General features: G+C 46.9%; 2 protein-coding genes across 3 annotated transcripts; one reads left to right on the top strand and one right to left on the bottom strand.

The window, feature by feature from the left end:
• Positions 1-8,680: 8,680 nt before the first annotated feature.
• Positions 8,681-10,785, top strand: C7H11orf91 (chromosome 7 C11orf91 homolog). The gene is made up of 2 exons (XM_044260936.1): positions 8,681-9,197; positions 10,528-10,785. Exons 1-2 carry the CDS (start codon positions 8,705-8,707, stop codon positions 10,611-10,613), a joined length of 579 nt encoding a protein of 192 aa, XP_044116871.1. The 5' UTR covers positions 8,681-8,704; the 3' UTR covers positions 10,614-10,785.
• Positions 10,786-26,908: 16,123 nt separating this feature from the next.
• KIAA1549L (KIAA1549 like) lies at positions 26,909-140,193 on the bottom strand. 2 transcript variants are annotated; one of them, XM_044259048.1, is made up of 20 exons: positions 138,038-140,193; positions 136,507-137,127; positions 134,394-134,509; positions 131,724-131,943; positions 130,529-130,662; positions 123,464-123,626; positions 121,809-121,868; positions 115,585-115,736; positions 110,403-110,574; positions 102,960-103,123; positions 96,395-96,585; positions 89,185-89,312; positions 83,677-83,855; positions 77,659-77,876; positions 71,247-71,376; positions 50,319-50,669; positions 39,328-39,425; positions 36,706-36,854; positions 35,376-35,527; positions 26,909-30,133 (listed from the first exon to the last, which is right to left on the bottom strand). In XM_044259048.1, exons 1-20 carry the CDS (start codon positions 140,190-140,192, stop codon positions 29,852-29,854), a joined length of 5,835 nt encoding a protein of 1,944 aa, XP_044114983.1. In that variant the 5' UTR covers position 140,193; the 3' UTR covers positions 26,909-29,851. The 2 variants fall into 2 exon arrangements, with proteins under 2 accessions (XP_044114983.1, XP_044114984.1); XM_044259049.1 differs by having other exon boundaries at positions 89,185-89,309.
• Between the last annotated feature and the right edge of the window lie 3,353 nt (positions 140,194-143,546).

Genomic DNA, 143,546 nt, shown 5'->3' with positions numbered 1-143,546 from the left:
TGGGAAACAGTTCTTAAGTTGTACAGTGAGGACCTTCATCTCTGCGATCGGCTTCCCTGAGGTGCTGCTATCCCCATCCTCACCGTCCTTGGTTCTCTGCAAGCTAGCTGACCCCACTCGGCTGATCCCATAAACAGACCATACTGATGCTTGCTCAACTAACGCCACCCAATCTGGCTGCAGGTTTTATATATGTCATATTTATATATATCATATTTAAATATTTATATATGTGACATATATATGTCATATTTAAATATGTATATTTATATATATACAATGTCAATGCTGATAAGATGCAGTGGCCCTCCTCCAAAGCAAACAGCTCTCGTGCATTGGTGTGACACGGTTTGCCACAGTCTGTGTTATGCCAGAAGTGGAACTGAGAGCTCGTAAACTCTACTGCTCTAGACAAAATGGGACGGCACTCAGTTTTCAACCCTGGAATGTCGTGGTCACAACTTGAAGGCTTACCGTGTGCTGGGCACTATGCCAAGCACTATGCCAAGGTCGCTTAATTTTTCTCCGTAACTATGATTGAAGTCAGGTCCATCTGCACCATATGTCCCTCTGTTCTTTCTGGGTGCTTGAATTAGTTTGAGAAAGTTTCTGTTCTTTGCAGCCAAAAATCCCTCACCAAGACATCTACTAGTGAAAAGGGTTAACTGACAGTTGCTAACTAAACCACCCTCCTCCCTGAGCTATGGGGAGCAGGTAAAAGCACACTAAAGATTGGGATGGAAATAACATGTGTATAAGAGGTGAATAATGTAGCTTTGGCCCTTTTTCAAGAGGTGGGTTAACAATAAAATCCCACTGCGACAGTCCTTTACTTAAAGGCATGAACTTTACTTTAGCCACAAGCCACAAGCACTACATGTCCCGAAAAGACATCCGGAGCCACAACGGGCTTGGCAAATCACCATGCGCCTAAAGGCATGAACTTTACTTTATTTTGCAGCATGGTCCTAGAAGGGTCTGTTTCTTGGCCCCTGAGACGGACTAGCTCAGAGGCTTTGAACTTACGATGTCACCACCCAAGCTTCTGTGTCATCACCAGCTGTAACCATGGCACCTATCCTCGTGAACAGTAGACTTTCAGCCTCCCACCCTCTGTTGCCCCCCCCTTCTGGTAGCAGGAGCACACTCACCTTTTAGGGAATTCCTTCTACTCTGTAAGTGTGGTGTTGCTGGGATTGTTAGTTAAAGTAACCTACCCTCCTCCAGCCAAAAGTTAGACATGTTCTCACCTGGAATTTAAGTCTCTGGTGGAGTTCTGCAAGGACTAAAAAAAAAAAATGTTTGTGTTTGAAGGTGTGAGCCCCATAGGAAGCCTGCAAGTAACAGACAACCCAACTTAGAGTAGCTTAATCAGACAGAGTCTGATTTTCTTGCATAAACAGTCTTCAGGTAAGCAGCAGCTGGCATCAGGTCAGCTGCTCAACAATGTCTGGGCTTCCCTCCTGATCACAGATTGCGGAAGTTCCAGCATTGCATCCAAGTTCAAGGCAGGAAGAGGAGATCGAGGGAAAGCTTCAGTTGTTTCTATCACTCTTATCAAGAAGAGTACAATCTTTTCCAGAAATCTCCCAGCTATCTGGCTGGAACTGTGTCTCATGGCCACCCCTACCTGAAAAGAGGACCACACTGAACAAACTATTGATCCCCCTGCTTCCTGACCCTGAAGTTGCCTTGCTTTTTGCTTCTCCTAAACCTAATTCTTAAGCTTTCAAGTCCACGGCCTCTCTCATAGCCCGCCGTGTCCGTGTAAATTCTCAGCGTCAACTTCGGTTGCTTGTGCTCAGAAAATTCTGACAGCCCTACCTTCTAAGTGTTGCTGTCAGGATAACAAGAGAACGCGGAATACTAAGCGGTCAGTAAGTGTTAGCTATGACGATTTTACCCAAGGTGGCACAGCTCGTTGGAGCTGGTCAACCTTCCAAGCCCCTGTATGCTCCATTCCACTAAATTGCTTCTCAGGCTCCAGTTTATTAAACAATTTGCTCACTCTGCAAGTACAGAGGGACACGTCGACCCAGGGCAAAAGAATAAGGGCTGAACTGTATTTTCTAGAAACTTTTATAAGTAGTAAGCATTGTGAAGGCAAGTGGGCATGCCTGGCCCTTAGGTCCAGACCAACACAATGGTTCATTCAGATGAGTAATAAAGGAGAGGCTGTTCCCAGAATAGCTGGCCCCTTGAATTGTGGTACAGACAACTTCCAAGCAGAGCCAGGCCACTGCCAGGAAGAGGACAGAGGCCAGATGCCTGGCTGTGACCCTGCCCTGAGGGCTGGGGGCCTGTGGGGAGGCCGGAGGAGGTGCCAGTGGGGTCTACCCCCCCTGTTTAGAATGCCAGCTCTGCTGCTAACCAGCCACAGGCCCTCAGATGAGGTGCTTAACCTTCCATGCCTCATTTTCTCATCTGGAAAATGGGGATAATAACACCTAGAGCTTGGTCATTAAGAAGATTAATGGAGAGACGCTTGGGTGGCTCAGTTGGTTGGACGACTGCCTTCGGCTCAGGTCATGATCCCGGAGTCCAGGGATCGAGTCCCGCATCGGGCTCCCAACTCCACGGGGAGTCTGCTTCTCCCTCTGACCTTCTCCTCGCTCATGTTCTCTCTCACTGTCTCTCTCTCTCTCAAATAAATAAATAAAAATCTTAAAAAAAAAAAAAAGAAACTCACAAGCTGTATTTCTCATTATACTAAGGAAACAGCTAAAAAAAAAAAAAAGATTAATGGAGTTAAGACAAGTGCGTGACATGCAGCAGCCTCGCTTGGTGAGTTCGCTATCACTGTCCTTGGTGAGACAACCAAGCTGTAAGCTGTAGTTTCCGGAGTTTAGGCCTTGCTAAATTATCCAGAGTGGGTTTGGTTAGAAGTGACATCCCAGGGACGCCTGGGTGGCTCAGTTGGTTGGACGACTGCCTTCGGCTCAGGGCGTGATCCCGGAGTCCCGGGATCGAGTCCCACATCGGGCTCCCAGCTCCATGGGAAGTCTGCTTCGCTCTCTGACCTTCTCCTCGCTCATGCTCTCTCTCACTGTCTCTCTCTCTCAAATAAATAAATAAAAAATCTTTAAAAAAAAAAAAAAAAAAAAGAAGAAGTGACATCCCGGGGCGCCTGGGTGGCTCAGTGGGTTAAGCCGCTGCCTTCGGCTCAGGTCATGATCTCGGGGTCCTGGGATCGAGTCCCGCATCGGGCTCTCTGCTCAGCAGGGAGCCTGCTTCCCTCTCTCTCTGCCTGCCTCTCTGTCTACTGTGATCTCTGTCTGTCAAATAAATAAATAAAAATCTTTAAAAAAAAAAAAAAAAAAAAGAAGTGACATCCCCCCCTTCCCTGCTCCATTTTCTTCATCAGTTTACCAGGGCTTAATGGTGAACTAAAGAATCCAACCACAACTGTATCATCTCAATAGCTGGTCTTTACTGAGCACCTACTATATGTCCCAGTACTGCTTATTCATATCTTCATCAAACACACCAAACCTGGGGCAATGATGTCGTCTTCATTTTATCCACCAGAAAATGGAAGTTCAGAGTGCTGACATGATCTCCCCCAACTCACAGAGTCGTGGGTTCAAGCCTCCATTCCGGCTGCAATAACAAAATACCATAGACTGGGGGCCTTGAGCAGCAGACATTTATTTCTCACAGGTCTGGAGGGTGGAAAGTGCAAGATCAAGTCTCTAGCTAGCATATTTAGTGTCAGGTGAAAACTAACTTCCGGGTTCACAGACTTCCATCTTCTTCCTGTGTCCTCATGAGGCAGTTGGGGCACAGGAGATCTCCAGGGCGCCTCTTCTAAGGGCATTAATCCCCTTCATGGGGGCTCCATCCTTATGAGCTCATCACCTCCCAAAGACCCCACCTCCTAACACCTTCCTCTTGGGGGTAGGATATCAACATAGAGATTTGAGGGGACACAAACATGTATTCCATCACAACCCTGTTGTACTCCAAGCCACAAGCACTACATGTCCCGAAAAGACATCCGGAGCCACAACGGGCTTGGCAAATCACCATGCGCCTATAAAGGGGCTGGGCCCTTGGGCAGGATGAGACCACAAGAGGTGCGTCTAGATGCAGAGCTAAGGTGCTGAAGGGCAGTGGGAGGCCCAGGGGAAAAAACCCAGAAGAAGCTTTCTTATCTCCAGCAGGCTATGATGAGGGAACCAACAACCCATGTTCTTCCTGGCTGAACAAGGCTTGGGCAGGGGGAAATTATAAACCCCAACTGAGAGAGTTCAAGTCAGTGTTGGAAGAAACTCCCACCTCACTGTGTCACCCGTCTTAAGGGTGACACGTCAGCCCCCCTTCTCCTGAGTTTGGAGACAGACGAGTCTCGAGAGAGCACCAGGCCTGTCTTTGGCCCACTCTCCTCTGTGCCAGTAAAGGCCCTTCCCCTGCGGATGAGGCCTGAGGTTTTCCCACCAGGCCTGGCCCTGGAGAGCTGAGCTCAGTTCAGAGGTTCAGTCCTGGCAAACACACCTGGTTTCTTTTCTTTCTTTCTTTTTTTTTTTTTTTTAGAGATTTTATTTATTTATTTGACACACAGAGAGAGAAATCACAAGTAGGCAGAGAGGCAGGCGGGGGGGGGGGCGGGAAGCAGGCTCCCTGCTGAGCAGAGAGCCCGATGCGGGACTCGATCCCAGGACCCTGAGATCATGACCTGAACCGAATGCAAAGGCTTAACCCACTGAGCCACCCAGGCGCCCACCCACCTGATTTTCAGAGCTAGAGCCACGTCCTCCAACAGACCTGTATCTGCGAAGAAGGACCTGGGTGAGTGTCTCTTGCAGCTGGTTCCAAGTGCCCGCAGGGAGCTTGGGTGTCAGAAATCGAATCCCTTCGGCCCCAACAGGCTGGCACTTAATGGGGAATTTGAGTAGCGAGGCAAGTGCTGCAAGAGCTTTTGAGCCCGGGGAGGGAAAGAAAGTTTCTATTTAAAACAGATGTAGAAACAAACAAACAAACAAACAACAGATGTAAGCCTGCTCTGCGTTTTCATCACCAACTTGACATTACCAGGCACGTGTTTGCAGAACAAATTTGTAGGGTTTTGCCTTAACCACTGCAGTTTGTTAGTACCCCATAAGGACTTCACCTCACCGGGATTTGCCTCAGTGTGTGCTCATTGTAGCATTTTCCCATTGTGCAGTTGTTAGAGGAAACAGCCTTTCTTTTAATCTACCCCTTGTAACATCAGGATTGTCTTATAATTAGGCCACCCAGGATTAACACTGCTCTGATTACCCTGAAGTTAGGGAGAAAAGTCTGTAAGCTTTTTCTCTTTGAATGGATATATATGAATAAAAATGTGATTAGATTACATCATTTAAAAAACATACTGCAAAATCGCTTTCCCTTCTAAGGCTCTTTAATATATAATGAGTTAACATCACTGAGCATGTTCTATGGCCAGGTACTTAGATGGCCTCATTTTAATCTTGCCAGTATAATGAGGAAGTACCATTGCTATTCTCATTATATAGATTAAAAAACCGAGGTTCAGAAAGGTTCATCCACACAGCTCAGTACATAATAGATTCAGGAGTTGGTCCCAGGTCTGAGTCCAAAACTCTGGTTCTTACCACTACTGTGGTTCTGTAGAAGTAGGAAAAAAATATTTTCCTCTACCCTCTTAGGTTCAGTTGCTGGGTCATGTGGATTAAGCCAACAAAAGACAGATTACCAGTAGATAAGATTTATTTTGCATGCATATGGGGCCTCACAGAAAAGGTGTGAAAACCCAAAGAAAAGTTTGGGCTTGAAAGCTGATAAGCCATTCTAACAAAAGGTGATAAAATTGTAAAGAAGGGACAAGACAAAGAAAAAGAGGGTTGGTCTTCTAGAAGTCATAAATTGTGGGAAGGTGGATACCTGGGGGAAACTCATTGAAGATTAGGGTTGTGTAATAAAATTAGTTTATTCAGACTCAAGTCAGTGCCATCTCCAGTGAGAATTATCATCTCTTTTCCGTGGTATGGGAGTGGGGAGCAGATACCTTCACCAAGGGAAATTGATATTACCCTCACCAAAGGAAATTTATACCCTGCTTTTAGGCAGAAAGGGAGAGGACAGAACTTCTCCTGTGTCTGTCTTTCTCAGTTGCCTTCAACTTATAATAATCTGTATCCCAAAGTGGCATATTTTGGCGTGCTATATTCTGGTTCCCTCGGTTCCCCAAATACATAACACTGTTTTAAAAGTTCTCTAATAGGGGGACGCCTGAGTGGCTCAGTGGGTTAAGCTTTTGCCTTCGGCTCAGGTCATGATCTCAGGGTCCTGGGATTGAGCCCTCCATTGGACTCTCTGCTCAGCAGGGAGCCTGCTTCCTCCTCTCTGCCTGCCTCTCTGCCTACTTGTGATCTCTGTCAAATAAAATCCTAAAAAAAAAAAAAAAAAAAAAAAAAAAAATTCTCAAATAGGAACACCTGGGGAGTGCAGTCGGTTAAGCACACAGCTCTTGGTTTTGGCTCAGGTCATGATCTCAGGGTCGTGAGATGGAGTCCCACGTCAGGCTCCACACAGAGTCTGTTGGAGACACTTCCTCCCACTCTGTCCCTCCCCCCTCCTCAAATAAATAAATAAATAAATAAATCTCTCTTTTTTTTAAAGTTCTCAAATATTTATTGAGTTCTATTATATGCTTAACATCATAGGCTGAATTCTTGTCCTCGAGGAGCTGGCACTTAAGTACAGGAAGACAAACCTGCTCGGCTTCAGACAAGCCCCTCCATGGGGACTGCTCTTTACGCTTGGACAGTTTCTAAGTTTCCAAGTAAGTTACACACATCATTCTGTCTTCTGTTGGATCATCACAAACAACTGTATGAGGTAGCCTGGTGCTTTTATTTTTATTTTACAGGAAACCCTCTTAGAAGTCAAGCAACTTATCCAAAGATATCCAGCTTGGACATCTGAGCGCCCGCTGTTCTGCTGTATATGTTACAGAATTTTGTCCCCTTAGCGCCTGTGGTTCTTGGTCATGCCTCTTGGAAGAATGAAGAGGTAGACCAGACAAAGAGTGGTGGGCAACAAAGCGAAGTTCATTGAGCAAAGCAAAGTTCATTAAGCTCCCAGAGAGGGAGGGGAGCGTGAGTGGTTTACTCCCAGAGTGTCTAAGTTTAAGAGTTTCTATGAGCTCTTTCCTGGAGCTGTCTTAAGCAGTCAGGATGTGCTGAGTCATGCCAACCAGGGCTTTAGTCAGATATCTGCCTACTTATTAGGTTAATGTCTCTGTGCTGATGGTCTTTTTTTGCTGATATCTCTGGGTGTGTCTTTGCCTCTGATATTGCCAAATGCCTTGTGGTTAATTGCTTATTTAAGGATGTTTTGCAGAAGTCATTTCTGCAAAGGCTGCAAAGCAAAATGTTAGGGTGGTCCTTTCTAAGCTGCAAAACAGGCCATCAGAGCTGTTTTATTTTAGCTGTTCTGACTCCATATTTCCTTGTTGGGACCCTGGTCCTGAGTATCTAATTGTCCAGGTCACTCCTAACATCTACACACACACACACATACATACCTGTACACACACACACACACACACACCCCTATATGAACCATATGTATACAGCCAATAAACCAATGCATATATGTAGCATTTGCCAGTGGAGCTCCTACTGACACAGATCTTGGCTGGCCCCCACCCACCTTTGTCCATTCTCACCAATAATCACTAGGGGGAGGCTTTCAAGGAAATTTACCTCCCTTCAGTCTGTGGCTAAAAACACAGGCTACTCAGGTAAAATGATCAGGGCAAGCCTCTCGGACAGTATGTACAGGTTCCTCTTAAAGAATGGGTAAGCTATTCGAGGTGGGTTCAGCAGGATTATTTTGGTGACTTGTTTCCTGTTAGCGCCTAATAATGTGTCTGGAAAAGAACTAAAATAAAACTGCATTTCATTGAAGACATTCTACTTCAGATCTATTACAAATTCATACCAGGGTCCCGTTCTCTAGAATCTTTCACAACACTGGGAAATTTGGCAGAAACATGAGTTGACTCTAACAGCCGATCTCCATCAACCTCTTCTCCTTTGCCTCCTGTTGTAGAGGATGAAAATTCATCTCCCCAGATACTTTGCGGCGAGGGGTGCTAAGACTGTGACAGGGGGTGGGTTTCTAGGAAATATTTTTCTACCTGTGAAAGGAAAGGCAGACTGGAAAACGTATTCTTGCAGTTCTGGCCAGCTCCCTACTTCCTGTTCCTGTCTGAGGTTCTGTGGGGAAGGGAGATGTGAGATTGGAGGTAAGGCCGGGGGCGCAACAGCAGGGGAGCGAGGCCTGTGGAAATGTAGGGGCGCTGGGAAGAGTCGAGGGGCGAGACGGGATCGGAGGCTGGAGGACAGCGGATGTGGGGCTATCGCCGAGCGTAGCGGAAAACCAGGGGTGAGGATAGGGCGGACGAGAACGCGCCTGCGAGACCTGCGAGACTCGCAGGCCTCCCCGCTCTCCCCACCCTCTCCCAACCCTCTCCCACTGCAAGGACTCCGCCTGCCGTCAATGGGCGGGGCACGTTCTGGGGCGTGACCGACCGGCCATTAGAACCCCGCCCATTCGGGGCGGGGCTAGCCGAAAGGGCGGGGCCGCGCTCCTTCGGGGCGTGGCCTGTAGAACCTCAGAATCCCGGCGACTCCGGGCTGAGGCGCGCGTCTCCCGGCGCGGGGTTTCTCCCACGCAGTCTCCCATTCAAAAGATGCCGAAGGGGCGGCGCGGCAGCCAGAGCCCTACCATGAGCCAGCGGCCGGCCCCGCCCCTCTACTTCCCTTCCCTCTACGATCGTGGCATCTCCTCGTCCCCGCTCAGCGACTTCAACATCTGGAAGAAGCTCTTCGTGCCGCTGAAGGCGGGCGGGGCGGCGGCGGGCGGGGCGGTGGCGGGGCGGCCCCTGACCCAGGCACCCCAGGTTCCGGCACCTCCGCCGCCGCCACCCGGCCTGGGGCCTCCCAGCGAGCGCCCCTGGCCTCCGCCCTGGCCCTCCGGCCTGGCCTCCATCCCCTACGAGCCTCTGCGCTTCTTCTATTCGCCACCGCCGGGGCCGGAGATGGCTGCCTCGCCACTGGGCCCCGGCCCCACGACCCCCCGGGTCGCCTCCGCCTCCCACCCCGAGGAGTTGTGCGAGCTGGAGATCCGGATTAAGGAGCTGGAGCTGCTCACCATCACTGGGGACGGCTTCGACTCTCAGCGCTGTGCGTGACCTTGCCCGAGTCCCCTCTTAGCCCGCCTTGGCTCGCTCCTTGGCTCCCTCCCTGGCTCCAAGCCTTCCTAAACCTCTCCACCGCAGTGTGGCCTCCGGCCCAAACTCCAGCCCCCAGGAATCCTAGATCCCAGATCAACTCCTCCAGCACCCAGACACACCTCCCAGCGCCCCGACGCCCCCATCCTGGATTTCAACCGATGTCTTCCCTCACCACAGTCAGGATTTCATGAACACTTTTGACCCAAACTCCACCCTCCTTCCATCCTGAGCCCGTTTAGTAATCTGGACTCTGAGAACTCAAACCACCACAGCCCCCATCCTGCACTTTAAACTTTTACACCATGACACACCCCTCCCCCCCCACCGTGGTAGTAATATTACCATCACCCACCACACACACCCCCTACCTCTACAAACCTCAGCTTTAGGATTTATCTTCACCTTTGGTCCTGAATGGGAGGAGGTGGAAGCAAAGGTCAGTTGGTGTGTCTGTAGGTAGACACTCCAACTTAGGTCTGTAGATGGGAATTGTGCGAGACCCAGGAAGCCCAAGGACAGATCATCTAGGGGCTTTGAGGCTGTCCATTTCTCAGTGCTGAAAATAAACCTCCTTGTGAACCCTGACCTTGATCCTGGAAGCTATCTCACCAGGGTCCTGAGCTCTGCCGTCTGACTGTAGGTTTAAAGTCTTAGGGCTCTGGACCAGGGCAGACCAGATGTGCTGATATGGGCAGGATTCCTCTAGCTTGCAAGCTAACTGATCCTTCCCATTGGAGGGTAAAGTTAAGTCTGATTCTATCCCATAAGGACCTATCATACTGTGGGATATTCAGTAGCCATAAGCTGTTCTGCAGACTTTGTCTTCCCATCACCTGTTCTGACTAAGGCTTATAGTATACCAATGGAGGAGGGGGTATTGCTCTAGAAAGACCATCCCCATTATTGTAAAACAAAACAAAACAAAAACAACAGGTTAAATTGGCTCCCCTGCCATACAGGCAAGGGGAGTATGAAATAACCTAAATGTTCAGGTTAATGTGACCATGAGAATCATCCCCAATTCACCAGGCATCCTCTGTAAGGTCCTTTCCCCCACAGTCATGGAAAGAATTCCTAGAAGACAGGCTTGTCTAAGTCTTGGATTTCTTTACTACATATTCTCCACTTAAACCTGTTTTGTCTGTTAGGGATTTTTTCCTACCCATGTTGGGTTTTGGGCTCATGCAGGGAACACGCAATTGCTTCCCAGAAGCTTACTTTGGTAGTGTTAGAAAAGCCCTTATCTTTACTACAGCTGTGTTTGTTTTGTTCTCCTGCAGATAAATTCTTGAAGGCACTGAAAGATGAAAAGTTACAAGGACTGAAGACAAGGCAGCCTGGAAAGAAGTCGGCCTCTCTCTCCTGAAGAGCTGCCCACCAGAGCCTGGGCAGCCACCTCCTTAGGTGTTAGTGCTTAGATAATGTGTCCCGTTTATTGTCATTTCAAAGATCGTTATTTTCTGTTCTGTATTTACCTCTGTTCTCACTGCTCCCAGCATGTGCTCCACATACAGTGCCCACTTGTGGGGTAAATCTCATGGTCTGTCTCCTCTCTGTGCTGCTGCTGGGGAACGTCTCTCACAGGGTCTGGAAGCTGCTGAGACCATAGGAGGGGACACCTAACACTGCCACGTGAAAGGAATTGGGAAAACCCAAGGGCAATATGTATTTGGTTTGCTGTTTCCCTGCTCAGAAAGGTTCTTTAAAGCCTGAAACAAACGGTTTATTTCTCAAACAGCTTTAGACCTGGGAAGTGTTTTGTTTAATAGTTTTTGGGCCCCCAAAACTCTGATAATCTGATCAAAGCTATGGTCCTTCCTAGAAAATCACACATTCAAGAAATATGAAGGGCTTGTTATGTGCCCTCTGAGATTTAGAATTGGGAGTGGGAGAGGCCTAGACAATAAACACAAGTAAGTAGATCATAATATAATATCACTGAGGACCTGCCAAGGGGTAAACAAAAAGTGTAGGGCAAGGTTGCTCAGGGGGGGGGTCAGAGGAAAGCAAGGTGGCATTTCAAATACGGTTTCTGGAAGAGGTAACATATAAACAAGGTGTGGAGGAAGTTGAGATGTGATAGCTGGGGGAACGTTCCAGGCCCAGGGGGGCCAGGGCAAAGGCTGAAGGTGGGAGCATACGGGGTGTTTGAGGCCTGCAAGAACCCAGGTGGCTGGAGAAGCAGGAGTGAGGAGAGCATGGTATGGCTGAGTGCAGAGAGCCCTTCCCAGTGGGACTCTGCAAACATGGGACTCTGGGTTCTACTCCAAGTGGAGTATGGAGTAGTTAGAGGGTTTTCAGCGAGTGATCGCATCTGACCTGGGCTGCTAAACTGAGAATAGACTAAGGCAGGAAGCATGGAAAGAAAGTAGGAGGCTTCATAACAATACTGCTAAAGCCAGAAGCAGTGGTGCCACCCAGTGTGGCCCAGGCCCCGCCGCTCTTTCCCCCTTGCTGGGTCAGAGGTGTCTATGGCTTGCGGGGTACCCACCACTGCCACCACCCCTGCTGCCAGGTGCTGTCTCTCTGGCCAGAAGGAGCAAGAGCTCCGCAACACAAGCGCACGAATAAAGAAGGAAGTATTTTAGGAAACCGTGTAACATTTTTACGCTTGGCATCTGGATTCCCCCGTGCCCTCATTCTGCCTGCAGCCACGGTAGATCTTAGCCAAAGAATTTGTGACATTTGGGCTTCCTGCAAAAGAAAACCGAAAGGAGCGAATCCCGCGTCTTAGAATCGGAGCAGGAGGCGGTGTTTGGGAGGGGGCGTGGTCAGCTCTGACCAATAACACCGATCGCCCGGCACCACGTGCCTGAGACGCCCTCTTCGAGCTGGCAAGGAGCTCTGAACGTCGGTGACCTTGTCACGAGTGAGTGGTTTTATTTTTTTTTATTTTTTTATTTTTTAAAGATTTTATTTATTTATTTGTCAGAGAGAGAGGGAGAGAGAGTGAGCACAGGCAGGCAGAGAGGCAGGCAGAGAGAGAAGCAGGCTCCCTGCCGAGCAAGGAGCCCGATGTGGGACTCGATCCCAGGACGCTGGGATCATGACCTGAGCCGAAGGCAGCTGCTTAACCAACTGAGCCACCCAGGCGTCCCACGAGTGAGTGGTTTTAGCTCAGTGAGGGGGATTTAACTCCTGACCAGAGTCGCTTTTAAGAGAAGGGGTGGAGGTGAATTGGAGACCGTGGGGGAGAAGACTCTTGAGAGGCAGTTAGCCGGCTCTTAGGGCAATACCTGGCAGGGCAAGCGGGGTTGAGAGGTCTTTATTAAGGGAGAAATTACTGCTTGTTTGTGGTCGGGCAGAGGGAGAAAAAGTGATGCTGTCGATGAGGCCTGGCTGGAATGGTGTCCTCGAGTGGACAAGAGAGGGGGGACCTACTTTACAGTGGAAGGATCGGAGTTATGTGGCAACAGAGACGGTTCCTCTGCCATCACTGGAGGTTCCGTCCGTGGTGTGAGCATGCAGATGCCCATAGATGGCAGAACGGGTGCCAGGAACCCCGGTAAGTTGCAGACCCTTGCCCCAAAGTTTGTGCAGCAACCTGTGTACTTGAGGATGCAAATGCGCATGCCTGCAAGGCCCAGTCGGAAACAGTGAAAGGGGTGCAGGGAGCCAGGTGGAGAGTGGCTAGCTGGGGAGCCTAGGCGGGTGGTGGGGGAAGCAACTGACCCCGAACTCCCACTGCTTGTTGCCCAGCCAGGAGGGTAACATGCTGCTAGCTCACAGCTCCCGCTTTCTAAATTTTAGCGACGAATTCAGATATTTCCAGAACACAATTCAGACCAAATAAACTAATGGCTGGACAGTCCGGTAGAGTTTGTAACCTCTGCTCTACCCATAGCAGTCCTCTCACCCTGGTCAGGGATTCCAGGCCCGTCTCCTCTCCCCAGGAAAAAGGCAGATCCCCGCCATCCTTTTTTAAATGTTGATTAAAAAAAAAAAAAGATTTTATTTATTTGACAGAGATCACAAGTAGGCAGCGAGGCAGAGAGAAGAGGAAGCAGGCTCCCTGCTGAGCAGAGAGCCTCATGTGGGGCTCGATTCCTATCCTATTGCCCCTTGGGCTGGCTGCTGTTGGAGAAGCTCCCTCCTTCACTCTGAGTGGCTGGCAAGGCCAGTGAGAGGGGCTGGAGAATTTTAATGAGAGGGTGGGGAAAACCAAGGGTGGTACATCCAGTGGGGGGCTGTTTCCCATTCTCTCTCCAGTCCCAATAGCTCTGGCCTCCTGCTAACCCCTAACCTTATCCCCACTTGAACCTCCCATGTGCGCAAGATTGGCCTCCTCTGAAGGCGCAGAGGAAGACAGTTGATATAAACAATCTCATCATCACCTTGTGGGATAGACACTACTCTTGGCATGTTTTAGGGAATGAGGGAAGAGAGCTTCCCCCAGCACAAAATGGAAGAGACTGTTTGCCAAAGAAAAGGATGTTGGCAGATGACAATGATAGGAGTCCTGACTGAGAGAAGAACATATGCATGCTTGAGCCAGCTTGAATAGCTCGTGAGCGCCAACTGCTAAAATTCCAGTTTTGTCAGCTGGTTGTTAAATACAGCCATTATTAAAAATTAAACTGTGTCAACTCACAATTAGACTGTATTTACAACTAAGTTAAAGAATGCTCAAAATCCATTACAGCCTATTTTATTTCATTTTACATTTCCCTGTGTTCTTGAGGTGATGTCCATGGCACCGCTATAGTTGGTGGTAATACTATTTAATAGTGTACTAACGTGTATTACTTTCTAAGAATGTCACATTGGCATACGATATTGACCATCGTGAGAGTTTTTACACCACGGAAATTGGCGAATGTACAAATCACGTTTGTTCCCGCCCACCTCCACTCCCCCAAAGAGTTGGGTGTTAAACCTTTACTAGCACACCACAAGGTAAATGAGAAATAAAAATGCCACTTTGTTCATAACTGAGCTAAAGAGAAAGCTTCTTTGAAGTTGGGTTGAAGGTATAAATGTGGCCCCTTTCTTCCTCTGGCCCCATTTGCCCACTTAGCTGTAGACATTGAGGAGGTCGGAAAAACCCTGATCAGCCCTGCCCCCAAGGGAGGCTTTACCTTGAAATAAATAGGCTTTCATGGAGCACATGGGGACTGACTTTTTTTTTTTTTTTTTTTTTTTTAAAGATTTTATTTATTTATTTGAGAGAGAGACAGTGAGAGAGAACATGAGTGAGGAGAAGGTCAGAGAGTGAAGCAGACTCCCCGTGGAGCTGGGAGCCTGATGTGGGACTCGATCCCGGGACTCCAGGATCATGACCTGAGCCGAAGGCAGTCGTCCAACCAACTGAGCCACCCAGGCGTCCCGGGACTGACTTTTAAGATGTAGTAAGCCTGCCCACTGGTAATATGGTGCCCAAGGAACGTTCTGGACTCTGGCCAATCAGATTTGTGACTTCTACTTTGGGGTAATTAGGGTATAAGGGAGTACAGAAATAACAGCCTGCAGGTGGGGGACGGAAGTCCCTCCTCTCCAGTGGGAACTGTTTTGAGCAAGATGGAACACGAAACTTGATTAAGCATGAAAGTAGCTATTTATATCACATCCCTTTCATCCACAGATCTGTTAGTCCTGAGAGAAATAGAAAATTCAAGTGAAATGGGAAAACCTCCTTCTGCTCAATGCAGGTAATTTGGGTCCCACTCTATGGCCAAAGGAGTCAGGCAGGACCCAGCACCTGCAGGAACCTGGTTTCTCAGAACAGAATAGAGATCCAATCACAGCTTCAAAGTTTCCCTGGAGGTCAACACCACTGGGCGCCTCATGGCTCACTGGCATTTTCAACCAGTGATTCTGTCTCCAGCCATGGGACCTTGAGAAAGTCACCTAACCTCTCTGAGCCTGTTTCCTCATCTGTAAAATGGAGATACTGCTCTCACAGGATGGTTGGGTGGAGGACAAGAAATAAGATGACAGATGTGAGACCACCCCAGTTGGGAGTCATTATTATTATTTTCTGGTCTCACTGTTGGGCTACAGGTGCAAGGAGTGGAGGTGGCTGTGGGCTGTGTCCTGGAAGGAGGCCTGCCTGCAGGGAGGGAGAAACGTGGAGCTTGCAGGGCCCCCAGGGCTCAGTCCTCCCCCAGGGCTCGGTCCTACAAGAAGTGATAAGGAGGTGAGTGGGGCCTGGAGGCAGTTTGGGAGGAGGTTTGAGTCTTTTCTGGAGAGGGCCAACCGCATTTCTCCCAAGTGGCATCATCTGCAGCAAAGCTGAGGGCTGAGCCATTCTGCGGGTGGGTCCCCCAAGGGAGGGCTGCAGTCACCACACAGCGCTCCCGTCTGTCCATCCCAGGGCGTGGAAGTGCGAGTAGAGGGGAATCCGGGAAATACATCAGTGGGCTGGGTTTCTTTTGGTTGTGGGAAACAGAGGGCCACTTAAACTAGCTTACTTAAATAACAAAAGGGTTATGGGGCGCCTGGGTGGCTCAGTGGGTTAAAGCCTCTGCCTTTGGCGGCTCGGGTCATGGTCCCAGGGTCCTGGGATTGAGCCCCGCATCAGGCTCTCTGCTCCGCAGGGAGCCTGCTTCCCCCTCTCTCTCTGCCTGCCTCTCTGCCTACTTGTGATCTCTATCTGTCAAATAAAATAAATAAAATCTTTAAAAAAAAATAACAAAAGGGTTAATAACAGGAAGGTTCTCTGATTACAAGCAATAGAAACAAACATAAGAAAAATGTTAAAAAAAAAAAAAAAAGACATCCAGGCCTTTAGGAGGAAAGGAACGAGGGTGCTGCCAGCTCCACGTCAGCCGCCAGTCCTTGGAGAGGAAATATGACTGGCCCTCCGCCCCAGACTTCACATCCTTCTCTGTCCATGTCCCAGAAGGCGGGTGGCCGGGGTCCTGTGCCAGCAACCCCCTCGGAGGCACTCAGAATGGGGGAGCCGCTGCCTTCCAAGATGCTGCCTGTCCCCTCCTGGGCCTCCTGCCAATCCAGCAGCCACCCTCTTATCTTGCGCTCCATGCTCCTGCCCTGCCCTCCTGCCTTGCCCCGCCCTCCTGCCTCTCCTTCGTGGCTTCCTCCTAACTTCACTCCTCAGTGACTCACAGGAGCCAGGTTCACAGGACCCCTCCTGGTGAGCAATTTCCTATCACAGTTCCTCAGGGCAGAGTGCGGGTGGGGGAGGGGGATGGCTGGCCTGGAGGTAGGTCCACTAGGGGAGTGGAGAGAGAGGGCAGTCAAGGTCAAACAGTTCCCAGTGGATGATTCAGCGGGACCAGAAGGAGAATTCCTCTTGAGGGAGGAGGACCTGTCAGTGAGCCCGTCTATCCATTCACCCAGGACTATTTATCTCATCTCAGAGTTTATTGGAATGCAGCACGTCCATCACTCTGAAAACACTGCCCGCAAATTAAGCCTGTGTTCATTGTACTCACTCGTTCGTTCATTTATTCATCCAAGCCTTCTTTCAATGAAGCAGGTGCTTAATTTCTCTGAGCCTCTTCTCATCGGGAAAATGTACATGGCAATTCCCTGTGCCTGGGGTTGTTTCAAAATTACTGAGATGATGTGCGTAAAACCGTTCAGCTCAGGACCTGACACTATCACTGGTAGGGTTTGCCGGCCACGTTTTGTGTCAGGGTTTTTGGTCATGATTGTGCGGTGGGGGGGATCCACTAGGGGGCAGCCTGAACTTGGAAGTGGGATGGAACAGTCCCCTTCCCTTTCCAGTCCTCTCACATCCAGAAGTGCATTTATCAGCTTGGTCATTATTATCCAGAAGAAAATCCAGTTTGGAAACCTGGAGGGAGGAGGACACATTGTGGCCATTGGCGGGATTCACTGCAAAAATAAACACAGGTGCCACCCGGGGCCTTTCCTCTGAGGCTGCAGGGGGCTGCCTGCGGAGAGCCCCATGTTACTCCCACAGGGACAGGGGTGCCGGGTATGGGGTGGAGGATCTCTTTTCAGAACCAATTTGAAGATGAAAGTCTGGTTCACATGAATAACCTGAAGCCGGACTGAACTCATTGATATTTATTGTTTGTGTGGGTCTAGTCGGGCGGCGATGCCAACATTTCACAGACTGGGGGCTTAAACAACAGACATTTACTTCTCACAGTTCTGCAGGCTGGGAAGTCCAAGGTCAAGGTGCAGGCCCATTCCTGTTTCTGATGAGCTCTCTTCCTGGCTTGCAGTTCGCAGAGAGAGAGCTCCAGCATCTCCTCCTCTTCTTATAGGCACAATTTTCCCCTCTTGAGGACCCCACTCTCATGACCTCATCTAAACCTAATTACCTCCCACAGGCCTCCATCCCCAAATACCAGCATGTTGGGGATTAAGGCTTTGACCTATGGTTTTGGGGTGGGGTTGGGGGTAGCACATGTCAGTCTATAGCATCATTTACACTGTATTCTCAGTTATTCCTCTCTTTCCTGTCACGTATCTACTTGTCCAACCATTTACGGATGGCAATAGATAAATAGGCAGATAAACAGTCCATAAGTACATACATTTATACCTACTTACCTACTACATATAAAAAGAATCAAACATAAATATATAAAAATAATGGGTTAAGCCGCTTAAGTGGGTTAAGCCGCTGCCTTCGGCTCAGGTCATGATCTCGGGGTCCTGGGATCGAGTCCTGCATAGGGCTCTCTGTTCAGCAGGGAACCTGCTTCCTCCTCTCTCTCTCTGCCTCTCTGCCTACTTGTGATCTCTGTCTGTCAAATAAACAAAATCTTTAAAAAAAAAAAAAGGTATTTATCTGTGGACTTCTATTTGCCTATTATCTGTTATTATTGTTATCCATGAATGGGTAGATGGTCTAGATCTAAGTTGTCTGGTAGAACTTTCTGCAGAGGTAGAAATGTTCTAAATCTGTACTGTTTAACATGGAAGCTGTTAACCACATGTGGCCATTGAGATTTGGCATGAGGCTAGTACAACTGAGAAACTGAATTTTAAATTTTGTTTAATTATTATATTTCAGTTTAAGCTGGGTTTGTGGCTGCTGTATTGGACCATTCAGGTCTAGACAGAGGTTAGAGACACAGTTTCCCCTTTAACTGATTGGATCGTGTTGAGTTTGGAAAATCTGGGGTTTCACGCAGACTTTGTTTTCAGAGTTAACTGACAGGGTAGTGGGTGAAAGTGGCATCTCTTTATAATGAGGAAACCAAAGCTCAGAGCGGTGATGCCTAAGGGGACAGAGCTGGTCAGCGGTGGAGCCTACCCACCACCTCCAGGTGGCAGTTCCTTCCTCTGTGTAAGCCTCTGGGTGATGTGGGAGGAGTCGCAGGACAATGAGGACAGCCCCACTTGACCAAGGTTCGCTGTGTGAGCTTGTATGCGTGTGTGCGCACGCGCCATGTATGCATGTGTGTGTGTGTGTGTGTGTGCGCGCGTGTGTGTGCGCGTGTCCTTGCGCGTGCGGTTGTGTGCATGAGCAGCCCTCTTGTAGAAGGAGGTTGTGTGAGCCTCTGCGCGGGAAAGAGGACAGTGAACAAACCTGAATATTTCACTGCACCCTTCTCCATCCATCCCGAAGAGACTGTTTATTTATTTTTGGTGCATTTCAAGGACTGGTGTAATTTTATAGTCTGTTTTAGGGAGAGAGCAATATGCTCTGATGTGGCCAATTCTAGCAATGGAAATGTTGTCTTGGGGTCTGAGCACAAGAGAGGCTGATGGGGTTTCAAGACACTCTTAGGGCTTCTTCCCACCCCCACTGTAATGCCACATCTACCAGTACCAACTATCAGTTACCAGTTACTGATGGACTCCTCTGTGCCAGGCTCTACGCTCAGCACTCTACACCCTGAGTCTTATTAATATTTCCAGGCCCAACCCATGAGGAAGGATGTCCTTCCTACCACTTACAGAGCTGCCAAGACAAGTACAACTAGGACGTGGCCAAGCTCCTCCAGAACCCAATCACTTAAAACTTCAGCTCGTTTTTTGGTAACTGGTTTCAAACTATGGTATTTTCCCTCTTCCCCTTCTGCCCACCTCAGCCAGCTGCTATCAAGGACCTTTGTGTGAGCTAATATCCTAACCACCCGACCTCTGGACTCTCAAGCAGGAACAGGCAAGGTTTCTCCTGATTTCAGCGCAGGAGAGCTTCACTTGAACAACACGGTGCCTGAGCAATTACGTGGGCCGTCTCATTTTCCACAGGCTCACTGTTTGGTTCTGGTAGTGAGTCCCCCGTCCTTCTTACAGAGCTAACTGTCCTTGCTGCCAGACCTTGAAATACACCAAGTCCAGGTGTTTTGCAGGGACTTGCTTGATGGGACTAGGGTCGAAAGCCCGGGATGAGTTGAGTCTTTTGACTGTGTTGAAGACTGACTCCCAGGCGTGGTGGGGCTGTCATCCAAAGAACATGTGGAACCTGTGGGAGTTCTCTGGCTTGGTCAGGTGGTGAAGGGCATTTCCTTTCACAGCACTGCTACCTGCCCGGGTGTCCTGAGCTCGCCTCTGTTCTGGGGACTTCTGGGTGTCCTGGGCTTTTGAAGAGAGTTTGTTTACAGTGGGTGGCTAGAAGGGGCTGAGCATAAGGGTCACCCCTTCTGGGTGATCAATGGGCAATGTGTTGGTTCTGGGACGATAATGAGTTCCCTGATGCTAGAAGTATTCAAGGAGGCAAATAAATACCAACAATCCATCATGCTTATAGAGTACCATGCAGGGGTAAGCCAGGCATTCTCTCCCACCACTGCAGTCACGTCAGAGACTAGATCTTAGCTTCATTTCACAGACAAGGCTCAGAGAGGGGACATGACTTGTCCAAAAACCAGAATGAAGTAAAAGTGAGGTTCAAAGCCGGTCTGGATGATTGTAAGTCCTAAAATGGGGATCCCTTTACCCGTGTGATAACAATGGGTATGATATCGATTCTGAGCAAGAGTAAAACCTTTAAAAAAGATTTTCTGTCTTCTTACTCCCTGTGTAATTCAAAATCAAGACAATTCCCCCACTTTCACCCCATGGTAACTACATTACTTTTTTTGCCCTAAATATCAAGTCCTATTTAACACTCTCCATCTCCCTCCCACCTCCTGTTCATTCCCCTTCTGCTCTCCTTTTGAATACCTTCCTTGCCAGAAGCCCTAATTCTGCTTACACTTTGATGGGGTAAGCCAATGTCATGCATACAGGGCGTAAGGTTTCCCCTGTGTTGATTGCAGGGTACAAAGCTGGATAGTTTCCCCACTGAATTCTCTTCCAACTCAAAGAGGCTGGGGTCCTATAATTTCAAAAATACCAAGATATATCCCTCCATCACATGGTGATTTCTAATATTCTGAGAATTTGTAAATGCTTGTTAAAATCTTTTCCTCATGGGGAATGGAGAAAGAAATATTAAGTAAGAGAAGAGACATCCACTAACACCTTAGAAAGAAAATTACAGTAAGACAGCGTGCTTTATTTCATATGCAAATTTGCCAAGAAAAAACAAACATAATTTCAACTAAGCTCAACAGACAAATGCAGCAAAGAAAGGGTTTCATTGCAAAGCTCTACCTGGCTCGCCTGTTGAGATTTGCTCCATAGAGCACTGTATTTCAGTGGTTGAACAAAAACCAAAACCCATTCGTTAATAATCCAGGGCATTCTGAACGGCACTTTATTGATATGAACAATGCGAAATGAGAGTGTTCGGTGTACTGTGGCTTCATCTGTAAAATATATGGCTCTTGAAATTTTCATTTGGATTGCATAGTATAGTCCCCAAACTGGTTATTCCTTTTCTGACAATTTGGGCTCCTGATTTCCTTTGATGGTGACAGCTCTGAAATTTGGGTTTATAACATTTGTTGATTCTTGGCAGTTAGCAATTTGCTCTCAGTCTCCAGGGGGATATTGTGGGCACCTTACTAACTAGTTAAAGGTCATGGATAAGGAAAACTGTGTAGCGTCATTAGAAGATAGCCCTGCAGTCTGCCCTTTCTAATCATAAATGTTTCCAGAAAGATGGGGACTTTGGTTTTCATGTGGTTGCGTTTGGATGTTAGTTTGCCTACCTCTGATGAGGTAGAAAATCCACCGAATGAACGGTGGTTCTTCATATGTTGGGCTCTGTCTCAGGGATCAATCGTCCTTGACTGTGAGCTCCACCGTGAGGGGCAGGCACTCTGTCCTGCTCCCAGGTGAATCCTCATTACTTAGCTGGAGTCTGGTGCATAGTAGATTCTCCGGAAATGTTCGCTCAGCCAACGAGGGACTGAATGGGTGACTCTGTGGAAGGTTCTATCAGTGCTTCCCCTACAGTTCCAGTTAAATGAAAGGTTAATGATCCACAGGATAAAACTGTGCCCATAATACATGCCCCTGTCGGAAAGGCGGCCCAGTGGCCCTTCATAAGCCTTTGTTTCTGCTCACTTGTGGCATCTGATTTCTGGTCTCGGCCTTTGGTTTCTTCACCTGGGCTCATTCTGAAGAATGGGTCCCCCATGCACTGAAGGCTAATTTGGGACCTACCAGTTTTGGAGACATAATCTTAAATTAAAAAGAAGCCAACTTTTGGTTTCCAAAGCACCTGAATGTCAATATATGAAATAATTTGTGCAATTTGGCAGCCCTTTGTTTTCACAGGCCCTTTCTTTTGATGCTACCCAACTTGACCTAGGAAAGGGACTACTCCAGGAGGAGGCCAACAGATTTTGGCTTTGCCATCATGAATCCTAGCAGAGTAGGGTGAAGCATGAATAAGGTAATCCAACGTCTGGCTTACTCGTAGACCTTATGTCCCAAATCCAACTGTTTCCCAATGTCCCATAAGCAAGACATCTGGGTGGTAGCCTGATTTTTCATTAGGTTGTGTTGGCATCACTGGACATGTGGCTTCAAGGGATGTGGCTGGCTCCTTCAGGCCCTCCGGGTTTCCCAAAGGCTTTAGCTACCAGGACTGAGGAGCTGGGTAATGGAATGGGCACCAAGGACAAAAGCAAACTCTCTGTGTGTTCAGTAAAGGCCCATCAGATCTAGAGCAAGCTCATATAGCCCATTTCAGAGACCAGGGAACCTGGAGTGCCTTTATTTTCAAAAGTTTGCCAGAGCTCTTTGGTTTGGAGGAGGGGTTGGCAATGAAACTGTTGTGAAACTTGATTTCAGTTCTGAGAAGTTACATGGCCTCTCATTATATAAATATGAGTTTGCCCATGCATAAATGTGAACACTGAAATGTTGTTAAAATGAAGTGCCCAAGTGTGTGGACCAGTATTTGCCATAACCATACCTCCAAGAGATCACAGAGAGACTCAGAGCAATTATGTCTCCCACCAACTATCTGTATACATTTTACAGGTAATTGGCCACTGATGACTCACTACTTGGCTGCACAGTCCTTCCTGGGTGCGTTCTTTCTGGCTTCTGGGGGCCAGGAGAGCTCATGAGTTGGGTTCCATGATAGTGACTCAAAGAAGTCTGGAGATGGTCCTTTGGAATAAATTTGCTCTCCTCTTTCTGAAGGGGACCCCAGCAAGGAAAGGCTAGGGATTGCCATGTGTCTGTTCTAGCTCCCTGGGTCTGTGTCTGTCTGTCATTCCTGGGACTGAAGTAGGCACCATTACTTCCCTTTGCTTGATCATTTCATTTGCCCTGAAGGTTAAGAGCAGCTAGGATCCAGGAGGAAAGAAGAAGCAAAGGGGCACCCTGGTCCTACTCTCCACCTTGGAGAGCGTGCCAGAATCTTGTGGAAGCTCCAAGTCTATTCCTCATTGCTGCAGCAGGACGGTGGCTCTGGGGAGTACTTTTTGTGCATCTCTGAGCCCTCTTGACAGAGAGGCAGAGAGGGGAGTAAAAGTTGCTCCTTCAGCATCTGAGTACATCTGAACGAATACTGGTGGAGAGCTTCAGCAGATGGGGCTCCTGTGAGAAACAACATGCTTACAGTCCAAGCTGCCCAAATCTCAGTGGAGCCCAAAAGCTCAGGGTTGTGGCTCTTCACTAGGACACGTGGACTCCCCTGAAACATTCAGAGTTGGTTTTTATTTGTCTATTTTCATTATAGAAGATAAACTTTTTAACCTATACTCTAAGTCTTCTTGGCCTCCAGGCTACTTTTTACTCAGTATTATTCTGTTCTCTGAGACCTTTGCTTTGCCTACAGCCCATCATGGCCTTTGAGTCTTGACCGGTCAGTTTCAACATCTCTTGCCAATAGATTCTGTGTCTTGGTGTTTCTTACAGAGAGAATGCAGTTGGCTTAGCCCCATGGGCTGAGTTACATTTTTTCGTAGCTGGTCAGCCAATGAATTTTGGTTCCTGGGTCAGATGTGTCTCCTGTCCACTTGGCTTACGTCAGAGGGCAGAGCGTGGATATAACACACCAATAGGGCTGAACATAAGGCAGACATGACCGCTGGGACTAGCAAAGGCAGGGAAAGTAGGTGGCCTTGGAAGTTTATGTCCATGACCCATGTTATCCTGCACCATTTGGGAGCCACTGACCTGGATGGGACTTCATTGTGCCCCAAGAAGGGCCTATGACCAGATACTGGCTTATTCTGCCCTAGGACACCATCTGCTCCAAGGACACAATCATGAGTAGGCTGGAACTGCTCCCTTGGGGCCTGTGGATAGCCAGGGAGAAGTTCTTCTTGGCTCATGAGCTCATGCCTCAGGCTGGGATGGCTTCTGACACCACGAGGGGTCCCCCGGAGCTTTGATAGCTCATAGCAGGTACTGCTGTGTGTTTGGGCTGTGAAGGGGACTCCATCTCACCATATGAGGGAGGCAGAATGAGAAGCAGGCAGGTTTTGGGGTATGAAAACCTTTGCTTTTTATTTTATAATAAAAAATTCTAATAGCATATGAACGCTCTGTTCCCGGCAGAGGCCACGGACGTAGGAAGCTAATTAGAAAGCCAAGCATTAAGTGTCGACAGCAACAACTGAGCTGCCGTTCAGAACTTGTCTTTGCCTAACGCCTTAACGTGTGTGTGATGTGGTTGGTGGGGGTGGACGGGGAGTGTGAGTCTGGGTTTTCCACTCAGAGTGACAACGCACGTACACATGCTTGCGTGGCCCCCAAATTGTTCAACAAGAGCAACAACACAATACAGCAAGGATGAGGCTGGCTTTTGGGGCAGTTCCAAACTTAAGAACATCTTCATTTTTTTACTTTATGGAGGTTTTTAAAAATTTTGCAGAATATGTGACAAATTATTTTTAGTGGATGGAAAGAGCTAAAATATTTCATTAGAAAAGACTGAAGCTAGTGCTACAGTAAGGATACCTTCAAACATACTTTTCAAAGCCTTTCGTATACAACCTGCCCTGTGCTCCTCACGCCCACCATGGGTGGGCAAAAGTGCAGATGCCGTTGTACTAATTTCACAGATGAGGAGTCGGAGAATGGTTTAAAGGGAGTTGCCTAAAGCCTTGACTCTTTATGCCTTTTTCAAAATTTCCAGACCAGAGAATGATACTCTGATTCTGTTTGGTACAAACTTTCTCTCGGTTTGTTTGTAGGCGGGGGTGAAGTTAGACATAAAGAAGAGATGGGGGAAATCAGGGGAGGTCACAGTTAATTTATGTAAAATACACTGACAGCCTTCTTCTGTAATTTATAAAAGACTGGCCAAGGTCAGAGAATGAAAATAATCAATTTCTAGAATTCATTATATAATGGTTTTTACTGAAGTATGGGTTTGACCTCTGGAGACAAATTCCACCACATCACCAATTCCCCTGTCTGTGAAACATGCATAATCAAGCAGCTTAACATTGTCTAAAAGAATTTGTTTCTGGCACTATTCATTCTATTTCCTGAATATTCCTTCCCAGAAGCCCCCTCCCTTTTAGCACTTACCATAAGATAGGATTCTATTCTGTAATCATTCACCTTAAGAAATCAAGAGATCTTCCAATTCTCAGGACACTAACTTATTATATTCGGAAGGGCAGAGCCACAATAATATCCATTCAAAACTAATTTTGTTTCAAAAGGCTCTACAGAGAGGCTCATCAGCTTCCTCATCCACGCAAGTGGGTGGCTGTGAGCTACATTCACAGCACCTGAGCTAAGATCATGCAATTCAACTTACAAGTATTTACTGTCTGCTGAGCAAGGTGTAGGGCTTCCTGGACCTTGACCAGAAATTGCTCTCAGACCTGGGATCAGATCAGTAGTACTGGGATGACCCGTGGTTGGGGCAGCGCTGGCCTATCCCCCAGGGTTTCAAACGGGTGCATTCCCACATGATGGAAAGGTCAAGGATGACCTCTCTGCTCTGTGGCAGTGTCCACGGGGGCTGCTCACCAGCTGTGTGGTATTCTAAGAGTGTCTGTCAATTCGAGTCCTAAGGAGCTTCCTTCCTTCTGAAGGTTCTGTCCACTTATGCTCGTCCTCTGTGTACCAGCCCCCAACAAAGGCTCTTACTGAATGGGTCAGTCCAGGGGGCTGTGCTGGTCTTACATGACTCTGCCTCCTTGGTGACAGCTCATCGGAGAGGCACGTGACCCAAGGGTGGCTGGCTTATCTGTAAGGTGGATGAGCTAGACCATCCAGACCCTCAAGATTTGGGCACAGAGATGATAGTCAGAGAGGGATGGGTACAGGAAAGACAAAGTGGTGTGGAGTGGGTCCTGGGATGGATTTTCAGCTACATATACAATAATGAGAAAACAGAATGCTAGGAGGCCAAGGTGAGCAAGAGAACTGAGCTGACATGCAGAGAGAAACAGAGGAAAGTCCATATGGAGAGAGGATGCGAGAGAGAACTAGTGAGCTGTCTCCAGCCCTTTCCCGTATGGGTACTGTGGTTTAACTTTTTGATCCGTTTCTCTAATTTCTGCCAGTTAGAGAAACATTTCTTTTTAGTTAGATATTTAAATTCCTATCTTCCTCCATCTGTACTCTGATTTTTTTTTTAAAAGTTACAAATCTAACAATTTCCTATCCATTCTTCCATCAAGAATACTAAGAAAAGACACGCCTTTTGGCTGAATTTTTAAATTAGCAAATAAACAATATAACCTCTGGGACCAGAGAATTGATTCTTAACATAATCCACCCCGTCTCAGTTGGTCCAGGCTGCCATAACAAAGTACCACAGACTGGGTGACCTTTAAACAACAGAAATTTATTTCTCATACCTTTGGAGCCCAGACCTACAAGATCAGTGGGATCGGGGTCTGGTGAGAACCTTTTCAGAGCTGCAAGACTGTTGACTTCCTACTGTAGCCTCATGTGGCAAAAAAAGAAGGCAGTAGGCTCTCTGGGATCCCTTTTATGAGGGCACTAATCCCATTCATGAGGACTCCACCCTCATAACTGAACTACCACCCCCCCTAAGGCCCCACCTCCTAATACCATCACGTTGGGGTTAGGATTTCAACATATGAATGGGGGTGGGACACAACAGTAAGCCCACAGCACACCCTGAAAGAGAGCACTTCTGGCTCTGTAGGTAATCACTGCCATCTCAGATCCTAGGTACCTGGGCACACGACAGACTTTCAGGCTTCTGCACATGGGGCAGCCTTCCCTAAGGCAGAGCATAGAATCTGTGGCCCCAACATGACATGTGGTCATGGCCTCCCTCCCTGCTCGTTTGGATCCATGGCACTGAGAGAGGAATGCACCCCTGTAGTCCTGAACATGAGCAGTTGAGGAGAACACCATTTCCTTGAAGACTCTCTGGAAAAAGCCAAAATGCATTTCTTTTCAGGAATGCAGAAAACTCACATCAAAACAAGTTCTGAAAAATGTTTATTATGCCACAAACGCATCGTCCTCTATACACTTTATCTGAAGTCCTCTACATATCCAGTCATCTTTTCTCTTCAGGAGAATGTAGGGCGTCCCTCATCTGACCCTGGTCTACTGTTTAAACTTCCTATCACAGTTCAAGAAACGCGTCACAGACAAGTGTGCAGGCAGCGTGGTGAAATGGAAAGCAAGTTGAATCATGAATCAGCAGGCTTGGGCTGGAATCCTCAAGCAGGTCGCTTCGCTTTTCCAGAAAGTCTTCTCCGAGACTGCCAAGGTCCTTCGTGGCTTCTTGAACCGTCTGGAAGGTCAGGAGGAACGTAGAGCCTCTGGGCTCTCACAGAACTCTATTTTCACTTCCATGAGGCACTTCTGCCCATCTGTCTTTGCTCACAATCAGCTGTCCAGGCATCTGTCCCCTCCACGAGGTCAGGAGTCTCTTCAGAGAAGGGACCACATAATTTACCAGTCACAGAAAATCTAAAAATGGCAGCTGTCTCCCTGGTGCTGGAAAAATCATGAACAGATTGATTTCTTTTCAGTTTAAGGTTTTCCTCCCATATACTTTTCTTAAACGTGTGGTGTCTAGTTTACGAGTGTGTCTGATTTAGCACGCTATATTTTTAGTCATCTCAGTTGACTAACTCAGTACTTCCTGGGGGTTCGGCAAAGACTGCAATGATTTGTTTCTCCATCCTCTGAGCAAGCTGGAGCCGCACCACTACTGGCTGTAGGCTCATTCTCCATAAGTCACTGGAACATCCAAAGCTCGGACACTGGCTTTGAAGTGTCCAGTTTCATCACACTAAGGTCTTGAAACTTCATTTTCACATACAGGATATCCAGGCATTTACCAAGTAGACAAAGTACTGGGTTGATATCATTGCACTGATGAAATATTAATATTATTGATAAGGCGGGACAATGTGGCTGACTTTATCAGACTCATACCATTTGCATGAAAAGGCTGAGTTTCTTTGGCTCTTTGTTCATTCAAGTGCATTGAATACCTATTTGGATAGACTTAGGCGTTGTGTTAATCTGTCAATAAAATCTTGCACCATCCACAGTGTTTTGCAAGCTGATTTAGGTTTTGGACTACAACAACTGGCCATTGGTAGAAATATACCATATATACACATGGAAATTACAAAAATACATTTTATTTATAGCTGATTTTTTTTTTTTAAGTAACAAAAAACTAACACTATGAAAGATCGACCAGCATACCAAAAGGACACTACCTAATATCATCCGAACAAGAGACTTGTTTGGGGGGATTCCATGACACATCATCTCTGGAACTTTCCAGAAAGGGCAATTTGCCATTGGGAAATAAAAACAGCTTCTTTGAAAAGTCTGTGCTTTGACAGTTTGAATCTCCATTCGAATCAGTTCCACTCCTACTCGTCTCTCAACTTTTAAATTTCCACCTTCTCTCAGTAAAGACCAAAGAAACTCATGAGGAAAAATGGCAAGATGGGCTCAGAAGGCATGGATACAGCTGAAGCTAGATGGGTTATGGGTGAAGGCAGGACAGGACCTCATTCTCCAACAAGACACCAAGGAGGCCCCCACCAGAGCTGGTGAGGGAGCCACAAGGTTCCCTCCTTGGGGCCACCTGAAGTCGGTGGCTGGTTTGCTTAGGCATTGATGGTCAGCAGCTGGTGCCTCGGGGTTGTGAGGCAGTGTCCACCCAGAGCTCTGGAGACCACCTCACCATGCCAGGGAGTGCCATTTACCACGTGGCGGTCCTAAAGTAAGCCAATGTCCTCCTGCATCCGTTGACTGTGGGGGCGGGGACGGAGGGAACTGGCAAACTCCATACACTTTTAAAAATGGTATTTACATCTAAACGTAAATCAACAGATTTTCTACATTCAGAAGCTTCTATAAACAGAGGCTGCAGCCAAGGGAGGGGGAGACCGGGGATTCACTGTTTCTGCTTCGGAACAGGCATCAGTTACTCTGTCCTTCTCTGTCCCTCGGCAGCACACGCTGGACGTCGCTGTTGAAGAGACAGAGGTTTTCCTGTAAACGTTGATATTTCTCTTATCTCAAAGGAGAGAGAATCTTTGTTCTCAGACCACCTTCATTGCCGGGCAAAGAAAGACCTCAGATGGATGACTGATTTTTTTTGTATAATCCTCAAAGCTCTTAGCATCCTCTTTCAGTTAGATACGACCTTGCAGGGCACTTAAGTTCCCAAACGGTAATACCTTTCCAAAAATCTGTCAACCCAAACCCACCATTCCCCCTCAATCTTCTCTCTTCCTTGGCCTTTGTTTCATGAACGGGAGGAAAAAAGGGTCAGGACTATTTATAGGTAGAGCCATAGACAGTACCGGATTTTCATCCAATTCATCTGACTTTGAATCTGAACCTTTAAAAGAAAAGGGCTCGAGTTTCTTGGCTGGAGTCAACACCTCCTTGACGGACCGGAGGTGACTAATGATTACAGTCACGGCTGAATGAGAGAGAGTGTGCGGTCTGGCGCTTAATCAGATGCCTACATCGCCTTTAACACAGAAACAGGGTTAACATGCAGAACTCACCGGAGACAGAGCAATGTTCTCCCCCTTCCGGTGACTTATTAAAATGTGGCCTTGGACAGGGATCTGCAGATCAGTTAGTGTCTCTTGTGACTAAGGCTCCGTAGGGAAATACACCCCCAGTTCAAACATTTAACTTTACAGACTATCAAACATGGGGTCCCACGTGGGGACTTCTTGATGTACAATCAGCAGAAGCAGCCAAGAATCCAGTTGGCCAAGAGTGTCCTCGGTGGCCCAGAAGCTCCAGTGTTCACCTTTTCAGAGGGTGAGAATGACTCCCACAGGGTCTGCACCTCAAGTCCCAGCAGGTTAGGCCGAGGCACCGGAAGACTGTTTCCTTGGAGTCTGGAAGTCCCACGGGGTGGAGGTATTAGACCTGGAACTCAAACATGTCTGTCTGTTTCTTGGCCAGCTTGGCCACCTCCTCCCGGATGGCCTTCACGAGGGCTGCAGTGGAGATGTTGGTCAAGGGCGCGTCTGACGGGTCGTTCTCGGCCAGGCTCTGCTGCGAGGCCGCCGTGGATGGCCCCGGCGCCTGCTCCAGGCTGGGGTGCGTGCCTGCGGGCTGGCTGTACTGGCGAGGGAGTCTGGACGGAGAGTTCTGCTGATATCGCGATCGGGGGTAAGCCTCGATGTACCCTGGGAGGGGGACCTGCAGAGGGTGTCAGGAGAGAAGGGAAGGGTCCAGGATTAGGAAGGGGCTCCAGGGGCGCCTGGGTGGCTCAGTGGGTTAAAGCCTCTGCCTTTGGCTCAGGTCATGATCAGGCTCTCTGCTCAGCGGGGAGCCTGCTTCCTCCTCTCTCTGCCTGCATCTCTGCCTACTTGTGATCCCTGTCTGTCAAATAAGTAAATAAAATCTTTTTAAAAAAAAAAAAAAAAAAGGAAGGGGCTCCAGTCATAGGACACGCTTGGTACTGGACGCAGGGGTGGGGACTGAAGCCAGGAAGAGCTTCAGAAGAAAATGGAGACCACGCACCATTGTCCATATATAAAACCTGGAGTCTGCTCAGAACACAGGTAATTTGGACTCACTGGATACGCTGGGTAGATGAACGAAGTAGGGGTTTTGAACCTCGCTACAAGCAATTGGCATGTACCTGAGTCTATACCTGAATCTACCTGCCTAGCTTTTAACATGACACAATCCAGCAAACAAGTGTTTCTCTTCGTGGACCGCAAAGAGCACAGGGATTACCGACGGGAGACTGCTGACACGGAAGGAAAGCCCTGTGCTAAGGGCTTCCCACACCTTATCTCGTTCAATTCTCAAAGCAACAACCTCAGAGGCAGATACTGTGGTCCTTATTTTACAGGAGAGGACACCCAAGCAGAGTGCCACAATCATGGGTGACACGGTTAACAGGCCACGGAGACACGCTTGGAGCAGGTCTGTCTGACGCCAGGGGCTGGGAGTTAGTCCCTGCACTGTCTCAGATCTGGGATGTGACCTGGGTTCCTTGAAGATTTTTCTCTTTTTATTCAATGTGGAAGACACATACTTTGATGCTTACAGATATAGACACTTTTGGTGATAAGGACATGTCAGTGATCTGGAATTCAAGATAAACTTTCCCACAGAAACAGTGCCACAGGTGGGGATGGTGTTCCAGAACAACTCACAGAAGGCCTTTTTATCCCATAATGTTAGCGAGACCCCTGTGGGTTGCGTGCCTGTGGGCAACGGAGGCACAGGGCGCTGGGGGAAGGGACACGTGTGGGGAGTCAGGCAGCCTTCAGGGAGATGCAGCTTAGCTGGGTCTGAAGATGAACGAACGGGCTGTGGCCAGGAGGTCAAGGTGGGAGGGGTTTTCCAGCAGAGGAAAAGCAAAGACAGAGGCCCAGGGGTACGTGTGGAGGACGGTGTGTCCAGGAAGCTTCGAAGAGTTCGGCTGACCAGAGAGGATGTACGGGGTATGGGAGAAGCTCAGAGAAGACAAGACAGGCAGGGCCGGATCAGAAAGCCACCGAATGCCAGGCTACAGAGTGCAGTTTTCTATGGCATGCTTCTCAGCAATACGGCATGTTCCCATTCTTTACAGAGACACCTGTCTCCCTGGTGAGGATGGAGGAGGATGGGGTTGGGTGATGAGTCAGAAGTTTTGGATGGGCGAATGCACACCAGGAGAGCAGCCTCCCTGCACTCCGCCTGAAATGTTCTGACAGCCCCGGTGCAAGCAGGCAGCTTTCTGAGATGCACGCCTGACGCCTGGCCTGGGGCCACCAGTGGGTGTAGGCAGAGGAGGGGCCTGTATTTTAGAAAGGACACTGGGAGTAGACCCACTGGAGGTCAAGAGAGTTCTGAGGCTACCTCAATGGGCTAGGTTAGGGCCCGAGTGAGGGAAGAAGTGGTAGAATCGATGTCCCAAAGTTTGAGGCTTCAATTTCCCAAGACCTGGCAAAGAAAGGCAAAGTGGCAAATGGGTGCTAATGGTGGGTATTTCTACACAAGGGCGGTACATATTTCTGTATGTTTTTCCCTTGCATCTGAGAGGAAAACCAGGGTCGAACTGTCTATGTCCTTGGGCCACAAGTGCTGGGAATGTATAAGCGGTTGTGGGGAAACAGAGCCAAGACCAGGACAGAGGACCAACACATCAGGTCTCAGCTCAAAGGTCACTTTTTCCAGGACAGCCTCCCCTGCCCTACATTAGCCAAGGGCTCCCTGGAAGGTGCTTCCAGGCAGTTTCTCTAGAGTCAGTCATTGCTCATGATGTCATCCCGTCTCAGGCCATCAACTTCCTAATGGCAGAATGGTGTCTTGCTTGTCACTGTGCACCAGTGCCCAGAATTATGCATGGTAGACAGCAGAGAGTCTCTCAGAACTTGGGGTTCTAAGGAACACGGTCTGAAAATCACTGAAGGATGACCAGATGGTGCCCTATATTTGTGAGGGAAGCTGTTGTATCCCCTCTCTCTGCATTTCAAGTTCAGCTGGAGCTGAGAGTCAGGGTCCGACTCTCAAGACCCCTCAGCTCTCGGCGTCAAGCATCTTGGTGCCAGTGGCTGGCACAGGCCAGGGATGCCTGACTTCCACTCCAGTGGAGTGGAGAAGATGAGCAGATGAGAAAGTCTTTCTCCCCTAATATTAGATCCAGGCTGGAGCCATCACATCTTGCTGGCCAAAATTTGGGGCTGGCAAACGCTACTCCTTTCCTAGGCAGTGCCCAGGACAGGCATCACCTGTTGATCACAGCACACCCCTCCCAACACTTCCCCATCCAGCGCCGAGGATGATTTCTGTTAGTCAGGCCTAGGTTGAAGTGATTTGGTCTGAGCTAGCTCTGGATGTCTGGATAGCTGGGGATCAGGAAGGTCAGACACCCAAATGATGGGGTTTCCTCCTTCTCATCTGGATGTGGAAGTGGACACCATCCCTGCCCCAATTTCTCAGGCTGCCAACTGGTCCCTCTGAGCCTTCAGAACTGGTTCCCTTCTGCGCTGAGTACAGCTTTCTGTACTTTCATTCACGTGAGAGAAATGCCCCCGCTGTGGTTCCTGGCTACTATGCTCCATGTGCGGAACCGCCACCCTGCTTAACTGTAGGTGGTAACGGGGCTCCAGGAAAGACCCATTTAAGCCACAGTGATCATGTTCCTCTTAAATACAAATGATAGGAAACGAACTCTCCTTCGCACTGACAGGAATGGACCCAGGATGGTCGAATCATCCTGTTAGGAAGGCTGGGTTTTGGTTTGCTGGGTTCCTGTTCATCTTTAAGGCACTGTGAACCCCAAAGCCTCTTGAAGGGGCCCTAAACCTGGCTAAGCTATTATCTTGAGGGCAAGGGCCAAAGTTCTGGAAGGTATTTCCACTGACTCCTGCAGAGTACACAGTGGAACTTTCCATGCAGAGAGTGAACCGACAAAGCTAGAGGCTTACTGCCTAATTGTCACAAGTTAAGTATCATCTGTTTTCTGAAAAGCACACAGTATGTTTAGATGGTAAGTGGAATTAATGGAGTCAAGTAAGCTCTGAACTGACCAACTGCATACCCAGTGATTTCAGCTGTTTAAAATAGCCGAGCATGACAAAGGAAGCGAAAGGCCCACAACCCACCAAAACAGAAGCCATAAAATCTCACATTAAGATTTGTAGACCTAACAATAGGGATTCCCTACAGTTGTTCTTAAAGCTTATTTACTCCAACTTGACAAACAGTTCCAATGTGCTCAGATAGGCCTCATTTGCAGATAACAGCCCATTAGGAAAAGCATGTTTAAGGGTGAGTATATCTGTGCAAGCAGGGACACTGACAGCAATAGATGGTCTGGCTGGGAACAAGGTTGGAGAAAAAAGAGAAAAAACATATTGAGGCTTGTAGTAACTGCAAAAATAGTAGTTGGGAGATGTGTGGTGTTGGCAATCATCCTACCATCAGAGCGCATCTTACAAATGTCATTTAAGTATAGTAAGGCATAATGATGATGTCGGATCATTTGCTAGAGACAAATTCAATTGTGTTCCTCTTTTAAAGAAGGAAGGGAGGATAAATTCATTCCAGAATTTTTTTAATGCAAGATAGCATATACTTTAAGTGCTTTGAAAATTAAAAGGATAAGCTTTGATTATCAGGAAAATTAATTTATATAGGTTAGCTTTACCCCGTTGATGGCATTCAGATGTGGCATCTCTATGATAAGAACAGACACCAGCACCAAGGCTGAGTTGAACCTGCGGAGGTAGAAAGTATGGAGCCCCGGGGTTTGGACAGGGAGAAAAATGACCTGGGCCTTGGGCCTCAGCATGTTTGCTAAACCTAGGATATATTTCAAATGTTGAGACCAAACCCTAAAATGACACACAGCATTAGGGAATCCTCAGGTTGGGCCTGGGAGACCTCCTGCCTTTCTTATCATAGTGGATGGTCTCATGGAGGGATGGGGCAACCCACACTAGAGGCCATCATTGTACTCTTTTTGTTTGCTTGATTTTTTTCACTTAGTAGCCCTTGACAAGTGACTCAGAGGCAGGTTTGTGTCTGATTATCCAGGTTCAATGTGTTGCTACCCCTCTTTGGTGTCCGCTAGGCCAGATCCACTGTGCCACCCATATACGCCTACTTATGATGGAGGATGGAACCAGGTGTCCTGATAAGACGGTCCTTTGCTGGAAGTCAAGCGGAATGCCTTAGGATCTACTTGCAAAGTAATTCAATATTGACTTCCTAAAACTATATGTTCTGGTGTTTCATCTATAATTTTTAAAGAATTTTAAAACTAAAAGGAACACAAGATGTTTGGGTGGCTCAGTCGGTTAAGCATCTGCCTTCGGCTCAGGTCATGATCCCAGGGTCCCAGCATCGAGCCCCACTTTGGGCTCCATGCTCAGTGGGGAATCTGCTTCTCCCTCTCCTTCTGTTCCTCCCCCTGGCTCATGCTGACTCTCTCCCTCTCAAATAAATAAGTAAAATCTTAAAAAAATAAAAAATAAAAGGAACAAAATTAATAAAGGCTTTGGAGCCAGAGCAATGCAGGTTTGAATTTTGGCTTTAGCCCCTTCCTACAACTGTGTGACTCTAGACAGGTCACCTGACTGGGCCTCAGTTTCCACATCATGGGAATTGTTAAATAAGGTAATACAAATAAAATATCTAACATGGTGTCTGGCACATAGAAAACACTCAAAAAATTATAGTGGTAATAAAAATTTCTTTGATTAAGGTCACCCCGCTAGGAAGTGGAACCTGGACTGGAAGGTGGGTCTCAAGTCCCTCTTGAGGGACATCACAAGTCACCCCACCTGACCACTCTGTCTCCTCTCAAAGGACAGACATGAGCCACCTGGTTAGTGGGAAGTGGGTTGAGATAACAAAACACTGTCTCAACCTCTCATCCATTTCCTCCCTCGAGCGCGTCCAGCAGGTAGGATTGTGAGGGAATCAGCAAGGGTCTCACCGAATCGGCCCACTGGCTGGGGAGCTCATTTTCTCCTGCATAGGACATCCAGGCCTGGTTCCTGTAGGATGAGGGAGGCGTCGGGATGAAGTAGCCGGTAAAGCCGGGTCTGTTGGCAGCTGGGATGGCGAACACTGCCGGCACCGTATTACCTGGTGTGGGGGAGATGCGTGGGGAAGATTAGACCAGGGCCCCACCTCTTGGGCTGGCCTTTGCACAAGCTGGGGGAAGCTGGGAAACGAGGGAGGGGAGGGGAGTGGGAGCTCTGGCATGGGGAGAGGGGGGTCATGAGGTGCGGAGCGGACCTCCACCTGCAGTCCTAGCCCCGCCCACCGGCACAGTCATCTGTTGGGATGCAGACCAGGTTTTCTAGAGAAATGATGGCGCAACTCCCCTTGCAAATCCCCCAGCCCCATCCCAACGCCCCGGACCTACTGGCAAGAAGGGACATCTCAGTGTCCAGATATTTTTTCTCCTAGGAGAAAGAGGTATGCTTAAAAAGGCAAGAAAAGGAGCCAAAAGGGATGGATTCCACTGATGGAAATTCTGGACACTGTGAAGGCGTTAGTAAGTGCTGGCAACCTAGTGCTTGCAGTTTTAGCCTAGAAGGTGTGCTTTGAAAAGACTCAGAAAACCACTTAGGGCATGGATAAACCTTGATGTTCATTTCAGCACTGTTTGTAACAGCAAAAAATTGGAAACAACCCACATGTCCTTTCTTAGGGGAAAGGAAAACTGTGGCACATGGTATCATTGAATCCATATGGCAGTTTCAACAAATGAATTAGAGCTACTCGTACCTACCCATCTTGAACCCAAGGCTGAGTCAAGAAAACAAAGGCTGAGGGAAAGGTACAGTTTGATGTCACTTGTGTACATGTAAAATACCAACAGCATTAGCAGACATACCTGCATATACATACCCATGTAGCAAAAAAGTTAACACCCTCAATTTAAGGATTGGGATTACCTCTGGGAAGAGGGGGAACGATAAAGGGCTGGATAGTTCTATCTGTAATGCTTTAAAGATACATAGAATTACAAAGAAACCCTGAAGTCTGGCAAATGTTAATGGACGCCCTGCCTAAAACATTTTTCTTCCTATTTTGTCATATTTCAGATTTTTCTTTAAAGAAACAGAACAATAGCTCTGCAGGCCGGGGCTACTGAAGTCAGACATACAGTCGTCTTGTTGACTGCTGAGGATGACAGGTAGCAGGTGGGGAATGTGGAAGTGGGGGGCAGGGCAGTGCAAAGAGCACACACACAGCACTGGGGTGCGGCTGGGGTGCAGCGCCGGCTTTTTCCAGGCGTTTCTCCTCTTGCCCACCTGAGTAATTTAAAGCCGACTGATCCAACTGCGCCACGGACACGGGGCCTCTGGACACCTGCGCGAAGGAGGCGCTGTCGTGCAGCTGGGCGGGCTCGGGCCCCGCGGACTCGGCCATCCTGGTCTTGCTGCCCACGTCCGAGGTGGACCTGCGGGCGCAGAGGGGCTGCGTTAGCCGCTCCCCATACCTGCCGCCGCCGCACCACCCAGAAGTTCCCGCCCGCCTGTCACCTCTGGGGTCACCTCTGGGAGCCGCGGGTGACCTCCAAGCCCCACAAGGGTGCTGTCCTCAGGCCTGGATTTGCCCCCCAAGTCACAAAGGAGGCCAGCGGGCCCAGACCTGGAGCGGCCGTGGTGGTGGACCGAGCTGGAGTCATTTTTAGATATTCAAGGTCAGTGTTCCCCTGAGGGTGGCTCTTGTGTCTCTGGGGAGTAGCCCACTTAATTTCCACAGAAAAATAAGCCAGGCAATTAGCGCTGGGTATTAGCAGGGGGATGGTCGGCCTGGGAAGGGATGACATCATCATCAGCCAATGAGAAGCCTCCGTCTGGAGGGCCCGTCCCCACCCCACCCCACCCCACCCCACCAGCCCCGCAGCAGGGCTGGTGACCCGGGAGGGCATCCGAGGACCACTGCTGCTGCTGCTGCTGGCAGCAAGAAGCCCGAGACTCGGGCTGCTCCTGGAACCAGGAGCCTAGCACTTCCTAAGCGTTATGAATGACAAGCACTTTTTTTTTTTTTTTTGGTCCCACAGGCAAGCAGAGAATCCTGCCCATTAAACACATCGTATTTCCACTTAGTGCTCAGAAAGCCAGCAAGAAAAGGGCTGCCGGGGCGCCGCGGGGGCCAGCCTCTCCCCCTTTAATAAAGGGTGCTTTAGCCAGTCTCTATCCTCCCCTTCACAGAGGGACTTCAGGCTCTCCTAAAATTAAAGTGGAAGGAGGCAAAGGCGGCCACAGCAGGTGGCAGGCTGCCAGCCCATATGGCCACCCTCTGAGCAGCAGAGGGTCTGTCACTGTTGGAATAGAACAGAGCCACAGCAAGGCAGCTGGGCAGAGAGGCAGAGTCTGGGTCCTAGCTTCCTTCCCCTGCCCTTCCTTCCCCTTCCCTCAGTTTCCTGGTCTGTGAAACAAAGTGGGTGGATGACCCCCTGTCCAAGGCTCCTCTCTGCTCTAATCCTCTGAGCCTAAATGGAAAGCAGTGACCTGCTGGTATCCGGCAAGACGGCAGACAGTGTGGAAGGGCGTGGGAAGAAACGGAGGGTTGAGAGAAGAAATAAGAAAGGGACACTGGCCCTTAGCAAATGGACCACAGATGACTGCTGTCCCATTAGAGCTTGTTGTCCCATTGAAGCTTGTCCCATTAGAGCTCACAGCAGTAATTAAAGCCCCCACCACTGCCCAGGGAGGGTGAAACACAGAGGCCGGCATGAGCTGACTCAGCTTCAGAGTGGGTGCTGAGGGCTCAGTAGTGTGGGGTCTCCTTTCCTTTCTTGCTGCCTCCCCTCTTTCTCCTGGCTGCTCCCCGACTTCCCTAGCTTCCCACATACTCTCCCAGGTATCTGCTACAAGTTTAGAAAACCCTTCCCAGGAAAATCCCCGGGTTCTGCTCCATACACTCAGCCCCCTTGGAGGAATCCCCGAGTCTCTGCCCTCAGTTAGACCCTTGCCCTCATTTTACAGAGAAGGAAATGGGGCCGGCGAGTTGAGGCCACTCACGTTACATGGCGGGTTGGGCTGGAACCTGGTCTGCTGCTTCCCACCCCACCCCGGGCTCACTGCGGTCAGGAGCTGGTGTCTACACACAGCTGGGTGTTCGAAACCGCTGGAAATTAGGGTAGGGTCATTTCCGGGTGGGGGGCTAATTTTTCTTCACTATTTCCACAAAGGTCAGACCTGTGATCCCCAGATAGGGTGTGGCTAGCATGTCAGGGGGAGGCTGGGGAAGGAGGGCCAGGGCACTGGCCTGTCCCTACCCCCGGGCCCAGCTGTTTCTTAATCCTGGACCTGATGCCTATTCCAGCATCCCTTAGTGCTCACTGGGTTTTTTCTTTCTTGCTTATCTTTATTTAAAACACAGGCTTGTCAGATCATTACAGAACAAAGACAATATCTTTATCATATCTGAGTTGCAGCTTTCTGAGTTCATCTCTTTATACATATCTGAGTTCCTGGGCTCTCAGCCTCCTGGGAGTCAAGAGTGAGGGTGGGTGCCTAGACATGCCTCTCGCTGGCCTCTTGGACACCACCCCTAAATGAAAAAGGGGCTTCGGGGCACACACACGTGCCTGGAGCTGCCCAGACTGGAGGTGGCCATTGTGGTGGCCTCAGTTGGAATAATTTTCAGGTGTTGCAGGTCAAGGAATGGGTTGGTTGACCCTGGGTTTCTTCAATTGTAGGTTCTACAGGACATTCCATTTCAAATGAAAAGAAAGTTGGTCAACGCTCTGTGTGCTCCCACTTCCTTCGTAGTACTCGGGGTGTCCCAAGCACATGGTTATGGGGGATGCACCCTGAATGGGGGCAGGCATGAAGGAAATCTGTCGGGTCAGAGTGCACAGGACCAAATCCTATCCTGACATTCCCGACATTCCCGACAAGGCCAAGAAAGGAATGTGTTACCGCCTGAGAGAAGCAACAGCCACAGGGCCAGTCCGGGGAGGTACAGGTGGAGGGGGAGAGCCCATGACCATTTCAGGAAGCTGGGAAAACCTGTATGCCTGTGAAAGGGACAAGCAACAGAGGAAGATACGTTAAAACACAGTGTTGATCAACATACAGGTTTTTCTTATTGAAAAGGGAAGTGCGGGGTACCTGGGTGGTGCAGTTGGTTAAGCATCTGACTTTGGCGTGGGTAGTGATCTCGGGGTCCTGGGATCCAGTCCTGTGTCAGCTTCTGTGCTCAGTGGCCGGTCTGTTTATCCCTCTGCCCTCTGCCCCTCACCACCCACCCATCCCCGCTTGTGCTCTTTCTCTCAAAAAAATTTAAAAAAAAAGGAAGAAAGAAAAAAAAAAGGAAAGCAAGCTTCCAGGTCAGGTTTTTCTTCCTTCCTCCAACTCTGCCCTTAGCTCTTCCTTCAGTCCCCCAGCCCCCTCTTCTAGCTCATCTCTGACCCTGCTGCCCTATGCTTGAACCACTGTGGTCATAGAGTCCCTGAGCTGATCTTAGAGTAAACCAAGTGCTTTCCTCTCTCTGGTTTTTATACATGCTACTACTTCTCCCTGGGATGCTGTCTCTCAGGTCTTCCTGGGGTTCCTTCCTCCATCTCGTTCAGCCAGCCCCCAAAGGCTGTTCCCCAAAGGCCTAGTTACTCTGTTCTCCATACTCTGCTTTATTTTTTGTCATAGCAGTTGTCATTCTCTGGTATATCATTACTTGTTTCTATGTTGTCTGCCACCAGGTAGAGTGTAATGAAGGTGGGGGCTTTATTGTCATCTCTATCCTGATGCTTGCCACAGGGCCTGGTATATCACGCATGATCAATAAATAGTAGATGAATAAATGAATGAATCATTGATTGCATTTTACTTTCTTATTCATGGAAAGCAGGTTTAGTGGATGAAAGCAATGGGTTTACAGTCAGTAAGTAAGGGTGGAAGTCCTGGTTTGTGAACAAATAGACTTTATGTCCCTAAGCAAGTTAGGAGGACCTCTCTGGGCCTCACTTTCCTCTTCTAAAATGGGGACAAGGATGCCTTGCTCCAAGGGGGTTGGGGGCTAGGAAGATCAGGCAAGTCAATGTAAGTATTTCACAATCTATAAAGCACTATTCAAAGATAAAAGGATTGGAACTGTCACAAAAGTGAAGACTTTAATCAACATGTGAGGGGATAAAAGGAAAACAGACAGAGATAGAAAGGATCAGAGAGCCAAGCCACAGCCTCCTTTAGCGAGAAAAATCTGGAAATGCTATCTGGGAAGACAAAGCTTAACTTGTGCTTCTCATTCATCTTTTTCTTTAGGTATCATGCCTGCTAGATCTCTTGAGGAACAGGATGACAAGACTTTAAGCCTGAAGGCATCAGGACAAAAAGCAGCAGCAGAGGGAATCCATAAATAGGGTTCTTTGAACTGAATGAGGTCTTCTCCCCTGCAGCATTTTAGTAGACTACATACTTGTAAGGGCCGACCCATGAGCTAACAACTAGATCCTAGATGAAACATACCTCTTAATGCACAGCGGGAATTGCAAGATTTAAGAGAAACCTCAGGGACCCTGTGCACCACCCATTCCCTTCCCTCCCCGCAACCCTGCACACACTTCAGCAAACTAAAACCAAACCATGAGCTGAAACCAGAGAGAGAAGCAGAAGTATGCAAATATGAAAGGTGGGTTACTTGGAAGACAAGTGCCATGTTGGTAAATGATTAAGAGATCAGGCCTTGGGACAGGCAAGGGGGTGGGGTGGGCAAGTGGAACAGAGATACAATCAACCTGCAAGGGGCTGACATTGGTCCCTTCCATGAAGGCAGGCTGGTAGTGCTCCCAGGCTCAGGCAGGAGCAATTTTAAGTTTTCTTTGGAGACAAGCTCCCTAATCCAAGCTCTCAGGAATGGCACAGATTAAGATGAGCAGAAAGGAGCTCATAATCAAAGACCAGAAAACATAGGTGAAAGTCAGGAGAAAAAACAAACAAACAAACAAACAACAGATTTAGATCTTTAAGGACTTAAGAGTTTGTGGTTTCTAGGTTTAAAACAGAAAACAGAAAGGTAAAAAATGTTTATAAAAAGTAAATGACCAGACAGAGATATTCTCAGGAATGATCGGGAAATTTAAAAGAACGAATAGGACTTTCAGAGGTGAAATGTACTTACAGAAAGAAAACACTCAACGTTGGGGAATGAAGAAATTGAGGTGCCACAGATGAAGGGAAAAGTAATAAACTAGAAAATGGAATTGAAGGAGTTACCAAGAATGAAGCACAAATAGATAAGACAGAAAATATAAAAGAGCAATAAAAAATATGAAGGTTTAACATGCAGCTAATCAAAGTCCCAGAGAAGAAGAGAGGCAATATTTTAAAAAGCAATGACTAAGAATTTTCCAGAATGGATAAAATCAATGAATTACTAAATTCAGGAAGTGCAATGTATCCCAAGCAGGATAAATGAAACACACACCTGGAAACATTGTACCGAAACAGTAGACTGCTGAAGCAAAGAGAACATCTTAAAAGCAGACAGAGGGAAAAGGTATATCATCTACGAAGGGATGACATTTAAACTGACACTGGACTTCTCAACATCACCCAGAAGACCATGGAATGCAAAGTGCTCAAAGAAAATAACTGTCAGCCTAGGAGTGTATCAGCAATGCTCACTTTCCAGAACAAGAAAGAAAGAAAACATTTGCCCAGATCTAGGGGTACCGGCTGAGTCAACTTGGAAAGCTCCATTACCGTGCTGCATTTCCATTTTCTTTTTTTTTTTTTAATATTTTATTTATTTGACATAGAGAGATCACAAGTATGCAGAGGCAGGCAGAGAGAAAGAGAGAGAGAGAGAGAGAGAGAGAGAGAGGAGGAAGCAGGCTCCCTGCCGAGCAGAGAGCCCGACGAAGGACTCCATCCCAGGACCCTGAGATCACGATCCGAGCTGAACGAAGGCAGAGGTTCAACCCACTGAGCCACCCAGGTGCCCCCATTTCCATTTTCTGAGCATTAATCAATGATGTATGCTAAGGTCGTAGTCAGGGAGCCAAACTCTGAAGCTTGACTAGATCCTAAGTGACTTGGGTGTCAGCAACCATGGTACCTAGACTTTATGAAGCAAAATGTTTTGCACCTAATCGTCCTTAATCAGTATTTGCTCAATCAATGTTGAGTGAACTGGAGTCAGGAGACCGAAATTCTCATCTTGATTCAGCTGTTCACTTTCAGTACAAGTCAGTCGGTCTCTGCCCCTCATTTTTTGTCATTTTCCTTGTGAAATAAGGCCTTTGAGTAGCTATTGGCTTTCAAGCAAACTTTTCTGTAGCCATGAAATCATTACGACATAACCTGAACACATACCCAGGTTAAGGCAGAGCTTCTGTTGTTGAAGTTGGTGAGGGGGTGCTGGTGAATTTGGCTCTTCACTGACCAGCATGATGACAACTTGGGACCTCCCTGAACTCTAGGCTTTTGTAGAGTTTGAAACTCATTATCTGGTACTTCCTTATTATCAATAAACCCTCAAGTAAGGACATGCCTTTCCCAAAATAGAGAAAGAGGTTTGGAGTTTGGAGCCCCTCTTCTCTCTTCTAGCCTCTCTCACGATACTTGGTGAGACAGACGACTTATTTTTATCCCTGATTCCTGGAAGGCTTATTCGATGCTCAACAGTTTTTTCAGCCAAGAAAAAGCCTTTCTATGCCTATGTCTGTCCTGTTCACCAAAGAATGGATTAAATATCCTGAGCTTTTGATAAGTACCAAGGGAATTCCTTTCTTTGGAAGATATTTCCAGATACAGGAGATCAGACCGTTGCCTTTGGGCTGTATTCTCAGGGCCCTGTGGTAACCACAGGCATCATATAAAAAATAGAGCCTGTGTCCTATGCTTGGGGGCTGAGAGAATGACCTCCCTTATGTCTTCCTCCCTCCCTCTGTGCAGGTTCCCCAGACTTCTGAGCCCTCACGTTCTGGTTTCCCTTGTTATGTAGTTGGAAATCTGGCTTCCTGCTCGCAGTGTCGTGACTGGGATTTCACTGGAAGCTATTGCTCAAAACTGCTGTCTGGTTCCAAGTTCCCTGTTCTATGACAGTGGCCATGAGATGTCCAGCCTGGTACCCAAGGACACCGTCTTCTGGGATCCCTGCCCTCTGCCTAGGAAGGAGATCAGAGACTCAGAACTGAAGGCAGTTTTGTAAACAGGTCTGAGGTCTCTGAGGTAGAAGGAGCCTGGATGTGACTAGACTGGGCCACTCTTCAGGCTTCTTAGAAGTTTGGTTGTAAGAGTAGAAGGGAAAAAGGTAACTGCATAGTTTGCTCAAAGTTTCAGTTGCAATGCTTTTGGGAGGTGGTGGCAGTGGGTCAAGGCCGTCCTCTCTAGTAACCTTAGTTACTAGTTATAGTGCTCAAGGGGAGCACTATAGGGATACAGGTCAAAGGGGGCAGCCTGCAGCTGGAGGGACAGGGCAGAGGGTCTCAGGCTTTGCCTGGTGTGGGAAGGAGGACTGACAGGCCACAGTCGACCCATTCTCGTTGGAGGCTTTTATCCAGTACCAGCAAGCCAGCCCCCAGTCAAAGTGGACGCACCAGTCTCTCCATACCTGTGAACAGTGCTAGGTTGTGTTGCCCAGGGCCCCCTCCAGTGCCTTGTGCTGACACGGACGATACTGCTCCAGGCAAAACAGGCATCTATCTACATGGGGCTGCACAGAGCTTTACGTCCTGATGTAGGAACTAAAATCTTTCAGAAGGACAGTTCGTACTTAGTTGAAAACAGAGGACTTGGTAATTGAAGACTAACCCCATGGTGAAAACCCAGGGCTTATCTTGGTCTGTCAGCTTACCATGAGCTACTGCTAGAGTCCTATCTAAGGTTTCCAAGGCCTTGGGACTCATAAAAGTTCAAGCTGGAAAGAGAGCAGGAGACATTGAGACCATACCCTTTGCCTTAAACAAGGGGGGTACTAAAACCGAGAGGTCAACAGACTTGTCCAAAATCCCATAGCCAGTTAAGGCCGCTGCCTTGCAACTCTGAGCTAAGGAGGGTGTGGTGCAGAGGGCACGGGTTTGAAATCAGACAAAACCAGGGTTGAATCCTGGCTTGATCCTTAGCAGCTGCTTGACCATGAGCAACTCATCTGTCTGTGCCTACTTTCTTCACCCGCTGATGGTGGCTATGAGACCCCCAGGCCAAAGGCTATTTGAAAGACTCATTTTGTATGTTAATGTGACATCTGGCACACAGTGGGTCCTCCACAAGGAAAACCACTTTCTTCTCCCCACAATTCCTGGAATCCAGGGCCCTCCTCCTACCCCAAGCAGCAAGGGCACCCGGCCTTCCTGCCCCAGGGAAGGAATGCCATAGCCACAGCCACTGAAGATGGTCCAGGAGCCAGTTCTCATGGGTGTTTCAATAGCAAAACTGCTGAATTGAAGCTTTTGAATATCAAAAACCTAAGCCTGAAAGCACTCAAGGCCTAAAGTTGATTCTGAAAGAAGAGATTTGGAAGGAGAGGTTCCTTTAGACTATTTTGCCTCTAGATGAGGTAAACACCCTTGGGTTAGGAAGTGGGGAGAGTCGGAGGGAAGCCAGAAGGCTTAGATGCTGATGGGTCTGGAGAAGGGGCTCTAGGTCCTGCCTCGAGGGGGTAGGGGGGTGGGGGTGGGCTAATATGAGGAAGATTATAGACAGGCGAGAGGGATAGCGTGTGTGTGTGTGTGTGTGTGTGTGTGTGTGTGTATGGCAGGAAGTGGAGAGGGGTCCGGACAGAGCTTGCAAACAGAAGGCCCGGATCCAGCTGTGCTCCTCCTGGAATAACAGCTGGAGACTAGATAGAAACAAGGACTCCTCAGGGACACCAGTCAGAGTAGTCAGAGGAAGACAAACTGAAACCAGATTCTCATGTCTTCTTCCCACCCCTTCACCAGGCTTTGCGTCATGTAAGACCCCGCAATAGCTCAACTCAGGGGTAGGGAGGGAGACCTTGAACTGAAATAGAGCTTTGGGCACATGGAGAAGAGAAAACTAAAGAAAAGTAAATGTCCTGCTCCCCCTGAGTTTTGTGGGCCAAGTTTTCTCCAGACTTCATGTCCTCCACCTCCCTTTCTCCCTTCCCACGCAGCCCTCCTGGATAAACTGGTTTTTAATCACTTGAGGGCTTTTTCTAAGCTTCGAGGGTATGCCTTGGCTGGATGTTGGGTACTCGGCTGACTTTCAAGGGGCTTTCCTCAGGGTTGTCCAGAGGCAAAGATCCCCATGCCGGGGCTATAGGACAGTGTGACAGTGTGACCTGCTTTCAAGGACTTCCGAGAGTTGGACAGTGACCCACCAACCAACAATGCAGGGGACAGATCCTCTCCTGGTGTTCCAACTGTTTCCCAGCCACCAATGACTTTGTGCAACCAGAGGTGGAGGGAGCCCAGTAAAAACTGACACTGAATTTTCCACCCCACCTGGCCAGATGTAAACTCAGAATGGATTCAAATCAGATTCTGAGAAATATAAGAAACGTAATTATCTCTTGAAGTCAAGTGTTGTGGCGAAGGCAGACTCATACCTGACAGGTCTGTGTATCTCATCAACAGAGGTTTTGTTTTGATTTTGAGGGGAGAACAGGAAAAAAAAAAAAAAGGTGTGAAATTCTCAATTTCATCCTAATAGAGATGTCTCCCTTACCAGTGGCAGTGATAGGAATGGGCGAAATTTTCTCAGGGTCAGCTTCCTTAAGAGGAGATCACACTCTGACGTTCTGGGGATCTGAGTCTCCTCAAAGTCTGGAGGACACCCCAAGGCCCACTGGGCCAAAGGGTGGAAAGTGTGTGGGCTCTGAAGTCAACTCTGGGCTCCTACCCCTTGTCTAGCCTCAACAGCTGTGTGACCTTGGGCATGTTTTTTCAGTTTCTGAGCCTCAGTTTCCTCACTGAGCACATGGGGATAGCAATATTGACCTCAAAGGATGCTAGTTAGTTTCGAAGAAATAATGTCTACACAGCACTTAGCTTCGTGTCGGCACGTGATGGGAACTCAGCAGATGGCCGCAGTTGACACTGTTGTAATTATTACTGTTAGTTGCCCCTGGCAAGGCTGCAGTGGGGAGGTGGTTTTAACGCTCCTGCCTTGCTCTGAATCCCCTTCTTTGACACCAACAGGAAGGACGAAGGATGTCTTCATTCTACTTGACACATCAGGGGGCACTGGCAAAACTGACTGGTCATTGGGTGTCAAGTCCATCCTTTCACAGACTCTAGGGTTGAAATGGATCAAGAGTTCCCCAAACTGCAACCCCGAGGTCCCAGTCTGGCAGCAGTAACCTTTTCCATGATATAAATGCCATCAGCCTGGCCTAGCTCATTTAAAACTACCAGCTTCATGGGGCACCTGGGTGGCTCAGTGGGTTAAAGCCTCTGTCTTTGGCTCAGGTTATGACCTCAGAGTCCTGGGATCGAGCCCCATATCGGGCTCTCTGCCTCTCTGCCTACTTGTGATCTCTGTCAAATAAATAAATAAGTAATCTTAAAAAAAAAAAAACTACCAGCTTCCAATGGTCCTCTGGCAGAGCTCCAAGAGCTTCCTTTTGGAAGCCGAAAAGTAATCATAGTTATCCTTCTAAATTGTCCCCTTTCCTATGGATTCCCATATTATCGTAGCACAAGGGGGCTCGGCAAGAACTCGGGTTAAGAATCATTATTTCTACTGTGTATCGTTAGCTATTTTTTCCTTTTATGAAAATAGGGACCCCATGTGTTAGCAAAAAAGAGGAAGCCTTCCTCACAAGAGAAGTGCCTTTGATACTGTTCTGGTTTGATGGCCCATCTCTCTGCTGTATTATTTCTCAGTTCTCTCCCAGTTTTTTTCTCGCTCTCTCTCGGTGGCCTTATTTTTCAAGCCTAGAATGGTGATATTGTTGCCCTTCTCGGCACCACAGCCAACCCCAAATTATGACAAACAGAATGATCTAGACTTCCCTATGTCCCACAGTGAAATTTTCAGATGGTTTTGTTAAATTGAGACCCCGTGGATGTGGATCCCATCATCGGCTGGAAGACCCTTCCTGGTGGTTTAGATTTTTTCGCTCTGAAATCAGATCCCTCTGTGGATCCCCAGAGTCTGGCCTCCAGCCAGAGGGGTCTAGTTCTTCTTAAGAATTATCTTCCAACAGAAGTGAAGATTCTTTGAGACCCCTACTTGGGGCACTGGAGCCTCCCCATAAAGGAATTTAACAGAGCAGGAGGAGGAAATGATAAAGTCTCAAATGGGTCAGGGGAAGGGATGTAAATAGAGAAATTCCCTGAAAAGGCCAGAATATTTTTACAATGATGACTACCATTGATCAAGCAATTTGAGGTGCTGGGCATCACTGGAAGCTGTCTGATTAATACCAGCAAACAAGTAGCAGGTACTAAACTTTTTCCATCACTTCATCCTCACCGATGCTGTCTTATTACCACCATTTCATGGACGAGGAATCCAAGACTCAGAGCTGCAGCCCCTGACTACCAACATTCAGCCACTGTGTGCCCTTCTACTCCAGGCTGAGGGCAAGTCCAGGGATGAGGTCAATGTACGAAGGTCAAGAATGATGAGCCCACGAAACTGAAGTCAGTATGAATCAATAGAGACAGATACAGGCGACCCTTCCCAGGGATCAGACACTTAACAGCTGTGTATAAATGTGGTAAGATTCAGGTGTTTTCTAAATCTCAGTGAGAAAAACCCTTTTTCCCCCATTAGGATTGGTACTGATTTAATGGACAATTAGAAAACTATAATTGTGCAAACTGTAACATGATGGCCAAAGGAAAGTCTTTTAAAGGCGATGGATCTGTAAGGCTTGGTGAGAATTTTTCTCTTTCTGAGAAAAGGATGTCTAGACTCCAGCTGATGGGAGCATGGCCTGTGTTGGCCTCACTTAAGTTGCTGACACTCTTCTGGAAGGTCGTGCTTCTGGATATCCAGCAAACTTCCTTGATCTGGCAGCCTCAGATTCCTGAGAGCTGGGCATGGCCCCCAAATCTTCTATTTTAGATTAAAAACTATTTTAAGAATTTTGCATTGTATTTTACCCATATCTCAGAAAATGGGATGTAAAAAAGATGGTTGTTGTTTACCCTTTGTCCTTGTCAGTACTCTCCAGGTTTGCATATCACAGATGGAGAAGAGAGCTCCAATAACGAGCTCTTCTTCTGACAATGTCTTACTGCCCTCAGCTTGGCTCTCACCAAATGAAAGACCACACTGAGCCGCAAATGGAAGTGTTCTGGCCCATGTGGTCAGCCAGCTTCTCACTGCAGGTTGCTAAGTTCGAATCCTTAATAAAACGTTGTTGGGAGCCTAATCAGAGTGAGTCAACTTCCCAGGAGCTGATCCCCGTGAAGTGAATAGACAAGATAGAAATTCTGCACCTGCCGAACTAAGGACAAATGCTTGCGGATGGTGGTCCCCCACACACAGCCACCCTACCCTCGAGGTTCCATTCGAAATAAACCTGTCTCTCCTGCTAAAGCTTAGTCACTGGGAAAGGTTAAGGCTAGACACTGACATTCCAAGGGGAGGGATGAGAAGCAGGATCAAGGAGAGACATCTCAGTGACTTGGAGGAGAGGGGGGAGTCTGGAGTAAAGGAGAACAACAAGGAAATTCACAACAGTGTGTAGGCTACTTACTTACATAGCATAGCAATGATTTATTAAGTGCCTGTGTGGTTTGGACTGTGGAGGTTGGGGGCATGAAATTATCTTGAGGGTTCACAAGCCCACAGATGTCCCAAATAGTCTACAGCAGATGAAAGAAATAAGACGGACGAGGAGGCAAGGTAACATCACACGAGGGAGAAGAGCATGCTTGTTAAGAACACGGGCCCTGGTGCAGACCGCCTGAGTCTGGGTCCCAGCGGTGCCCCCTCCTGGCTGTGCGACCTGAACATGTGTGTAATCCTCAGTTCCCTCATCTGTAAAATAGGGAAAAACTAATACCGGCCTCAGTGGCTCATATGTAGTAAGGACGAAATAAATGAGCTAGCATGATCAAGAGCATATGTGTACACATGATCAAAATGTAATAACAGTAAAACAGTAACTGTTGGCTTTTGTTATGTCCTCACACATTACAATGACTACTTATAAATCTCTGTTAATGAGTAACCTTCGAGAACAGGGCAGAGACTCTTATAAGGATGAAACCTACACATGTACAGTGCTTTGTTTATTACGGTCACACATGTACAGTGCTTTGTTTATTACGGTCCGCAGTTTATCTGTCTTTTTAAAAAAGTATCTGTAGATACTCTGGTAATGAGTGAAATGCATGCTAATTAAAATTCTGGCTTAAATCATGGAAGCTGTCAGTCACTGGGCGCTTTCTCTGATCCTGAAGTGCACTTAGCAGCGAACGAAATAGGCGTGACTGACTGCTGTAGCATTTACTGTGTGCCTGGCATTCTCCTAAGAGTCTCAGATCGACTCGCTTAATCTTTACAACAACCCTAGGAAGCAGGTTATTTTTCTTGCTGATTTCACCTGTAGAGAATTTAAGTGATGTCTCCAAGGCTAGAGAGTGGTGGAGCAGGGACTCCGAGTCAAACCTCCTGTCGCCTGAGCCTCTGTGCTGAACCACCAGGCCCGTGGCCCCCTAATGTGTCCCGACATTGAAAATGGGTCCCCACATTGGGAAATGCGGGAAACCACCAGTGCATGAAGAATGAGATTAAGCCTTCACAGGAGGGATCGTTGAAAAAGAAATTCATTCTGCAGTGTATTACGGTTTGATGTAAGGGCTTCCCCTGTGTGTGCACCCACAGGCTTAGTCTTGGATCGTGGGTGGAGGATGGGAAGAGAACCAAGAAACGTTTGCCTCCAAATCCCCAGGTGGTTTTACCCTAGACATCGCATGCCAGAGACCCCTGCGGGAACACACTGGACAGAGCTGACCCACTGGGGTAGGGGGAAGGGATGTCGGACTTACCGGCCGAGGAAGACTGTACTGGTACATTTCTGGGCGATAGGTGGGCACCCACTGCACCCCTGCCCTGGGCCGTGTCATGGTCCCCGGAGCGCTGGTCACCACCTCCGAGTAGGGCAGATGCTGTGCTGAGCCGTAGGCTTCCTGGTGCCGGCTCTGGCCTGCGTGGCCTGCGGATGCCAGGCTGAAGGCCTCTTCCAGCAGCATGTGCATCTGCTGCCGGACCTCGTCGATGGAGGGCTGGGAGCTGAGCGTGGACGTCTCTGAGTGGCCCTTCATCTGCCTTGACCTGCCGTAGCCGCGGGGCTCATTTACCCTGTCAATGTTGGTTTCCTCTATGATCTCAGGCTCCGTCTGGGGGATCAAACACACGCCCGTTAATTTGTTAATGAACTTTCCTTCCCCTTAACGGTGTCTACACGTTAAAAAGTTCAGCTGGGATGGTGCTGTTAGGGACGGTGCTCATTGTTAGCACCTCGCTGCCCCAGCACGAATCTAGCCCACAGGGGTGGTCAGCTAGCATTGGGCTCGGAAGGCCACTGGCCAGCTCTCGGTGTGCGTTTCACTTTTCTGGAGCTCCAGCGGGGCAGCAGGCTTTGCTAACTGGCGTAAGGAGGATGAGAAATGTCTTTTCAATGACGGCATTAATGATATTCCCTAAAACCACTTTAAGCGAATACTATTTATGTTTATGTTTAGAGACATTCTCCACCCTCGTGCCTTTTAGGTAAAAGAATCTAGAGCATCTAGTGGTCTACACCCCAATGGTTGAGGGTCTGGACTCTAGATTCACTCCCTAAATGGTCCTGTGTCCAGCCATTTAGGGAATCGCTGGCTGCCTGACACCAGTTTAATTGGAGAGAGCAACAAAATCCTGCCTTCAGATCCTCAATCTCATGGTAGACAACACATTACATCAGAAGCTCTGGAGCAAAGCCCAGCAACCTGTGCTCTAGACAGCTCTCCAGGAGACTCTCCTGCCTGTTCAGGAGCCCAGTGGTTCTAGAATGTTCTCCTGCCTTCCTCCAGCGAACCTTTCATTTTGGGGGCAGCTGCAGTCCCCAAGTGGGCAGAGGCTGGGGCATCCCCAGCTTCCCGGACAGGCTACATGGACTGTCCCATGCTCGCCTGCTAATGAATGCTTATTTAAGGAGTCCGCCTGTGTCTGGGTCTCTGGGTCTGAGACTTGCTTCTGTGATACAGCCGGAGAGCAAGGCTGTGGAAGGATAGTTCACATTCACACAAGCATGTCCATGGCTACTACTGTCTGCTAGAAGAGCTCAAGGGTTCCGTGAGAATAAATCAGCACAGATCAGTTACCAGCCTGTAAACTGATCCTCATCCCTGGGAAGAGTTACCCTGGATAGCCTTGAAAACAAACAAATCAAACACAACACAACAAAACTTTCAAGAATGTGTATGGTATCCTTGTCTCTCTCTCTGTGGGGGTTCATTCCACAGGATGAATGCATATTCAAGACACTGCCTTATTACATAGCTGATCTATTTATTATCACATAAAGGTATTCTAAAGTCATTGAGGGAATGACACCACAAGACATTATAAGTACTTGGTCCCACGGATGCTCTTTCAGTGCAGCGCCCTTGCCAGCCCAAGCCCAGTGACCTTACTCATATACCGGGCCACTCTCCGCCAAGTTTTCCAAGTCCTTTTACTCGTTGCAGTCTGTATTTGCCACCTTTTGTTTTTCCAGTTCCAGAACACAAATAATCAACTGGGGGGACCAAATTGCCACCCTGATTTTCTTCTTTGTGGTCTTTCTCCTGAAAGTCGGGGCCCAGTTCTTGGCTGTATCCGTATAATGATCTTGGACCGTGGTAGGAAATGCACCAAATAGGATCATATGAGTTGTTGTCTAATAAACCTGTAGGACTTTTAAACAAGTGTACCTGTAAACGTCCTGCATCCAGCATTGTTGAGCTGTCAATCACAAGGATGTGTCAAACACATCCTTGTGTTTTGCTGTTTCTAATACTAGAGAAAGATGGAAGTAAAGGCATTCCACAGGATCATCGTTTAAAAAAAAAAAAAGAATTCTGGTTCTGTTTTCTAAAGAAATGTTGTAGAAATTCTTAATTTGGATCTATTTGTTAGTAAGAGTTTCAGCTTTCTTCAGCTGCCAGTGTGTTATCCATCTTTACCATAAAACCTGGAATAAGAGATTTTTGTTCATGTAAAAAAATCTCCATGCATAGTGACACACTGCCACATCAGCAAAATCAGACGATACGGTTAAGTAAGAGTGTAAAAAAAATTCTAAAAATTCATTAACCTTTGGTGTACTTATCCCACTCCCAAGCCTATCGGGGTGTGCATGTGAACTCCTAAACACACACACACACACACACACACACACACACACACACCCATTAAAGAGATTTAGATATCTAGATCCTGGTTCTGGGTGCTTATTACTATTTTATAGAGAATGAATATTCTCCAACCTGGGTGCCAGAATTTAACAGTTAGGTGACCTTGGGGAAATGTCTTAACTGAGGCTCTCCCATAAAGCAGGACCCAAGATATACTTTATTGTCAGATCATTTGTTTTGGAAAACAATTCCAGGGAATAGGAGTCAGGGCCTAGAATGAGTAAACTGGGGAAAGGAAAAAAAAGCCAGTCAAGGGCAGGCATTAAATTAGTGATTGTCGTGGGCAGTTCAGACTTAACCTCTCTGGGGATCCTCCAAGGAACCAGGCAGAACACGCTTTAGGACCGTGTGACAAAATTTTGTCCGCCAGCTCTCATCCCCCACTAGTCAAGAGTTGGCTCCAGCAAGTGTCCTTGAACTCTGAGATCTCGGCAGGTGCAGGGAGCAACGGGTTCCCACGGGTGTCCCACGGAACAGAGACAGAGAAGCCTCAGGGCAGAAGTAAAAGCTAAGGGACCACTACAGGGCCATCAGGTTGCTGCTGCAGAGGCCAGATCTAAAGGGTGTTTTGAGAAGATACAAGACAGGGCATAAAAGATGTTTGAACCAGGAAAGTTACTTCGCTTTCTGTCACTTGAGTTCCTCATCTGTGAAGTGAGGATAGTAGTAGCATCTGCCTCCAGGGGTCTCACGAGGATTAAATACGATGATACATACAGAGATTAGCACAGTAGCATATGGCAAAACACGACGGCCGCTGTCGTCACCATAAGTGTCGTTATTATTACTTTTATATATTCAAGTGCACCTGTTTCTCATGGAATTACTATGCGTCAGTCTCTTGGATACATGAGATAGAGCACAACGAGAAAATGTCACCAGGGAACTTGTTCATAAAGGGAAGTCTCACTCCTTAAAATCAGTACACAGAGGGTCAGAAATTTGTTATTTTTCCTATTTTGAAAACGTAAAGGCACTTTCCATTAGTATTAAGTTAATATAAGTGCATTAGAGAAGAAATAGAAAATGCAGAAAACACCAAGAAGGCAAGAGACAATTCCTGTAATCTATTTTGTCACCCAGAGTTAAGGCTTGGCTGTAGTTTAAGATCAAAAGATGAGGTTCTCATGGTGCCTGGGTGGCTCACTGGGTTAAGCCTCTGCCTTCAGCTCAGGTTATGATCTCAGGGTCCTGGGATAGAGCCCTGCATCGGGCTCTCTGCTCAGTGGGGAGCCTGCTTCCCCCCCACACCCCAGCTCCTTATGATCTCTCTCTGTCAACTAAATAAATAAAATCTTAAAAAAAAAAAAAAGATGAGGTTCTCTGTTAACCTTCAGATCTAGATTTATCAACAAACATTTACAGTAAGAATTGAGAATACTATTTTTATAGGAACACAAGCAAAAATGGGGGGAATAGAAAGCAGAATTACTTTTGCCCTAATAAACTCAGAAACATTTCTTACCTGGGTGCATACCCCCAGGGACTGTTATCAAATGGGGATCTTTAGGGAAAGGCCCGGAAATGTGCTCCCTGATGGTTTGCTGACACCTTCTAGGCTGGTGAATGCAACTTCTGAAACAAATTGCCCTCATGATGCAGAGAACAAACTGGACAGAATTTCAGACCCTGAAAGGACTTTAGGAGACCAGTGAATCCAAGCCCCATTTCCAGATGGGGTGGTCAAGGCCAGAGTGGCTGAAGTAACTTCTCCAATGTCACCCAGGGTGGCTGTGGCGGAGTCTGGCTCTCCCAGCTCCCATCCCTCCCACCTCCTGAGGCACCACATTGCCCGTTACACTTCCCTGTCGCTGCTGTTTGCTGCCCATACACTGCCCTTCCTCCCTACATCCCCGTCTCCCTAATAAATAATGCATGCTTAAGGCTAACCTGCTCCCAGGTGGAAGATTAATGGCACTGGGGGGAGCTATGATTTTTCCCACCCCTGAGCTGTCCTCTGCATTTCCAGTCATACTGGTGGATCTATTATGTGAATTTATAGTTGTGCTTTAAGCAGGGCAAAAATATACTTCTTGGCAACCACTCCCTTCTCTGCCACTTTCCCAGGAGCCCGGTCAGTGGGGGTGGGGGTGGGGGTGGCTGTGCCAGCTTGGGGGTTCTCTAAGTTTGGTGGGAAAGATATTGCCTTCGATGAGGAGGTGGAGACACTTTCTCTAGGCTCCCACTGCACCCACCCCATAACACCCCAACAGAAGTCGACCTCTGCTTCCCACCCCAGAGCTTCCATTTCGTGTGGAAGGGGGCTTCCCTTTAGCTGGAGGGACCGGAATTATACCCCCAGTGACCTCACAGGTTTGCTCTAGCCTTCTCCTGTTTCCCTACTGTTCTCACTTGGTTTTTCAGTCTCCGGACATCTACCGGTGGAAACAAGATGAAGTGTCATCGTACCCTGGGCTTCGCCCTCCTAGCACTTGTATTTGCTTATTTAATGTCCATCTCGCCCAAATCTGGATGCTCCCCGAGCCCATTTCACCTCTGTCTCTTATAAACTTAGCATACATATTCAAAAAGCTTCGTGATATTAAACCAGTAAGAAATTCTGTCCAGTTGTCCATGGGGTAGGACCTGAGGTTAAGCTAAAGGACCCCCATTCCCTGACACGTTTACTCTACTGCGGAGGAGCTGTACGGCCACAGGCAAGTCACGTCAACTCCCTAATCCTTGGGCTCCTCGGCTGTCAGATGCGGGAGCTGAACTTTGGTCTGAGAAGGACCTTCTGGTTCTCACATTTAATGTTTCTTGGACTCTGTCTGCCCCAGGAAGAGTCCTGGGTTTTCCACATGTGTTGCCTCACCCATCCCTGAGGACCAGCTGGCTGTACCCATTTTCCATATCACCTCTACGCTTCTGTAACTTGCTTAACTTGCCCCAAGCCCTCTCTCTAATTTACACATTTCTGAAAATACATTTTGTTTTTATTTGTCAAAAAGGGGGAGACAGGAGCAAAGGCAAACCTCCCAGTGTGGGCTGATGGTTGACTTGGGTAAATGTTGGGGTCTGTGTCTGGGACAGAGACTTTATTTTTAAACCTCTTTAACTTGAAGTTTACCATGCTTACTTCTCCAACCTCCCAAAGCACGGGAAACTTTTTTTTTTTTTTTAAGCTATTTTCCAAGTTAATCAAGATAGACTTCAATAAAAATTCTAACAAATTAATCAGGGAATGTCCATTCATGGTAGGAAATTAGAAAACACGGATAAGCAAAAAGAAGACAATTAAAATCCCTCTAATCCTCCTTCCAGAAATAACTACTGTTAACATTTTGGCCTTTGTGCATATCCTTCCAGATGTTTTCTATGCATATGAAATAGGAGGAAGATTATCGGGGCTGGAGCCTTGCCATCACTTCCCCACTCCTCATCAATCCCTACCCCCACGCTCCCATCCTGGGCCAAAATGAAGAATGCGGCCTTGGCCCGCAGTTTCTCCCCTCCCCCGTTTCAAGGACAGCCCCAAGCAGGCCACCCAGATTCTCTAGCTATTGTGATGGAAAATAGGAAGTCGGGGAGAACAGACAGGCAGAAGGGGTGTGGGCTGCAGGATTTTTAATTGGGATTCTGGAGAGAGGTGCAGAAGCACCTATGACAAAGGAATGCGAGAGGAATTTAGAGAATTTTGTGAGTATTACTGGGCATGATATAATCGCCTTCATGTATATGACAAATACGAGTAAAGGAATAGGTGTACTTAAAAATTACTTTTGTTGACACAGACACTCAAACTGAGCCATCTGGGTCACGTTTTATAAACATATGTATGCATATATATACATATATAAGTTTTTTTTATAAAATGAGATTGTATGTAATATTTTGAAGCCCTTTTCATACACAATATTGTGAAATGTCTCTGCCAATAAATATGTGTATTATAGGGAATAATTGTAAATGATTTCATAGCATTCTGCTATATGGAGTTTTCGGGCTATATGTAAGAGCCCGCTATTGTAGGTGGGGTCCTAATATCTTGCTATAGAAACAAAGCTGACATAAGTGTACTTGTGACTGACACTCTGCACATAACCATGGATTCAGCCCTAGATCCCTACAAGTGGAATTATGGGGTCAAAGGATATGCACATATGGAAGATCTTGGACTCTTCACTCAGCAGCAAAAGCCACTGGTATTTAGAAGAAATAAAGGCCATTTCTTCTCCACACCTGAACACACGATCCCTCCCCCACTCGGGGCGTGAGCTCTGGTACTCACTGGAAAGAGTGAGAATCTGTGACCCTTTCAGTATCGTTTTCAAAAGAGCACACCAGGATGGCTCACTCAGGGGCTAAGTATCCATGTGACTTCAGCTTCTCTGAAATACTACAGGACAAACTTGAAGGGAATGACAGCCCTACTGGGATCTTCTTCTTCTTTTTTTTTTTTAAAGATTTTATTTATTTATTTAACAGAGAGAGATCACAAGTAGATGGAGAGGCAGGCAGAGAGAGAGAGAGAGAGGGAAGCAGGCTCCCTGCTGAGCAGAGAGCCCGACGCGGGACTTGATCCCAGGACCCTGAGATCATGACCTGAGCCGAAGGCAGCGGCTTAACCCACTGAGCCACCCAGGCGCCCCCCCATGTACCTTCTTTCTAGAAAATCTTCCAACACAGAACACGGCTTAGAACACAGGTTAGTCCTACTGCCCGGTGCCGGAGCATATTCTAGCCCTAAGGCGTCACCAAAACTAAAAACTAGTTTTCTGGGGTGCCTGGGTGGCTCAGTTAGTTAAGTGTCTGCTTTGGGCTCAGGTCATGATCTCAGGGCCCTGGAAACGAGCCCTGCATTGAATGGCATTGCATTGGGCCCTCTGCGCAGCAGTGAGCCTGCTTTTCCTTCTCCCTATGCCTCCCCACCCCCCTCATGCTCTCTCTCTCAAATAAATAAGTAAAATGTTAAACAAAACAAAACAAAAATGGAACTGCAAAACTAAAAAAACTACTTTTCTATCAGACACCTAATGAATGGACAAGCCATGGACCAGGAGAAAATACTAGGATTTGTAACCAGAATATATATGGAATTCCTGCATGTAAAGAACAGAAAGACAGCTCAGTTTAAAAATTGGGCAATGTAAACAATGAATCATGGAACACAACATCAAAAACTAATGATGTACTATACAGTGACTAACATAATAAAATAAAAAATAAAAGTAAAAAAATGGGCAAATGGCTGGAATTGACATTATCAATACAAGAAGATACATAACGTGTCTCATAAACACACGAAGGAGTGCTCAGCAGTGGCGGGTAATTAAGGAAATTATGTCATTTCACATTTTAGCCTGAGATGGCTAAAATTAAGAAGGTTAATAACAGCAAGTGTTGGTGAGGTTGAGGAGTGAAATCAGAACTCTCGTGCTGTTGGTGGGAGGCTCAAATAGCACACATACCTCCTAGACCTGTTTGTTGTTCCTTAGAAAGTTGAACATATACCTTATGACCCAGAGATTCCAGTCCTACAGATTTACCCAAGATAAATGAAAACATAGTGTCCTGGTCCATTCCAGTTGCCAGAACAAAATGCCACAGACTGGGTAGCTTATAAACAACAGAAATGTCCTCCTCACAGTTCTGGAGCCTGGAAGTGTGAGGATACCGGCATGGCTGGGTAAGGGTCCTCTTCCGGGTTGCAGACCTCAGATGGAGGACGGGGTCGGGGAGCTCTCTGGGCTCTCTCACCTAAGGGTACTAATCCCATTCACGAGGGCTCCACACTCATGACCTTATTACTTCCCAAGGGCCCCACCTCCTAATACCAACACATCAGAGGTTAGAATTTGAGCATACAAATTTTGCGGGATGTAAGTCTTTAAAAAAAAAAAAAAAGGTGGGGGGGGTTCCTGGGTGGCTCAGTTGGTTAAGTGTCTGCCTTCAGCTCAGGTCATGATCCCAGAGTCCTGGGATAGAGCCCAGAGTGGGGCTCCCTGTTTGGCGGGGAGCCTGCTTCTCCCTCTGCCCCTCCCCACCCAGTGCTCTCTTTTGCTCTCTTCTTTCTCTCAAAAAAATAAGTAAAAATCTTTAAAAAAAAAAATTGGGGTGACCGTAGCACATATGTTCATAAACGATGAAAATATTTACGGTAGTGTTTTCTGGTAGCTTCAAACTAGAAACAACCCAAATGTCCAATAACAGGATGGTAGACAAAGAGTGATCTATTTATGCAACAGAATACAATGGAACAGTACTCAGAAATAAAAAAATAAATAAATGTCAGATGCATGGAACAACATAGATGAATTCTTTTTTTTTTTTTTTAAAAAGATTTATTTGACAGAGAAAAAGAGAGAGGGCAGAGGGGGACGGGCAGAGTGAGTCTTAAGGAGACTCCACACCCAGCATGGAGCCTGACCTGGGGCTCAATGTTACGAACCTGAGATCATGACCTGAGCTGAAACCAAGAAGAGGACACTTAACGGACTGCTACCCAGGCATCCCAGCATAGGTGAATACGGAGCAAAAGAAGTCAGGCAGAGAAGAGTACGTACTAAATAAGTAAGTAAAAATGCCATTTACATGATGTCCAAGAATAGGTAAAATTATGAAGGTAGATATCAGAAAAGTGGTTGCCAGTGGGGCCATAGTGCAGCGGAGTGACCTTCAGAAGGTGATAAAAATGTCCTACATTTCGGTTGGACTGGTGGTTAAGAGAGCAATACAATGTTCATCTAGTTGTACACTAAACACCTATACATCTTATAATTTTTAATTTTACCTTAATGAAACAAAACAAAATGGCCTGGGCAACATAGCTAGTTCTATGGGGATGGTCAGGGAAGGCTTCTCTGAAGAGGTGACATTTTGAAGAGCTGAAGGAGAAGGGGTTAGCCATGGGAAGGTCACAGGAGAGCTTCGGGAAAAGTCCTGAGACAGTAAAGAGCTGATAGTATTTGAGAAAGAGAAAGATGGGCTGTTATGGGCTGAACTGTGAACCCCTCGACGTTTAGCCTCTAGAACTGTGAGAAAATAAATTTCTGTTGTTTTAAGTCACCCGGTCTGTTGCACTTTGTAAGGGCAGCCTGAGCTGACTGACACCTGACCCGTGTGGCCGGAGCCCCAGCTAGCAGGAGGCGAGGCAGGGCGGGAAAGGCAGGCAGGAGCCTGATCACGTAGAGTCTTGAAGGCCTTGGGGAGAAGAATGGAGTGTTTTCAAAGGGCAATGGGAAACTCTTGAAGAATTTCAAGCATGGGAGAAATGTGACTGGAATTTACAGAAGGCGAGCTGAAAGGCTCTTGCTGTAATGAAGGTAAGGAGAGAGAACAGGAATTTGAGGTAGGGTGGTCATGGACAAAGAAGGTATAGATGAGCTCCAGAGATGTCTTGGAAGAGAGCTGACCAGACTTGGTGAGAGATGAGATATGGGGATGAAACAAAGGAAGGAGTCGAAGTTGAGACCTTTACCAAGAAGTAGCATCTTGCTACTTGGATCTCCTTGATGTTCTCTGAGCTCCCCAGGCATGTGTTGTCCTCTGGGCCCTTCCACTTGCTGTTCTTTCTGCCCAAATGTTCTTTCCCCAAGGCTAGCCAGGCTAGCTTCCTTATTTCTGGTCTCTGCTCAAAAGTCACACCCCGCCCCCTCCAAGAGCCTTCCCTGGAGATAACCTATGAAGAGCGCCTCCTGTTTTTCTCCATGTCTCACCTGGCTTTATGCTCCCTCTCAGCATTTCTGACGTTGTGCTGAACATCTGTGTGCTCAGGTGTTTGTTACTTTTTCTTCCTACTGGAATATAAGCTCCCTGAGGGCAGGGACTTTGTCGTGTGTCCTGCTGCTTCCCAGAATGGCAAACAGCAGGACTTGAACACATCCTAGTTGAATGAATAAATGGAAATGCATCTTAAAAGAGAGCCTAGAGGGACGCCTGGGTGGCTCAGTTGGTTAGGCAGCTGCCTTCGGCTCAGGTCATGATCTCAGCGTCCTGGGATCGAGTCCCACATGGGGCTCCTTGCTTGGCAGGGAGCCTGCTTCTCCCTCTGCCTCTGCCTGCCTCTCTGTCTGCCTGTGCTCGCTCTCTCTCCCTCTCTCTCTGACAAATAAATAATAAATAAAATCTTTAAAAAAAAAAAAAAAAAGAGAGCCTAGAGGATTTCTGCTCAAAAACCTCTACCAGGAAAAGACATTGCCAAGTGTCTAAAATGAATTCGGTGTAGAAGCTGTTTTTAGGCAAAGAGGCTTGAGTGACTCACAGGCTCACAGCGACCCCCTGGCTGAATCCAGACAGGCCCAGAAGGCAACCCACCTCAAAATACCCATCGACCCTAACTGACCAATGGGCTACTTACAACTAGGCACAGTTGCCAAAAACAGGAATATTTCATACGTCCATACCTCGCTATACCTCCCCATCTTCCCCCTTTAAAAATGGCTCCCACCCACTGCCTCTTGGCAGACAGCATCTCTGCTGTCCTGTCCTCCGCTCCCTTGCGTGCTCCCTTGCTATGTGCTCCACATTCTATCTCCTTTGTTCTGCCTCAGCTGAATTCTTTCACAGCCCAAGCCAATGGCTTCTTCCCAATCGTTGCCCCGTATTTGGGGGCCCCCGTCTCCCGAGAGATGCCACATTTAGATACCACATTAGACAGCCTTATCTAGAATGGAGTTGAAGAGAAGGGATGAAGGGTTCTTGATGATGTGGAGAACACAAGCAAAAGAAAATTTTAATCTCCTTACAACTTACAACCCATTGACAAGTCCTTGACACAAGCAGAGTGACCCTTCTCTAGGAACTCAACTGCCTCGATGTTATTACTTAAGCTTAACATTATCCCGATGTCCAAGATCCTGTAAGTCTCCACATATAAACATTCCTTTGGAAATGTCCTTTATCGCTATGCCCCAAGATACATGTTGGCAATCCTCCTCCAAGCATATGGCCCTCTGATAGACATCTGAAGGGTCTCCTGACTAAAGTTCTACTAGACAGTGATATATGACCTTTTCCTAACAACAGCTAGCCCCTCAAGGTCCTGGAAACCTTGCTTCCAAATTCCTTAGAGAATTCCTTACACTATCCCTAACCCCCTTCCAACTAGAAAGTATATCATCGGTCCCACCTCACAATCCTGATGCAGCTCTTTCTGCCCACGGGTCCCGTCTCTGTGCTTTAATAAAACCACCTTTTTGCATGAAAGATGTCTCAAGAATTCCTTCTTGACTGTTCGCTCCGAACCCTAACACTTTCACATCATTGAGGCCATTTATTCCAGAATTTCTTGAGTAAGACAGCTGTCTTACAAGACCATACTTCCCAGGACTTCTCTGTCATGTCTCCAACCGCACTTGGCTTCGCCCAGGCTCTCCACTTACAGTCTCTCCAAGGCCCTGATTTTCAGCTCCGTGCTCACGGCTCCGTTCAGGAGAACAGATTCTGAACAAATTCTGCAACTTTTCCAGTAAGGGCCCAGAGACCAAGTGGAGGGTTCAGCAAGATCCATTTCTGGGCCATCTGGCCATGATGCCTTGATCTGGTTCTGTGTCCATTTTTCTCTCCACCAAACAGGGTCCTTTGGGCAACACTAAATTAGGGCTGCTTCTCTCCATCTGATGCCAGCTCTGGCCTAAACAGCCCCAGTGCAAGTGCTGCCTGTCCCCAAGGAGGCAGAGACATGTTACAAAGCTGCTTTTGGAAACCAAAAGCCTGGGAGTTCTCACTTCCCCTGGTCCCAGGGAGAAGCGCTCTCAGGGCCCAAGTAGGGGCAGCTGCTTTCCCCTGAGCCTACCTCTCAAAAACTTCTCTGATAACAAAGGGAGACTGGCACCCTTCAGAACAGGTAGGAGGGTTCAAATTCATGGTTTGGTGACTCCTTTTCTGCAATCAGCATGAGAATGGAATTTTTAAAAGTCTCAGCAAAATTGCACATTTCCCTGAAACTTCCCATCCCCCAAATCACATTCCCGGTTGGCTCTGTGTGTGTGTGTGTGTGTGTGTGTGTATGCGCGCGCGCGCGCGCCCACGCTCTCAACCAGCCCCTGTCCTTAGGTGCGGTCCAGATCACCTCATTACCATAACAAAACACACCACTACGCTCATCACTTAAATTCCAAGGGTTTTTGGAGCTCTGTGTCCTGAATAGTGGACAAAGACCAAATACACATTTCTTATTATAAATCACAAAATCACAACATGCGACAAAATTCCTAGCAGTCCTGAGATGTCCGAAGTGCAAGGATGAAAAAGAAACAAAAAACAGTGGCCCTATCTCCCTCATGGAATCTGTTAGCATAGTTAAAACTGCTGACGCTCACCGGGTGGTTTCTATGTGCTTTACCATTATTAACTCACTTAATTCTTACAACAACCCTATCAGGCAGGTGCCCTTTGTATCCCCATTTTCTGGATGAGAAAACTAGAGCACGGAGAGGTGGAGTAGGCCAAATTCATGCTTCCAGTAAGTTGCTGAGCTAGAATTCGAGGGCAGCCAAGCTCCAGGATGACAAGCCTGACCATTCCACAGCATTGCTTGTTAACGCTGAGAACGAGGCGTGAGCCCGTCAATTAATTACAAATATCTTTTAAAAAGGATTCAACCTGAAAGTAAGCAAAATGGCTTTTGCTCATGGGAAGTTGTTTCACTGGCAGTGTCTGAAGGGAGCCATCCCTTGCTTTTGCTCATCTTCTTAGCCAAGTAGGTGCTGTGGGCAGCCGAGGAGACAGAAGGTCAGTTTTGAGAGCTGACACCACTCCATAACAAAACAGGCTCTCCCCAGCTCCCACTCAGATCTGCTCTTTTCCTTTCGGGTCTTGGAAAAGCCAGCCAGACTCACAAAATCTCTCTTTCTCCCTCCATCTGGCCCTAAAACACAGCCTCTCCTTGTAGCCAGGCCTTCCTAACCCCACAAGGAAGAGCAGTCTCTAGCTCCTCACCTTACTCAACGCTCCCTCTACAGAGGCCAACCAAAGATGAGAGGCAGAGACTGGAGGAACAAGTTACATGGAGGGTTATGCTGGTGGTGTTCCTTACAAGGCCCAGCCTCCACTCTTCCCAGAGTAGTGGATACTGCACACATCCCAGCACACATCCCCTCCTGGCCCAGCTCCCTCAGTGAGGTCTTACCCAGTGAAACCCATCAGTATAAACCTCCCCCCTCTCCCATTGCTACAGGGATGGATACATGGGTTGGGCACTTGACCTTCAGAGGCTCAGTGAGAGTAAATCCCATACACTTTGTTTCATGGCTGGGAACGAGAAATTCTCTCTTTCATTGGTCCATGTAGTAAGTACGCTCCTGCACCCATTTCCTAGGAGAGCCAACCTGTGGATGAAGACGATGCCTAAGGACAGCGCCTCACAATGTGGAGGGATGGAACTAGAGCCCCAGTCTGACCACGCCTGAATTTACTGTACACAATACCTTCCCTTCATGATTTAAGATCATTTGGTTCGGGATGGGCTTTCTGTTACATCAGCCCAAACGTCCTCACCGATAACCACTGCTGAAACGGAACTTAAAACGTAACATACATTTGCATGCTAGTCAAATCAGATGCGTGTATGCGATTTGATAAGCCAGTCAAATCAAATGCATATATGGCTCAGAGTTCTAAAGCCACCCTCCCCATCTGAGTCTCAGCTCAGGAATCCCGTCTGCTGGCTGACACACTTGTTTGCTCATTTGCTCAACAAATAGAGACACTGAATTTACTATGCGCCAGTTCCAGGATGAATAAAACATGATTCCTGTCCTTGAGGAGTCAAACAGGGAAAATAACATGAGTAAGTCTACAGGGGGGAACCTAGGAGAAAGGGCTTGGATGGGGGTGAGTCCCCCATGCCATGGGAGCACCAAGGACAGGCACCTCAATCAGCCCCCTCAAACAGACCCACAGATACGGGGTCAAGGAAAAGATTCTGGGGGAGAAAATGTTGAGACTCAGTTCTGCAAGCCTTGCCTGGTCACTGGTCTTCAACCCAGAGCGGGCTTGGCCCCGGGGTAATGTCTGGAAACCTGTTGTCACCACTTCACAGGTGCTATGGTAGCTGGTGGGAGAGGCCAGGCACGCTGTTAAGCATCATACAACGCACGGGACGAAGAATTATCCAGATCCCAATCCAACAGTGCTGAGGCTAAGAAAGCTTGGCTGCATGAAGTAGGTGGGAAGGGATGTCTTGAGCAGAGGGGAGAACACAGAGATGGGAGCCAACATGACAGAGCTGGGAAGGGCCTGTGGGGCCAGAGCCAAGGGCAGGTGAGGGAGCGACAAGCATGTGCTAGAAAGGCACGCCTCCTGGGCCCGGAGCAGAGGGTTCGATCTTAACCTGAGGGCTGTGGGGCGTTCCCGAAGGATCTGACACCAGGGTGTGTGTTTTAGAACACCTCCTCTGACAGCTGTAGGGTGGCTTCCCAAGTGGTGAGTACTGGGGACCGGAGCATCAGCAGCTACGGCACTGATAGGCACAGGCCTCCCGTCCAAGTTCACTGCCCCAGCCTGCTGCACTGCTTCCGCCGTGTCTGCACCTGCCTCCTCTACGAGTGTGGAGAAGCACTCGAGTGACTCCATCTTTCTCCCCTCCAGCCTCAGCCAGGTAGTACGATGGTGGCCTCACCTGTGAGGCTTACCTGCTAACGCCAGCAGAGGAGGTAGAAATCAGAGAAATTTGCCCAAAAAAATCAGACAAAGTAAAACTTTGAAAGGCCCTTAGATGACCCCTGGGGTACGGCATACGTGCCTGTGTATACAGCCTTACGGAGTAGTATGTGAAAAGCAATATACCATCTCTATAGAACATACGCAAAAACTCATTTCGGGGGCAACATTTTAATGCTTCTCTTAGTCTTTCACGGCCCATGTTGCTGAATTCACATACGCTAAGTGGCTCCAGCACTCGGTAAATGTTCACTAGAAGAAAGGAAAGGGATGGCAGTTCCCAAGGAATTCTCATTAGCCCGAGGGCCTCTGGCTCCTGCAGGGGCTTGGGGGCACAGGTGGGCTAGGGAGCACACAGGGCCAGGAGGAACTAGCGTGGTGTGCATGGCTCAGGACCAGAACTTTCCCTCCAGCGGCTGGGCACACTGCCAGCGGCCGGGCCTCAGCTGTCAGCTGGGAACTGCCTTTGCTCTCCCTGGGTGTTGGTGGGAATCAGCAATGCCAATTCTCTTAGCAATTGTCCTTGGCTAAAGACAGCTGCCTTGCCCAGGGACAGCCAGTGATGGTCAGCGCTAGAGTACAAAAGCCCAGATGCTTCACCCAGGCTGGGAGCAACTCTGCAGGGTCACACGAGCTTAGCCGAGACCTTGTAATATCTGTACCACAGCCCAACTTTGCACTCTGCCTCCTCTTGCTTCTTTCCCTTCCTCTGTAAGTGTCCCTACCCAGGGCAGCACACAGGGGACCCCGGCTTGCAAGAGTCCAGGAGAAGCAAGATGGGTAGGCGGGCACCACGAGGCGAAGCAGGCAGTGTTCAGAGCATAAGCAGGGAATCCGAGAGCATAAGCAGGGAGATGGCACTCACGTGCTTACAGCAGAGGGGAAGCTGTATGTCTCCTGCCCGGTGGGAAACGGCCCGTGTGGGAGGGAAATCCTGGACCTGTTGGGGAGGCCTGGCTCCCAGTGAGATCACAAGGCCATCCTGAAACCTGGCCTACTCCCTCTCAAACCCGCCAACCAGAATCCACTTCTGACTCCCCACTTGCCAAGCAGCACCCATCTCTGTGGGGGGAACAAGCATCTGGACAGCCACAGCCTGGTGAGATCTGGCCCACAACACGAGGCCCCTAGGCCGCCAAACCCCTCCACCTCTTTGTCTTGGGCTCATCCAGGGAGGCTGACTTCTTAGTATCAGAGAGTCCCCCAGAATTAAAAACCCCTAAACTAACTTGAGATGACCTATCACGCCAGGCTTGTTGATAGCTTAAGCTAGCTGGCAGAGGTAAGAGGAGATTAAGGGCTCAGCGGGGAGCATACGTGTGAGACAGTTCTGGGTGGGATGCTGGGGGGGGGGAGATGGTGGTGAGGACGGGGTCATCGCATGAACCCCCAGTTCAGAGGGCAACAGGCAGGCTGCCTCGGAGGTGAAGGACCAAGTCCTCACACCCGACCCCTTGCCTCCCAAAGAAACCAAGAGCTGGTCGTGCCCTGAACTGGGAACCTCATGCAGCGCGAGGGCAGCCTTGCCCTTTCCTGACCCTAGTCTCCGACCACCATGCCCAAGCGGTCGGATGCTGGGGCAGGGGCAGTGAGTGAGGAGGAGAGGCTGCCGCTGGTAATACAGGACTGACCCCCTGACCCCAGACTTGCCATCAGCCAAACCAGGCAGCCGGGGCTTTCCAGATCACACCGCATTCCTCGGTGCATGGAACCCGTCAAAACAACCGCTCGACTTTTCTGGCCTCCTTCCTTTCTAGTGACCACTGCTCACCTGGAACAGAGGGAGCTGGCTGCCTTCTGAGGTGAGGGAGGCTAGTAAATAAATGCCCTATCACACACCACTCGGCCTCGCAGGCCTTCAGCCGGTGGCTGGGGACCGAGCTCCGAGTGATGCTTTCATCTTCCCCGTAGGCCTCCTTGCCTCCTCGGGCTCTCCTCACTGCTTCCCGAATACTGCTCTGCCTGCTAATTCTCTGCCCATCTCTCCTGTACCTGTGACGGGGCTGGGGGGCTGGCCCTTGGCAACCTTCTTGCAGCGTGCGTTCCTGCAGTGTGGAGGCTGACCAGCCAACCCTCCCTCATGGCCCTCTCTGAGGCGGGGACTGTGCTTGACCGAAGCTGGGCTTCTGTCACAGAAGGCCCTGGTGTACAGGCCCGACAGAGGAAATGAGGCAGGGCCCACCTTTCTGCCCCCTGGTAGTTCCCAGGCAGCTCCCCCGCTCCCCCCATCTCGGTCACAGCCAGCCCAGTGGTTTTGTTCTCAGTCACTCCCTGTGCATTCTGCCAGGCCTCTGATGATTTGCGGAGTGTCTAACTCTTCACAGTCGTGTTTGGTCTGTTCAAATGGCTTGGGGTTTTCTGTTTTCTGCAGCAGAACCTTGCCTGACATAGTATCCCTTTTTGTAGGTTTATGTCTACTTCTCAATTGCGAAACCATCTGGTTTTCCACTAACATTTCCAAACGTTTCCCTGAAGAACACTTCTGGAATGACAGTGATTGTGGTCACCACCGTCGAAGCCTCAGCATCGCCCCTTCTGAGAGGTGTGAGCTTTGACAAGATGCTAGAGAGAAACCTAAGGGAAGGGGCCTGTAGAGCTCTCTACTTCAGAGAGGGGAACATTCTTTTCCAAAGGTGCAACTCAGACGTTCCTTTTCAGAGTCTCCCTCACAGCCAAGGCACTTAACTGACCCCATTCCCATCCCATTTGAAAACTCCAAACACGAATCGAGGTTGAGGACGTACGTTTTTATTTCGGGGGAATGATTTGGTTATTCCTTGTCCTTTGAAAGCAAAGATTGATTCCTCAACGACATAAAGGGATTACTAATTTGTCTGATAGAGGGAACATCACTTGGGTCTTTATTCTGCCTGAGAATTCACACGTGGAGCATTTTCTTTTCCCTCCTCATCACCTCATTATTTTCTGTATGACTTTTATTCAGGAAAAAAAAACATTAAAAAAAAATACTTTGAAATAGAGGTATTTTTGCTCTTAGATATTAGTCTGACATTCTCTTTTCTAACTGTTTCATGCCCTGGGAGGAATTCATTTCAGTGCCAAAAAGATCTGGTCTGGCCATCTTTCTAAAATCATGCCTTTGTCAAAAGGGGGTGCTGCCTTCTGGAAAATTATCAGCCAGTAGAGCCAAAGGAATTGGCAGGAGTGTACTGCATCCCTCAGCTGTTAGGGGGACCAAGAGGTTAAGAACTGTTGCTGGGAAACACAGTGGCTCCCACACCCCTTAGAGCTAAGGGTCTATTTTGGGTAGGTCCCAGTACATACTCGCTCTATGGAAACATTTTCAAAAAATCGAAGCTTCCCTCAGTGCTAGGGCTAAGATTTGCATGTGCTTTGTGTGTTCATTTGCTTCTTTATTTATTTACTCACTTATTTTTACATGCAGCCTTTCCTGTAGGGATTCTCACACGGTCAGCTTTGGAGAAATTAAATCAGTATCCCAGTGCTTCTGTTTCTCCCACATCAAGGAGAAGGTCCCCCCTGATGATCCCTAACCTGGCAGAAATGACTGGAAATCTGGGCCTGGCTTCAAGATCCCCAAACCCAGTAGGAAGAATGACATGCTTCCAAATGACTGATCCGTTCACTGCTAGGCTAATGGATTCTTTTGTCAGAGGTGCCCTAGCATTTTTGGAAAATCAGGAGCTCAGAAAATGAATGCATTGTTTAAAGCCATGACTCTCCTCTTTTCCTCCTTTATCTGCGGGTCCATATTTTGCTTTTTTGAGTTATCCATGCAAAATTCTTTGAGACCTGCCATCCAGCCTCTTGGTGAGATCGGAAGTATAGGATATAGAATCATGTGAAAGCAGATATATAGTGTGATGGGTTTATATGGAAGCCCTATTGCATGGTAGTTAAGAGGAGAGGCTCTGGAGTTGTGTAGATAAATTAGGTAATTGCTCTGTGCCTTGATTTCCTCATCTGTATAATGGGCATAAGGGAGTACATACCTGGCTGGTGACTACAAATTCCATTAGATAATTCACATAAAAAGACTAGAACAGAGGCTGGTCTACTGTGTGCAGTCAGTAAATGATGGCTACTTTTCATGTGATCAGCACAAAAGGCATGGGGAAAAGAAACAGGAAGCCACTGCATTCTTATAAATAACAGTCTAAATTCTTAAAACAGGTTCCTAGACAATCATTTTGTCTTAAGGAAACTTATCTTTGCTTATGTTTTTGAGACCACATGGGAATTCTCAAGACACACATTCTAATTTTCTGAAATCAGAAAAATCTGTTAGAATAGAGTAGGCTTCCCTTAAAGCAATCTGTAATTGGAATATTTATACATGTTTGTGGGGGGTGAGCAACCTCCTTTTAAAAATCATCCCTCTCCTTCTGTTGCCATAAGTAACGTACTCACAGGGCATTCTAAAATTATTAAGTCACTACTGCAAGTCATGGCATTGTCTACGGTTAAAAGAAAAAAAAAAAAAAGCAACACACTGTTCTCTTTTCAAAACTAATAGAGAAACTCTCCTATTTCCTCAATGTGTAAAAATGTCTGTGCCTAGAATCTCATAAGAGACCCATTAATTCCAATCTTGAAATACATTAAGAATCTTATCATATACCTCAGCTACTTCTGAGAAAAAGAAGCCCCCCAGACCATGGGCACGTGGGAAGAATATTCACTGCTTGTACGGAGAGATTAAGTGGAAAATTCAAATTTTTAACGACAGGCTGATTATCAAATTGCTGACCGGCTTTAGTATAAAAGATTTTTATGAGGAGAACAATTAGTGTTGAGTAATCTCACCTGGAGTTTAAAAAAAAAAGATTTGCCTGAAGCATCTAGAATTTTATAAAACTAAACTATCAACTTGTTTTATATGAAAAAGGAAAACAGAAATAAAAGATAAGGTTATCATGACCAACACAAACATCAACGGTAACGTATCTAGAAATTCAAATTAGGTAGAATATCTCTGTTTTTAACAGAACAATTAAAATTCCCTCTTCAATCTTTTGTGGCAAACAATGACCAATCCTGAGTGGAGAAAAAAAAAAAAAAACACCTTCTTGCCTTCAAATTAGCACAGTACATTTAAGAAATCGAGTGTCATTTTCAAAGTACAACCTCACAGATTATGGCCAAATTTTATCCAGACATTTTTGAATCCTAATTCTTGATACAAAAGCTTTTGTTTGTAACTACAGGAATGTTTCAGGAGAATGGGAAAGAAACCTTTTCCATAAAACCCAAGAGTAGACCTAAGGCCATCTGAAATTCCAGGGTGGGGTGAAGTGTTATCCAATATCCTCTCAGGGTAGCATTTCCGTGAGCTCGCAGACGCAACTACGTCAACAGACCAGGAGCCATCGCATTTGAGATACCCACTGCCTTGGAGCTCCTCTTCTGGGGAAATGCACTGGGATTAGAACAATTTCTGCTATTTGGAGACATGACTGCACATAAGCATGGTTTGCATCCTATGAAATCACCAAATCTCTCTGTTGGACATCTGATTGTTTCCATGGCATATTGGGGAGTTATGAAATCAGGAACAAATCCAACTTCTCCACACTGCCATGGATTAAAAGAAGCCTGTGTTCAAATGAATTCTAACCTACAGCCGTGGTTCCTACTGAGCTTTAAGGAGAGAGGGGGAAAAAAATTAAGGACATTTGGAATCACTGTTGACTTAAGATCAATACTGTACTATTCCTAAAAGAGTTGGATTTAGGAATTAAAATCCTTTTAGCAATAATTTGTTACTCTGACCCATTCCAAGTCATATTACTCTGCAAAATAGGTAACAAGGAATAATAAAATAGCAAACATTTTGGTGCACTTCTAAATTCCACAGATATACAGTACAGTGAAACATTGTGGGATGCTCTCTGTCCTTTGTTTTCAGGGGAAAGCAAAGCCTACGTTCACCTTAGCCCAGCAGCAACTTACATCGTATCCGCTGTTCCGGATCCCGCGCCGGGGTCGCTCCCGAGTCACCAGAAGGTCCATCTCTGTCTCCCCCGGACTCGGGCTGTTCAGAGACTGCCGGCTTCGGTAGACAGAGTTCTTCATCGGTTGCCTGAAGAAAATCCAACAACTGTTATGATGCAGCAAATGCCTTGACAGATGGAATTCTCCACGGATCCAAACTACAGGCAACCAATGAAGGCTTTGGATTTGCCTTACAGATCTCAGGATTTATTCCATTTGTTCTCTGGCCATAAGAGGCCAGAGGAATAGTGGAATCAAAGTTTGTTTTTGTTTTTTGTTTTTTTGTTTTCCCAGAGGCTGTAACCATTTGGCTTAATTGTAAATAATCTGCTTATGGGAACCAGGTAACTAACCTATTGCAGCCCTACAACTACATCTGAAATTCTGTCTCCCAGCAAGCCCAGGGGCTCTCTCTTGACCTCTAAACTTGCTTTTGTTGACTGTTGACTCAGCAGCCCACTGTTCCTTTTAATCTTTCTGATTTCATAGACAGGGTTCTATGATGTGTTAATAAACCTTGCAGCTAATGGGCCTCTTAATACTGTGAGTGTTGATATTTTCTTTTCTAACTTCCACACAGGGGATTTCTTTCTGGGCTAAGGAGCCATGAACCAAGAGGCAGTTTGGAGCTGAGCTCATCCATCCATCCATCTATCCATCCAGTATTCACCAAGTGCCTACTATGTGCCAGGCACTGTGGAAGACGATGGGGATTCACAGTGAACAAGACAGACATGGCCCTGCTCTCTTGGAGCTTCCATTCTAATGGGGGAGACAGATAATTCACATGATTATTTCAGAGGATGATGAGTGCTATTAGGAAAAATAAGATGTGATGGAAGATGGCTAATGTGGGGGAAAGCTTCAGACAGGATGGTTAGGGAAGGCCTCTCTAGAGAAGGGACAGTTCAGCCGAGACCCAAAGAGAGCCAGCCACATGCCAACCCTTCACAGAACATTCCAAGCCCAGGGAGTGGTACGTTGAGAGGCCCCACTCAGCTCCCTTAGGAAAGACATACATTTGTCACTGTTTACATTTGCTGTTAGAGGAATCTTTTAGAGGATGAAGAAAGGAACAGGAACACGGTGAGGGTTGTGGCTGCACTTCTGTCCTTCCACACAAGGCAACTCTTACAAGTCGGGAGTGAGGCCCAGTGGGGATGGGTGTTTCTACATGGTACCGCAGGGTGCCAAAGGTGGCTGCTCCCCTTCCACCTGCCAGTAGGTTTCTCTCTGTGAATACTGGCATTTCGGAACATCTGTCTTCAGAGAATCCCCCCTGCCCCAGCACCTGTTTCTTGTCTCCATCCTAAGATTCTATCCATTCATGGGTTGAAGGTGGGGAGGTTATATTATTTATTCCCAGTGACTATGTGACAGGAAGCCAGAAACCTGGCAGGTAGACATACACACACCTTTTCAAGATCACACACCCAGTTAGTCATAGCAGACAGTCACACACTGTTAGCTTAGAACAGACATTAGAACGCCTAAGGCAATACACTACCGTTGCAATTAGCCTGAGGAATAAAATAGAGGCTATTAGACCTATCCCCTCACCACGAGGAGCTTACCCCTGTTTAGAGGGCCTCTGTAATCTCTGCTTGCCTGATACCCATGATGACCTTCTTTCAGCGGGAGCACTCTGATGTTCTTTGGAGGCTATCCTTCCTGCAGGAGTTGGCCCGGAGCATCAAGCGTCACATCCCCAAGGCCACAATGATTGGTCAGAGGATGCGTACATGAGTTGGTCCCAAGGAGACTGAGTTTCAGCGCTTTCGCTAGAGCAACCAGGAAAGAGGCATTCTCTTGGCCTTGAAGTTTCTGAGAAGATAGGATATAGGTGGGGAGTTGCTGGCAGCCAGTTTGCCACTAGGAGGTAAGAGTCTGAAGAGGGACCAGCAAAGAGTGATGAGAGAACAAGCTAAATAAGGGGGACATTGTATGAACCCTTGGATCTAGTCATGCCTGAAGCCTTGACCTTTCATGTTCAATGACAAATTCTCTTTTTATTTAACCAGTTTGTTCCGATTGCCATCATTTGCAACCCAAAGAATCCCGACTAATATAGGAGCTTAAAACCAGTATTATAAACTGTGCCCTATGGTTATCTGTAATTAGAAGCTTCCTTTAGGAATGGAGCACAACCTTGTGAAACAGAGTGATTCACCCTTAAAGGAAGACCCCAAAGAATTCTCATCCTTGACCTAATTACAGATCGCTTTTTGAAAAAGCAGGCTTCACAACTGTCCTGAGATTGCCAATTAACCCATTTAGAAAAGATTTACTAATAAGGGTGGTGGGGGAGTAAACACTAGGATTAGGAATTGACATTTAAGTAGGCTATTTTGGAACTATTAGAAATACAATAGCAAGATTGTGTGAGCCCTTTCAAGAACCATGAACGTGGGTGAGAACTTAGACATTGGGGTGCATACCAGTGTGCTTTTACATCAAAGACAATGTTCCATTATGGTACTCATTTTAAAGGCTGCTATTTAACATGGATCTCAATGGACCAGACCACCCACATGCGCCTGGTGCATAAGCAACTGCTTAGAAATAAATTGGGCTCTTGGATAGAGGAATTACTTATTTTAATCAAATAGAGTTCCATTAGGTATATTCATTTCTTGTGGGCATTTTGTGGGCATATACTTCAAAAGTTAATAAATTTTGAAACTTGCAAACTTGAAAAGTTTTTTTGAAACTTCTGAAAATATTGCTGGGTGGATAGCAATACATTTTATTTGTACTTTTAGGGGCTTTTAAATCCCAGGATAGTTTAAGAAAGTCATTCTCAAACTGTGTTCTATGGGAACTTAGGGTTCCATAAAGATGAAATGTAGTCCCTGAGAAGGAGCAGTTCTGGTTTCATTAAAACAACTCCGTCTTTATTAGTTATTGCCTTTGTTTGGGTTCCCTGGAAGCAGGCTCTGTGATGTTTTGAGTACAACTGGTTTACTGGGAAAAGGCTTCTAGGAAGCACAAGTTGGGAAGTGGAAAAATGAGAGAGAGAGAAGGGAAGGAGGCCAACAGAGGGTATGAGAGTATTTTAGGCAACCGGGACCTCAAACTTATTGGGGAAGTATGGAGAACAGTTGCATTAAAATGGAGGCTTTACTTTATGTAGGTATGGCCAAGACCAACAGATCAGAAGGCAGCTGCCATGGAAAGGACAGCTTGTTGTACTCAAAATTCCAAGAGGAAGGGACCCGCCCTGGGGTTCCACATGGGAGAAGCACCAGGGTCCATCACAAGGCAGAGGCGGTGAGGGGAAAAGGGGGGCAAGAGGCTTTCTAGTGGTTTCTTGGGAAAGGAACAGGCAAGGCAGGGTAAACAGGCTTTGGCTTGGATGTCTGGGATCATTTCAGCAGTCTCTGGGGCCGAGGGGCCGTTCCCAGTTGTGAGGTAACCAGCCTGCAGGTGATCAGGGCACAGGGACTGGAGCCCAGAGTGGGAGAGCCCTATGTGAAGGAGAAGGTTGGGGGATGGGCCCCAGCTTGTTTGGTTCACGTAAAAAAGGTGCACTTGGCCGGCAAGCCCGGTACTACCTCAGAATTTGCCAGATGGCCCTGGGAGGGGCGGTTTCTCCAGAGTCGGCCAGCCCCAGATGTCCAACATCCAACAGAAGCTAGAAAATGTGGTTATTACGACAGTGTAGCTTAGAGTTCTCTTACCAGGGTGCTTCCCCAACAGCTCGTATCTGTCCCTGTCCCAAGCCCTTCCGGGACACTTCCGGGGCACTTCCGGGGCATTTCTGGTGGGCGCCGCCGAGAAAAGTCCCCTGGATGGCAGTTAGAGATGCCTGCGGGCCGGAGGGCACTGGGGATGTGGGCTGCCCAGGGGCAGTGGGGGTCAAGGGAATCTGTGGGGAGGCGGCTCTGCCAGCATCTTCCTCAGTTATGTGATGACGGTCTTCATGCTTCCGGGTAAGAGTTTATAACATAAAAATGCGTGTTCTTCTGACTTTAAAGAAAAATCTGTGAAGACCCTTCTAAAAGATGTTGGGATGAGTCAACATTCGGAACCTAAACGTCTTTGATTTGATCTAATTTAGGTCTCGGGGTAAAGTCCTGGTTACTGTCGCTGCCCCTGGACAGGAGGACGCGTCCCTCTCGTGTCCCTTGCCATGGAGAGGTCACTGAGAGCAGAATCTCCGCAGAGCGGAACTGGCAGCGACAGTTACGAGGTAACTCCGGTGTGTGAGAACAGGCCCCACACACGGGTGGCAGAGTGTGACAGCAATGACACCTCAGAGCTTACCAAGTCGTCATCATTCTCTTTTTCTCTGTGAATCCTTCCCTTCCCGATCCCATCCCTTGCTGATCTCATCTCCATTCCTACCCTACCTCCCACCCAACTTGTAGTCTTCCGTAGTTTTCCCTTCACTGGCGGAACAAATTTTAACATTATTTTTAGAGTCATTCAATCATTTCTTCCACAGACATTCATGGAGAAGGGTCTACACACTCAGGACATCAGCAGGCTAGGGAAGGGCCTTGAGGATCCAGCCTGAACTTTTGCTGGGCAATGAGATGGATCTCGGGGGAAGAGGGGGAAGTTGTGTCCATTCTCCTTATAAAAAGCTCCAACCAAAATTTCTTATGTATTTCCCAAATAACCTCCAAGCTAAGTTCCTCTTATTTGCACATGATCTTTGATTCATTTTCCAAGTGGCAGCAGGAAACCCAGGAAAAACAACCCCTGCCCCAGTCTATAAAAGACCGCTGAGCTAAAAAAATCCCCAAGTGTGACCTATAAGCTAAAGAAGCTGCCAGCCTTCCTATAAAACCCATAGCCGCCTTCTCTTTGTTCTACACTTACCAACACGGGGACACGTGCATTGTGAGCCCTGTCAAAGTGGGATATTCATACTAGCTTATCACACCCATCGAGTCTAATCAGAAGCATGATGAAATGAAGCCAGGGTTTCAAATTCCCTCTTTATTAAAAATAAATTATGTCAATTCAATTACTAAAATTCAGCCCTACCGCCCAACTTTATTTTGTGACTTCCATCCAAGCCTGTCACATAGTCACTTTTGCTTTGAACAAATGGCCGCTCAGGCCAGGAGCTGTCCTGTCTCGCCACATCTGCGACGGGTGACTCTGCCAGTAGGATGTACAGGGGGGATCGGAGAGCTGGCATGCCCAGAGCCAGGGGGCTGTTGCCAAGGAGAATGTATATTCAGAAGGTATGGTCTCGACCCATAAAAATGCTTCCAAAGAGGGCTTTAGGGTGGGATGGAAAAGAAGAGAGATGGTCATGTTCAGCTTTGCTAGCCTCTTCTCCTTTACCCAGTAGGTGAGGTCAAGCTGCTTAGTTAGCAGCAAAGCTTGGGATAATGCAGAGGTGCCTGGAAGCTCAGTCGTTTAGGTACCTGACTCTGGATTTCAGCTCAGGTCATGATCTCAGGGTTGTGGGGCTGAGCCCTGTGTGAAGCCCCGTGGCAGCCTCCACGCTCAGTGGGAAATCTGCTGGAGATTCTCTCTCCCTGTCTCCCTCTGCCCCTCCCCTTGCTCACTCTCTCTTTCTCTCAAATAAATAAACAAATACATCTTTAAAAAAAAAAAAAAGCTTGGGGATGATGCCAGTTCAAACTGCTGGCCCTGCCCGCTCCCCGCTCCCAAGGCCAGCTCACCCCCTTTACAGACCATCACATCGCAAACACCCATTGCACTTGTGAGTAACAAACTTCTGGGGTAGTTTTCTTTTTTCTCCCATCAGACTGGAAGTCTCACAAGAGCATTCACTGGGCTGTTCTGTCTACCACAGAATGCTGAATGAGTGGAATGAATGAATGAATGAATGAATAGGACCACAAGAGCAGTCAGCAACCTGTTCGGTGTCTCATGCATAGTTGAGGATGATCAATGTCAAATAAATGAACAAATCTATGAATTACGGAGAGGAACCCAGCACAGAGCGTTGAGTCACTCTGCGACAAGTACCAACTGAAGCTGAATGAAAAGGTGAGGCATGAAATTGGCATTCCTTATGCAAGAGCCACTAGTTAATTGAAAAATACAATGTCCCTTGATCTGGAAGTTGCATAACCAGGCAGGTGGTAATTGTATCTTCACCCAGCTCTGAAATGGCTACTGGTTTGAAATATTATTGAGCTAAAGAACAATTATGGTTGTTTACCCAAGTATTTCTTTTTTTAATGGCTTCAATTTTATTCTTTTCTAAACCCATTATGGAGCACCAGCTCGCACGGACCAGCATGGTCCAGATCACCAGCCAGCAAAGATCACAGTCATAAGGTAACAGATTGAGGGACCAAGACCTTGTTACCCAGGGTACCCTCTGCCCTCAACCCACTAATGGGACAGGGACCATCAGGGAATCCCTTAGACACTGTACCTGTTCTTAGACTCAGCAAATGGGGCACAGAGTTCTGGGTCTGGATCCAAAACGTGCTCAATTTCCTTTTGGGTTTTCTCGTACATCTTTTTCCTTTCTGTCTGAGCCTTGCTCGTCTCCACTGGGGGGAAGTCATAATAACCCTTCCTCTTGGCTTTGAGGCGCAGCTTGTTCCGATAGTGCTCGATGTCTGACTTCTGCTTCAGGGCTTTGTTCACCTGGGGAGAGAAAGAGTCTCAGGCCACATCCAACCAGGCATGACCAACACATGGGAGGTTGTCATCAGGTCACAATTCCTGCAAAAGCTGTCCTAGGCTTCACTTCTGGTCTTTCAAGCCAGCCATACCCACCTGTGTCCCATTTCAAGGCCAACGCACAATAGTGGGCCACAAACAATATAGAGCCTGACACTCACATATGCTACTTGGACCTTCCATCAGGAGCTCCTTCTCCCTACTCTAACCAAGTCTGCTCAGGCCTTTGTAGTGTTGGGCTAATCTCACCTACACCCTTCAGGTTCCCCTGTCTGGAAGCTTCTGACTTGGAAGCCCAGCTGGATCCTGATACCCCACTTCCAGCCCTGCGGAACCCAATGGCCTCCCCTGGCCATTTAGCTCATGCCCAGTTGGACAAGATAGCCAGTTCCCAAAAAGGCTAAGTTGGGACGAATGGAGGGAGAAGGCAGAGTAGACGTCCTGTTTCCAAGTTCTCTCTACCAACCTGCATTTAAGAGCTTATTTTTGTCAATCTGTATATTTCTTGAGAGGTAATTCTGAAGCCTTGTATGGCCCCTCATGTCAGTTAGTTCCTACTGGATAGGACAAAGCCAGTCTGGTCATATAGGAAGGAACATGGCCAACACACCCACACACCTTCTGACCTGTCAAAGATACAAGCAGATGGCTATGCTAAGTAAATAAATAACCAACACTGAGGACATTATACCCACGGGCAGAGCTGACTGGTGAAATCAGCCTGACATCTACTGGATGGTATGGAGGCTCATTCCTGCTGTTTGTAATCAGACTGGATTCTATCAACATAACCATGTATAGTGTCGTTATTATATTCTCTTTAAAAGAATCTTTAAAAGAGTTTTCTGTAATTCTTAAACAGAAAATTCATCTAGTGATAAGAGAGAGATCTACAGGATGAGGCCCAAGGTTCACTAACACAGGCTCTACTTTAGATGTTTTATATTTATGGCATATTTTTTCTGACCTTTGCCAAGGTCTCCCCACCCTGGGCCTTAACGGTATTTTTCGACTGGTAGCATTTCACAGTCTTCATTGTTCCCTCATTCTGCTTGCCACCAAGAGAACTAGGCAAAGAGAAGGAGCGAGGATGACATCTTCTGAGCCAGGAATCCCATTTCTGGAATCTCTCCTTAAGCAACATTCCAAGAGGGCTTCAAAGTCAGAGATGAAAGTTAACATCACTAGTAATCAGACATATCAGTATCAAGGGCTTGATGCCCACAAAAGGGCCCATCAACCCCGTGGTTATGCCAAAAATGCATGACTACAATCCAATCACAAGAAAACATCAGACAAACCCAGACTGAGAGACATGGTCTATGAGAACTGGCCGGGACTCTTCAAAAGAGTAATGATCATGAAAGACAAAGAATGGTCACAAAGAAGGACTGAGGAACTGTTCCAGACTGGAGGAGACATGACTAAATGCCATGTGGGATCCCAGACCAGATCCTGGGACAGAAAAGGGACATTATTGGGAAAACCAATGAAATTCAAGTGAGGTCTGTAGATTAGTCAATCACAGAGTACAAATGTTAATTTCCTGGGTTTAAAAATTATTCTATGGTTATGTAATATGTTCACACTCAGGGGGTGCCTGGGCGGCTCAGTCACTTAAGTGGCTGCCTTCGGCTCAGGTCATGATCCTGGGGTCCAGGGACTGAGTCCTGTGTCAGGCTTCCCCGGTTCTGTGGGAAGCCTGCTTCTCCCTCTTCCTTTGCCTGTTACTCCCCCTGCTTGTGCTCACTCATGCTCTTTCTCTGTCAAATAATTAAATAAAATCTTAAAAAAAAAAAAAAAGATGTTTACACTCGGGGTAGCTAGGTAAAGAGCCAACGGGGCTCTCTGTACTGTTACCACAACTCTTAAGTAATTCTGAAATTATCTCAGAATAAGAAGGTTTTAAAAGTCAAGCATGACATTACTCAGATATAATAACCAGAACTAAAACTAAACCACAAATTACCAGGAAGATTTGAACAATGGGCGACCAGTTTTCCAGTCAATGGTATACCTACTCAACGAGGTCATGAACAATGATCATCCCAAAGATAAGAGCAACAACTGCAAATGTTTAGATATGGGGCGCCTGGGTGGCTCAGTCGGTTAAAAACATCTGCCTTCAGCTCAGGTCATGATCCTGGGGTCCTGGGATTGAGCCCCACGTCGGGCTTCCTGCTCAGTGGGGAGTTGGCTTCTCCCTCTCTTCTGTCACTCTCTCACTCAAATAAATAAATAAAGTCTTAAAAAAATATATGATATAAACTTATCTGTATGAGATTCTAAAATAGACATGAGTTTGTTCAAAAGTCTGGGGAGGTGGTACAGAAAATGAAAACAGGATATGTAAGGGTAGTGAGATTATAGTGGTTTTTCTTTTTTCTTCTGAACATTTTATGTGGTTATTATGTTTTCTTTAAAATAATTTTTAAATGAATTACCTATAATTCATAAAAGGAACGTTGATGGCTTTGGGGTTGTGGTTTCTTCAGTGAAACAAGCCAACCATAAGAGAAGAAGAAAATCCTAAGACAATCTGTCTTAAATGCTACAAAGCAGTAAATTACAGAGAATACTTCAGGGCTCGTTTCCAATCCAAATGCCAGCAAGGTCCATTCCTCTAACTGCCAAAATGTAACAGGTATCCATTTCTGGAGAGGTAAAATACTCATCTGTTTTTCCTTCTGGGATAGGGTGATGGGCCTGGCAGAAAAAAGGAGTTGTACGTTGAATTTCACTGAGATCTAGAACGTGTCCCCACGACAGTCACATCAGGAAACTGGGGTGAAAAAATCCCGGCAAGGCACCCATTATCTAGGTCCACACTGGGCAGACGTCCTAATGAAGAGCAGTTACTAGGTTGTTAGTGATCCCCTCAGAGGCCACCAGTCATTGGGCTTGTGTATCAGGTGGGAGAACTGCCTAAGGAAAGATTCAGTGGGCATGACTGGCTTTGAGAAGACATGAAGGTTCCCAAATTATAGAACCAAGAGACATAAGACAATAAATGATCAATGAATCCATGCTCATTGACTGACTAATAATAATAATAATAATGTACTGATTGTACATTACAATCTGCTATGCCCTGTTCTAAGTGTTTTGCCTATAGTAACTCATGTGATCTTCCCAATAGCCCCATTTTACACAGGGAAATACCGAGGCATCAAGAAATGAACTAACCTGCCTAAGGCCACATAAATACTAAGTAGAAGACCTTGGCTTCAGATCCTTGCAGGATAGCTTGAGCGTCCGTACTCTTCTAAGCACAATGCTAATTTTCACTGACATGCTGCAGTAAGTCAAAGAGAGGGAAAGAGCACCGGACAGGGAGCCAGGGGGCCTGAACACCACATCGGGGCTTTCACGATATCCACAGTGTGCTTCTGAGCAAGCCGCTTGACCCTCTCGCCTCGGTTTCTTTGTCTAAACTATGAGGAAGTTGGCATAGAAGTTCTCTGTAGATCCATAACCAGTGAAGTACTTTTTAAAAAATTGATGACCCTTGGGTCTCGCCAGCCTCATCATACTCCCCCACTGCCCTGTGCCCTCCATGGGGCCAGGCCCCTGCCCCCACTGCTGGCCTGCTCCCCCTGCATGGGGACCAGCAGCAACCCATGCCTGGGGCTTCCCAGGTCGGAGTTGTCTTCCCAGCTCCCCAAGAGGAAGAAGAAGGGATATTTGTGGCATAACAAGGCCCCTGCACCTACTTGACTATGACTGCCTTGGTGATCCAGGCTGCTCCCCCCTGTAGGCTGAAGCAGGCCCAGATCATCTGCCAGGTCAGGTCTGGGCCACATCCCCTTTTTCAGGGAGGACTAGAAGGGCTGGGAGGACTCCATCCCCCACAACCTCTCCTCCAACTGATGCTTCTGCAAGGTGCCGAAAGATCCTGCAAAGCCCGAGGCCAAGGGTAGCATCTGGGTGGTCACGGTGAGCCTGATCCCAGCCCAGGCGCTGTGCTGGTGCTGGCAGAGCAGGGACATGCGGGGAGATTCTGCCAAGGACCCAGGCCCCTGCGTGAGGCACTGGTGGCCCTTCCAGCTGCCCAGTGCCCAGCCACCTCTCAGCGAGGGCTCCAGCAATAAGTCTTGCTGGGCGACCCCTGGGGCCGTGCCATGGAGCATCCCAGGTCCAGCCAATCTGGGCACAGTGGGCAGGAGGTGGTGCCCAGCCCACCCTTGCCCTCTGAGAGACCTCTGGGGCCCCCGACTCCTCTCTAGGCCCAGGAGAGCAGAGGGGAGACTTTCTAGGGGGGTACCACCCCCTCTCCTTTGAGCCAGAGCCTGGCCCTGCTACTAACTGCAGGGTACCCCAGAGCCCAGGGGACCGTCTGGTGGGAGTCACAGGGCCTTACTTTGGGCAGCTGCCAACTCCTACTTGCCCACCTCCACTCACAGTGTGGTCATGCCTTTGGTTCCCCTACTGCCCCACATTCTGTCCCCAGTGCTCACCCCTTCCATGAGCCCAATCTACTAGGTGTGGGGGCGTAGCCCCTGAAGCGGCCCCCTTGGGTTGTTCCAGGACCTCAAAGCTCTCTTCCAGGGGATGCCACTCCACAGGGGCATTTGTGACGTGTGGGTCAGCAGTTCCAGGCCCCAGCTGCCTCCATCCCAGGCTGGCTACCCTCCTGGCACAACCTTCGAGGCTCGTAGAGCAGGGCTGCTCTCCTCTCCTACCCCTTCCTGCCACTGTTGGCTTGCTGGGAAACCAAGGCCAAGAGGACCAGGAGACGTCTGTGGCCACAGCAGCCTTGAAATCCTGATGTGGTTTACAATGCCCAGGTGTAGAGGGGCCTGGCATGTTCCTCGAGGTGTGATGGGAAAACCACTTTCCAACCTTGGAAATCTCTACCTGTTGTAGGTAACAACTGCGGTCTGCAGACAGATGAAATGAACAATCAACACAACAGCTGGACAAGAGAGGAAACCCGAAGCAGGTGCGTACCCACGTGTCAGGTAGGTGTCCACGTGCGGGTTCCACGTGCATGGTCAGAAAAGCTCAGAAACATTTCCGCCCACTGCCACTCTGCTGCGGGGGATGGAGGAATGGCAGATTCTCTCTACTACCTGACTTCCTCTCTTGCTCTTCTCTAAACTGCCCATAGCTACCATCCATCCGTTTCCTTTGGTCAAATCACGGGTCTCTGGAGTATATTACAAAATTTTTTCAGTCTCTTTGGAAAACTGATTCACATCCTGAAATGCACTGATAGCCTCCTGGAAGCAGGCAAATGGTTGTTTCAAGCTGGCTAAAAGGTGTTAAGGTCATCTCAAAGCCTCTGTAGTAGGCCACATTCCTGCCACATTCCCTTATCAGTTTGAGCCCTTTCGTCTCACTACAGCTGACAACCCATGATGAACAGGTTAAGAGTGTTACCGAAGAAGGCGGAACATTGTATATGTGTGTAAGGGGATGGGGAAGAATTTCTGATGTTTCTCTTCATAACTACAGTTAAAAAAGTAAACTCTATCCTCAACGTGGGGTTTTGAATTCACGATCCCAAGATCAAGTGTCACATGTTCTACTGACGGGGGCACCCAAGTGCCCCATAACCAGTGTTTAAAAAAAAAAAATCACCCAATAAACTCATTTTGGGTGACTTGCCTCCTGATTGGTCCCAGTGAGGCCCGCACACCCAGAGGTAAAAATGACTGATAGAGCCCTAGACATCACAGGTAACCCGCATCCAGTTCACCCAGATGGTGTTCCCCGGTCTGAGTCACCAGAGGCCTGGCTGCACTGGTCCCCAGACGCTCACCTCGCCGTTGAGGGCCATCGGCTCCTGGCTCCTGTCCGATGTGGGATGCACCATGGGGAGGGCTGTGGGTTTTATGGCAATGAGCTGCACGGATCCGGAAGATGTGTCAAAGGGATCGGCAGCCGCCTTGCCAGTGTTGTCAAAAAGCACGGCTCCGTCCTCTTCATCACTTGCCGGCACTGAAGCACAACATAAACACATTGATTTTTTTATTGTGTGGGGATACTGTATGGCTGTGGGGGAATCTGTGTAAGGCTCCCTGGCTGAGGACCTTACATTACTCATCGTGACCTCGGGAACCACAGCGTCGGGTTCGGTGCCAAGGGCTCACTACTGTTCAAGGACTTCTCTTAAATTTAAGCTCTATACTATTCATTCCTTCACTGTATTATCAACGGGTAGGAAAGAATCATAGAGGTTTGAATTGAAACAGCAAAAATCATCCTTTCAAAACCGCGACAAATGTTTTTCGGAAAAAAAAAAAGTAAATTTTTTTCTCTGTGTTTGAGTTGGAGAGGAAAAAAGTACAATTTGGCCAAAGCTGGCAACTATTCTTAAAACATGACAGTCAATGGAATACCAGCATTCATTCCAGTCTCTGGCACCAAAGCCACCCATTTTCGCCCAAGGTTAAGCAATGAGTCTTCTCTGGTCAGCCGGCCGTAGGAATTACGGTTAACGTTCTATTTTTTCTTTCTCAAAGCTGCTTCTTCAATGATTTGGGTTTGGGGTTTTGTCATTGGTTGAAACAAAAGAAAGCTAAGAAATAACCTCCAGGGAAACGAATATAACACTATCGACAACTTCCCTAATTAAATAGAGTGAATTCCGCCTACACTCTGTTAAATTAATTCTCCCCTCTGACAGATAATTCCGCTCTGATTGCTGAAAGACACCAGTCGGCCTTGTGTGTCCATAACTAAGCTGCGGATGAAGTCCCAGAGCCGGTGGGATCTTGCTGATTGACTTGTGCTTAAAGCACTTTCCCATTAGGTAGCTCTAAGAATGACAGTTTATTAAACACGGCTGGGCAAGAGACTAATGGATCCTGTTCCAACAACTAGACCAGTGGGCAATTTGGGAGCAAAATAGGTGTTCCGTAAAATATGAATGTAACAGAAGTGTCTTCATCTTTCCTACTGCTTGCTCAAGACATTGGGATGTCCTTTAAATTATTGAGAAACACATAGTTCGTATCATACTGTCACTTATCATAATCACAGATTTGCCAAAGTAAGCGGAGTAAATTGTTATTGTACGATGTGGCTCAGATTCCATAGGGTCTAACAGTGGGCTATAATTGGAGTGGTTTTTTTTTTTTTTTTTGGTTCTGTGAACTTATTTGCAAATAGGAGGACGTGAAACAGCCAATGACATTAGAAAAGCTCTACACACACGTCTTTTTGGAGTAGAGCTCTGCCAGGCATTTCCTGCCTGACCACCACTATATCCCACGTGGACAACTGCTACAACACCATTTATAGCAGCCAGCCTCCAGGACGGCACCCAGTAATTCTCACCTCCAGAGATTCACAGCCACAATGAATAGTACTGAGCTGTGTAACCCCTGGGGAATTGCAGAAATGACAAGTCTAGGTCATGAAAAAAAAAAAAAAAAAGAAACCAACCCTGTGGCTTCCACCTTGCTCTTTCCTGAATCACTTATTCCAGGGAAAGTCAGCTGCCCTGTTACGAGGACACCCAAGCAGCCCTGTGGAGAGGTCCACATGGCAAGACACTGAGCCTCCTGCCGACAAATATGTGAGCAGGCCACCGTGTAGGTGGAGTCTGCAGGCCCGGTCAAGTCTACGGATGACCACAGGCCAGGTCAACATTCTGACTGTGACCTCCTGAGCCGGAATCACCCAGCTACGCCCCTCCTGGATTCCTGACCCAGATAGGACAGGAGAGAATAAACACAGATGGTCAGTTTTGGTTGCCAGTTGTTGGGGCAATTTGTTACACAGCAATAAGTACCTCATATACCTAAATAATCTCCCTTCTGGGAGCTTCCACTCTTGCCTTCCTGCCCAAGATACATACTCACAGCAGCTAGGATAGCTATCTCTTTGAAAGGTAACCAGATCACAGTACTCCTCTGATCAGAACCCTCCAAAGCCTTCATCTCTCTTAGAATAAAACCCAGAGTCTTTCCTATTTGGCCCTGACCACATGGCGAGCCTATTTCTCTTATCTACTCTGTTCCAGTGACAACAACCTTCTTGAACACACCTGGCTTGTTCTCGCTTCCGGGATTTTGCATTAGGTGTTCCCTCTGCTCAGAATGCTCCTTCCCTAGATTTTTGCATGCCCAGTTCCTTCTTATTATTCAACTGCAGTTTGAAAAAGCCTTTCTTTATCCACCAATCTAAAATAGCCCACCCATCACCCAGTTATATTTTCTTCTTTGCACTTATCACTGCTGATGTGTATTGATTTAACCTGTCCCCTGCCCCTGCCCCTGGAATAGAAACTCCACCTTTTAAAAGGCTGATGCCTACTGCCTTTCATGAAGTCTCATGTGCAAGTAGCTTTTAGTAAGGGATTTGTTGAATAAATGAATTAAGGAATGACAAAAATTTCCTGACTTAGAAAAGGAGACTGTAGCAAGTTGTTAGTATCTGCAAAACAGGTGAACACGTCGAAGTTAAAATTATGCTATCACAAAACTGTTCAGAGGGTGAAGAGATGGTACTCAGTGTTTTTAATGATTCTGGGTTGTGATACCCTCAACTTGCCACCCCGTGGACAAGGTAAGGAGAGAGCATAGCTATAACGGGACGGGAAAAGGGTGTCCTGGAAATTGTATGAACAGTAGTTCTTTTCCAACCTTATTCTTGAAAAATATTCAGATTTGCACAATAACCTCTCCAGGTTTAAGAGAAAGATAATTGGCTATCCTGCCTCCCTCCCCCAAAAGATTATGTAAAAAGACATTATATTAAATATTGATATATGAAAGTAAGGGAGTCCAAGAAGTTCATGGGCATATTTGATGTATAGTTTGTCCCTAAAGGGAAAGATGTGAGAGAATGCTAAAGGAAAGGGCCACAGTTAAACTGTGGAAGTGTCCCACACACCATACACCAGCATCGTCAAAAATGCCACCGGCCCCAACCTCATTGTGTCTTAGTTGCACTGTTGGTTTTAATTAGCATAAATCAGCAATCTAATTTCCTTCCTTCTTTCCCTCCTTCCTTCCACTCATCTTCCAATCCAATAAAATACACTATTGATGTTTTGATGAGCTCTGACGTCGTGGATAGGATATGGTATAGCGGAGCCTGTGATAAAAAGGGCAAGTGGAGGTTCCACGCAAGACCCAGCCTAGAATTCTGATGTGCTTTAGCATCTGTTGGATTTTAGAGTAAACAAATGGGTCTTATCATTTCTGTTTGAAAATTTCAAGCTGAACCCCACTGAATAGGAACCTGCAGTGAAAAAGAGGCCACCACTAGTGGAAACTCACTGGATTTACCTCTGGCAGAAAGACAATGCAACAAAGTACCATGAACCTGGAGAAAGGATGGCTTTTTAATAGAACAAACACATTAAAATCTCAACCTCGTGCCATAATTGGATTTTATTCACGCACCTGGCTCTTGTTATTTCTGATATTTAAATAATCAAAGTGACCTAAACAATAAGGAGGCAAGCAGAGCTGTGGAAAACAAGAACAGAAGGTCGGCAGGAATATTTTGGGCAGGTCAGTGTCTCACCAGCAAGGGTGGGGAGTGATGGGGTTGGAAACAGGCCTTGCTCCCTCCTTTTCTATGGATTAAATGCAAGGGAGAGGGAAAGGCATCATCTCGTAAACATGACTTACTGACAGAGGAGTGAGTGCACTGTACATTTCTAAGCAAGAAAAAGGCACAGAACAGTAGGTGCATGGATTCATTTTCTAAAAGAACAAAACAGTATAACAAAACAGATATGTGTGTGTTGTCATATGCATAGTAAGAAGGTCTGAGAAAGGGGCGCCTGGGTGGCTCAGTGGGTTAAGCTGCTGCCTTCTGCTCAGGTCATGATCTCGGGGTCCTGGGATCGAGTCCCGCATCGGGTGGGAGCCTGCTTCCCTCTCTCTCTCTCTCCTGCCTCTCTGCCTCCTTGTGATCTCTGCCTGTCAAATAAATAAATAAATAAAATCTTAAAAAAAAAAAAAGAAGGTCTGCGAAAGACACAGGCTAAATTATTCAAGGTCATCTGAGGACTGGCATGGGTGATGGGACATGTGTGGGAGAACAGACTTTGACCTGACGTCATATATCTCTGGGAAGAGATATATGAAGGACTTCATATATCTCCGTGAGCTGGTGCGGCGGAGAGCTGATAGGTAGGATTTCTGGTGGTCCCGGGCAGGATAAATATTCCAAGAAAACCCCACATGCCATGCCTTGATCTGGGTGTAGAAAGCAGTCTCTGTTACAGGGCATGGGGAGTTCAGGAGAAGAAAAAATTCAAGAATCGAATCGGTAGGACAATTTAAACCAGTGCTTTACATAATGGCTAGAAACAGGAATGAGGTCCACCTTTGCCCTGCAGAAGACAAATCCGTTGTGTCATTATCCCTTTTCTTACTTTCTTTTTTGGGTCAGAACAAAGAAATCAGTGACATTTGGAAACAAAGGAATATTCTGGTACTAGTCCAAGAGAGAGAGACCCTGAATCCTAGTCCATCAAATTCCTGTCTACCGGAGTGCCAGATTATTTGGCTTTTCACCTGGCCTTTCTGCAGGATCCCACCTTACAACCCATTGAAATCTGAAGGGCATTTCTTTGGATCTGAGTGGCAGCCTGGAGTACTTGAACCTGGGCTTCAGCCAGTTAGCACCGCAGGGAAAAGCCCGTGGAAGGAGGGTCAGAACAAAGGTGGGTCGGGGGCACGGGGGTGGACATACAGTCATGTCAGATGGATGCCATGTAGAGACGGTGTCACAACATAATAAGGCAGCTCCAATGACTTATAAATAAACCCTATCCCCCATCCCTTAGAGGGAGGGAAAAGATCTGTGCGAGGGAGAATCCAGCCAGTTTTGTTTCCCTAGAGAATAAAGGCAGAAGCATGGGCTGATTTTTGTGATGACAGATCGACTGCCGTGTCGTTTCCTGGGAGAGGTGGCTTGGTGATATCTGGTTTCCCTGGCAGAGACTGAACCCCTGAAACTTACCCAGGGAGTCAGGGCAAGAAAATGAGGGGAATCTCCAAGGCAAGCAGCCGTTCGGAGATCTCACCCCCTTGTAGATCCGGTTCTACAAACATCAGTGCATTCTGCATAGGGCTTTTCAAAAGCACTGGGCAATTCCATAAGGTCAGGGAGCAGAGGGCACAAGAGAATAATTCAGAGAAGGGGGGGTCAGTCTCCTGACTTTTCTGGGGTGCACCAGAGAGGAGAACCTAGGGTGCGAGTGAGCGTGGGCTCCTGTGTGTGTGTGTGTATGTGTGTGTGTGTGTGTGCAAGTGTGTGTGTGGGGGGCTTGGGGCTGGTGTTGGCAAGGAAGGCTTCTCACCATTTCTCTTCCGTGCCTCCTCCTTTGTCACTTTCTGCTGTGCCATGACATTCTGGGGCGAGCGCCTCCCTGAGCTGGGCTTCCCTGATTCGTTGCTGATGACAGAGCCATTCTCACTGGGCGACCTGCTGGAAGTAACCATAGCAACAGGAAGATGGTAAGTTCCGACTCCAGAGCCTCCTCTCAAGGTTATTTTATTTGCGGTTTATGTCTGTCGCCTTTCATTCAGGCTTTATCCACAAAGAAGAAATGATACAGGAAAAGAAAAAAGAAAACAGCAAAAACCAAAACAAAACTAGCCCCACACTACCGCATGGGGTAAGCGTGTGGCCATGGGGAAGTCTGTTGTTTACAGGGAGTGCTTAGCTCTGCAGAGAAGTTCAGCGAACGCGGCCCTCAGGTCCCATCTCTGCTCCATTAACTCCCAGTGACTGTGGAAGCGGTGGTGATGGTGTTTGGAAGCATGCCCCCTTTTTTAAAACACAGTGCTCTGAAGAGGGTTGGAGAGCACTGGATTCAGGGTGCATCTGCGGGCACATGCATAAGACACAAGGTTCTCTTTGGCGATTCCCTTTATGGAGTAGACCTTGACCACTAAAGTTGAAGTCACCGCGTCACTGCATTTATCACTTTGCCTCCCACACGGCCGCGCGTGGGCACACACATGCTCTATAGCTGCGCTAACGGGCAAACCAGTCTGAGCGGCTCGGCCCTTCAGGAGGTGCTTCGTGGGCACCAGCTCTGCCGGGCGTCAAGCCACGTGTCCTGGTATACAGAGACACAAAGACGCCCCCTCCGTGTTCTCCAAGAGCTCCCCATCGGAAGCACCAGCTGGGTGCCAAGGGCTACACAAATGGTTTCAGAACTCTTAGTGAATCGTAGGGACAAACCACTGGTCTGGTGATTGTCACCCTTGTTTCCCCAAGTGAAGGATGTGACGCTGGCAGTGGGCGGTTTTGTCCCCAGCTGAGCTAGGAAGCGGCAGATCCGTCCTGGAAACCAGGGCTCCCCATGCAGGTAGAGGCTCTCCCCACATGCCGGAGCACCTCTCCTTCACAGTCTCCTAAAACATACGGTTAGAGCCCTGGGGCAAGCCAGGGGCCGTCTTCCCTTCTCTTGGGGCCCTTTCTGGTCTTCTGGGACTCTCTGGGAAATGGGCTTTTGGAGCCCCTGCTGCGGTTCATGCTTCCTTAGGCCTCAGATTGTCATAAGCACCAACTGCCTTCCCTTCTGTGGAGACAGTCAGAGGCAGGTATCCAGAGGCCTCATCGAACCCCTTATTCTTCTATCGTCAATGGTCTGAATTCAGAACACAAAGGCATCCAGCCCCTACGACGAAAGATGGGCTGGAATGACATGGAGCCCTTGACCAGTAAGTAAGCAGCTTCTAAAGTGGATGCTCCTCTTTCTTCCCCTCCCCCTTCTCTCCCCATCCTCTGGGAACTTCAGCACCCCAAAACCACCAGCAGTGAAAGGGCCGGCTCCCATCCACGGGATGAGGCCACATCTGCCCAGGGGTTCCACAGAACAACAGAGCCAAATGAGATGGTCCTGGCTGACGTGCTTCAGGCCAGTACAAGTTTAGGAAGTCCTGTTTATTATCTTCCTTCTTTGGGTGACCTATTGCACTTCAGCATATCAAAGGCTCTGATCAGTTCTGTAAAGAGACTCCTCTCCTTTGGTTTAACCCAGCATTTCTGGGTTTATTTGGCCCCAGATCTCTTTCACCACAAGACAGTAATATGAACAATACAGCTTGGGAAAGTATGGATAAGGTATTCATTTATCAAATATACATTATTTACCCAATAGCTCTTTGATCACTGAGTCCTAGATATACACAGACACGTCCACAGAGAACACATAAGCCCTGGGATTGTTTTCAGAATGGCACCTCCTCTTCCAACTGGCTTTATTGGGACAGCAAGACTCTCACTGAGGTCCAGAGAGGAAGGAAGAGGAAAGCCTTCTTGTAACCTATTTTATGTTCACAAAATACTTAATGGTATTTGTAGCATTTGCATATTCTTTCTTTATTTGATCCTGAAACGATTTTCTGGCTGTTCCTTTCACTCCAGGGAAAGGCATGAATGAGCACATTCCTGGAGAGAAACTACACCTCTGCTTTACTCTTTCATCAGCTTATAATCTTGTGTCTACATGGGGCCATCAACATCTGGTCAAAAACAGAAAGTGAAATTTGTATGTGTGCATGTCCGCTCACAGGACAGTAGCAAAGATGTTTCTGAAAGCAAGAAAGGGCCACTTGTGAGGCTATAGTTTTAGGCTGTTGAACTCAGTAGGCCCCCTTCTGGGGATATGGGTGTACGTGGAGCTTGGATGAAGGGGTGAGGAGGATTAATCAATCAGTTGCTGAACAGTTATGGCCAATCACCAAATTGAATGGCCGTCCCTACGAGGTTGATCCTCACCCATTAATCCTGGCCACAGACCAACAAAATAGCATCACCAACAGCCTTGGCTAGAGGGACAGGACTCCCAGTGACTGTGGAAGCGGTGGTGATGGTGTTTGGAAGCATGCCCCCTTTTTTAAAACACAGTGCTCTGAAGAGGGTTGGAGAGCACTGGATTCAGGGTGCATCTGCGGGCACATGCATAAGACACAAGGTTCTCTTTGGCGATTCCCTTTATGGAGTAGACCTTGACCACTAAAGTTGAAGTCACCGCGTCACTGCATTTATCACTTTGCCTTGACTGTTTGCAAGAGGCTGAATGCTCAGATTTCAGTTTTAAACCAGTTTTAAAAATAGATTTAAAAATCGAGATATTTTAGCGACCATCAAATTTCTGGTTTCTCCTGTTTTTCACTTGTGAAACTTTCTGGATCACCTAACAGACCCATTCTGAGAGGGCATGTGGTCCTCAACCAGCAGGGGCGAGGGAACTGATGTGGCAAGATGGAAAGCCAGAAAAATAAATGCATGATGAGTTTGCTGTTGGTTTTGGCATCTTTGTTTCTTTCCCTAATGACTCCCATGGTCAGCTGAACTTGAACAGAGGTGAGCTTTCTCGAATAGCTTTGGCAATGAGAGAGCTAGACATTAGCAAAATTCTATTTTTACAGTAACGTTATGAAGCAAACGTAGAAATCATTCAGTGGTGTAGACATTGTTTTCTTTATCTATATTTGTTTCATAAGCTATTATTTCTTTTATTAAAGATTTTATTTATTTATTTATTATTTATTTGACAGAAAGATCACAAGTAGACAGAGAGGCAGGCAGAGAGAGAGAGAGAGGAGGAAGCAGGCTCTCTGCTGAGCAGAGAGTCCGATGCGGGGTTCGAACACAGACCCTGAGATCATGACCTGAGCCAAAGGCAGAGGCTTTAACCCACTGAGCCACCCAGGCGCCCCTAAGCTATTATTTCTTAATAAAATTCCCAGGGTAAGTAATTGAATTAGATTACCAAAAGTAGGCTCCTTGCTAATTCAAGAAGAAATGCTTGTTCTAAAAAAAATTTTTTTTAAATAAATTTTTATACAACTTAAATCACTCAGCTAGAATGGGTAAAAAGGAATTTTTATTCTTCCCAGCAGTGCTGTGTTAATATCCTAATTTCAGTAATTCTATTTATTTCTTTTCAGGGTCCTCTGGTAGGTGATAAATAAGTTGTTACCATGCCTTTATTGTATTTGGCAAAGATCATAATGAGAATAATTATTGTAAGCAATTCTATTTGCCAGTCAATTCAGATAATTCATCTATTGCTTTGCCGTATGTTTCAATTCTTCGTGCTGGGGCAGACCGTTGTAGTTGTGATTCTGATTTATTCCCACCTCCCCGTAACTAAGCTTTGGTGGTCTCCTCCCATATTAACTCTGGACTAGACCATGTGTCTTGCTTTGGCCAACAGGACAGTAGCAAACATGACACTGGCAAAGATTTGAGAAGTGCCCGCATTTGGAAGTTTGTTTTCTTGCTGCCCTTAGCACCCTGTAAGCACCCTGTGAGAAAGCCAAAGTGAGCCTGCTAGAAAATGGGAGACCATGTGGCAGGGGGCCCCAGTTACCGGGCCAACCTGGCTAACCTACTGCCTGACTACAGATGCATGAGTGAGCCCAGCTAGATCAACCGAGCCTGGCTCAGCCCAGAACCACCACCTACCTGAGCTCAGCCAAAACTGCCAACCCACAAAAATCACGAGCTAAAGAAATGGTGGTTGTTTTAAGCTGCTAAGCTTTGGAGGAATCTGTGGCAGAGCAATAGAGAGCTAATCCAAATCTCTTCAACCTTCGTTCCTACCCAAGCTGGAATCCTACCTGCTGTTTCTCTCTAGATCTTTCTGAGGTACCAAGAACTCCTGGAGGGAAAAACACAGAGCCTTGTTGCATGACTCCAGTGCAAAATTTGTGTATTTGACACAGACAATCCTTCCATCCCCCTTCATATAACTCCTTTCTCTTGGCTTCTTGGAATCCATTCTTGCTTTGTCCTCCCCATGCCTTTTTTTCCAATGCTTTTCAGTCACCTATGCTGATTCTCCTTCATCATCTAGACCTCTAATCATGGCAATGTTCCAGGGGTCAGGTCTTGGATCTCTTCTCTACCTATATACTCTCCTAGGTAACTTTGATCAGTGTCATAGCTTTAAATAACTAAATGCTGACAACTCCTCCATTTATATTTCTACTCTAGACCCCTCCTCTGAACTGCACATTCATTCAGCTAGTTGAGTTCTGAGGACTTCCACTTGGATGTCTGAGAGGCATGTGAAACTTACTGTGTCCACAGCCAAACTAGTGATCATCTCCTACAGATTTCTTCTCTTCTGGTCCTCTCCAACACAACCTGTAGCAAATGTGTCCCTCTCTATTTCCATTCCTCACAGCAGTCTATCAGCAAAGCAAGTCTTGTGAACTCTTCAAAAACGTGTCTAGAATCCCATCACTTCTCACAGCACCGCGACTTGGCCCACACCTCCATGTCTCACCGGGACTATAGTAACAGCCTCCTGATTACCTCTCTGCTTCCACTCTGTCTCTCTACCATCTGTTGTCCACACAACAGCCAGAGTGAGGCTTTACAACTGTAAGTCACAGCATGTCACTGTTCTTCTCAAGACCTCCAATGACTTCTGATCTTCCTCATAATAAAATACCAAGTCCAGACTTTGGTCTGTAGAGCTTGACATGTTCAACTTCAGTCAACTTCTCTGACCCATCTGTCACTACTTCCTCCCTTGTTCACTTCGGCCTCCTTGGCCTTCTGGCTCTTCTTCAAGCACGTGAAGAGATTTCCTCCTCAGGGCTTTGCACATGCTGTTCCATCTGCTCAAAATATCTTTGTCCAAGATAGCCTTGAGGCTTACACATCATTTCAATCAGGGCTTTCTCAAGTGTTACTTAACCAGAAAATCTTTCCTTGACTTCCGGGCTAAAATAGCATCATGCCCCCACCCCCTTCCATTGCTCTATCCTCTTACCATGTTTTGGTTTTCTTCTCCATACCCATCACCACCCAATTTACTGTGCATCTATTTCTCCAGTTGTTTATTGCCTAGCTCTCCCCACCAGATTGTAAGTACCACAAGAGTAGGAACTGTGTCTTGTTCACTGCAGTATCCCCAGGGAAGACCATTCAGCAAATATCTGTTAGGTCAAGGGAGGGAGAGTAGGAAGGAGGCAGGGGTGATATAGCTCTCCCAGCCTCCACTGTGGTCTCAGGCAAAGGAGAGAAGGGACTTGGCAATGGGAGTTGGTTTGGCCAGCCAACAGGGCTTGCCATAGAGAGTTCATTACCTCTTTATAAGACTATTGTAAAGTCCTTACAGCCAGTCTCCTGGCCTCTTGCCTAACCTCTCCCATCTATCATCTACATTGCTACTGGACTAGTCTTTCTAAAATACAGCTGGATGTCACTGTCTTGCAGAAGAACTTTCAGTGGTTTCCTACTGCCCAGAGAATATAGGTCAAACTCCTGAGCGTGGCCATTGAGCCCCTCCACAATTTTCATTCATCTGGTTTCATCCTCTACTGCACCCCAACACTGTGAACTATAAACCCTAGGGACATTCACCAGTGCATGAATGTGTGCTGGTCCCTCTTTTTTCCCAGTTCCTTTGGACTGGACGCCTTTCTCTCTCCCTAGCTGTTGACACTCCACTCATCCCCTGAGGCCCAGGTAGAACACAAGCTCCTCCACCACCTTTACCTTATCATAATTAAGCTCTTTCTCCTCTCTTTCCACAGCACTTCGTTTAGACTCCCCTATGAGCACTCATATGTCATACTTGGTTTCCAGATATTTCTCTCTCTGTCCCTCTGTCATGAGATCCTTGGGGTCAGGACTCAATTGCAAACCTTTCTGTAGCCTTTCCAATGCATATCAAAGTGCTCTGCTAATGGTAAAACTCCTAAAGTTAAAAAAAAAAAATGTTTATCTATTTATTTTAGCAGGGGATGGGCAGAGGGAGAGGGAGAGAGATAATCTCAAGCAGACTTTCCACCGAGTGTGGAGCCCGATACAGGGCTCAATCCCATAACCCTAATCCCATGACCTCACAATCATGACCTGAGCAGAAACCAAGAGTCAGATGCTTAAACAACTAAGCCACCCAGGTGCTCCCTGGTTTTCAAGCTCAAACCATGAACTCTTGAAAAATGGCCAGATTAAAAAATCCAACTCTACTGAATCAAGGGCACTGTTTTTAAGACAAGTTTAAAAATACAAGTGCGACACCAGTGCCTAATTCGTTGTAATACATACGAAAGCTGAAACTCTGCTGTTGTGGCTGATCAGTGACATAAAACCTCACAAAGTGTGGCTCATGAGAAGCCAGTGTTATGATCCTTGTCATCGCTCTTAGTCTCCTTCTCAAACATTCAAAACAAGCATGAAGGGGAATTTTCCTTTTTTTATTATCCTATAACGTATTATTTGCCTCCGGGATACAGGTCTGTGAATCATCAGTCTTGCACACTTGGCAGCACTCACCGTAGCACATACCCTCCCCAGTGTCCATCACCCAGCCACCCTCTCCCTACCCCCCACCCCCAGCAACCCTCAGTTTATTTTGTGAGATTAAGAGTCTTTAATGGTTTGTCTCCCTCCTGATCCCATTTTGTTTCATTTATGAAGGGGAATTTTTGAAGAGAGAAGTAGTATTAATTCAAGGGCTTCGGCTGCTCTCACCATCAATGATTCCCTTTGCTGGGGGTGGGGGAGGCAGAAGTCGGCCCCATGCCTACCTCTTTCTGGTTTCGGTGGACTTGGCCGTCTTGATGGTGCTTCCGTCCTGGGCGATGTCTCTTTCCTGAGAGGCAGGAGGATCTCTAACAGGGAGTGGGAGGACCACCGTTTCCTGAGTCACAGGGACGACCTCCTCATCTGCCCCTTGCTGGCCCAGGTGCTGCTTGGCATAATCAAAGCCTTGCACAGGCTGCAAAGAGGAAATGGATCTGTGGTCAGACTTGTGAGTGTCACTCGAAATGATGGCTCTAAGAGAAGAGAGTGCATGAGACAGGACCACACTTAGCTTTCTGATGAACAACCGTTAACTCCAGTCTCCCCCGTAATTCCTGTCTGCAAAATCAGAATCCGTGCTCATTCCACCCAGCTACGGAATCTCCCTAGACAAGACTTAACTTGGAAAAACGATGACTATAAGCAAGACCCAAGTACGTGTGTGAGAACAAACTTCTCTCAAGAATCTTAAACCACCAATCTGAAGTCACTAGATGCTGCTCACGAGCAACTCTTAATTGATATGTGATCTGCCTTGGAACGTCCTGTCATCCCCGAACTCCGCTTTCACATGGCTTTATGCGTAGTAAGAGGCGTGTGACTTTGCCAGGTGGATTCAAAGCTGAACCTCAGTTTTCTCATCTGAGAAATGAACACCATCAGCTGGGCTTTACCTACACCACCCCTGAGTCTTAAAGGGGAATAGAGGCTCTGAAAACAGAGAGAAAGAAATGTGCTTCCACATGTGAGGACCATCATTAATAATAAAATGGGATTTGTGGAATCACTCGACTCCAGACCTACGGCTCTCCTATGATTCATTACTGGGTAATTAGCAAGGCTTTTATTGCACAATGTCTGAAATCCCAAGTGAATAGGGCAGCTGTGAACAAAACCCAACAGACGTCTATTAGTGGGGCAATAAAAATCCAAGAGGCGTGTTTAAACAATTCCTGAGAGTGTCTCTGTTCTGTTTTCCACCCCAGAGCAGCACAACAGTGATTCAGGGCAGGACAGTGGGATGGTGGGGAGCACCAGCTCTGAAACAGGCTGCCTGGGTTCCACTCCTGGTTCCCCCACGTATTAGCTAGGTGACCTCGGGTAAGACATTGAAATTCTCGGCACGTTGGTTTCCTCATCTGTGAAATGGAGATCATAGTAGGGTAAATGGGATTAAATGTATAAGTATGTGAAAGTGATTTAATCACCCTCAAAGACACGCTGTGCAGATTGAGTAGTAAATGCATGTTCATCATTTAGTGACCTGCCTGTCCCAGGTGAAGTTCTTAGTCGGTATTAGTTAATATTGTTCACCTTCCTATTAAATCACAGGCCAGGGGAAATAGAAATCTGTGATTCTCTTCAAGAAAATCTGGGGATGAAACTCAACCTCCACCACGTGGGTTCCCTTAGAACCTGACATGGTGAGGACACCCGCCTTTAGCACTGAATTTGGCTAAGAAATGTAACGAGGCGCATCCGGCTACACGGAATGGTCTAGGGCTGTGGCCCAACGTGTCGAATCCTCCTACCGCATCTCAGGACAGGAGGGAGTTTTATTGCTAAATCCAGCAAGGCTTCCTTACGTCAGGCTGTCTATAGCTTGGCCATGGACCGTTCCCCCAGTTCCCAGGGAAACTCCCTGTGGGGAATGTGCCCAGCCTTCCCTCTGCACTGAGACACACACCCTGATCCAGATGGTGACCCCGGACATTTTGTACCGGGATCTGGCAACGCGCTTCTGAAATAATGTTTGTCGGTTCGTTTCCCTCCATCCAGTGGGGCCACATGAAACAGAATGAGCCTTTGAACCACCTAGTCATGCTCCTAGACTGCTGGATTGCCTGCTCTTCCAATCGACGGTCACCAAGTAGATTCGACGGAAATGTTTCTAGAAGCTGACCTTTCCTCCCCAGGTCCACTGTTTTATTGTCTCCTGGCTCCGTCTTGTTGCTTCCATTCAGGTCTTTTCTAGGCTCACCCTTGACAAGCTTCTAAAGCTGTTTCTCTGAAAACCACTCAGGTCATGTCATTCCCCCATTAAAATTATTTCACAGCACTCAAACCCTTCAGCAAGGCATTCGGACCCCACACAGCCTGGCAGGACCCACCCGCTCAGCCATACTTCTGTGGGCCCCTTTTCCGTAGTACTCCCATGCCTCCCTATTTAATGTAGTGCTGACTGTAGTTCATGGGCACTGGCCTGTCCCAGGGACTGTGCCTGATGCTGGAGATATGAAGATGAGTAAGAGCGGGCCCCCACCCTCAAGGAGGCTTTGATACTACTGGTAGAGTGCCGAGTGCGTGACATCAATTATCACACTTCGTGCCCACCGTGGTTCAAGGAGGTGGGTATTCTTATGATGAGTCCCCACTTTAAAGATAAAGAAACCGAGATGTGGAGAGGGTAAGCCACGTCCCCAGACTCTGCGGCTGGTCTGTGGTGAGGTTGAGATTTGCATCCAGTTCTGTGTGATGCAGAACCAGAACATCTAACCACTGCCTGGTGATTCTTCCTGTAGCCTCTCCTCTCCTTCTGCAGCCCGCCATCTTGGTTGGGCATCTGCTACTGTATTTGGCTTGGCTCCTGTGCTAAGACTCCTGGCCTGGGCGAGGAATTGAGAGTCTCTAATGACAGCTAAGATTGCCAAGGAATCTAGAGAACAACAAGCTGGCTCTGGCCTTCTCCCTCTTGCCCCCACTCTCCCTGTATTTGGCCCCTCACCCTTTACCTTGGGTTGAAGTTATCTGCTAGATACTTCAGGGGACTGGGTTGACAATGAGTGAGCAGAAAGAGAAACATTAAAGAATGACAAGGTCAAGGGTGTCCTACTGTTAATTACGTTAATAATAACAGTTCTCACATATGTTCAATACTTATAGCTTGCAAAACATTGACACCTCATTTCATGCCCACAACCACCCTGTGGAGGAAGCAGGGCAAACATCACAGTCTTCATTTTACAGGTAAGAACACAAAAGCTCAGAGAGGTTCAGTGACTTTCCAAAGATCACACAGCTAGCTAAGTGGTGAAAGACTCAAGACTAGTCCCTTATTCTTTTGACTGGTGGGTAATGGTCTTTCAACCTTCAATTTGAAAAATCACCTGTGATTTGTTAATTGCCCTTGGACATACACTAGTGACCTCTGACACCACTGAGATTATCATCAAGTATCTACAGTTGCTTCAATGAGTTTTGTAAAATTATCAGATCAAAATAATCCCCAACAATTTCAAAGGTAGACATGTTATCCTGACCTTTTAAGAAAAAAGCATGTACAATAATAAAGGCCAACCAATAGATGAACGGATAAAGAAGACGTGGTATATATATATAATGTAATATTACTGAGCCACCAAAAAGAATGAAACCTTGCCATTTGCAATGACATGGTTGGAACTACAGGGTATTATGCTAAGCACAATAGGTCAGTCAGAGAAAGACAAATATCATATGATTTCACTCATACATGGAATTTAAGAAACAAAACAGATGAACAAGACGGAAGGAAAGAAAAAAAATAAGATGAAACCAGAGGGAGAGAGATAAACTATAAGAGATTCTTAATCACAGGAAACAAACAGCATTGTTGGAGGGGAGGTGGGTGAGGGATGGGGTAACTGGGTGATGGGAATTAAGGAAGGCATGTGATGTGATGAGCACTGGGGGTTATATACAACTGATGAATCACTGAACTGTACTTCTGAGACTAATAATACACCATATGTTAATTAATTGATTTTAAATTAAAAAAATAAAGACCAACTTGTAGGTAATATTTATGTGAGGCACAGCTCAAAGTAACTTTCATAGCTCAGTTAATCTTTCCAACAACCTGTAAGTAAATACTGTTATCATCCCCCATTTCACAGATGGGAAAACTGAGGCACAAAGAGGTTAAGTACAGGTCACACAGAGAGTATGTGAAAGAGAGGAAACAGCCGGGCGTCTTTAGGGGGTGACTGACCTGTCCCGAGCAGATGGTCATGCCAACCATTGCGGGCCCTCCAAGCTCCATCCTGCATCTGGATGTGGCCCTAACTACTTTCCCGTAAGGCTGCCTGTTCCAGGGAGCCATGTTCTCATCAATTACATGAAGGGAACCACTGGGCAAAGGCTGTGAATCCAATGAACAAAGAGTAAAGAGAAATGAACCGGGAAAAAATAATGTCACAAAAACCCTGATGCCTGGCCCTCAGGCATTTATCATCTTCTCAGCATTCAACCTGCAGAAGCCAAGCTGACCACCAAGGTTAACAGCGTTCCGTCTATGGTATCTTGTCTCTGCAGAAGGGCGGTGGCGTGCACGCACCAGCCTCGGCTCCCAGAACAGGCGCGCATGCGCACTCACTCACCTCCGCTTAGCCTCTCAAGTCTATTACAGAGTCTCAGCAGGGATCCCCGGGAATGTCGTGGGACACCGCAGCCTGCATTCTAAAGACGCAGGGATGTCCCTGGAGACGAGGAGGCCATCCTCCCGCTCTCTGGATTGGTCACAAAGGCAAACTTTTTCATCCCGCCCCGTCCCTTGGCATTAAGTGAATTCTGCTCACACACACGGGTGGCGAGGAGAAATGCAGGCGGCTCAGTCCTCTCAAACACTGCAGTGTCCCTGGGTTGCAAGAGCAGAAGGACTGCAGTAAGAAAGAGGCAGTTCCACCCGGCTGGCTTCCTGGGATAAAAGGGCTTTGCAAATCAAAGCGCTCAGCCCTGCCTCATCAAGGGAGAAAGCAACCAGCGCGCCACCCGCCAGTGAAGCCAGAACGTAAATTGGCTTGGTTGTCAACATCCGCCAAGCATCTCTTCAAGCACCACGCCCCAGGTAGGAACATGGAAGGGGCGACGAAAACCCACAAACATGAATCTCTTCCAGCTTCCAAAAGCTTTCCAGCCAGAAGGTGTGCTGAAATCGTGGGCTGCCCACCTCACCTTGGCAAATTAATAAAATTCGGGCTTAATCTGTAACACAAAGTTGGCATTTACAACCTCCGTGTGGCAGGTTTTGCATTCCTGGGCTCAGCTGCAATTAGATTCTGGTAATTACTGTTATGTCTGAAAGGCTCAGTTTGTAACTAAGCTAAGATGGGAATCAAATACCCCTTCTTGGAAGGGTTTCATGTCTCACTGCTTGGACCATTGCCAACACAGTGCTGCTTCTGGAAAGCGGGTGCCTTTGGGGCGACAGAAACAGAACAACATTCTTTGGAGTTTGGCTCTTTCATAGACAGAATGTCTGATTAAACTGCAGCGTTGTAACAGGTGAATTAGTTTAATAAACAACAAAATCCATTTGACTTCCTTTGCCCAAGCAAGGTGCGACCATCCAGAAAGGACTAGGCAGGCATGACTCCTGGAAGGACCATCTCCATGACATTCATTCCAACAGAATGGAATTCCTTTTGCCATTTCATTCCTGCACAGGTGGAGAGAGTCAGAAGTTCTGTGCTGAAAGAGGAGTTTACCTGCCAAATCTCAGGGTTCAGGAAGGTGTATAACGGGGATAGAGCCCAAACACACAGGTCTGAGCCAGAGTCGTTCCTCTGCCGCTAGTTAGGTGACTTTGGACAAATTCCCACAGTTGCTCTTTTCCTTTGGGTTTCTCAACAGTAATATGAAAATAATAAAACCTGGCCCAACTGCGACCAATCTTATCGGGCTGCCATGATGAGCTAACGAGATGACAGACCCAGAAGAAGCCAGCAAATGGTGGGGCGTTATTGAAACATCAGGCATTAGAGATTATCATATTTTCCTCAGAGAGGAAATATTATTTTCCTCCCTTCCCTCATGAAGGGAGCTATGTGACTGGAAAAGTAGCCTTCAGAATTTCCAGAGTCCACTCTGCTCCCAGTCACCAGAGGTGTGGCAGCTGTGCAGGGTGGATGGGCTCCCAGCCACACTTTGGTGGAGCTGCTGAATCGGTGTTCGATGGCCGCTGGGCCAACGCTCTGCAGCTTGTCCGTCATGGCAGCCTTTAGCAATACGCTGCTCCAGCCAATGGAAGGACCGTTTTGAGAGTCTAATGAGTCCCGAAGATTCGGAGTCCCTGCATTCGGAGCTAACAGACCTGGTTCTGCCATCAGTTGTGCTGCTTACTAACTGTGTGATCTTAGGTTGCTTCTCTACAAAAGGAGGTTGTCAGATTAGGCGGCCTTTCAGGTCTACCTAGCTCCTGATTTTCTGTGCCTCAGTTTCCTCACCTGCAAAATAATGGCCCTTCCTTAAAGCATTGCTGTGAGGATTGAGTTGCTGTTCGTAAAGCCATCGGAAGCACTTATGGTGAAGGCAGAGCATTAGACAAGCATTCGCTATCACGTCCTGATTATAAACATAAAGGGTGTACAACGATGTGAATATGCTTAACAACACTGAATTACACACTTGAAAAGGGTTAAGAGGGTAAATTTTATATTATGTATAATATTCTATAATTTTTTAAAGATCTAAAGAAAGAAAGGGTCTCCTCCAAAATGAGGGCTTGCTAAAATGTTTCTGAAGGTATTTGCAATGGCCTCAAAAGCCAACAGAGAAAAGGCAGGCAGAGTCCCTCCCCACCGCCTCACGCACCTTTGCTCTCTGAGGCAGGTTCATCATGGTGTCTGGCTTGAAGTCGTTCTTGTTCTTCCGGCAGAGCACGGCGGTGATGATGATGATGATGACCGTGACCACGGCGATGGGCGCCAACACCGCGGCGATGATCCACAGGTTGTTGGGTGGATTCTTCACTACGGCTATGGGAAAAGCAGAGGGAAGCACATGACAAGGAACACTAGGAGGAAGAAAGTAGCCCCTACACCCCTCTTCTCAAGTCATGAGATTGTGACATGAGGGTCTGGGATCAGAAGGGCTCTTGTCTTGAGCAAGTAACTCAAGATCTCTGAATTTCTGTTTCCTCATCTGTAAAATGGGGCTGTCACTTTGTTAGGCAGCCAAGAGATGAGGGACAGGTGGACCTTTGCTGTGGTCCCTAGTAGATTCTCAATAAATACTAGCCTTCACTATTACTAAGAGAAAGAGGAAGATGGATGGTATAAATTTTCCCTACAGGTGATGTCCATGAATCCAAAGAGAAGAGAGAAGACATCTGAGGGTCAGAGTTGGACTGGAGGCAGTCCATCTCTCCTCGGAGAGATGTCTTTAAACACTGGAGTGAAGTCACCTCTGAGTGATTGATTAAAAAACACAGCTGAGTAGATGGATCTACCCCCACCAAGTGTGGCTAGGGAAGCTTGGAAATGCCTTGGTCTAATCATAAAGAGTAGGTTGCTTTCAAAGCCAGAGTAAGGAGTAACCGAAGATATTGTCAGTAGGAAGAATGTGTTATTAGGCCAGGAGGTGCGTCTTTAGAGGTGGGATTGGAACTAGTTAACCTACAAAGGGCAACGGGGTGATGGTCATGCTCTATATCAGGATAGGAGTTAGGGGCACACGGGTGTATACAGCTGTCAAAAATCATCAAGTGATATACCTAAGATCTGATATTTTACTCTATATAAATTTTACCTAAACATCATAAACAAGTATTGAATTCTAGGCAATGATATACATGCTCAAGTATTTAGGGTCGAAGTTGCTGATGTTTGTAACTTATTCTGAAATGCATCAAGAAAAAATAAGATGGATTAATGGCTGGATGGAAGGACAGACAAATAAATATGTGAAAATGAAAGCATAGTAAGATGGAATCTAGGTGGTGGGAACAAAGGGTGTTCACGGTATGGTTCTTTCAACTTTTTTATAAAGTGGGTTAGGAAAATGTAAAAAAGAAAAAGTCTTTGGCATAAGATGGATGAGTCTCCCCCATGATCACTGGCAGAGAAGCTTAGAAGATAGTTTTGTCCAATCAAAAAGACCAATGTGTTCTTAGAACTGGAGTAAAAAAATAACTGCAACCAAAACAATCATCTAGAAAGAGTTATTGGAAGGGAGTGGGTCTATAGGAAATCTAGAAAAGAGAGTCAAAGGGCAGTTAAGAACTTGTCCATGTCATAGGAATGTGCCCCAACTTGCAGATGTGGGGAATCCAGCTGGGGTAGTTCTATCCTGGTGGACAAGATGGCTGCAAGTGGCTGTTTCAGCTTATTGATACTGTCCCCTAATCCCACCCAAGTTCTCTGCTCTCCTACACCCTAATCTCAGAGACTCATGGCTTTAAATACCATGTATGCTGGTGATGTTCAGGGATAGGTTTCCAACCAGGACCACTACCCTGAACTCTAGATTCCTACATCCAACTACTAACTCAACTCCAACTGGATACTTAAGAGACATCTCAAATTTACTATGTCTAGAACCCAACTCTCAATTTCTCCTCCAAATTCATTCTTCTTGTGATAGTCTCCAACCCAATAAGTTGTGGCTCCTTCCTTCAGTCATTCTGGTCAATACTTTGCTATCAATGTTGACCCTTCCCTTTTACACTCACCCAACATCCTATTCATTGACAAACTTCGTCATCTCCACCTTCTAAATAAATCCACAATCTGTTCACTTCTTTCTATCGCTGCTCCCACTGTGGTCCAAGCGACCAACATCTCTTATTGAATTACTGCAGTGGCCTCCTACCTTGTCCCTTATCCTCTATAATCTATTTGCAACACAGCAGCAGAGTAATCCTTTAGAAACTCAGATCACAACACTCCTTTGCTCGAAACCTTCCAGGGGCTACCACTCCCCTCAGAGTAAAGGCCAGAGTCCTTATAACTTCTAGAAGAGCCTAAGTTTTCTGCTTTTCCAACCGCCCTGTTACTTCTCTGGCCTTACAGCCCACTGCTCTTTCCTTAACTCACTACCAGCCTCCTACTGTTCCTCAAATGTGCTGGACATGCTCCTGTCTCAGGATCTTTGCACCAATTTATTCTTCCACCTAGAGTGACTCTTCACCCAGACATCCATGGCTCCTTCGCTCACTTCTTTCAGGGCTGTCACTACATCTACTCTCCATCAGATAGCAATCCCTGCCCCCAGCATTCTCTGTCCCTCCGTCTCCTCATCCTACTTAATTCTTCTCTTAAGCAGCACCTCTCAAATCTGTGCATGCCAATCGCCTGGGAATCTCGTTCAAATGTACGGTTCTGATTCTGTGAATTGGGGCGAGGCTTGAGATTCTGCCTTTCTAACAAGCTCCCACGTGGTGTCCATGCAATAGGCCCCCAGGCCACACATGGAATTGTAAGGCTTTAAAACAAGCATTACTCTCTGATATGATACATATGTATTTGCTCATCCTCTGTCTCTGCCTCTCCATTAAAATGTACACTCCGAGAGAGTCGGGAGGTGTTTTTTTTTTTTTTTTCTCTTATTCACCGTTACACTCCGAGGGCCTAGAACAGGGTACTCAATTAGAAGTTGAACGACTGTATAAATGAACTACCATTATCCCCGTTGCAACTTGGCTCCCCATGTAGGTTTTTGTATGGCAAAGACTAAGGGCCAATTAAAGAAGTCCCATCTCTTTGGTAGTTCTAGTCTGTATTTTAAATGAATATACTACCAGTCTGGTTTACATACCAGTCTTTTCTAAGTCTGCTTAGCATAAGTTGGTCCTCCTGGTCCTGCTGAATTCCAAGGGCTACTAGACCCACAAAGCTGAGGACAAGACTTTGGAACCCTTTACAGACCCCACTGGCAAGTGACACAGGATGAGTCGGCTGGTCTTTCTCTCCAACTTCAACGGCTCCTCATTAGCTAAGATCTTCCTCTCACCCAGCAGCACTAGGATCTGGAATTCTTTAGTATAAAAAAACTTCTTTTCCATAGTTTTTATCCATCAGTGATTAATCACATTATTAACTTCTGAAAACAGCTCATTAGGTGATATGCTTCTGTTGACATCAAACATTTAATTGCTACTGCTTTTAGTAATTTGGTATTTACGAGTGAGTTTGATGCCATTAACATTTTTTTAAAAGATTTTATTTATTTATTTGACAGACAGAGATCACAAGCGGGCAGAGAGAGAGGGAGAAGCAGGCTCCCCGCCAAGCAGGGAGCCCGATGGGGGCTCGATCCCAGGACCCTGAGATCGTGACCTGAGCCGAAGGCAGAGGCTTTAACCCACTGAGCCACCCAGGTGCCCCACCATTAACATTTTTTAAAGCTTACGGTTTCCATGAAAAATAACCATATGTCTCTTTTGGGTGTGCTATTCTATCGTGGTGAAGAAAAATGCAGAGCATATCAGAAGATGATACCCTAAATGTATATTTCATTAGCAAGAGTTAATATTTACATGTGTCTTGCTTTTACTTGGCTTTATCATTTTGGTGTCATGTTCCTTCTTGATGCAGTATGTAAAATCCTTTCACCTCTATTTAGATGGAAAGAGAATACGTTTATCATATGTATATTAGTAAATTCATTTAACGGTCAAAGAGATAGTAAAGGTAGGTCAACTGAAATCATTCAAACCCAGTGCATTCATTGGTACAGTGATCTAAAACTGCAAAGTCATGTACAGAAGCGAAGAGGCAGGAACGGCTATATAATTTGCCAGGACTTGGGGAGAGAAAAGATAGTAAAGGGCAACGACACATTCTGAGCCTCTGCTGTGCATGAGGCTCTGTGATAAGTTCTTTGCTCAGGTGCTATTCTTACCCTCAATTTGCAGATAAGGAAACTGAACCCCAGGGAGGTTGGATGGTTTTATGAAAAGTCATCTCTCTGAAATAAAGAGTTTGCCAGTTCTAAGTTGGAATGGAGTGTGTGTGTGTGTGTGTGTGTGCGCGTACACGTGCAGGGGAGGGTCTGGCCCAGGGCCCAGTCACTGGCGAGCGCTCAGTCCATGTTACTCTCCTGCCCAAACACTCCCGTGGCTCTCATTCCACTCGGGGTGTGGTCTTTAGGGCTCAAGCAGTTGTGGTCCCTCACGTGCACCCTGACCTCACGATGTTACTCTCCTCCATCAGCCACATCCTCACTGGGTCTCAAACCCTCCCCCTCTGTCTTGTCCCTTGGTAGACCCAGGTGGTTGCTCACAGATCTTCTTAAACCCCCAACCATTTTAAATCATGACATTTATCTCCTTGACACCCGCCTGGCCTCCCCTGCTTCATTTTTTCCCAAAGCACTTATGAGCATCTAACATTTTATTGGCTTATTTTGCTTATTTGATCTGCCCATTCAGGAATGGAAACTCCGGAGGGCAGGGGTTTTGTCTGCTTTGTTCACTGCTATCTCTCCAGGGCCAGGAGAGTGCCAGGCACATAGCAGGCTCTCAAAAATATTTGTTGAAAGACTGAATGAACATAAATCCCCTTTGCCAAAGGATCAGGCTATTGCTTTCTTAGAGTGACATTTTTGCGGCAGTGTCTGACAGCCAGGTAAGGTAAACCAGTCCCCACTCTGGTCAGCCTCATTGTGGGGAGATTCTTCCCCACTCCAGCAGCTGGATCACTGCCGTGAAGGGCGCCTCCTTTCAGATCAGGTGGAGCAGGTGAAAACCTCCATCGGAAACATGGTCGATTCCGTAACGTTTGCTGTTCCCACTCAGAGGTGATGGGAGGGGCAAGGGGGCATCGCATTCTCCATCACAGGGCACTGCACGCAGGGTACTGCACCCTGGCCCTAGTGATTTAGAGACACTAGAACGCACAGAATGTTAACACTCTCCCTTCAGAGGGACAAGGTATTTGTTCAACACCACAATTCTCCATTTAAGGTGTTGATCTCAGGTTCACATTGCTGGCTGATTTCAAAACTTCAAAACTATTAAGAGAAAATGGCACCACATCCGCCGGGAAACCACTCCCACCAAGGTCACCAACTATTGCCAATTTTACCCAATCCAGTTCACCTCTGTCTTTATAGTACGTTGCCTCTCAAGAATAGAAGTTGACACTGTAGCCACTTCCTTCTGGGACATTCCTTTCTTTGCTTATTTCTGGACCTTGTGCTCTTCCGGGCTTCTTCCCACCTCCCTGGCTCCTACTTCTCATTGTGGGCTCTAGTCCTTCCCTCTTATAGACTCCCCACCTATACTCATGGCTCTTCTGGTTCATCTCACCTGCTCCCTTAGCTCTATCTGTCACCTGTGTTGATGACTCCAGGGTTCTAGCTCCTGAGCTCTGTGTGGATGTCTGCACGGGCATCTCAATCTTAACGTGTCCAAATCGAACTCCCAATTCCATCTCCCCACTCTTGCTCCAACTCCAATAAAACTCTCTCTCCTGCCTCTCAACACATGACAGCACAAGCAGCACTCAAACAAACATCTGGGAGTCATGCTTGATTCCTCTGACCCTGACCTCCTCCTGCCACACACAGAATCCATTGTCTTGCCCCATCAGCTCTGTCCCCCCAGAGGCTCCCAAATCCATCCACTTCTCTGATCTCTACCTCAAATACCTTCACCTCTCTCCTGGACGCTTGCCATGGTTTTCACTCCTGTCCTCTACAATTTGTTCTCTAGCTGGAGAGGGAGAAAGAGCTGAGGATGGAACCCCAGGGAACTCATAGAAAGACGACGCAGCAAAACCAAAGAAGTAAGATGCCGACCGTCATGACCAGACGTGGGGACGGAACCCACAAGGAGGGAAGGAGAGAGGCACAGAAGAGGAGTCTCTGGGTTAAGATGTCATTTAGAAGCCGAGATTGCACAGGGTGGCCATCGTCTCAGGCAAAGCTGCGTCTGTGAGGGTGTGCAGACCAACAAGTGGCTCCGCACCAACAAGGAAGCCGGACTCACCCGGATGAAGGCAGGAGACGAGCATGAGAGGCAAACCACAAGCCAAGATCCAGGTTCTTGAGGAGTGTGGACACCAGCTGGGAAACCCACAGGAGAGGACAACCTTCCGTGCCCGGTGCTCAGCAGGCTGCCAAATCTAAAACGTCCACCACGGGGCTCTCTCACCTTCGTCACCACCATCCACCTCACTTTCTGTGTAGGCCTTGTTTGCATCCCCAACACCTGGGTCACCACAGACCCTCCTCGCTAGTCCTGCTCCTCTCACCCCGGACCCTGCTGGCAGGTGGTTCTACTGACTCGAGTCCCCTGCCCAGAAATCCAACAGCTCCCCACAGCCCATCGTGTTATGCTCCATCTCCTTCTCCCACCGTCCAAGGCTCCAGTCTCCCAAGCAATATCCTTTTCTGAGCTCATCAGCTCTTCCTCAAGTTTCTGCTCGGCAGGTGAGTCAGACCCCTTGTTAATCAAGCATGCCCAGCACTTCTCACCTCCCTTCCTTTGCTCCTGTAGCTCCCTCTTTCTGGAATACATACACTTCCTCTCCTGCTGCTGAAATCTTAGTGTGTAACCCAGTTGAAAACACACACTTGAGGTCAGATAGATCCAGATTCATATCCTGGCGAACCAAGGACCAGTTCTCTTGATGTTGAGCCAGTCGGCTAACTTTCCTGAACCTACGGTTCCACACCTGGGATTTGGAGCTGAAGGAGGTTGTCCCAGTGAGAGGGAAAAGTGAGGAAAGCTCTGTAAGGCAGCAATCGTAGTGCCTGCCACGGAGGGGGCAACTACCGTTTCTCATGCGCTTTCTCTGTTTATTCTTTCTGGGTGGCCCCTCAGAGCAGACTGTCCCTCCCCTGAGCCCTGGATCCCTCTGCCTCCTCCCTGCACTTTCCCGCATTCTGCTCCTTTGTATCTGCATTCACTCCTTCTCTGCTCCTTGCAGTGACCAGGTCTTGCCCCCTTCTATATGTCCGGCAGCACTGAGCACAGTTCATGCAGGACTCTGTAAATGCTTATTGAACCAAATTATCTTTAATTCCCCAGCAGACAATACAATCTCAGCCATCGTGATTTATCTAGGAGAAAGAGTGGGTAGGACTTGGGGCAAAGCAATACCATTATCATCATCTTAATACCCAAAACATATCCCTCACCCAAAACCTACAGCTTCAAACAACACAGGAAATAGCTGACTGATTTAAGAATCTTCTCCAACACAAATATGTTTAGGTCCGGGTCGTTAATGTTAGCTTGGGGCATCACTGTAATTTGCAGGAAACATTTAATGGTGTTACAAGTAATGAACGGGAAGACGATCCCCTTACGGTCAGCTTGCAGAAGGACAACATGATGCAGGGTCAAGGCCATCCTTTGGGAGTCAATGGTGCTCAGGATCTTGGCAGCTGCAGTCCCCAGCAAAGGCTTCCCGTTGTACAGGGTGTAGTAAGTCAGCTCCGCTGGGTCCTTGGGTCCCGGCACCCGCTGCATCTTTACCATCTTTCGGAAAAAGAGAGGCCATGTTTACAGGGCATCCTGAACCAACCTGCAATTACCGGAGCGATCCGCAGGCTCTCTCCCGATTGCCGGAGCCTTCCGTGGCTACCAGGACCCACAACATATATTTTAGACATCAACCTCTATGTACCTCCCTATCACCAGCATCTCAAGAAGCCCTGCTATGGCTGGAGGGAGAGAAAGGGAGGAGAAAAAGGGTTTGAAAATAAGAACATCTGGAAAGAACAGCTTGAGACTGGAGAAGAAAACGCTGAAACAGTGATGTCTTCCAGCCTCCAGAGAACTCTGGCCTCATTTGGAAATAGGCCTGCACATTAATTCAGGGCATGTTAGGTTATTCCCAAACAAGATTGCTAATTTCAAACTCCTGCAATTGCCAGGGAGGAAAGAAAAATGAACTTATATGTCTGTAATTCAAAAGATCTCAGATAAAAGCAGGACTTAAAGTTCCTTTTCTAAAATAACCTTTGTTGCCTTTTCTCCCTGTACAAGTGATACATATTCACTACAGAAAATCTGAAAACACAGAAAAGCATCAAGAAGTGAAATAAAATAAGAACAATTTGTAATCCCTCCATCCCAAGCTAATTACATTATTTTGGAGCCTTTGCCTCTATTCTTTGTTTTTTTCCACACAAACCTTTTATTTATTATTTTACAAAATTATTTATCTTATTCCCTATATAGAATCACACATTGCTATTTTTCCTTGCATCTTTATGTGACCTTAAATGCAACAAAAGCCTAAGTGGTTACACAATGCTCACCTCATAAACTTATTTAACAAATCACTTTTTAGTCAAACACTTAAATTGTTACTCACTTTTCAGTATTGGGGCTAATCAATCATCATTATAAATATATAAAACATAAAATTTTATATCTACATAATGTTCTACTATATGCATGCCTCATAAACTCAATTAACACTACATTTTTTAATGGTTTGTTATCAAGTTTTCACTACTATAATTAACAACTGATAAACATTATGGTATAGCATTTTCCAAAGTATATATTATAGATTATGAGCTTCATAGGATGTTAAAAAATACTACAGAAATGTTTATAGTAATACTGTCACATCAGCAAAAAAAAAACAAAAAAAAACAAAAAAACAAAACTTGAAAGTAGCTAACAGTAGAAGGGATTAGTAAGCTATGGTATAGTCACACAATGAAATATTATACAGTAGTATAAATACCACGACTATTTGTATCGATATGGGTGAATACAAAAGTCTGATAATGAGCAAAAGGAACAAATCACAGAATATAAAATTCAAACACAGGCAAAACCAAAGGATGTTGTGTTTAGGGATACACACATGGATGGTTAAACCTCACAGAAAATACAGGCATGACTTAAAATTCAGAAGCACACTCAACTCTGATAGAAAGGAAAGGAGTATGTATAATCAGAGAAGACACATAAAAGGCTTCTGGGGTAAGGTAAGGGGAATGTTCTTATGCTTTGGGTTGTGGCTTCCTTTTATTAGTGTTCTTTGAAGTCTACATGACTTGATACTCCTGTGCATGTCTGCTATACATAACAATTAAAAAAAAGATACTACTACAACCCAATAAAAAACAGGTTTTAAAAAAATCTGACCAGACACTTCACAAAGGAAGGTTAGCTGAATAGTCAAGGAGCATACACAAAACGCTTAATGGGGAAATTAAAAGTAAAACCACAGGACACCACTATCCCCAGCAGAATGACTGAAATAAGGGCCGACAACACCGAGTGTTGATGAGTGTGAAGAGTAACTGGAACTCTACATCTGGTAGGCGGGAGTGAAAATGGTAAACTTTGGGAAAAGGTCTAGCAGTTTGTCAGCTAACATACACCAATCCTAGGAACCAGCAATTCTACTCCTACACACTTAAGAGAAATGAAAATCTATGGCCACAGAAAGACTTGTAGAAGAATGTGTATAGCAGCTTTGTTTATAATAGCTGGAAACTAGAAGAGGTCTAGAGGTCTCTCAGCAGAAAAACGGGTAAGCAAACTGCAGTATATTCAAACAAGGGGAGGTTACTCAGTGATAAAAGGAATAAACTCATGAATAACACAACATCATGAACCTAAAAAACACTACATTGAGTCAAAAAAGCTTCACACGGAAGGGAATTTACTTACGTATATGAAGTTCTAGATCAGTCCAAACTGATCTATGGTGTGGAAATAATATGTTACCTTAAAAGGTAATGTAGTCACGCTATTAATTATAGAACCTAGATGGTGAGTTTATTGGTGTTCGCTCTATAATTTTTTCACTTTTGTGTGTTTAAAAATGTTCATAATAAAATGTTGGAGAAGTAGAGGCATTACTAAAAATAAGGTTCTTATTGGCACTTAAATTTACAAACCAGTGCGCTGAACAAAATTAAAGGATTTCTTTACTGCAGGTCTTTTTAGAGTCTTTGGCATGCCAGTAGGCCTTGGGAATCTTCAAGAAGGGGCTACAGGATGAACCCTGGCCCAGATTGATGGGGCCACAGAGCCCCTTTGCCCCAGGACACCGTATAGGACCATTTTTCTGGACACTGTCTGAGAAACACTGTTCTACTCTCTCATCTCTGTGTTCACCCCTATCTCCTCAGAATGAACTTCCAGGAGTAAGTTCATGACCATCTAGGAGGCTCTCGTCTAAATTGCTTACTTGCCCTCCACAGAGGTCATATCCATTTATGTGCTTGGAAGCGCCCATTTCATTGCAACCTCACCAACACTGGATAGTACCATTAGAAATCTTTGGCAGGTGAAAATGGTAACCTGTGGTTAAAATTTGCATTACTTTGATGGCAAATGGAGTTAAACATTAAAAAAAAAATGTTTACTGGTCCTATGTATTTCTTCTTCAGACTCAATTTTTCAGATATGGTCACTAGAGAAATATCTTTACTTTCTAGACATATACATTTCCATATTCATGAAAGTGGCTCATCTTTTAAAATTATCTGAGCCCAGCAAAAAGGCCTCTGGGCGGAAGGATGATGTAAAGCTACGCAGAGTGAGTTTTATTTGGGAAATTCAGGCATGTCATTCCTGTCCCTTCTGGGAGAGGAGGGAAGGACAGTGTTTGTACAGAAAGGTAGAAGGTAAATGGGCACTCAAGTATTTAATAACTTCACTCAATGTCAATTTCAATTTCGTAGCAAATTCTTCTTACCAAGATTTCTCCAAGAGCCATGTGAGAAGGTCATCTAATGGCCTCTGTAAACTAGGGATTTGCAGAAATAAATCCCTCCTTACTTCAATCAGACTTTCTGGGCAGCTATGGGGCCACACGCATCGAGTACTCAGAAGAAATGAGGAAAGACTACCTCGCTGGTCTCTTTTTGACATGTAGAATGTGTTATGTTTCTTAGGTTTACAAATAACACCAGGATTACAGGTGTTGTTCTTTCTCTCCCTTCAGCTGAGGCAAATCCCATTTCGCTGAGTCCCAAAGGTTTCCTTTCTGTTATTTGGAGAAGCGTGAATTACAGGGTTCACATGGACCCCACAGAGGGTAAATCATAACCTGGCACAAGAACTTAACCCTGGCTTTACCTGGCCCCAGGCTGTCACAGACTGCAAAGATTCTGACAGAAAGCAACAAGTAATAGGACAGGGGGCCAGATTCGCCAGCTGTGAATGGAGGACCCAGAGTCTCCCTCCGGGGCATGATGCTTGACTCAGGCAGGGAAGTGCATTCCAGAAAATGAGTTCTTTGTACTTTCAAAATTGCCTGGGGACATGATCTGCAGCCAGACTGGAGTAATGGCTGTAATTTCCTTTAAAACGCTTCCTCTTAGACGGGGTGATACCTATGTATGTCTGGGTTAAGATACACCCTCCATGGGGCAATCACCAATCACCAGTTCACACTCCAGAGGCAGAAGGCTAGATTCCAATTAGGAAACCCACACAGCCACCAGCCAGGTTTCTGGACTCTGACCCTTTGCTCCAGGAGCCTTGCTAATTAGCATAACAAACATTAGCCATCCATTCTCAGCTTCGGTGAAATTAGTGGTATTCAAGATATGAGGATCGGCTAGAACATGGCTAGAGATGCTTCCACTCTGGCTTGAACTGAATCCAGAATCTAAAGAAGCTTGGCACCCCTACCTTGGGATGGCCATGGAGTCTGACCGTTCCCTCTGAAGCAGACTCGGAGTCAAGTGCTTACAGATTAGCCGGGAGGTGCGAGGCACGGACTGACAGGAGGTGATGGGGGGTGGCAGGGAACTCGCAAGAGGTACATTATTAATCCAGTTACCACAGCGGGTAGCTAACGCTTAACTCCATGGGAAGGCTCTGGCAGACACTGAACACGCACATTTCAGAATTCCCCTAGCCAGGAAGCAAGAGGGCTGTCTGTTGTATTCACACCCCGCCGCTCATGAATTCCCAGGCACTTCCAGCCACTTCTGACTTTTGGATCTCAAGAGTGGCCCTTCGATAAAGGGGCAGCAGTGGTATGGAAGGCCGCTGGCATTTGGTAGAGATGGGATGGGGATTCGGGCAGTAGTGCCTGGGCTACGGCTCCCTTGCCTAAGTCCCTGCGTGGTCCCCTGTCTGTTAGGAACGTGGAGGGCTCTGTTGGTTGAAACTGACTAATTAAGGATCACAGAATCCTGGCCCTGGAAAATTGGTTTGTGTGTCTGCCACCCACAGGAGTGGATGGCCCCGAGGTCTGGGATTCCGTCCAGTCTCCCGAACAGGTTGGGGAGCAGTGCTTATTTCCCAGTAACTTTTGTTTAATAAATATGCGCCCATGTACAGAATTTGTTCTGAAACCTTATAGTCTAGGAGGGAGACATTCAGGGGAATGTAGCTCACTCTCACCCTCCCACTGCCAATTCTGATGGTCGTGACCATGAACCCCCCCAGACCTAAGGGCCGTGTTGATGACCTGCTCCTCTGCACGCAGCATGGTTTACTTGGCCCCAGGACGCTCCCGCATGTCCATTAAAAGAGCCCAGTGGCTCCGGCCACACCCACCTGTACGGTGTAGCTTCCCAGGGTGGTGGCCCGTTTGAACCGCCGGCCTTGTTGCTGGGACATCATGAAGAGCTGGGCCAGGCGCTGCTCCATGACCCGGGCAAAGCTCTGGTTGTGCAGGCCCACCAGCGAATTGTCCACGCCCTGGAGCACTGTGGAGGCATAAGGCAGAGGGGCAGCTCAGAGGACAGAGTCCGTGCTGATGCAGAAACCGCGGCCAGCCCTGGGCCTGCACCAGCCACGCAGGGCCATGGGCCCTATCTTGAGTTGGGCTTGGCCATCTTTACCCAGTTTCACCCTCACGACAGCCCCAGGAGGCAGGAATCACTGTCTTCATGTTACAGACACTGGAAGGTTATGGGGTTTGTCGAAGACCATGCAGCTAGTGACCGGCGCCATCAGGCTTCAAACCCACACTTATGTAACTGCAAAACCCGGGCTCTCTCCTCCATGAGCTGTGACACGCCTAATGCTGTTGTACTGAACCCACACCTTATTTAAGATGTTCTGTGTTGTTAGATCATATGGGAATACAGCCTAGCCGGTGGTATGACTAATCGCAACTTTCCCTGGTTCCCACTCAGAAGGCCTGGCTCAGGGCTACCCTCACTTCATCAGGAGCTTTGCGAAGGCATCAGGGCTCCAGCCTGCAGCTCAGTTCCTCACACCTTGACAAACCACCCTGTTCCATGTTCTCATCTCCCCCTCCTCTAGGGGGTCCTTTGGGGATGCACCCTAAAAGTGAACCACAGCCTCTCAGGTATAAAGCAGCTTAGCACAATGCCTGGTGCACAGATAGTACATGAAACTCCTCTTTCCAGCCCTCCTGCATAGCTGGGTTTCCTCTATACCCTGAGCTCTCTGGGAAGGTAAGGGTTAATGATGGGCCCCCCAGGCAACAGCTCCTGGATGTGTGGAGGAGACCCCCATGAACACCAGGAACATCCCAGGACTGAAAGGTCACTTCCTATAGGAACGATTTCCTTTTGCCGTCTACCCCCAAAGCCCAGTCCTTCCTCCAAGTCCCTTGGGAAATGCAGGGCATCCCAAACACACAGACATTGTCTCCAAACACAGTCAGCCCTGAAGTCAAGAATGCTAAAAAAAAAAAAAAAAAAAAAAAAATTCTTATCTTTTTAAGGAGACACAAACTTACAACAGGCTGGGGATATAATATAAGGTTTTTCATTAACAGAATTTATTCTACCACAGTCCAGCCAAGGGCCATTCATACCACCCATCTACAGGGATATGGAAATAGCCTGAACAGAAAGCACGAGTTGTCATCGTGAACACGTTCTGAGCAGGCCCAGAACAAGCACCGGGCAGCACCGCGATCCAGAAGATGACGCTGCAACTGATCAAGAGAAAAGTAAAACCCACAGCTGAGTCTCCGAAATTACTTCTTCAGAGTCACAATTGCCCAATAATCCCCATGGAGGGCATAAAGGAGCTCTCTTTCTAGGGCCCTTGTGAGGGACTCCCGTCTCGTCTGTCAGCAGAATTCCTGCAAACAGAGAGAAGACAGGTCGGCACCGTCCGCTCTGTGGCTGGTCCCGGAGAGGCCCCTCAGAATCCCTCTGACACAGCTGTCAGGCTAGGGAGGGCCAGCTTACCTCCTGGCCCCAGAGAGGAGAGCCACGTTCCTGCAGCATCAAAGATATGCCTCTAGTAAAATTAGAGAACCACTGCTGAAAGATTACTCTTTTTTTTTTCTTTTTAAAATCAGCTCCAGGGACGCCTGGGTAGCTCAGTTGGTTGGGCCGCTGCCTTTGGCTTGGGTCATGATCCCAGGGTCGTGGGATCGAGTCCCACATCGGGCTCCTTGCTCATCGCGGAGCCTGCTTCTCTCTCTGCCTTGCCTGCCACTCTGCCTGCTTGTGCTCTCTCTCTCTCTCTCTTTCTGACAAATAAATAAAGTCTTTAAAAAAAAAAATCAGCTCCACACCCAGCGTGGAGCCCAACGCAGGGCTTGAACTCACAACCCTGAGATCAAGAGCTGAGCTAAGATCAAGAATCAGATGCTTAACCAACTGAGCCGCCCAGATGCACCCCAAGGGACGACTTCTAAGTTGGCGTCTCCTGACTATCAGACCAGAGCAAGAGTGGGGATACAGGACAGTCAAAGTGCATCATCACGGGTCACTCTAAGGGAATCCCAGTGATGACTCAAGGGCAGACATCAAAGAAAGGGACAAAGACCCCAGGTGATGAAAAAGTTCTGGAAATAGGAAGTGGTGATGGCTACCCGGCCCTGTGAATGTACTTAATACCACTGAACCGTACGTACACTTATACGTGGTTAAAACAGTAAATTGCATGTGATGTGTATTTTACCCCAATTTTTTAAATTGAGGGAAAACAAAACCCAAACCAAACCACAGCCTTCAGGAAGGTGCAGGAGGCCATGGGAACCTCCCACAGAGTTATATGGAACCTACAGCTGGACAATTCCCATGTGCCTCACCGCTGTTTGCAAGGAGAACGTGTCCTCCTTAGGAGGCAGCTGGAGAAGAACTAAGGGTTGGAGCCAGGGGTCTGGTTTTGCGTCCTGGCTCCCCCCTTGCTGAGTACCCTCAGGCAAGTCACTTAGTTCCTCTGGACCCTGGTTTATCACCTGAAAACACAGGGATCATAACCTATTCCTGATTGTGTCATTAAGGAGAACAGATACTTAGAAACAATGCTTTGAGCAGAGAGCTACAAAGCACTTGAGATGATGCCCGTAAATGTTAGCTGTTGCTGTTTGCTCAAATGTGCCCCTTCTTGGTTAGACACTTTTTTCCCAGAGGAAGAAAAAACTATGTTCCCAGATGGTGGCTTCTTTCCTTTCCCCTGAGAAGTTCAGCAGGCCTCGGGCTCCCAGCCCTCTCTGCCCACCTAGAAGGGTTTCAAAAGGGGGTGTGTGTGTGTCTCAGAGTGGCCCAGAAGCAGAAGGCGAGTTTGGATGCTGGCCCAGGTGCCCAGGAAGACAACACGCTTCAGTACATCAACTGGAGGCCCTGGGCACTCACACTTAGCCACCACTGACTTGGCCTTACAGGAGGCGGGCAAGTCCCCAACTGTGAACATGGGAGTTCTCCAGAAGATTCAGGTGCTGTTGCATCACTGGTCTGTTAGTCCTTCTTTATTGATGACTGCACTGGGCTCTAAAATTCCAACAGTCAGCACAGCCTGGTTCAGCTGCCTATATTGAAGCTGAATTGTTTTATGTGTCATTGAATCCCACACATTCAGAGTGAAAAGAACCAGAATGCTCAGCTCCTATCTTCTCACTCCACAGGGTACAGCGTGACACCCAGAGAGCCTGAGTGACCTGCTCAAGGACACACTAGGTTAGCCGCAGCAGGGCTGAGACTGGAAGAAATCCCGAGACTGCTGGGTCTGGGATATTCTGAGTCTGGTGGTGCACTAAAGACCAGTGGACAAGCCTAAGATGAGCTCTGACCTCTGTGAGGCAGCAGCATTAAGTCTGTGTCGCTATCCTGCCTCCTCCATACAGCCCTGACCACAGGACCCATGCACAGCAGAGGGGGCCGTAGGAAGTGCCCTAACTAAGCCACTGCTTTTCCACCAGTGAGGGACCCACGCTCCGAAGGGGGAGAAGTGTAGAGAGGGCAAAAACATATATATTTTTAAAAGATTTTATTTGTTTTAGAGAGAGAGAGAGAGAGAGCACTCACATGAGCACGGGAAGGGGCAGAGAGAGAGGTAGAGAATCCCAAGCAGATTCCATGCTGGGCACGGAGCTCGATGTGGGGCTTGATCTTAGGACTCTGAGATCATGACCTGAGCCAAAACCAAGAGTTGGATGCTGACCCGACTGAGTCACCCAGGCTCCTCAAAACACATTTAATATCAGTTTAGTGGGAAAGGAGGTGGAAACACGTCATTTCATAATACCAACAACAGCAAGGACAGTTGCTCCCCATCCGCTGAGCTGTCGGCAATGAGCAGAAGACAGAGTGCCCATGTCTGGGATTTCTGGGAGCCAAGGGTAGAGCGGATTCAAGGAGCTGTGCCTCACAGCTGGATGAACAAGGCTATCTTCATCTCAGGTCCTAATCTCCTACCCATTCTGTAAATAATGGTCAAAGGCCAGAGGTGGCTGCCATGAGTGTAGCAAGTGGGTCCTGAGCCCAGGGGAAGGAAGGAGGGTCATGCTGAGACTGCTTCTAGCCCCTTCCACCGGCACTGACACAACTAGCCCCAAACATGGTGGCAGGGGCCACTGTTCACTCTGATCACCAGCACTACATTGGCAGGTGGGCAAAGGTGACGTCCCAGGATGACTTCGTGAAGGTTATGTCATTAAAACAGAGGCAGGTCGAGACCCAGGTACACAGGGAGGTTGTCAAGAACAACCTGTGTTTAAGGGCAGGTGTGTTGCCATTTAATGGAAACCTCACAGTTCACAGAGGCAGAGACATCTGCAAAGTTAAAAAGCAGTGTTCCTGGTGGAGGAAACATGATTTTGGAAGTGTTATATAACCTGCTGTTTCAAAAATGCATCTCCCTCTTGGGCATAAACTCTGGGTTTTTCCTTTCTTTTGTTTCCTTCTTTCCTTTCTTTTTTTTTTTTTTCCTTTTTTTTCTTTTCTTTCTTTCTTTTGAGAGCATCAGGAGGCTGGGGAAGGGGTCAGAGGAGCAGAGGCAGAGAGAGAGAGAGAGAGAGAATCTCAAGCTGACTCAATGCCCAGGTCCGAGCCCAATGCAGGGCTTGATTTCAGGATCTTGAGATCATGACCTGAGCTAAAACCAAGAGTCAGAAGGACATTTAACTGACTGGGCCACCCAGGTGCAACTTTTTTCCTTTTAAAACACATTTCTTTAGTTTCCCTTCTTGGCAGGTAAAATAATATCTGCATAGCCATAGTTCTGTGGGGGAGAAAGAAATGCAATTTTCTGCAGGTTCAGAGCGGTCTTGAGCAGGCCTCCCTGAGCAGTGGGTGGGCTCCTTTGGTAGGAATCTAGGCAGACCCTAGCTATTGCTGTCTGGGACAGCACGTGAGAGAGGGGATGGGGCAGGTTTGATGGGAGTGAGGTTTCCAGGCACACCCTCCATGACTTGTAGGATATTCCTCCCTCTTTGTTATGGGTTCAATTGTGTCCTCCCACAACGCATAGATTCAAGTCCTAACCCGCATACCACAAAATGGGACTGTATTTGGAGACAAAGCCCTAAAAGAGGTGATTAGGGTAAAATAAGCTCCTACGGGTGGGCCCTAATCCAGCATACCAGGTGTCCTTACTAGAAGAGGAGGTTAGGACATAGACACACACAGAGAGAAGATGTAAAGGAAAGACGGCCATCTACAAGCCACGGAGAGAGGCTTCAGAAGAAACCAAGCCTGCTGATGCTTTGCTGTCAGACTTCCCAGCCTCCAGAATGATGAGAAAATAAATTCCTGCTTCTGAAGCCCCAAAAGTCTGTGGTACTTTGTTACGGCAGCCCCACCAAGCTAATATCCTCCCCTCCACCCTCCACTGCCATGGACAGCTGGGCTGGTCACTTCCCCCACAAACATCTGTCTTCTCTGCTCCGAACGCTTGTTTCTGTAAGATTTTGAGAGCAACTGTCTGGCTTTGGAAAAACACAAACAAGAACTTTTTTTGCTGTTTCATAAAGCTCAGCTGGGAAATGTCAAGGAAAAAAAGAAAATGTCACCCAAACACCCTCTACTTCCATCCGCCCTCACTGTCAGGACACGCCTGGGCTCCACCAGGACTAGTGTAGGTGTAGGGCGTGTGCCAGGGGAAAGAGAAAAGTGCATGCCTAGCATTCCTCTACCTTTCACTGGGGTTTTGTAGGGCAGTGTGGAAAGGCCTACCATCTTTAAGTAAACAACCATTCCCATGGACATACCCCAGACATCCACAGGTTACCGCCATACCTTCTGATTGGTCTACATTTTGCAAAGAGCATGCCAGTAGACTTTATAGGTTGCTGTTTCAAATGTTTATCTAATAAGATTCACCTTCAGTGATATCTTTTCTTAGCCTTAAAAATTTACCCACTTCTGGCTCTATGGAAGTAATTCCCTGACATAAAACAGGACCAAAGAAAAGCTGCTGATCCTATCACTGAATAGCATGCAGTTTTAATTATTATAACTATAATAATTACTATTTTTAAAATTTTGGTGTCTCCTTCTGACATGCAGTTTAAAAAAAAAAAAAAACCAACCTGATAGGGGATAAAAAAGAGTAAAATAAGAGATTACCTGTAATTACCCAATAGTCTCTGGTTGTTTCTGATATATCAAGGTTAGGATATTCCAGCGCTAAAACGAAGAAGAAACACACCAAGTTAGTTTCACAGGTTTTATATGCAAATATTATTAAGGAAAATGGACACAGGTGACAAAATATCAAACAGCTAAATTTGATATTTCCCTGAGAGAATTCTCAGGGAAACTCCAGGACATGCAGGCCAACACTATCGTGCTGTTTTGAAAAGTAAAATACTCAGTAAAGAGCTAACTTTCAGATGAAGAGTTTTCTAGGGTTTGTGGATTTCTGTTCTCTTTTCCATCAAAAGCTTCTCAAGTGGAACATCTTCATTATCAAGACTCACAGCTAGAAGTAACTCTGGCTTTCTTTGTGAAAATTTCCCAACCATCACTAATGTTTTTAGGAATGATCATCTCTTGAATGGATTTTTCCAGTGTCAAGGACTAAGTGGATTATTAGCCAAATGTTTGTGACAAAAAGTCCCATATTTTTGCAGGTATGGTGACCATAAGAGTTAATTCATGGAAAGGGTTTAGTGCAGTGCCTGCCACCTAGAAAGTGCTCAATAAATTTTAGTTGTAATTATCAGAATGTCAAGAGGAAAGAAAATAAATTCTTCATGGCTGCCATGTGACATAATGAATGCCATCTTTCCTGAGATCACCTTTCCCTAAAATCCAGACTCATCTTTCCTTATTATATGGAAATTCACAAAAGCCTGCCATTAAACATTCAAAACAAATTTCTTAGTGGCTACTCTGTGCTAGGTACATCCACACACGCCCTTTTATTTAGTCACAGTATCAAATGTAACCACAGAAGGAAATAGAAGCAATCTTGCTAATATGTGTTTAAAAAAAACACCAAACCGTAACCAGTGACCTTGAGAAATGCATCAACAATTGAATTTAACAGCACCAATCTTGACTTTCTTTGGCTACCAAGTAAGTGTTTGGGTACATAATGTAGGCCATGTTGTCTTTGGAGTCTGTGCCTGCTGCATGGTAATGAAGGTTATGTAACTGAAGTGTCAGAGGAAGACAAGCCAGGGGACTGACTATGGAGAATTCATGCAGTGAAGTCACGATGCTGATTGCAAATGAGCTGTGTTGTGATACCTACAGCCAGCGCAAGGGCCGAACGCCGGGCAACATTTGCTGATAACAGAAGTGGCGGAAACCATCGCAACCCAGATTGTCACAGGGACAGATGCCCTACGGGGCAGTTACTGTCAGTTCAAAGGCGAGCAGCTTGGGTCCAAACCCCACGTTCCATGTCTCATTAGCTACGTGAGAGTGAGCATTTCGTGAACCTCTTGGAACTTCAGTTTTCCCCTTTGCGAAGTGGGGCTCACTTTGTACCCCCTTACAGGGTGCTTTGTGAGGATTTGACGACGGAAGATACACGAAAGCTAAAGGCGCCTAGCGAGGGCTTTCAATGTGCAATAAACTTGTCATCAGTTCAATCCGAGGGCTTACTTTCAATGTGCAATAAACTTGTCATCAATTCAATCCTGGTTTATCACCAATTCCAGTTATTTTATGATAAAAGAGTTAGTATGTGCAATAGATGTTTGTTAAACGGAGAAAGGACCCTGGGGTCTCAGGGGAAAGGCAGCGTCCCCGTGTGGTGTGGGCATACTCACGTTCGGCAATGGTGAGCGGCGGGTAGGTGAGGTAGAACCCAACCAGCTCAGCCGAGAGCTGGCGGAGGAGGCTGCTGGCGACCGTGCCGTTGAGGAAGGAGCTCCGATTGCCAACCACATACACCAAAGTGACAGTCTGGGAGGCGTTGGATGTGCTCACCATCTGAATGGACACAGGAGGGAAGGGGAGGGAGACACGCCCCATAAGATGAGGGTCTGTTTCATGGAGGCCATGGAAGAAGTTTAGGCAGAAGTTGAGGGGGGGAAATGAAAGGGAGGGGGAAAAAGAGCAAAAAAGAGACAAGAATAACAACACTCATCATTTATGGTTACTCTCTGCATGTCGGGCCTTGGGCTCGTGGTCTCATTCAAGGCTCACCACAGCCCTGTGAGGGGTATCCAGTTAGGACTCCATTTTACAGAGGAGGAAACTGAGGCCCAGAATGATCAAGAGACTTGCCCCCGATCACACAGATAATAAGTGATGTAGCCAGGATTTGAACCCAGACCCAGGCAGTCTGACTTCAGGTTTTAACGAGTGTGTGTATCTTTTCCAGGGGCTACAGAGACTCAGGTTACTTTTATGGTTCTGAAAATACAAAATAGAGCATAGAAATATTACATCTAAGAGGGCTCAACTGCTCAGAGAAAGCCCAAGTTAAATTCTGGGGGAATCTTTAAGTTCCTACACAGCTGATCACCAGCTTAGGCAACAGACAGAGTGATTAAACCTGATTCCAAAAGGAATTCAGAAATATAAAATAGCCTCTTTAGAGAGTGATTACATTTCCTGCAACCTATTAAATTCAATATAGAATATGTAAATATTACTATGAGATGGTGTGATTTTCTTCTCGAATTTTGTCGAAGTCAGTTTTTCAGTTACAGGAAAATGCTGTTTTCTGGGTCAATGTATGGACAAAAATATCCCACAGATGAGATTCAAAAAACAGATGCAGTAGGAAGTCATTTGATTGGGTGAGACAGTGTGGGCTTCTATCCTGGTGTCTGCACCTCCCCCTTCCAGATTCGCCTGCCACCCACCCACCTGTGTTCTGTTCCACACCCCCAGAGGCAGACCCTTGTGGACAACCTCAGTGGGCTCCTTTTCCTCGGGCTTCAGCTAAAAGGAGCTCGGGCGGATATGGGACAGAGGGAAGAGAGTGAGGTCTGAGAACCAGGGTCGGGGACTCCTTCCCCACAGCATGGCTCCTGTAGGGGAACTCTAGCCTCTGGCTTCCTATAACTGCTCCCTCTCCTCACCCTGTCAGGCCCCAACACTTACAGCCTCTGGTACTGCACTCACCCCGTGGTTTCCCTAGAGCCTGCCCACACTTCTGCACAGGGTCCCTTTTATTAGACTTTTGTCAAATTACCTTCATCTGAGTGTGCCCCCTCTTCCCATAGGGAGCTGACTGAAATCCTGTCTTTCCCAAAACTTTACACATTCAGACATAAATACCCCTGCAACTTTCCTTTTAACTGCTATTTTTAAGACGACTGTCAAGAATAGCTTCTTCACATTCTTTCCCACTTCTCCCCATAAGTGGAAGTTTCTATTTAATTCTCTACCACAGAGCCTCTAGTCCCATGATTTAGGATACACTGAGTCAACACTTCCGGTCAACTCTTTCTCTCCTCTCTGGAAGTATTTTGGGAAAGTGGTTGAGCCACAAGTACTCATTCCTCTCTTTCCCAGGAAGCCAAAAAGAAAGGTGCTTCTTTCTGAACAATTCAAAAGACCTCTCCGTACTGCCATCTGCGAAAATCATAACTAAAATAACTTTTCTGGGGGGGGGGTGGGAGGTTGGGGTACCAGGTGGTGGGTATTATAGAGGGCACAGCTTGCATGGAGCACTGGGTGTGGTGAAAAAATAATGAATACTGTTTTTCTGAAAATAAATAAATTGAAAAAAAAATAAAATAACTTTTCAACCATTATCTCTAGCGTGAACATTCTATTTTTTGCTTTTCAACAAAACTTAGTCTCACTGGATCCCAAGGAAGCCCACAGAACTTGCAGTATGGATACCTCTACACATATATACTCAATCAGGTAAATTGCAACTTAAAAAAAACTGTGGCAAAATACACATAAACTTCATCCCGTTAACCATTTTAAGTACACAGCTCAGTGGCACTAGACACAGTGACGGGTTGTTGCCACCATCATCCCCATCCATTTCCAGAACTTTTCATCTTCCCAAACTGAAACTCTGTACCTATTAAACAACTCTCCATTGCTTCCTCTCCCAGCCCCCGAAAGCCACCTTTGTGTCTTTTTGTGTCTCTATTACTTTGTGTCTCTATTAATTTGACAAAATTCTACTTTTGTCTCTATTCTATTTTGTGCCTCTATTAATTTGACAAAATTGAACACCTCTTATAAGTGGAATCCTACAGTATTTGTCTCTTTGCGACTGGCTTATTTCACTCTGCATAATGCCCCCCAGGTTCGTCCAGGTTATAGCATGGGTCAGTATTTCCTTCCTTTTTAGAGATGAAGAACATCCCGTCATACGGATATAAGACATTTCTTATCCATTCATCCATGGATGGACGCTGGGGTTGCTTCTTTTGGCTCATGTGAATAATGCCGCTGTGAATATAAGTGTACAAATATGGTCGAGTCCCTGCTTTCGATTCTTTGGAGTATATGCCCAGAAGAAGCAGAATCGCTAGATCCTGTTTAATTTTTTAAGGAACCATGATAGCATTTTCCACAGAGCTACATCATTTGAGATGCTCGCCGGCAGTGTCCAGAGTTCCAGGTGGTCCACACTCTTACCAATTCTCGTTACTCTCTTTTTTTATAATAGCCATCCTATAGATGCAGAGTGGCATCTCATGGTTTTGATTTGCATTTCCCTCATGATAAGTCATGGAAAGCATCTTTTTTGTGCATTCATTGATCATCTACAGATCTTTGGAGAAATGTCTATTTAAGCTCTTGGCTCATTTCTTTATGGGGTTGTTTTTATATTTTTAAGTTGTACGGGTTCTTTATATATTCTAGATATTAGTCCCCATCCAACATACGATCGGCAATTATTTTTTCCCGTTCTGTGACTTGTCTTTTATTTATTTTTTTAAAGATTTTTATTTATTTATTTGACAGAGAGAGATCACAAGTAGGCAGAGAGGCAGACAGAGAGAGAGGAGGAAGCAGGCTCCCCGCTGTGCAGAGAGCCCGATGCGGGGCTTGATTCCAGGACCCTGAGATCATGACCCGAGCCGAAGGCAGAGGTTCAACCCACTGAGCCACCCAGGCGCCCCTGTGACTTGTCTTTTAATCGTCCGTTGTACCCTTTGATCCACAGAGGTGTTCAATTTTGGTGAAGTGCAATTTATCTATTTTTTCTTTTGTTGCCTATACTTTTGGTGTCCTATACAGGAAATCTTAGCCAAATTCAGTACCATGAAGTTTTTTCCTCTGTTTTCTTTTAAAGAGTCCTATAGTTCTTGCTCTCATGTTTAGGTCTTTGATCCACTTTGAAGTTAATTTTTGTATTTGGTATTAGATAAAGGTCCAGTTCCCTTCTTTTATTTGTGGCTATCCAGTTTTCTAATACCATTGGTTGAAAAGACTGTCTTTTCCCCATTGAGTGGTCCTGACACCCTTGTCAAAAATCATTTGACCATATATGCAAAGATCTATGCTTGCATTCTCTCTTCTGTTCCATGTCTATATGTCTGTCTTTATGTCACTACCACACGATTCTGATTGCTGTAGCTCTGTAGTAAGTTTTGAAATCAGAAAGCATGAAACCTCTGAAAAGTTTTGAAATCAGAAAGCATGAAACCTTTTCTTTTTCAAGGTTGTTTTGGCTACTCTTGGTTCCTTGAGATTCCATATGAATTCTAGGATGGATTTTTCCATCTCCGCATTAAAAAAAAAAAAAATCACCGAGATTTTGGTAGGGATCACACAGAATCTGTAGATCATTCTTGGCAGTACTGACATCTTAACAAAATCAAGTCTTCCAATTCATGAACACAGAGTGACCCTTTTTTTTTTTCTTCTTGGTTTTAATAGTCTCATTTTTTTTTATACCGAAGAAAAGCGTGACCAGTCTTGGTGACTATTTAACACTAGTTTCATCAATAAGAGGTTCACAGGCCTGAGACCAAGGTCATCTCAGTATTCCCTGAAAGTCATGCCCTGTCCCCAGTAAAGCAGCCCCTACAGAGGGCACTGTCCTACTACCCCTTTACTCTTAGGCTCCTGTGGCTTCTGACCTTTTCTCTTACTTCTCACTCATTATGCCACAATTCATTTAGCTAATGAGACCTAAAAAAGACTGATAGAATGGAAGGCTGTTGTTTTGCCTGCACAGAATCCATTCTCCTTTCCTTTATGACGGAGATTTCCTCAGGGAAACACCTCTTCTCTCCAGATGGGTTCATGGGCTTTGTTTGAGTGGGGCTGCCCCACCCAGGTTCCAGGAGTGGGAATAGTCAGGCCTGGTTGATTGGGACATTTTATCCCCTTGACCATAGTTACTACTCCAGAAATGGGCACACAGTCCACATGGGTCCATTGAGAGCTAATACCAGGATTTTTACTGGAATGCCACCAAAAAAGGCACTTTGGTTCCAGAAGACTGTGAGCAATAAGGATGAGATAAACCTGAACGTGCCAGGGGCCACCCCATTGGGCCGGAAGACGATGCCAGCACAGGGCAAGGCCAAGTGACAAAGAGAGAATTTCTGGAAGAGATCATATAAGCACCTGAATCAAACTGGGCCCAAAGGAAATAGGGTGCGAACCTTTTAGTTATAGGAGTCAATTACTTCTTTTTAGTTAAGTCTTATATGCTTGGATTCTGTCATTCATAACCAAAAAGGTCCTAATTCAGTCTACTGTAATCTAGCTCCTAATACCAATGCCATACAAGTTTTTTTTTAAGTTACTTTTTCATCAACTCTCTGAGCAAATTAAATATTTATATGGTCAGAAAGAATCCCAACATGTCCCCCAAATTATACTTAATACAAAAAAATGGTAAGTTATTAATTACTCAACCAGGTTCTAGAATAAGCCCAGGGGCATGGTTAACATGTAGCTACATATATGGGCCTAGAGGGTTCCAAAATCCAGGCAACAAACTTGTCCTGGGCTTCCTGTCAGCCATGGGAAAAAGCAAAACAAGGTTAATGAAATAATTCACCTAATTATCCATTCATTTCTAGAGCTGCTGAAATGTTCAAGAACATTTAAATCTATTTAGACACAGTTTTCAAAGGGTCTGTTACAGTCTTTTCCAAAGACACTTGGTTACTTGCTTTACAAAGTTTCATCTAGTGGCCCATGACTATCATAGAACACAGAGAAAGTGTTCTTAAGGCCAAAGGCAACTTGTTTATCTTGGTGTCTCTCCCAGTGCCTGAATGAATAGCAGGTGCTCAGTGGGTCTTTGCTTCCTGAAAACAATCAGAAAATGCCAAGCCCGAGCCAGAATCATGCACCTGTGAGGATCACAAATCCAATTAGAAAGAAAAGATCTCCCACAAGGGAGCTGAGTCATACTTCTTACATAAATCTTATGTTGGTGACACGTTTTTTAGATCTTAATCTACTATGAGCCAAATCACAATGAGATACTTCCACATAGACTTTGGATAAATCTAGAAAAGGAAAGCTGCTTGTTCAAATTAAATTGTGTGCTTTCTACATCATATTGGCTTTGCTGATAATTCGCTTATGCTAAATGTCCATTTCAAAACTACTGGGTTTCATTGCAAAGGATTTAGTTCGGTAAAAACAGAGACATTGGGTTGTACAGTTAATCAGAGAGATTTGAGGGTTGGATGAATATCATTTAATAGAATCTGTCTTGGGCCATGTGGGTGGCTCAGTCAACTGTCTGACTCTTGATCTCAGCTCAGGTATTAATCTGAGAGTTCAAGCCCTACACTGGGCTCTATGTTGGGTATGGAGCTTATTAAAAAAAAAAAAAAAAAAAAAAGGTGTTAGTTACATAATTGCAAGAAAGTGGGTCTGAGAGAAGTTTTTGGTGGCATGCCTACTGTAAGTCCAGGAAACTGAAATATAGTATGCCAGTAGTGGGATTTTCCTGGGAAAAATTCATGTGTTTGTCAAACATTCCATACTATAGCACAGTGGGTAAGATTATGGGCTTTGACTCAAGTCCTTGTTTCCTTCTTTACCAACTGTGTGACTTTCTGGAAGTTTCTTAGACTTTCAGTTCCATCTTCTGTGAAATGGTGATAATAATACTTCAGAAGGATGTCTTGAGTTTTATGTAGCAAAATATTTCTAAAACACCTAGCACAGTCCTGGCATATGGTGAGCCCCAAACTTAAAATGTACATGTATATGTGTATGTATTTATTTAAACTAAGGTGATTGTTCATATAGATGTCTGGAAAATAACTCAAAGCAAATCACAGGATAGGCAAAACTTGATGCATTAGCTATTCAGAATCAACTCATTTTAGGAGACATCTGACTTATTTTATGTGACTATATCTTATAAGGTATATCTAGTTCAATTTTTAAAGTAGTAAATATATTGGGAAGTCTGGGAGGGCTCAGTCACTTAAACATCTGACTCTTGATTTTGGCTCAGGTTATGATCTCAGGGTCGTGAGACTGAGCCCCGTGCCCAGCTCTGCAATGAAAATGGAGCCCTGCTTGGGATTCCCTTCCCCACTCCCTCTGCCCCTCTGCCTGACTCATGTGTCCCCACTCTCTCTGTCTAAACAAACAGACAATACAAAACAAAATAACAAATGTATTGGGAAGGCCTGAGGAAGCTTCCCCTGGGAAAATAGATATAAAATCCCAAACCATAGCAGGTTATAGAGCTAACAGCATTCCTCTTGTCACAGCCATACCGCAGACATCCTTATCGGTGCTGGGACTGACTCGACTCAGGGGGCCCCAGAGTGGCACCTCCTCCTGTCTATACCCCCTGCCCTAAATACAGAGTTACATTTACACCAGACAGCTTTGAAACAGGAGACCAAGTCACCTCTTGCCAACATTCGCGTTACGCTTGGCGTCTGTCAACTACACCGTTGACGCGCCCTCCTTCTCACCTGAATGGTCAGGTTGCTTTTGGTATTCAGGACTTTCCTCTCGGCATCCTGGAAGGCCTTCTGCAGCCGCTGCTCCATCGTCTGAGCAAACTTGCAGGACTGGATGTTGTCGGACTGGCTCACGAACTGCAGCACTAGAACCAGAGTAACGGGTCAGCACTCACCAGACCTCTGTGTCTTGGTCTTGGAACTCACAGCAGTCATCACATAAAACAGCCCGATTTTACATCCGAGAAATCAGGCAAATAAGGACGGACAAGGTTTGGTTGTAGTGTTGGAAGTGAGCCTTAAAATGACTTATAATAGAGAAGAATCAAAAGCATAATCAAACCCAAGGTCCCCTCTGATGGGAAAGATTTGGGGATCATTTGGTTGGACCATGCAGACATCTGCTCCAAGAATGATACAAATCAAAGAGAGACCACACCTTCTATTTCTTTGGAGTGGGGAGAAAAGTCAGCTGATCAGCATCACTAAACTGGTCAAGTCTTTGAATTTCAATGGTTTCCCCACTCTCGTGGTTTGCCAGTCACCTGATCAGAATCACGAAGGAGCTTGAGAAAAAGATTCCAAGGCCTAAGCTCAGAGACTCTGATTCAGGGGCATCTGGGACGTGCTGCTCCAAAGCATAGATCTTATAGATGTTCAGGAGTTAACTGCTATTCAAAGGTAATACAGAAAAGAATGAAAAATATGGTGCTTGCTGCTCATAAAGTACAAATTATATAAACTGAGAAGGGAGGCTCCCGCAAAGGACTATTTCTAATAAATCCAGGATTGGGAAGTTTAAGTTTATGTGCAAGGAACTTGGACAGTTCCTTAGCAGGGCCCTTTGAGGAAGGTACACCAGACTTTAAAAAATGACAGAACAGGGGCGCCTGGGTGGCTCAGAGGGTTAGGGCCTCTGCCTTCGGCTCGGGTCATGATCTCAGGGTCCTGGGATCGAGTCCCGCATCGGGCTCTCTGCTCAGTAGGGAGCCTGCTTCCTCCTCTCTCTCTGCCTGCTTCTCTGCCTATCTGTGATCTATCTCTCTGTCAAATAAATAAATAAAATATTTTTAAAAAAATAATAAAATAAAAATAAATAAATAAAAAATGACAGAACAGCTAGTATGGGAGTCTTTAAACAGGTGTCCTCTTGATACTGCCCCTGATTCCAGAATGGAGGGGAATCCTTTCTCTCTGAGGTACTTGCCTGTTCTCAGCTGGAAGTAGCCGGCAGGCTGGGGATTCCACGGGGAGGCAAGGACTGCCACCGACTGCAAGTTTGGGGTATGCTGCTTCAGATCTGCGGTGACGTTGCTGACCCCGTAAACACCCAGCATTTCGATCACCACAGCAGGCAAGTACACGAGCCTCCCTTTGGTAGCATAATAACCCACAGTGATGTTATGAGAATGTTCCAGAATGTCCACCTACAAAACAAACAGACCCACAGGACTCGGTGTTAATTTCCACAGTACTTTAAGTTCTTCTTGGTATTTCTTAGAACCACCATTGTTGTTTAGCATGGCTGGGGAACAAGTTGTTCTTATTCAACAAACATTCTAATAATCCTATGAAGCATATGTGGACTGGCAAGTCTCAAAACATCAGTCTCAATACAACAAAACGTAATTTATTTCCAACCTACGTGGGATTGAATTAAATCTGGGGGGATTTTGTTGATTCCTTAAATGCCTCAGTATAATCCTGTGAACACCAAAAGTCACCCAAGAAGGCAGAGAGGAGATGGCAGGCAAAAGAGATTTCCAGAGACGAAAGGCTCAGAAAAACAGCTCTCTTATCACTCACGAAAATTAAAAGGCAGAAGTGATAGATGAAGTGAGGGTTTCTTTAGGACAGGGATTAGGTAGTAAAGGAGGTGAATTCCTCTTTCTAAAAGCTAAGAGAAGAACTATTCAGACTTCAGTTTATTCCTGGCTCATAAGTTAGTTCAGGACCTAGGTGAGGATGGGGAGGGACTGAGGACAATCTCTCTTAAAACTGAGTCCTAAGAGACACTGATGCGCTGAGTTCTTTCTGACCCAAATGGAAGATTTTGAGGCTTTAGATTTTCTTTCTTATTTCATTTTGCTTTCTTAGTGGTTTAAAAAAAAAAAGATTTATTTCTTTATTTGAGAAAAAACAACTAAGAAAGTGGTTAAGAAAGTGACTCCCCGCTCCAATCCTAATGACCTTGAGGAGCAAGTCTCAGCTTGGGGATTATTTATTTATAGTACCTCTCTAATGCTGGCTAATCATATGTTGAAACAAAAAGACATGGGGGACATCAGCCTTAGAGCCTTCCTCAAGCAATAATGTTTAGCTTGCATTTACCAAGTTATTACCATTACTCTCATTTTTATTACCTTTTATTTGTGGCAAATGATCCCGAGTTCCACCAGTAATATCAAACATCCTTTCAAAAGTTTTTTTTTAAATGGGCTGATTTTTAAAAAATGAATTCATAACTAATTGTGACAGTGGTCTGCGATGAAATGCAGAAAAGATAAACACTGAAGGTAGTTTGCAAACAACTAAGTTTGAAAATTACATGTCAGGTGACCAAACAGAAATACTCACATTTTCAACTTTCAAGTAGTTTCTGGTGCAGAAACCACAGATGCTTTTCATGAGATGAGTTTCTTTCTTTCTTTCTTTCTTTCTCTCTCTCTCTCTCTCTCTGTGTGTGTGTCTGTCTGTCTGTCTTTCTTTGTTTTCTCTCAGAATTATACAAAAGGGATTGACAGGGGCGCCCAGGTGGCTCAGTCAGTTGAGCATCTGACTCTTGGTTTCGGCTCAGATCATGATCTCAGGGTCCTGGGATCCAGCCCTGTGCCAGGCTCCCTGCTCAGCATGGAGTCTGCTTGAGATTCTCTCCCTTTCTCTCTGTTCCTCCCCATCCTCCCCCACCCCAACAAAAAGAGATTGACAATGACAAATAAACTATGTAGCAAACCTCATTTCTAGTCCTCGGTGTGGTTGTGGAGACCATGAAGCCGAATGCAGCTGCAAGACAAGCCTCAGGGGGGAAAAAGCTGGACTGCTATTTCTAAGTGGTGGAAAGGGCCATCCACCAACTGCCAATCACATTTAGGGCTTTAAAACTTGGCATCAATCCCAAAGAGTGCAAAGTGAGGGTTCCATCCCTTGGCTATGCCATGGGAATCAGCGGACAGTTGTTAAATAGTACCTGGCATTAAAGCGTTTGGGGGAAAAAATGTTTTATTCCCCTGTCTGCTGCTGGCTATTGAAACAAAGTTGGACTCAATTTACAATAATTTTTAAATGTCCAGAAATAGGGGCACCTGGGTGGCTCAGTGGGTTAAGCCGCTGCCTTCGGCTCAGGTCATGATCCTAGGGTCCTGGGATCGAGCCCCACATCGGGCTCTTTGCTCAGCAGGGAGCCTGCTTCCTCCTCTCTCTCTGCCTGCCTCTCTGCCTGCTTGTGATCTCTCTCTCTCTCTCTATCAAATAAATAAATAAAATCTTTAAAAAAAAATAAATGTCCAGAAATAAATCACCATTTACAATGCTGAGGAAGATGAAGGGAAAAGCAATGGACAGTTTCTTGAGAATTAGACTAACAATATCCAATACTTTCCCTAAACAATGGGATAATGGTATGACTTAAAACAGTATACCCAGGCTTGGAAAAAAAAAAAAAAAAAAAGACATAAGGCAATTAACCTCCATTTTCCACCTCAAAATTTGGCCTTTTTCTCTCCAGTCACCACATATGAGCTGTTCGCCAAAATGAAGGAAGATGTTACTTCTGACATGTGTGATCATGGTACCCAGAGAGGAGGAAAATCTAGACGTACTCGGGGTCCAAGAGGAGAATATAGAGGGCTTAGTTTAATTACAAAAGCGAGGGGCTTACGTGAGCTGAGACGTCATTCTGATGGAAAGCCTTCCGTAATGCCTGCGTGAGCCCTTTGGCTATACTGAACTTCAAGGTTTCACTGATCTGCACTCTCCTCTGGGTCAGAAGGAGAACTGTGGGACCAAACAGAAGCACGGCCATCAGGGTAAGGCAGCAGACCCCCTCCTGGGGTTCCCCTCTCCTCTCCACCCTCCACCTCCTGCAAGTTCTGAATAAAGCTGGTGACCACAGGTCCAACCAATGAGAGCGGCAGGCTGGGGTAGTAGCTCTCTCCGTCCCACTCAAGTCCCAAGAAGAGAGGCCTCATATTGGTGTGATCCTAGAGGAGAGAGAGCTAATATGCCGGCTGCACTTCATTTCTGACAAACGCTGCCTTTGCCTTTGAAAACTGGGTTCAGCGGTGCCTGGCCCCAATGGGTCAGTAAGAAAATGCATGCAAGAAAATTCCGACAAGAGCGTTCCCTGACAGCCTGCTGATGTGCAAGCTGATGAGTAAGGTCCTGCAGCCTAAAACAGCCTGAATGAGGCAGGGGCAGCCCCGCACCCTATAAGTGGGACAGAGAGCGGGATGGAGACCTGGGGTGGACAACAGGCACCTGTGACTGAATGTGACAGGTGTTATTTGAAGGGAAGCCTCCCAGGCTGTCTGAGGCTTCAGGAGGAACATCCAGCCCAGACTTGGGCAAGGGGGTGGGGTTCAGGGAAGGTTTCCTGAAGCTTCCACTGAGTCCTGAAGGATAACAGGGAACGAGCTTGGCCAACAGGAGAGGGACACCCCCACCCCCAGCCATTCCCAGCAGAGAGAAGACCAAGAGCAAAGACACAGTGGTGAGAAGCAGTGCCCCTCAGTATACATGTTTAGGCTTGGTCCTGCTGGCTCCGGGAAGCGAGGGGTTTTCAGCGAAGGCATTCATTTTAGAGAATTCCGTTGCCTGCAGACTGGAGAACAGATTGGGCGGGGGGTGGCTAGTCTAAGGCAGAGAGATAAATTTGGTTGTTGTTGCAGAAATAGAGGTGAGTGAGGACAGCGTGAATCAGAGAAGGGGCAGTGGGGACGGAGAGAAGGGGTATTCAAGGATTTAGAACCGAAGGGCCCCTGTGGTGGGCCAGGTGTGGCTGGAATGATAGGGAGAGACACAGAAGTGGGGGAGAATGTTCCAGACTTCTGCATCTAGGTGGTTGGGGTGGCCTGCTTGTCAGAGCAGGGGGAGTGGAAAACCAGATGGTATAATTTCTTAAGAAACAGAAAGCAATAGTGTACTTTCTGCTATACGCCTAGTTTCACAATTTCCCATTTTAGGATAGGGTATGTCTTAAGATATAATTTCACTTAATCCTTTGTGGGGCGAAGAGGAAGGCGGGACTCAAGCATTCAGCACTCGCATGCTCTTTCAAATAACGTGTCTGATGATTTTTAGAGTAAACACTGCCACAGATGAAAGCGCCCTAGGCCTTCCTGGCCTGCTGGGCTGCCACCGGGAGGTGCAGCTCGAGACAACAGACACCACCCAGCTTTCTCAAGGCCTCCTTTGCAACATCCGAAGGAGTCCTGGGCATCTTCATCACACAGCTGTACTTTTACCATCTGCCGACTGACAAAACAGCTAACAAAAGCCTTTCTGAATTCTGTAGGGCTTCCGAGATTTGCCATCTTACTAACCAGCTCATTCCTTTATGTGACACATCCCTGATTTGTTCTGCAGGAAAACTTACTACACGTTCACCTTCTCAGACCACCCTCCCCCACCCACCGGCAGCAGTGGCTTCCCCAGGGGCCTCTGATATCGGGACGGACCTCGGGACTAGACCCCATGTTCCATAAAGCTCCCCCTCTCCGCCATCACTTATGATAAGGACCAGGGGTTCTCAACCTCAGCACTGTGACATTTGGGGCTGGATGATCCTTTGCTGTAGGTCCATGGGGACCTACCTCCCTTTCATGTCACAGACACAGTCTCCAGACACGGCCTGATGCCTTCTGGGGGAGAAGGAGCCAAACTGTCCCTGGTTAAGAACCACTCATCTCAAAGAACTCAAATAATTCTGCTACGTCTCTGAGACCAGGGCATGATTGCCACTTTCAAGTAAAATCAGGACAGCGGACTCTTACCTGTCTTCACCAGGAGCTTACTGGACATCTGACACTCCAGGTTGGACGCCATTTTGCCGGTGGTGACCACGGAAGCTGACGCAGCGGGGAGAGCGGCATCTGTATTTCCCGCCAGCGCGGGTGGCAAGCGGGTGGCCCTCCCGGGGGCGGTGACGGACGTCAAGGCTGCTGTGATGGTCAGCGGGCGGGCGGTGGCTGCCCGGGGCATGTCTGGGTTGGTGGGGTTGGGAAGGCCCGTGTGCATGGCTTGTGGTTTCCTGGGGAGGTGTGTCGTGGACAGCAGGCCAGAGGCGGTGCCTGCGTTCCCTTGCATGGCTGTGTGAGCACTCACGGTGTGTGCTGTTCTGGAAAACATGTAGGTTGGCGTGAAGGAGAAGGTCGGATGCACAGCCCCCGCTGTCGTCTTTGGGCCAGGCGCTGTGTTGTTTGTGGCATTTTTAGCTAGCGCAGCGGTCCAGCTGCTCTTAACTAATCCCGAGGCCACGGCCGAAGGGTTACTGCCAGGGCCCTTGGCGATCAGGGCTGCAGACAGCGCCCGTGGACTTGATTTCCCCGGGAACGACGTAGCTGCAGGGGTGGCTGCTGCTGTTGGTTCCGCCCTGGACGACACGGAGGGGTCCACTGCAAAGAGGGGAAAAAAGCGAAGTCTGTCATTGGTCCGCAGGGCACGTGTCACTTGTGGTGGTGACAGATGGATGGAACTTGCGGGTTTGCTGCTGAGAACAGTCTCTGTACTCTGGAATTTGGGCAAAATGGTTCTAGGTTCGTTAAGTCAATTACCCACAGTGAGAATGTCCCTTACAGAAACCTGTGGTTGGCAATAAGGATGTTTAAATTCTGAATGGAGCTCTTTCTCCCCTTACGATGGGGTTCTGTCCTAATAAACCTATCATTACGTTGAAAATATCATAAATCAGAAATGCATGTAATACACCTAAGCTACCGAACATCCTGGCTTAGCCAACCCACCTTAACCATGCTCGTAATACCTACCGTAGCCTACGGTTGCTCAAAACCATCCAACACAGCCTGTCTTACAATAAAGTGCTGAATACCTCACGTAGTTTGTTGAACACTGTACTGAAAGTGAAGGAATAGTGGTGTGGGTACGAGATGGTTGTAATCGTATCATTGCTGACCTTCATGGTCCCGTGGCCGGCTGGGAGTTGTGGCCCGCTGCCCTGCCTGGCACCACTGGAGAGGACCATACCAACTTATCGCTACCCCGGGTTAAAAATCGAAACTCAAAATTCGAAGTGTGATTTCTACCGAATGCCTGTGACTTTTGCACTGTTGTAAGCTGAAAAATTGTAAGTCAAACTCTTTTAAGCCGGAGACTGACTGTACTTTCAAAAAACTCAAGTCAGCAGAGGATAAAGGACAGGACTTTTGGGGACCCCTAACTTGTTCATCACCCTCAAAGTGTGTTTCTGCTCCTTCTAAGCAAAGCCGGGTGTCTGTGTTGAACTTGAAGGTCCTTTGTCCACAGAAGCAGTCCTAACTATTTGGGGGGTACCAAGAAACCAACTACCTGCACGCGTGGCTGCACCTGTCCGTTTGTCGGGGCCCTGAGAAGCCAGCAGTACTTTGGACGGGGTCCTGAGTCCGGCCCTGCTTGGTAGAGGAAACTCAGCCGTCGTGTGATCTCTCAAGGGTCTCTGGAATGGTGGAGAAGCACTTATCTCAGGAGATGGATAGACATCACTGGAAATGGAGAGACTCCTATCTATTCCGTCTGAAAGCACTTCGTGGACGCGGGCCGCATAAGTCAGCCTTGGAGAGCCTGGCAAAAGAGCAGGTGTTGCATGCCCAGGCAGCTGGAGACGGGGATGAGATGCAGCGTGTTGGCCTGTGGATGGGTCCTTTTCAACCTCAGCTGTTTGGAAGTCTCTGGAATAGGCACCAGTTAAGGACACCACGTCCGTATGGTTTCCAACCATGGTAACCTCTGACTGTGGGACAGGCTGGTTGGCGCTGGTACGAAGGGCAGGATGCTGGACGGTGAAGCCTTCTGCAGTTACTAATGGCGCAGCAGTAGCTCTGAGATCTGAAGATTTTATTGTTCTGGCCGCTAAAGTTGAACCACTGGGAGGAGGAGTTGAAGCTGAATGAGTTTCCCAACGGGTGGAGTGAACGGTGTGCCCATTTAAATCATAATTTGTCTGCTGCTGCAAGCCAGATCTCATTGGCTGTATGGAGAGGGATCCAGTTTCTGTGGGAAGAGAACTCCCGAAAACATCTGTGGTCGCTGGCTTTAAAACACCTCTCCTTGTTGAGAAATCATAGACCTCAGCAGAGGAGGGAAATGCTGTCACCTGTTGGGACGTTGGGACTGGTGACTCAGAGCGGCCTTCTGCAGCTGCAAGAGCCTCTGGGTTGGCGCTGGACGAGCGCGGGGTTGGGAGAATAGTCTGGGGGCCTCGTGCGGACAGCATGGAAGGGAGCGCTGATTCTGAAGGGAGTTTTGTTCTCAGTGTTGTAAGGAGAAAAGATGAAATATGATCCGTGCTGGAATCAGAGGGGAACCCATTTACAGTGTGAAGACTCAGAATGTCTTTTCTTGGAAGGGTCTGGAGAGCAACTGTCAAGTTTGCCTTTTCGTTTTTCTTTAAAACAGCTGTCATGCTCTCTTCCTCCCGCAGAAGAGAGGCAGAAAGGAGATCAGGAGATTTGCTAGACCCGGGGAAGTCTGTAGCTGCGGTCGGAGGGGACCCACTGGTGCCCTCTTCTTGAGGAGCTGGCTTTAGGGGTGCAGTGGATGGGGAAGCCTGATTCTGTGTCAGCTGGGTGAAAGTGGGTGGGGAGGGATAGTCGGCTGCTGTGATGTTCCGTGCCCCAGAAAGGATGGCTTGCCCTCGGCTGGCAGTGGGGAGAGGCAGAGGAGAAGGCACCAACGAGGAAGCCGTGTGTTCTGCCGAAAAAGTGGGCCCTTTGGAATTCTCTGGAGCAGCTGGCAAATGCAGTGGGTGAGTGGAGTCATTTGCAGTAGCAGGGGCTAGCTTTCTGGTGGTCGTTTCCACTGCCCCAGATCTTGCAGTCTGGGAAAGCAAAGACACAGCCTCCTGGGTCACAGCAGCGGCTGCTGCACTCTTAGAAGTCGGCAAAGACACCTCACTGTGCATGCCCTTGGCCACCCCAGTTTCCACAGAGTGGATGGATGTAGGACTTGAAGCCCCTTCCGCCACTGCCTGTGAAGGCGGTCCATCTGGACGCCGAGGAAGACTTCCAGGTACTAGGGGAACAGGAGGCAGGTGAGGCAGTTCTGCCACGGAGCTCAAAAACGCAGGTATGGGGGAGCCTGCGGAGTGAGGACCTGCTGTAGGGGGCAGCTCGGGCCGCTGTCCTGTGGAGGATCCAGAAAAACCTAGATGAGGGATGCCTAGCAAATCAAGGGCATTTTTGGATGGAGTGTGGTTCATTTCACCAGCGAATGGGATTGGGGAATTAGCTATGCTAATAGCTAAAGAGGAGCCAGGAGGAGCTGTTTGGGGGAAGAAAGGCACTTGGGTGGGTGGTTCGGCTGGTTTAGAAAAGACAATGGAATGAGGTGAGTCAGAAGCCAATGAGGAGGGTGAAGGTGGAGGGAGAAACGGGAGCACGTCTGATCGTGGGGCATGCTGTGTGGTAATGGAAGGAGTCCCTACCCATACTGGCTGAGATGGGATCGTGGACAAGGAGGGGAGCATGCTGGTGTGAGGCAAACCTGACATGGAGGCTGCGTCTTTTCCCCCTTGAGGTCTCGGCTGGACCACAGACTCCGTGGAATCCTTGGAAGGCTCGAGGAAGGCGCTATGGCCACTTCCTTGGTAAGGGGAGGAAGAGAAGTCCCCGTGAGCCCTAGCTCTGCGGTGTGTCTTCGGCGGAGGTGTTCGGGGGAGCTGCAGCACGCTCGTGTTGTCAGGGGATGGTCCCAGCACATTCTGGATTCTGGCCGCTGCCAAGGAAGACTGGACTTCTGAGAAAGGCCATGTTGGTGAAATCGGTAACGCTTTCCCGTGAGGAAATGACTCTGGGGTCGGGCTGACTGTTATCTGTAGATTGTCTACTCCTGAGAAACAAAATATCACATGGTCAGGCATCAGCAGATCACCAAGTGCCTGCTTTGGAAGGTCCTGGAGGTTCTGGAGAGAAGGGGTGGGCATGGCAGGCACTGTCCCCATCTCACAGAGCTGTGCCCCAGTGCAGAAGACTCATTAAACATATTCAGACAATGACGTCATTACACAGGTGCAGATGCGGCAGCTACCCTCCGGGGCAGGGATGGTGAGCCACAGTCTCTGATAAAGTCATATTTGAGCAAAGATGCAGAAGACACCTGTGTATCTTAAATCTTTTTTTGTGTGTCACCTATAAGGGTTGGACTGAAAAACTCACAACCTAGAAAATCGAAGAGCAACATGACCACCTGCCATGGCCAATGACACCAAAATGAACCCGATGCAAGAACCCAAAATGCAAAATGAGAGAACTGTGTATCTGGATGCAAATGTCTTTTTAGGACCCTAAGTCTTCCTCTCTGAAAGATAAGTTATTCACATCCAACAGAGGACTAGAGACACCTCACAAGACCCAGGGTCACTACAAGCACCTACAGAGAATTCAGATGGTCAGCACCAACATTTCCTGTATAAAGCTGCAGGTAGAAAGGAAAGGAGGGAGGGGCTCAAAATGGTGAGCTCCACAGGAAAGGAGGCAAGGACATAACTGAGCAGAAAGCTGGAAATTTCATGCTTGGGAAGAGAAACAATCTTGCCGGATGATTCTCTGGTCCCCCTTTCCATGGTTCTGCAGTGTTGATGGTGTTCATGACCCCAGAGGTGGCCAAGTGCCCTTAAGTCATATTTTAAATTAAGAATAAAAAAGAAAATCTACTTCGAGAGCTTTCTCCATTACCTAAAAACCTCAGAACTACCTGACAGAAACAAAGCAAGGGGAGTTGAAGTTATGAAATCTGGTTTGAAGTGGAGTGGTGTGGGTAGGTGAAGATGGGTGATGTACAGGAGCAAATCTGTGTTTTAGAACAAGCATTCTGACTATGGAGTGAAGAACAGAACAGGCTGGAAAGTGGTGGGCATGGATAACAAAAGAGAACAGAAGGAACCACTCTGTCCCCACAGTGATCCAGGCGTGGGATGGCTGGAAAGTTGTGAAAGAGTTGAGCCACAGTAGAGGACTGAAATAGGTCATCCTCGAAGATCCCTTTCAATTTTCAGATAATCTAGTCCTTTAAATATGTGTGTGTGTGTGTTAATGGCTGCAATTTCTCCTGTACGCCTCCCATTAAGAGGTGAGGTCTATGTCTCCTCATCCTGGAGCTGAGTGGCCTGAGACCATTCAACCAATTACCGTATGGTGGAAGCAATGCCACATGATTTCCAAGGCTACCATCACAAAAGGCCAGACAGCTTCCACTTGGCCTTTTGGAAGTCTTGTTCTCCATATATTTCTTCACTCTTCCTCCTGGAAATAGCCACGACTCTGTGAGCAACCTGAGCCACATGGTGAGGCCATGTAAGTACTCCAGGCAACAGTCCCAGATGAGCCAAGATTCCCAGTCATCCCTGCCCAAGCACCAGCCATGTGACTCAAGAAGCCTCCAGGTAATTCTAGTCCCAACCGTTCAAGTCACCCTGGCTGTTTCAGTCTTCTCTACTGCATCCCCAAGAATCATGAGGCAGAGATAAGCCATCCTCACTGTGCTCCATCTGGATTCCTGAAACCATGAACATTATAAAATGGTAGCTTTTTACCACATTAAGCTAGGGGTGGTTTGCTACGTAGCAATAATAACAAATGATACAGGATTGTGTCCCTCACTTCTGGGAAATGAACCTCTATAGCTTTAATGAGATTCTCAAAAGGATTCAGAAGCCAAAACACAGCTAAGAACTCCTCATTTAAATGAAAATTACTTCTGCTTTATACACAAGATTTTTAAAATTATGTCTATACTAATAAATTAGATATACTTGTATTAATTGATGAATCGTGAAAGGAGTAAAAGGGAAGAAAAAATTTTAGGGGGAAAGGAGAGGTAATTTATTAAGAAGGGAAAAGTAAATTAGGAGAAGTAGGGCAAAACCAAATTACAGAAAGTTTAAAACACTCAAAAAAGGCAGTGAAGTAGAAGTATGATATAGGATGGATATAGGAGTACATTGGACATACTCTACAGTGTTCCCATGATCCCTGCCTCTTGGTGGTCATGCCTTTGTGTGACCCCTCTTATTGAATATGAGCAGGACCTGTGACTTGCTTCTAACCAACAGAATATGGCAAAGTGATGGGATATCACACTTGTGTTTATATTATCTAAGACTTAGTCTTGCTAGTAGACTTGCTGTCCTTGATGGCCTGATGAACTGAGAGGCCCTACTGGGAAAGCCCACGTGGCAAAGGATTACGGGCAACTTCTAGAATTGCAGGCAGTCTCCAGGAACTACAAGCAGCCTCTCAGAGCTGAGGATGGCTTCCCATGGACAGCCAGCAAGAAGCTAGGACCTTCAATTATAGACACCACAAGGAAATGAATTCTGCCAACAACCTAAGTGAACTTGGAAGTAGATCCTTCCCCAGCCAAGCCTCCAGATGAGAATACGGCCCAACTGACAAGAAAACTGCAGCCTTGTAAGACCTCTTGCAGAGAACCCAAAGCAACTGTGCCCATGGAAACTGGGATATCATTAACGCATGTTATTTTGAGCCAGAAATTTGTGGTAATTTGTTATATAGCAACAGAATCAGACAGACACGTTGGAATGTTGCTATGAAACAGGTTGTATTCTTCTGTTTAAGTCCCATTTTTCACTTGATCTTAACCAAAAGACACAAAAGTGATTTAAGTCCCATTTTTCAAAGAGAAAAAGAAGCAACACCATTCTAATCAAGTTACTGAATTCTTTTTTTCTTAATGAAATCTGACTCTCCAATCCATCCCCTTCTCCTGACTAAAACCCCTAACTTTCTTTTACTTAGAATAACCTCAACTACTCTTTGCAGAAAACTGTGGTAACAGTCTTGTTAAAAAATGCACAGAAAGC

This window comes from Neovison vison, chromosome 7 (assembly GCF_020171115.1).
Source record: "Neovison vison isolate M4711 chromosome 7, ASM_NN_V1, whole genome shotgun sequence".
Classification (NCBI taxonomy): Eukaryota; Metazoa; Chordata; class Mammalia; order Carnivora; family Mustelidae; genus Neogale; species Neogale vison.
This window is presented reverse-complemented; position numbering and strand designations above follow the sequence as displayed.

What these genes read in the sequence shown, in the direction of transcription:
- C7H11orf91 (XM_044260936.1), top strand. Translation starts at nt 8,705, where the DNA reads ATGCCGAAGGGGCGGCGCGGCAGCCAGAGCCCTACCATGAGCCAGCGG. An exon ending in CGGCTTCGACTCTCAGCGCT is followed by an intron (nt 9,198 to 10,527) that starts GTGCGTGACCTT and finishes GTTCTCCTGCAG; the next exon opens with ATAAATTCTTGAAGGCACTG.
- KIAA1549L (XM_044259048.1), bottom strand. Translation starts at nt 140,192, where the DNA reads ATGCTCCCCTCCTTGTCCACGATCCCATCTCAGCCAGTATGGGTAGGG. An exon ending in GCTGTTGCTTCTCTCAGGCG is followed by an intron (nt 36,855 to 39,327) that starts GTAACACATTCC and finishes CTGCGCCCGCAG; the next exon opens with GTCCACCTCGGACGTGGGCA. An exon ending in CCAGCCAGTGGGCCGATTCG is followed by an intron (nt 30,134 to 35,375) that starts GTGAGACCCTTG and finishes CACCCTCTGCAG; the next exon opens with GTCCCCCTCCCAGGGTACAT.